The 144179-nt window shown below is 41.7% G+C and overlaps 8 protein-coding genes, 3 long non-coding RNA genes and 3 pseudogenes across 13 annotated transcripts; 11 read left to right on the plus strand and 3 right to left on the minus strand.

Moving 5' to 3' along the window:
- Nucleotides 1-1521: 1521 nt before the first annotated feature.
- Nucleotides 1522-3142, plus strand: LOC146713877 (uncharacterized). Of its 2 annotated transcripts, XR_014918739.1 has the most exons (3): nucleotides 1522-1614; nucleotides 1700-1956; nucleotides 2477-3142. It is a non-coding gene; the product is annotated as an uncharacterized LOC146713877 (long non-coding RNA). The 2 variants fall into 2 exon arrangements; XR_014918738.1 differs by having other exon boundaries at nucleotides 1522-1956.
- A 3775-nt stretch (nucleotides 3143-6917) lies between these two features.
- Nucleotides 6918-8014, plus strand: LOC146713878 (tripartite motif-containing protein 29-like; annotated as a pseudogene).
- A 7320-nt stretch (nucleotides 8015-15334) lies between these two features.
- LOC146713879 (uncharacterized) lies at nucleotides 15335-16917 on the plus strand (annotated as a pseudogene).
- A 2760-nt stretch (nucleotides 16918-19677) lies between these two features.
- LOC146713880 (tripartite motif-containing protein 16-like) lies at nucleotides 19678-21650 on the plus strand. The gene has a single exon (XM_085450514.1). It carries the CDS (start codon nucleotides 19678-19680, stop codon nucleotides 21079-21081), a length of 1404 nt encoding a protein of 467 aa, XP_085306640.1. The 3' UTR covers nucleotides 21082-21650.
- Nucleotides 21651-33158: 11508 nt separating this feature from the next.
- On the plus strand, nucleotides 33159-36150 carry LOC146713881 (tripartite motif-containing protein 16-like). The gene has a single exon (XM_085450460.1). It carries the CDS (start codon nucleotides 33187-33189, stop codon nucleotides 34861-34863), a length of 1677 nt encoding a protein of 558 aa, XP_085306586.1. The 5' UTR covers nucleotides 33159-33186; the 3' UTR covers nucleotides 34864-36150.
- Nucleotides 36151-47886: 11736 nt separating this feature from the next.
- LOC146713882 (uncharacterized) lies at nucleotides 47887-54946 on the minus strand. The gene is made up of 2 exons (XM_085439147.1): nucleotides 53267-54946; nucleotides 47887-48045 (listed from the first exon to the last, which is right to left on the minus strand). Exons 1-2 carry the CDS (start codon nucleotides 54944-54946, stop codon nucleotides 47887-47889), a joined length of 1839 nt encoding a protein of 612 aa, XP_085295273.1.
- A 10911-nt stretch (nucleotides 54947-65857) lies between these two features.
- Nucleotides 65858-69982, plus strand: LOC146713883 (tripartite motif-containing protein 16-like). The gene has a single exon (XM_085450433.1). It carries the CDS (start codon nucleotides 65942-65944, stop codon nucleotides 67658-67660), a length of 1719 nt encoding a protein of 572 aa, XP_085306559.1. The 5' UTR covers nucleotides 65858-65941; the 3' UTR covers nucleotides 67661-69982.
- A 1367-nt stretch (nucleotides 69983-71349) lies between these two features.
- On the minus strand, nucleotides 71350-72525 carry LOC146713884 (uncharacterized). The gene is made up of 2 exons (XR_014918746.1): nucleotides 72447-72525; nucleotides 71350-71617 (listed from the first exon to the last, which is right to left on the minus strand). It is a non-coding gene; the product is annotated as an uncharacterized LOC146713884 (long non-coding RNA).
- A 90-nt stretch (nucleotides 72526-72615) lies between these two features.
- LOC146713885 (uncharacterized) lies at nucleotides 72616-73970 on the minus strand. The gene is made up of 3 exons (XR_014918745.1): nucleotides 73729-73970; nucleotides 73526-73581; nucleotides 72616-73394 (listed from the first exon to the last, which is right to left on the minus strand). It is a non-coding gene; the product is annotated as an uncharacterized LOC146713885 (long non-coding RNA).
- LOC146713886 (uncharacterized) lies at nucleotides 73934-84642 on the plus strand. Its single transcript, XM_085450484.1, has 4 exons — nucleotides 73934-74244; nucleotides 80454-80888; nucleotides 81402-81665; nucleotides 83198-84642. The coding sequence occupies exons 2-4, from the start codon at nucleotides 80678-80680 to the stop codon at nucleotides 84277-84279; spliced, it is 1557 nt and encodes a 518-aa protein (XP_085306610.1). The 5' UTR covers nucleotides 73934-74244; nucleotides 80454-80677; the 3' UTR covers nucleotides 84280-84642.
- A 1630-nt stretch (nucleotides 84643-86272) lies between these two features.
- On the plus strand, nucleotides 86273-87108 carry LOC146713887 (uncharacterized; annotated as a pseudogene).
- Nucleotides 87109-94280: 7172 nt separating this feature from the next.
- On the plus strand, nucleotides 94281-96034 carry LOC146713888 (tripartite motif-containing protein 16-like). The gene is made up of 2 exons (XM_085439156.1): nucleotides 94281-94473; nucleotides 94931-96034. Exons 1-2 carry the CDS (start codon nucleotides 94281-94283, stop codon nucleotides 95878-95880), a joined length of 1143 nt encoding a protein of 380 aa, XP_085295282.1. The 3' UTR covers nucleotides 95881-96034.
- A 1052-nt stretch (nucleotides 96035-97086) lies between these two features.
- LOC146713889 (uncharacterized) lies at nucleotides 97087-105369 on the plus strand. The gene is made up of 4 exons (XM_085450500.1): nucleotides 97087-97315; nucleotides 98145-98578; nucleotides 99220-99483; nucleotides 104299-105369. Exons 2-4 carry the CDS (start codon nucleotides 98407-98409, stop codon nucleotides 105090-105092), a joined length of 1230 nt encoding a protein of 409 aa, XP_085306626.1. The 5' UTR covers nucleotides 97087-97315; nucleotides 98145-98406; the 3' UTR covers nucleotides 105093-105369.
- Nucleotides 105370-119959: 14590 nt separating this feature from the next.
- Nucleotides 119960-139049, plus strand: LOC146713890 (uncharacterized). 2 transcript variants are annotated; one of them, XM_085450367.1, is made up of 5 exons: nucleotides 119960-120233; nucleotides 124201-124271; nucleotides 127504-127937; nucleotides 129937-130197; nucleotides 137424-139049. In XM_085450367.1, exons 3-5 carry the CDS (start codon nucleotides 127631-127633, stop codon nucleotides 138812-138814), a joined length of 1959 nt encoding a protein of 652 aa, XP_085306493.1. In that variant the 5' UTR covers nucleotides 119960-120233; nucleotides 124201-124271; nucleotides 127504-127630; the 3' UTR covers nucleotides 138815-139049. The 2 variants fall into 2 exon arrangements, with proteins under 2 accessions (XP_085306493.1, XP_085306500.1); XM_085450374.1 differs by lacking the exon at nucleotides 124201-124271.
- The last annotated feature ends 5130 nt before the right edge of the window (nucleotides 139050-144179 follow it).

Consider the following 144179-nt stretch of genomic DNA (forward strand, 5'->3'; position numbering starts at 1 on the left):
GGGCTTTACAAAGGTGACAGGCTAAAGTTTTATGATATAAGCATGCAAAAACAGTACAGAAACAGGAGGAGGACATCTCTATTTACTGTCTGGTCTAATTATTAGTGGTTTACAAAGGATGAGAACTTGTTTAACCATAAACCTCAGCATGGTTCAGTCTGTTAGTGATGGTAAATTCGATTCTTTTTACTGAATCGAGTTTGAATGAGTCACTCACCAAAGTGAATCGGATTTGAGTCATTTCAGTCACAGAACCAGTTGTCCAGAGAGTGCAAAAAATGTACATTTTCACTCAAACTTAATTTGTTTCTCTTTTCATGTATATCCTACTGCTAAGATGAGTGATTTAAAAAACCCCAACTATTTTTATAGAGCAAAAAGATTAAGACTTCTAAAGGGAACATTTATTTGATTTATTTTCATTTTATTTTAGGCAAGGCAAGTTAGGCAAGTTTATTTGTATAGCACAATTCAACAACAATTTGATTCAAAGTGCTTTACAGAGACATTAGAAACAAAAACAAATAAAAAGCATGATTTAAAACTGATTAGAACAAGCAAACAAACAAACAAACTAATTAACAAACAAACAAACAAACAAACAAAACAGTATATAAAATCAAAACAGATAAAATCAGTAGTTAAAATGTTAGTTTTGAAATTTAAGCTTAAAAGTGTGGATTTGGTGCTTTATTCAAATGCAGCTGAGAACAGGTGAGTCTTCAACCTGGATTTAAATAAACTGAGTGTTTCAGCTGATCTGAGGCTTTCTGGGAGTTTGTTCCAGATATAAGGAGCATAAAAGCTGAATGCAGCTTCTCCGTGTCTGGTTCTGACTCTGGGAACTGATAAAAGACCAGATCCAGATGACCTGAGGGATCTGGAAGGTTCATACTGGGTCAGGAGGTCACTGATGTATTTTGGTCCTAAACCATTCAGAGCTTTATAGGCCAGCATCAGAACTTTAAAGTCTATCCTCTGACGGACAGGCAGCCAGTGTAAAGACCTCAGAGCTGGACTGATGTGGTCCACTTTTTTGGTCTTAGTGAGGACTCGAGCAGCAGAGTTCTGAATGAGCTGTAGTTGTCTGACTGATTTTTTAGGTAGACCTGTAAAGATGCTGTTACAGTAATCAAGCCTACTAAAGATGAATGCATGGACTAGTTTTTCCAGGTCCTGTTGAGACATCAGATCTTTTATCCTTGAAATATTCTTGAGGTGATAGTAAGCTGACTTTGTTATTGTCTTAATGTGTTTTTCTAAGTTTAGGTCTGCATCCATCACTACACCCAAATTTCTCGCCTGGTTTGTGGTTTTATTAGTACTTTCCTCAAATGTGTCGAATATGTATTTTCTCATCTAAATGTCTACTGAGCCAGGGGGCGGTAATGTGCCTTAACATTGGTTTCCCACCAGGAAGAAGAAGAAGAAGAAGAAGAAGCTGTGAGCCAGGAGGGAGGGGGTGAGTGAGTGCTGAGCATGAGAAGGTGGGGGGGGGGCTGAGCATTGACTGTAGAAAACATGGACAACGCGACAGCTCCCCGAAAATGAAGCCAAAACGTCTCTATCGCCGTCATAAACCCCGCCTCCTCCATGTTAGCGGATAAGACTGGGGTCAGACTAAAATAAATTTATTCTCTTTTGTTATCAGTGGTTCTCATCACGCTGATTTATGTTCAAGGGGTCTCCTCTCCCATAGGTTTGATTCTAATTCCTACCGCGGTGATGTTAAATTGGAGTGAGACGTCATCATAGCAGCTTTGACTGGCAGCTGCAGTCACGGAGAAACTTGCGTATCTCTGTTCGGGAATAGCAGATAGAGCGTAGGCTCTGAGAGGAGGGCCAGCGTTTACGCTACGAAGACACGACCGAGTGTTTTAACCTGACAGCCTGAGGTGTTCTTCACTAAACTGGACTACCCGACAGAAGGACCCGAGGCCCTGCTGCACTTTTTCGGTAAGTTAAACGTGTTTGTAAGCTAATCCGTAACTACCGTCCTTAGCTCGGTCCTGAGACCTAGCTAGCTAAGATGAGGACTCGGCTGTCAGGGTTCGTTTAGCTAATCTGTGCAGGTGAATGAATTTACCCTGACTAAAGAAATCAAGAGAAACGCCCCAGGCTGCTCAGTCATTAATTAACGTCACTGTACTTTTATTACAAGTGTTATACTTTAAAAACAGCAGGCTGCACCCTGCTGCAGCTGAATATTAAATATGTGCAAACAACAGCATGTTTTCAGTCTCTTGCCACATCTGTAAAGACAGTAACATTTTTTTTTAAAGCTTGAACTTCAGTAACTCCTCATTAATCAGGAACTATGGATTAAAGTACTGTAGTGTACTGCAATACTGAAAAAAATGCAAGAGAAGAACTTCAGATCCTGAGTGTGTGAGGACAGAAGAATCAGCTTTATTTCAATTTTGAGGGATAAAATTTATATTTGAGTTCGATGGTTCTATTCTCTTTGTGACTACAGGAGCTGCCCTCAGATTCAGACCTCAGCACCACCCAGTGACAGCAGACAGATCATCCAACATGTTAACTGCAAAATGAACTGATGAAAACAGTACAAAGGTTAAAGTACCACATGTGCTGTCAGTGAAAGCTGCAGCTGTTTTATTGATAAAGTTAAAAACAAAAGGATTAATCACTCATGTAACTGTGTCACTATATATCAGCATTAACAGGACCTCAGTTTGGTGTTTCACAAAGCTGCTGATCTCAGACCTGCACAGCTTCCGTTTTAAACACTTGATGTACTCAGCTGCATGAAGAGCATATGAGATTTTCTCTAAAACAATTAAATAAAACCTGATGAAGGTCAAAGGTCGTCACTTGTATGTTGAACTACAAACTTGTCATGTGGAATTCTTTCACAGTTTTTTGCAGATAGTGTGTTATTTACCATAAAGTGATTCAGAGTTATTCATACCAAAGTAACCAGAGAGGATCATATGTTTTTAAATATGTAACTTTCTACAGGACTGAATATATTATGTTTATGTAAAAGTCCGGAGCCATCTTTTGTGTGTGTGTGTGTGTGATTTACATTGCTGTGCTTGAGAGCCACCATCTACCGGAACCAAATTCCTTGTATGTGTCTGCACATATACTTGGCCAATAAACACGATTCTGATTCTGATCTGTTTGACCATCACCAGTTAATCTGTAACACCGGCAATATTTATTCCCTTGGTTTGTTGCTGTGTGTGATTGCCAGAAGGTGAGTTCTGATCGCATTATGTTATGTAGGTTAAATGCTCTTGGGTGTATTTGTTCACTTGAGTGTATGCAATTGCTGTTTTTGCAAAGGCACTATTCAAGCTACTAAGCTGTTGTGTTGCGACAACGCCGGTCTCTGCGATTCTTTTGGTCCTGGTAGAGATCACGCTGAGATGTTTCCATGTTTCACACAATCCTTTTATTACCCATTATTCTTACAGATGCATCTGGAGATCAGCACACTGCATCCTATGCTAAAGGCTGATCTAAAGAACTCCACAAAACAGTTACAGTTAAAACTTCTGGTCTCTTCCCCCCTACAGTAAACACCCCCACAATGGAAATAGATAAGATAAAACTTTATTAATCCCTCGGGTGGGTTCCTCTGGGAAATTCTGTTTCCAAAAGCACAGCACCGACAGAAGTTACAGAGTTACAGAATATTATACACACACACACACACACACATATATAAATAAAATATACGAAGGGGATAAATAGAATAAATAGGAATAAAAAAAAAAAGTAAATTGCACATTTCAAGTATTGAGGTCTATTGCACCATTGACAATAAAAAAAAAAAACGTATTGCACAAAAATACACTAGTACAGTGGCCAAGGGTGCTGACACCCTGACCCCCTTCTCCTTTTAAGGTAGTGTCTCTTTTGCCCTTTGTCTGCCCCTCACCCTCAGTAACTCTTGCTTTCTCCCTGGGGGTGGGTGTTGATTGTCCTCCTGTCCTGCACCTCAGTTCTTTGTTCCCATCCCAGGCCCATTTTTCTATTTTGTATTCCCATTAACCGCCATATTGTAATATTACAACCAATCCCCAAATATATTCTCTTTAACTCTGATCTATATTAAGGAATCTACAGGGAGTGCAGAATTATTAGGCAAGTCGTATTTTTGAGGAATAATTTTATTATTGAACAACATGTTCTCAATGAACCCAAAAAACTCATTAATATCAAAGCTGAATGTTTGTGGAAGTAGTTTTTAGTTTTAGCCATTTTAGGGGGATATCTATGTGTGCAGGTGACTATTACTGTGCATGAATATTAGGCAACTTAACAAAAAACAAATATATACCCATTTCAATTATTTATTTTTACCAGTGAAACCAATATAACATCTCCACATTCACAAATATACATTTCTGACATTCAAAAACAAAACAAAAACAAATCAGCGACCAATATAGCCACCTTTCTTTGCAAGGACACTCAAAAGCCTGCCATCCATGGATTCTGTCAGTGTTTTGATCTGTTCACCATCAACATTGCAGCAGCAGCAACCACAGCCTCCCAGACACTGTTCAGAGAGGTGTACTGTTTTCCCTCCTTGTAAATCTCACATTTGATGATGGACCACAGGTTCTCAATGGGGTTCAGATCAGGTGAACAAGGTGGCCATGTCATTAGTTTTTCTTCTTTTATACCCTTTCTTGCCAGCCACGCTGTGGAGTACTTGGACGCGTGTGATGGAGCATTGTCCTGCATGAAAATCATGTTTTTCTTGAAGGATGCAGACTTCTTCCTGTACCACTGCTTGAAGAAGATGTCTTCCAGAAACTGGCAGTAGGACTGGGAGTTGAGCTTGACTCCATCCTCAACCCGAAAAGGCCCCACAAGCTCATCTTTGATGATACCAGCCCAAACCAGTACTCCACCTCCACCTTGCTGGCGTCTGAGTCGGACTGGAGCTCTCTGCCCTTTACCAATCCAGCCACGGGCCCATCCATCTGGCCCATCAAGACTCACTCTCATTTCATCAGTCCATAAAACCTTAGAAAAACCAGTCTTGAGATATTTCTTGGCCCAGTCTTGACGTTTCAGCTTGTGTGTCTTGTTCAGTGGTGGTCGTCTTTCAGCCTTTCTTACCTTGGCCATGTCTCTGAGTATTGCACACCTTGTGCTTTTGGGCACTCCAGTGATGTTGCAGCTCTGAAATATGGCCAAACTGGTGGCAAGTGGCATCTTGGCAGCTGCACGCTTGACTTTTCTCAGTTCATGGGCAGTTATTTTGTGCCTTGGTTTTTCCACACGCTTCTTGCGACCCTGTTGACTATTTTGAATGAAGCGCTTGATTGTTCGATGATCACGCTTCAGAAGCTTTGCAATTTTGAGACTGCTGCATCCCTCTGCAAGATATCTCACTATTTTTGACTTTTCTGAGCCTGTCAAGTCCTTCTTTTGACCCATTTTGCCAAAGGAAAGGACGTTGCCTAATAATTATGCACACCTGATATAGGGTGTTGATGTCATTAGACCACACCCCTTCTCATTACAGAGATGCACACCTAATATGCTTAATTGGTAGTAGGCTTTCGAGCCTATACAGCTTGGAGTAAGACAACATGCATGTAGAGGATGATGCGGACAAAATACTCATTTGCCTAATATTTCTGCACTCCCTGTATTCTCAACAGTTGTAAACTAGTCCAAACATCTGGCTATGGGGTGCCGGGCCGGCGGCGCGATCGTTGCTTCCTCCCCACGGATGGCTCCGATGGGCCGGGCAAACTTGTGATTTTTTTCCCCACCACTGAGCGATTAAAACTGACTTTTTGGTTTCTCCACTTGCTGAATCTCACTTTAACCTCTGACTGTGCTCATTTTCCTGTTAAGAGGCAAAGGCACTTTGTACAATAATGGCATTAAAAAAATTGCAATTTAAAAAAAAATCCTTCTTTTTCTTTTGACTCAAGTTGAATACGATTAGAATTATTACATTACTATAGCACAAGGTTCAGTTAGCTTTATAAAAAAAAAAATAGGTGGGAGAAATGTCCTGCAAAGAACTGCTTTTTACTTTTTTTTTACTTTGAGTACATTTCAAAGCCTATACTTAATTACTTTTACTTGAGTAAAAAAGTTGAACCAGTACTTCAACTTTTACTGTAGTAAAGTGTTTTTTAACACTAGTGTCTGTACTTCTGCTTAAGTACAGAATGTCTAGACTTTTGCCACTTTTGACTGGTTCTCACATACCTGTATTTAGCCACGTTCCTGTTAAAAATGATTGTAGAAGTTGTGATCAACTCAACTGTAACAACAGAAAAATATTTTTAAAGGAGTCAGGGTTTCTTTTTATTATTCCTGTCAAACATTTATCACATTTTTGTGGAGATGAATGTGTTTGAAAACACTTTAATTTGTTTACTGCCTCATATACCAACTACTACACCTGCTGCACCCTCTCACCTCTGATGGTGTTTGAGGGAGAGAAACAACTGAAATGAACATAAACTTAAATGCAACATAAGCATCATGTCAGTGGCTGCCTTATCTGTATGTTTAGGATCATTATCCTCCTGCATTGACTGAAACTGAAGGACTGTTTGTTAACTTCGGTGAGAACTCTGACATTTCTAAACTGAAGTTTATTTATATAGAAGAAAGTGTTAACAAGCTTAAACGTTGATGTGAGCAGTAAATAAAAAATGGTTAAACACACAGTTTCACTCTCTAACTGCTCCTCTTCCTGGAGTGAAGCACAGCCTGATAACCTCCCTCTTCTTCCTGCTCTTAAACACAGCACCTCCTCTCTGTCCACGTGTTTCCTCGTTCCCTCCCCCTCAGATCTGCAGTTTGAAGATGGGTGTAACCAACATGTGGTGACGTGTAAGAGCTGACAGGCTCCATTCACTGCAGAAACATGTTGTTGAGATCAGAGCTCAGACTAGTTTCAGTTATAAGGAAGAGAAACTCACACAGTCACTGACACTGAGAGGAGAAATGGCGCAGAAAGGAGTTCAGCTGGACCGAGAAACCTTCTCTTGTCCCATCTGTTTGGATCTACTGAAGGATCCGGTGACTATTCCCTGTGGACACAGCTACTGCATGAACTGTATTAAAGCCCACTTTGATGAAGAGGACAGGAAGGGAATCCACAGCTGCCCTCAGTGCAGGAAGACTTTCACACCGAGGCCTGTCCTGGAGAAAAGCACCATGTTAGCAGCTTTAGTGGAGCAGCTGAAGAAGACTGGACTCCAAGCTGCTCCAGCTAATCTCTGCTATGCTGGACCTGAAGATGTGGCCTGTGATGTCTGCACTGGGAGGAAGCTGAAAGCCATCAAGTCCTGTTTAGTCTGTCTGGCCTCTTACTGTGAGAAACACCTCCAACATCACTATGATGCAGCTCCATTAAAGAAACACAAGCTGGTGGCCCCCTCCAAGAAGCTCCAGGAGAACATCTGCTCTCGTCATGATGAGGTGATGAAGATTTTCTGTCGTACTGATCAGCAGAGTATCTGTTATCTCTGCACAGTGGATGAACATAAAGGCCATGAAACAGTCCCAGCTGCAGCAGAAAGGACTGAGAAGCAGAAGGAGCTCGAGGTGAGACGACTAAACATCCAGCAGAGAATCCAGGAGCGAGAGAAAGATGTGAAGCTGCTTCAACAGGAGGTGGAGGCCATCAATGGCTCTGCTGATAAAGCAGTGGAGGACAGTGAGAAGATGTTCACTGAGCTGATCCGTCTCCTCCAGAAAAGAAGCTCTGATGTGAAGCAGCAGGTCAGATCCCAGCAGGAAACTGAAGTGAGTCGAGTCAAAGAGCTTCAGGAGAAGCTGGAGCAGGAGATCGCTGAGCTGAAGAGGAAAGACGGCGAGCTGGAGCAGCTCTCACACACAGAGGATCACAACCAGTTTCTACACAACTACCCCTCACTGTCAGCACTCAGTGAGTCTACACACTCATCCAGCATCAATATTCATCCTCTGAGCTACTTTGAGGATGTGACAGCAGCTGTGTCAGAGACCAGAGATAAACTACAGGACATCCTGAGAGAGGAATGGACAAACATCTCACTGACAGTCACTGAAGAGGATGTTTTACTGTCACCAGCAGAGCCAAAGACCAGAGCTGGATTCTTAAAATATTCATGTGAAATCACACTGGATCCAAACACAGCAAACACACGTCTGTTATTATCTGAGGGGAACAGAAAAGTAACAAGAACAGAACAACAACAGTCTTATTCTGATCATCCAGACAGATTCACCTTTTATGATCAAGTCCTGAGTAGAGAGAGTCTGACTGGACGTTGCTACTGGGAGGTGGAGTGGAGAGGGGGAGGAGTTTGTGTAGCAGTCGCATACAAGAATATCAGAAGAGTAGGAAATTCAGCTGATTGTATATTTGGATGCAATAACAAATCTTGGGCATTACTTTGTGAAAACAACAGTTATTCATTTTTTCACAACAAAGTCCAAACTGACCTCTCAGGTCCTCGGTCCTCCAGAGTAGGAGTGTACCTGGATCACAGAGCAGGTATTCTGTCTTTCTACAGCGTCTCTGAAACCATGACTCTCCTCCACAGAGTCCAGACCACATTCACTCAGCCGCTCTATGCTGGACTTTGGCTTTATTTTTCAGCTGGAGCTACTGCAGAGTTGATTAAAGTCAAATAGAGAAGACAGGTTCATGTTGATCCCTGACCATTATATGTACTTGTGTAGTTTCTAAATGAGGCTTTACATTTTAGAAGCTGAGAAGTTCAGTGGTCCATTGATGTGTGAAAATAATATTGCACTGATTCAAACTGTACTTACATTTATATACCTTACCTTACCAGGGCGACCGTGGCTCAGGGGGTTGGGAAGCGTATCTGTAACCAGAAGGTCGCCGGTTCGATCCCTGAGCTCTCTGTCCTGGTTGTTGTGTCCTTGGGCAAGACACTTTACCCTAATGGTGTTGGCCAGAGGGGCCGATGGCGCGATATGGCAGCCTTGCTTCTGTCAGTCTGCCCCAGGGCATCTGTGGCTACAACCGTAGCTTGCCTCCACCAGTGTGTGTGAATGCAAGTACCTTGAAAAGGGCTATATAAATCCAATCCATTATTATTATTACATCAATATAAATCTGAATTTGTTCTTATAGCTGATAATCATGTGAGTTTAAATGATACTACTCTTCATATTCAGCATGTTTGAAATCTGTCATCAGTCTGGTTAGTGGTTTTATTCTGTAGTTGCTGTAGTGGGTTGTCAAATGCAACAATATATTGGAGCTGCAGTGATTCATCAGTTAGTCAATGATTAGAGAATTGATTGTTTTATCATTATTTTGTACTGTAGAGTTTACACATAAAAACCAGTTTAGATGGAGATCCTTAACTACTTTCACAGAACACATTTTTCATAAAACTTTTTCAATAAAAGCTGGGATGTTGCATACATTAAAAAAAGAAATGAAATGTGTATATATAAAGACTGTCATGCTGATTTTCTGGAAGGTTAAAGTTAAGCATGCTGTTGTTTTATTGGATCTTTGAGTAGTTCTGCTGTTTATTAATGTTGATTGTGTGCTCTTAAAGGTTAAATAAAGGTTTCATTTCAAATACAGTATATGAAAGTACCTTTTTTCTCATGTTTTTCTGTCTTCTGAGATTTTGTATAAATTTAGCTAATGCAGTCAGTGAGACTAGTCTCGTTTCACTTTGACAATATAAGTGGACCTTAAAATGTTATTAATATATTAAAAAAATATTCTACTAAAAATAATCAGTGGTGAAATTTAACTCGACTCAAATGGTAAGCTTCAGTGAAAATTTAACATACATTTATTTCCATTTCATATCACATCATGACTTCTTCTCAGCTCAACTTCATCTCAGAAAATTGTTTTTCTTTTCAAGTGAATATGTGAATACTTTATATAAGAAGGAGACACATAGACTTATTTTAATATATAGCAGCACTATATTTGTCTGAAAGCTTTAGTTACTCATAGTAATGAGTAGTAGTAGTAGTAGCAACTCATAAGTTAAACCCAATTTTAACTTATAATCACAATGCAAACTTTGTACTTTTTATTTAAAGAGAAAAACAGCTAAAGGGAAACAGGACAGAGACAAAATCCAGCAGAAAGTATTTAAAACAACAGCGACAGACTCCAGTGTTATAGCAACACTGCATAAACAGCACAGAAAGAGAATAAGAGGTTTCATATTTACCTCCTGTCTTCCTATCCAGGGCTGTGTTCAGGATGGCAGCTAAATAAATGTAAACTGCAGCATAACGTGATTAAACTGGGATATTCCAACTTCACTGTTGATTTTTTTTATCAGAATGCTCTGGTCAAATGTTTGACTTGTAAATAAAACTCCTTTCTTTGAGTGCAACAAGTGAACTGTCTGCTTGTTTCTCCATAAAACATCAGAGAGAAACAAGTCGAAAGAGTCCAAACGGCGACAGCAGCTATCAATCATTTTACTTCAAGCTTTTTATTGATTCTTTTGTTGATTCATTTGATAAGAAATACTTGTGCATTGTGTATGAGCAATAATAAATATTTAAAAAAAGAAAATCACAGTCTCATAAAATGCACTGCTCATTGAATTAAATGTCAAAAATTGCAGTGTTTAATAGTTTAATGAGATGGTTTGTCTTTCTGTGCCATAATAAAATGATATGTTTTAAATAAAACATTTTTGAAAAAGAAATAATAATTACCAGCAATTGCAAATAAAAGATGGTATACAAAGAACCTAAACTAAGGCATAAAATAAAATAGCCTTCACTCTATCTTTTTGGAAGCTTTTGTTACATTAGTAGGAGGGGCAAAAAGAGTTATGATGGTGAACCTGTTAATAATTCATTTTAATGGATATTGCTGTCATATAGGGCGGCTTTTGGACACAACAACAAAAAAAAGTTTTCTTTCCATCTGAGGTCGCCGTCACTGTAACAGCAGCTTTTTGTGTTTCTCTGCGTTTGTGGACAGACTCTGGCTCCACGCTGAACTATGACAGCATCATATTCACTGCTGCTGTTGTGTTGTTGGAAATCTGGGGCTGCTTGAGCCGAATGTTGCAATGCAACAGAGCCGAGGATTAAACGAAGAATAGTTTTTAATCATTGTTTAAGGATCGTTATTACTGTCTATAAAATCCCCACAGTCTCTGTAATATTCTTAGCCTTTGAACCGTCAAAGGCTTTAAAAGAAAGAGAAACCTGAGGGAATGTTAGATAAGTGAATACAACGAAACACATACTTTAAAAAGTGTATTTTTTGGCCGCTTCCCTGGGACTGTCCACCATTATTCGATAAACATCCCACCGCCACGAGGGGGCGCTTGGCATCAGGTAGAACAGGAGGCCTACCAGCCTTAACGGTCTCGCCGTGAACTTCATTTATGATCCACTGGAGAATAAAGCAATATACCATTCAAAAAATCTCCAGCTGTTTTTGCATAGCAAACCCGGACCAATATGGATCCCCTCTGGGCGCTCTCTCTGCTGTTTGCTGATGATAAGTTGGAGGTGATTGAGTGCTGAGCTAGCGTTAGCATGTAGGAGGGCATGTAAACAATGGTAAATTGCAAGGTAGATAGTAATGCCTGCACTGAATGGACATGGCCTCTAAGTCTGGTGATCAGTGACTGTCTATAGTTCTAATTTTATAGCACCAGTCCTGAAGTACATAGGGACAGAGCTCACAACCCCTTTTCTTACCAGCGTCTTTGTTAGGGTTTTGTTACGGTTTGCCTCAGTGCCATCTGGGATGTCAAAATCAGAATCAGAATATTTTAAGAATCCCTAAAAGCCAGGAGTCAGTTACAATCAGTAGACAAAACTCCCCGACAAAGCGGTTGAATTAAGTCTCTGATTGTAGCTCCTCTATTTTGTTTGCGAGGGATTTGCCATTTGTGAAAAAGATGGATGGAAACAGGGGTTTGTGTTGTTGTTTTTGCAGCTCAACGCAATAGCAGGCTCTGCAGCGCCGCTTTTGTTTCCTCTGCCTGAGCAGCCTGAGTTGCTTGCTGTTACCAACAATAACCCACAGCCTTACAATCTCAGGTGAGATGCTGTCAGTCCAATCTGACATGAAGTCCGGGTTCATGCTGAGGCCGATGTCTATTAGTTCCTGATGACTGAAAGTGATAAGGGCGTTGCAGGAAGATGCACCCCAAAAGCATATTAGGAAAGGGTCAGGGTCATGTTTCAAACCAAAATTAACAACTACAACAATACTTGTAGAGTTTTTAAATTCAAGGAATAATATGATTATAACGTACATAAAACAATGTTTCATATGCTGATGAAAAAAGAGGGGTTTTGAGCTGTGCCAAGGAGTCCAGCTGATGAAGGTGAAGGGGTTATAAGTTCTAAAGACAAGGTGTAGCACGACTAATGGCTCTGGCACTAATGATTCTAAGTCTAAAATGAGGAAGCGGTCAGCAGAGTAATTGAAGCAGCTGAGCTGTTGAAGCAGTTGAGCACAGAAAGGACTGTAAGTATAGAATAGAATAGGATAGAATAGAATAGAATAGAATTCAACTTTATTGTCATTGCACATGTCACAGGTACAGGGCAACGAAATGCAGTTTGCATTGCTTTAGCCATGATATAGATAGACCCCCCCTGGCTTCTGCTCCGCGGCTGCTGAGTGAGCCCTCATCTGGGACTCTCCTCAGCTCTTTCTGGGACAGTGGCGCGGCTGCCCCTCTGTTGGTCTTCCTTGGTCTCTTGTGTTCTGGGGGCCTCTGGATGTCTGGAGTTTTGATCTCCTCCATACCTGCTTCATGCCCTGGAGGACGGGGCTGTGGCCCCCCCACACCCTCTAGCAGATCATTACATGAAGGAACCTTTAAAAAAAAACAAAAAAACAAGCGCGTCCATGCTCACAGGTGTACACACGGGTGATCACACCCACAAACTACAACCTTTTTGGCTCCTACCTCAAAGCACACTGTGTTCTGTTGATCTTATGTGCTGCACAATAATGTTTAATATTTAGTATTTACTGTCATATTCCCATATATCATTGTGATGTTGTTTATTCTATTACTCTTGTTCTCTTCTGCTTGTTTTCTTTTTTCTTTCTCAGCAGGTGATCCAGGTGATTGATATATGCATTTTTTTTTCTTTTTCTTTTTTTTTCCTACCCATTCTGTTGGTTTTTGTTTTTTGCCCTTCTCCCCCGTCCCTCTTCTCAGCTGTTTCTCTTTCCCTCTTTCTTTCTCCCCTTCTTTCCTCCAGTCAAGTCTGTTCCGTATTCAGCAAGTGAAAATAAAATAAACAATAAAAGGTGAATCAAATGGACCATTACGGCAAGGCTGGGATGGTCAATTTGGTAAAGTAAATCCGTTGGGCATCTTTCTTTGCCTTTAGACAACAATTCTGATGGTAAAAGAGCCAAACGGGACAGGCAAAAAAAAAAAAAAACCCACTCCTCCAGACTCCCATCACATAATCCGTCCGCACCACAGTGACATATAAACGTGTGGCCAAAAGTTCAGATCATTTGTTATCAGACCAGCAGGAGCACTTTCTGTTGTGTACCATCACATTTCAACAAAGAACTCCTGTTGATAGGAGGACATGGATCGTTCCCAAAACAAATCCATTACGTGAACTGGAATCTATGGAGCTTCTTTTCGGTGTTCAAACCAAAACCAGACGTCATCCAAACTTACAGATGTTAGAATAACATCGCAAACACTGGTCCGATTTTTTATATGTAAATACAAAGTGATTCTGTTTGTTGCAGCATTGTATTACACAGAAAAATGGATTTATCCAGTATCCAGACTGCATAACACAGATGTACTGATGTAATTATAACCAAACTGGTGGCATGGCGCAATGGGGTGCAATATCATTTCATAGACCCACCAAGTTGGTCTAGACTTCAATACCTCAACAAATACTACTACTGGCACTTTAATATCTATATTCAAGAAAAAACACTGATTATAGGTGTTTTTCTCTAGTGACAACACAGTAAAGATGACAACGTTATTAAAATTTGGTATTCCCACCACACTTAACTTGCCTTGTTTTTTAAGGTATAAACATTACAAATTAGGCAATGAGCATGGTTAAAATTAAACTCACGGTCACTGTTAACATGTCACTGTCACCTACACACTGAAATACAGTTCCGGTTATAGGTTTACATACACATATCATGGGCATGAATGTCATGGTAATTTGGGGCTTTTAATGATTTATAAAAGAAGAAAAGAAGAAGAAAAAAAGCCATGATATAGATATATTACAATATATATTAGCAATAATATAGATATGTGAGTATATTACAAAAATGGGTCTATTATGGTATGTTATAATGTACACGGTATGAAGTATGTTATGAATATTCTATAACTATAAGTATGTACAGGCTGTAGTGAGTACAAGCTATGTACAGGCTATGAACAGGATATAAATATGAAAAACTATACAGACATCTGAGATATACAGCTATACAGAAATGGGAACTATGCAAGTTGTAAACAGTTGTAGGATTAAAGATTATCGAATGTACAGAATGATTATTTACACAGAGCTATACAGTAGTGCAGTTAAGATAAGTGAGGGTGTGGATAATTTCTACAGAGGTTGTATAAAGTGCTAGTGGTTGTGAGTAGTGGTTCAGTCCATGTTATTATTGTGTGTTTGAGGGTACAGTTGTCCATTGTGTGTGTGTGTGTGTGTTAACGTGGGTCAGATGTCAGGAGGCAGAGTTCAGGAGTCTGACAGCTGTGGGGAAGAAGATGTATGAAGTATGAAGAAGGACTGAAGGATATGGAGGTGCCAAGTCATTGAGTGCTTTCACAAAGAAGAGCAGAATCTTATATTGGATATTGTCAGGGTTATATTGTTGATTGTCATATATGCTTAGAAATATTTAACCATATATGCTTAGAGGTGTATAATCGATTGTGTAGTGATAGGATGTGTGATCCTAAGTTGTCTGCAAAGACTTTGTGTGCATTCCAGAGTGTTCTGGCATGCACACTCATGGGAAGAGGTCGTATCTTTTCTTGCTGATATATGGTATAGCAAACACATCTATATCTGTTTTAGTTCCAGTAAAACATATATATATATATATATATATATATATATATATATATATATATATATATATATATATATATATATATATATATCTGTCCAGATATCTGTCGCAACCCCCTTGGGAGCATATCCCACTTTGACTTTGGGGCTTAGAGGTCATACTCGGCACAAAGGTCATACTCCACTAGCAACTAAACATTGTCATTATGGGTTGAATCCTTTGGCTCTACCAATATTGGTCCATCTACAATGTTGGTATGGCTGTCCTCATATTGTTCCCCTGCCACCTTGGCTGAGGACCATGGACTCAGACTTGGAGGTGCCAATTCTCATTCCCACTGATTCATATTTGGCTACAAACCGCTTCAGTGAAAGCTGGAAGCCACCACTTGATGAAGCTGACGGAACTATGTCATCTGTAAAAAACAGAGTTGAGAATCTGAGGCCACCTATTGGCAACAACTAGATATTGTGTCTATAAAAACAATGAACAGAATTGGTAACAAATCGCAGCACTGATGGAATCTAACACTCATTGGGAATTGTTGTACAAGAGCTGAATGGCTCGTAACAATGCACCAGACACCACAGTCTAACTAAGGTATGATTTAGGGTCACCTGATCCATCTCTAACTATATGCTAACTGTGTGCAACAAATATTGGAGGCACCGCTGGGATTATTAACGTTGTGTCCAGCGTGATGAAAATAAGGAAGGGACGTGGCTACAGCAACCATGATGGACCTAGAGGAGCTGGCAGACACTGTGTCCCAAACACTCTGGAACCTACAACTCGACCAACTCAAAGGGGTGTGTGCTGAAGCTAAAATCCCTAGTGGAAATGTCACAACAAGATGAACTTTAATAAAATTAATCACAGAATCTATGGACAAGGCTATTAATGATGAAAAACAGGATGTTGCACTCTACTATCTAAAGAAATTGTTAGAAAGTGTCAACCCAGCGACAGAGAGCACCTGAAACACAGAAAGTGTAGGAATTACAACAGGCTCGCCACAGGGAACTCAGGAAACAAGGGAATAAGTTGATTTAATATAAAGATACGCACAGCTCCAGAGAAACAGCGAAGCACTGCAGGAAGAAATTAGGAGGCTGAGTGAAAGGGTGGAGAGGACACCACTAAGTCTGCCGACCACCCCACAAAATGTGCTGCCTGTCGCAGCCAACCACCTTTCGGAAGTGACGATAAGGAGGGAATTCAAGATCTGTGGTCAAATTGGGGAGAAGGGCCAAAAGGACAGACTCTCATACATCAACTTGATGCATCAGATTGATCGAGGTCTGAACAACGGAAACAGTGAAGCGGAGGTTATAGAAGCTGTGGTGAAGTCTGTCAGCCCAGGTTTGAGTCTTAGAGCCATGCTTGAGATAAAACGTGATCTCACCCTCCCCCAATTGAAGGCCATATTAGAGGGGCATTTTAAAGAAGACAGCACCACAGATTTGTATCACAGACTAGTGAACGTCACACAAGACAGCCGCGAGTCTCCCCAAAACTTCCTCTTCAGAGCAACTGAGTTAAAAGAGAGGCTGCTGCTCGCATTGGAAGACACAGGGTCCGATGAACAATACAGCCCTGAGCTCATCCAGAAGAAATTCTTGAGGTCGGTTAGTACTGGGCTACTGAGGGACCTTATCAAGTTTCGGCTTAAGCCCTATCTTGATGACCCGTGGGTGACAGATGAAACCCTCATTGATAAGATGAATGAAGCAGCTGGTGTTGAATCAGAAAGGCAATTGAAGCAAAAGAAAACTACAGGCAGCAAATCTGTAAATGTAAATGAACTCCAGACGGAAAGGCAAGCCAGTCAATTGGGTCTGGGTGTGGCTGAAACTAGGTTGGGGACTCAAGAGCGGAAGTAGTGAAACCCAAGAGCCGCAGAACACCTGTTGTAGCTGCTTCCCGAGAGTCAGAGCTGCATGAAACAGTCAGGCTGCTGAGAGAGCATATGGCTGAATTAAGGAGGAGCATCACCACCCCTCAAGGCCCCACTCGCCCACGAAGAACCAGTGGGAAGAGGGGATGTAAGGCATGCCAGGAGCAGGGAACAGATGATCGGTGTGAACACTGCTTCATGTGTGGCCAGCCAGGAAGTTGGGCAGCAGAAAGATCGGAGGGCACTCAAGCGGCAATCCAGACCATTGCCCCTCCCAAATCATTAATTCCCATCCACACAGAAGCAGATGACAAGTTGCATGAACTGCTTTGGAATCAAATAAGACAGCTGGAGGCAGAATTAGAGCAAAGTGGCAAGGCTAAAGAAACTGGGTGCCACGTATGCCAGTCATCTCTCACTACACTGTCAGGCTAAGCTGAGAGCCCTGGTCGGGAAGAAGTGTATGGTGGATTGTTTCTTTGAAGGGGTAGAAACACAAGCATTGTGGGATACAGGGTCACAGGTGACTATCATTAATGAGAACTGGAGGAAGTCTTGCTTTCCACATATCCAACTGAGAAGCACAAGTGAACTCCTAGTTGAGGATGAGGCTCTAGTGGGTAAAGCAGCGAACCAAACACCCATACCCTTTGCAGTTTGGGTTGAGCTCAAATTTAGGCTGGGGTCAACTAGAGATCCGCAGCCAGAGTTAGTTGTCCCCATGCTTGACTCAAAAGAGCCAGGAGTAGCAGAGCTACCTATCATTGGCTATAATGTGATTGAGCATTTTGTAAAGGATGGAATGGAGCATCATCCAGATGTTACACCTGCTGTGGTAAAGGAAACCTTCTCGATTGATTGTAAGAAAGCAGAAGTGCTAATCAACATCATGCAGCGCTGCCACAAAAATGATGAAGAGGGTGTGGTGAAAGTTGGGAGACAAAAGATAGTGATTCCAGCTGGACAAAGCAGGGAGGTTAAGTGTAGTGTGAGGACAGGTCCCCTCCCCCTGAAACAGGAGGTTCTTGTTCAACCAGAGGACATTTCAAAACTACCAGAGGGGGTTAACCTGAATGATACTGTCATTGGCCTGCAGAGGGGAACCCTGTCCAGGGTGGTTATTCTGGTCACAAATGGCAGCAGCCATGACATCCCCCTCCTCCCTCATGTAGTGTTGGGACGACTACAGCAAGTGAAGGCTATTTACCCAGTAGACGTAAGACCAGTAAGTGCTGAAAACAAGGGCAAGTTGACGTGTGCTAGTGAAAACACAGGGAGCACCCCAGCGCCCCAGAACGGCACAAAGGGGAGTATAAGGAGGTGGGCAGTTGCAGCCAAGATTTATGGGACCCACCTGTGTCAGTTGATTACCTGACCCCAGATCAGCAGGAGCAGGTGAAAAAGGTGCTACGTGAAGAGTGTGTTGCATTTTCAAAAGATAAGAGCGATGTGTGATGCATCCCCTCCCTGAAGTTAAAGATCAGATTGAATGACACAACCCCAGTAAGCTGCACATACATCTCAGTTCCCAAGCCACTCCATAAGGAGGTGAAGGAGTATTTGGAGGACCTGTTGAACAGAGGATGGATTCAGAAATCCCGATCCCCCTACTCATCACTCATCGTCTGGGTGCGCAAAAAGGATGGAAGTTTGCGTCTCTGCGCTGATTACCGGGAGTTCCAGCGCAGTTATGGAAGAGTGCCTTGCAGGCTTGAGGGATGAAATATCTCAGCCATATCTGGATGACAATTTGGTCCACAGTAGGTCATTTCAGGACCACCTGCGTGATCTGAGGGAGGTCCTGCGCCATTATCAAGCGCACGGGGTGAAGCTGACCCCCAAAAAGTGTGAAGTGTTCAAGGACAAGGTGAAATTCCTGGGAAAGATTGTATCCAAAGATGGCTGCATGGACCCTGCTGAATTGGCACCAGTGCAAGGACTAAAAAATGCAAACCTGAGACTGTGGGAGACCTAAGGAAAATGCTAGGTTTCCTGTCATACTCCCGCCCCTACATTGCAAACTTCTCACGCACTGCCAAGCCACTATACCAGCTGCTATTGACCGGAAAGATTCAAGTGATTACGGAAAGAAGATCAACGGTAATCAGGCACAAAGGAATCATCCCACCAAGTGATTCCAGGAAGGCTGGGTACTCTGAACTTACTACACATTTTGGTGTGTAAATGCAAAAACACACAAGACTCATTATCCCACTTTAAGGCACAGGGAAGAAAACTTCTTGTCCACCAGTAAAACCCCAATGTACAGGCAGCAAGCTGAGGAGATACTAGGATATCCACTGCCTCTAACCAAGGGCAACTCTAGGCTGAAACAGAGTCCATTGCCTCTCCAGCAGACTGGTTCTAGTTCTAGACTAGCCCAATTACACGAAGAGGTTTTCTCAACCTCACGTTCTACCTCAGGTTACTTCCCTATCAGAGGGGTAACATTACATTTACAAATAGGTGTTGCTTCCTAAATTCAGAAACTTACAATCAGGATTTGTTTTCCTGTTTTCTGTAACTGAACTGTTTCAAAGCAGTACTGAACATGCAAACACAATTCAATTTGTCCATAACTCTGTCAATAAAGATATGAATGCTGCCAAACTACCGAATGTATGACTAAGACTGATAACCACTCCCTTCTCTCAACACACATTCACCATTGGCACTTTCAGTTCAGGCAATAGTCTAATCACTACAGTTCAAAGTACAAACATTGCAGCTGCTACAGAAAGGAGAAATGGCGCACAGAAGAAATGAGCTGAATTCAGAAACCTTCTCTTGTTGCATCTGTTTGGATCTACTGAAGGATCCGGTGACTACAGCCTGTGGACACAGCTACTGCAGGAACTGTATTAAAAGTTTCTGGGATGAAGAGGACAGGAAGGGAATCCACAGCTGCCCTCAGTGCAGGAAGACTTTCATACCGAGGCCTGTCCTGGAGAAAAACATCATGTTAGCAGCTTTAGTGGAGCAGCTGAAGAAGACTGGACTCCAAGCTGCTCCAGCTGATCACTGCTATGCTGGACCTGAAGATGTGGCCTGTGATGTCTGCACTGGGAGGAAGCTGAAAGCTATCAAGTCCTGTTTATCTTGTCCAGCCTCTTACTGTGAGAAACACCTCCAACCTCACTATGATGCAGCTCCATTAAAGAAACACAAGCTGGTGGCCCCCTCCAAGAAGCTCCAGGACAACATCTGCTCTCGTCATGATGAGGTGATGAAGATTTTCTGTCGTACTGATCAGCAGAGTATCTGTTATCTCTGCACGATGGATGAACATAAAGGCCATGAAACAGTCCCAGCTGCAGCAGAAAGGACTGAGAAGCAGAAGGAGCTCGAGGTGAGACGACTAAACATCCAGCAGAGAATCCAGGAGCGAGAGAAAGATGTGAAGCTGCTTCAACAGGAGGTGGAGGCCATCAATGGCTCTGCTGATCAGCTGATGCATGTTGAGCTGGAGCAGCTCTTAAGCAAAGAGGACCACAACCAGTTTCTACACAACTACCCCTCACCAAGAGAGGAATGGACAAACATCTCACTGACAGTCACTGAAGAGGATGTTTTACTGTCACCAGCAGAGCCAAAGACCAGAGCTGGATTCTTAAAATATTCACGTGAAATCACACTGGATCCAAACACAACAAATAAATATCTGTTATTATCTGAGGAGAACAGAAAAGTAACAGTAATGAAAGTACAACAGCCTTATTCTGTTCATCCAGACAGATTTACTTTTTATCGGCAGGTCCTGAGTAGAGAGAGTCTGACTGGACGTTGTTACTGGGAGGTGGAGTGGAGAGGGAGAGGAATTCGTGTAGCCGCTGCATATGAGAAGATCAAAAGAGCAGGGAGGTTTTATGAATGTGGTTTTGGGTGGAATGACAAATCTTGGGCATTACGTTGTGACACAAACAGCTATAAATTTTGGCACAACAAAGTCCAAACTGTCCTCTCAGGTCCTCGGTCCTCCAGAGTAGGAGTGTACCTGGATCACAGAGCAGGTATTCTGTCTTTCTACAGCGTCTCTGAAACCATGACTCTCCTCCACAGAGTCCAGACCACATTCACTCAGCCGCTCTATGCTGGAATTCGCCTTTATTCCTTTGATGGAGACACTGCAGAGTTGATTAAAGTCAAATAGAGAAGACAGGTTCATGTTGATCCCTGACCATTATATGTACTTGTGTAGTTTCTAAATGAGGCTTTACATTTTAGAAGCTGAGAAGTTCAGTGGTCCATTGATGTGTGAAAATAATATTGCACTGATTCAAACTGTACTTACATTTATATACCTTACATCAATATAAATCTGAATTTGTTCTTATGGCTGATAATCATGTGAGTTTAAATGATACTACTCTTCATATTCAGCATGTTTGAAATCTGTCATCAGTCTGGTTAGTGGTTTTATTCTGTAGTTGCTGTAGTGGGTTGTCAAATGCAACAATATGTTGGAGCTGCAGTGATTCATCAGTTAGTTGTCATGGTCTGCGTGCAGGCGGGCAGGAAACAGACCCAATATGCAGGCTCGTGGAGGCGTAAACTTAAATTCAAAGAACCTCAGCTTTATTGCTGGCACTGAACTGAACCCATACTAACACTAGAAATCACAAACCACACAGAAATCATAAAATAACAATAACAATACACAAAACACTGGGTCATCGACCCAGGACTGTGACATTAGTCAATAATTGGAGAACTGATTCTTTTATAATTACTTCACACTGAAACGTTTTGTTGTGTTTTTTTCTTTTCTTTCATTTTATACTTAACATTTTTTAACATTAAGTGTCTTATACCCCACAGGATTTAAAGCTGTGAAGTGACAAACACACAAAAATGTATATCCAAAAAAAAATTATGTTGATTTTCAAAACAGTTTAAGTTTAGTATGCTCCTGTTTTGTCATGTCACTTTAAATAAAGAGGGATACATATTTTGATGAATAGGAGAGATCATGTCTGGGGCTTGTAAAGAGGTGTGAGCCAGTTATTTGTGTTATCAGTTGTGTAAGCGGTAAAGGTTGTTGAACTGATATGGCTTCACAGTAACAAGCACACGTTGCCTTGATCAGGTCAAGGTTTAACTGTGGGTTTGTTTTATCTAGGACCAGTTAAGACCATCTCAGTTTATGCTCTTCAAGTGGAGGTAAGAGAAATTACGCCTTGAATTCAGAGGAGGCAGCTCTCCGCAAATTATTGGATTAGATTAAAGTGGAATGATGAAAGCCACTGACATAGAAAGTCTTGGAGGCTTGAAGAACTCAGCACAGCAAAAAAATAAATAAATAAAAATAAATAAATAAAAATGGATTGTTGCCCCTGTGTGCAAATCGAGTTTGCAAGTTTCAAAACGCATGTGTTCACATGGAGCTTCTGAAGCGCAGATGTTTCCAAACACTGCTCCAAAGCGTGGTTCAAAATGCCCAGGTCATGTGACCATAACTAAACGAGGTTTAGGTGCAATTCACCACAGTTTCAGCAGCTGGCGTACCTGGTACTGGGCAGTGTGAGACTCAGACAGTTACACTTTCTTTTAAACAGAGTGATTTGACCTGGGACTTGTAACTAGTGAATTGATGTTTTTAAAACTACCTCTTCTATGTATTACTCATGCAAGTGTAAAAGAAAGCAATATCCTCTCTCTCCTTATTATTGTTGCTGTGGATTGTGAAGACCAATATAGATGATCCAATCACATAAACACCAGAATCCAAAATGTAATCAAATAAATATTATATAGATATATAAACAATATGTAGACGTCTTATTAGAATAATTATGGCCACACAGATAAGAGAAAGTGAGATAAACAGAGACTAGTGGGTGAACTCCATTCACTCATATTAGCAGAGAGAGAGAGAAATACTGTGCTATTAACTCATTTAAGTATCTCAATAAAAACTGTCTGTGCTTTCAGGGAGAAAATAACGGGTCAGCATCTGACTCTGTCTGCGCTCTACATTTTTTCTACCTTCTAATCTGTTAGTCACATACTCTGCCACTATAAAGATTAGTTATTCTATAGAAAAATGATGTTATAAACACGTTAGAAAAACACATCCATTAAATGCAGGTGACCTATTTCATTAAATGTTTCATGGCAAAATCCACAGCAGTATACAGTTTTGGAAGGTTTTTTCATGCTTCAGACGTTGCTCAGCAGAGAATGATTTAAATGGCATATCCTTGTAGCACCTGTGAGGAGAGCGTCAGTGAGATGTCACAATTGAAAATTAATGTACAAATTCCCACAGGTGTAATCTCTTAAATATGGAAGCAGCATATCAGAGTGCTTTCAAATGCCTTTTTTCCCACACAAGTTTTTATTTTTCTTTCATTTCTGATGTTTTATAGAAGTGTAAAAATTGATGTTTTGACTGTTTGGATAAACTTGCCTCAGTCTGTATTATATTTTATTTTTTACATCACTATCATGAGACGTTGGTTGTTTGAAAGAAGTTGGACTTATTTTTTAATGACTGATGAAAATTTGGTGGTGGGAGAAGTTTTGAAATGGAGCACACCAATAAAAAATGTTTGATAACAAATGGTCTAAATCAGGGGTCTTAAACTTAAATGAGCTGTAGGTCACTGCTGGCGTTGTCATCTCACTGGAGGGCCACTTTAGTTTAAGTAGTACAAAAAACAAACAAACAAACAGCAAGAAAACACCCACAAATATTTCCAAAAATGTAGCGTTTTGTTTGTTAAATGTTGTATAACAAGACAAAACTGCAAAAGTGAATGCTATTTTTTCTCTCACTCTTAACTGAAACTTTTCATTGAACTACCAAATAAACACATTGGTACTCTCTTTCTGGACAGACACATGGCAGCACTTGTGCTATAATTTTGTTCATTTTTAACAAAATAAAAATGAAGACATAAGTGCACACATTAGTTTTTGACTGCGAGTACAAATAACTGTCTCACTGAAATAACACAGCCAAATCCCTCTCTCTGCTCATATTGCCTTAATATTAAATAATTTTTGGATCTATAAGATCTATAAAAACTTATTTTGACATTGTACTCAACAACAAACAAATACTCCCTAACAAAAAAAGTAACTTTAAGGGCCAAATTGCAATATATTTCCTCACATCAATATACAGGCCGCAAGTAGGGGTGACATGGGCCACGAGTGGCCCCCGGGCCGCGAATTTGAGACCCCTGGTCTAAATGTACAGGTGTGATAAAAAGCTTACATCCACTCATCATCATGGGCATAAATGACATTGTAGTTTACAGGATATCTGTACAGGTTTTTAAAATCTAAGAATATTCTAACTGCATCCTTTTTCTGATCTATTGCGTTTCTAAATCCTTCGATCGATGTAATTAATGCCAATCATGCCGAACTGTTTGATCTGAAACTACTGACTCTAAGAGAGTAATTTATGTCTGTTTCATCAATTATTGAACAAATTTTTGAGATTTCTGGAGAACTCTGGAAATTGAGAAACAGGCCTATAATTTGTGAAGTGGTGGCTATCCTCAGTTTTATGCAGCAGCAGAACTTTAACTATTTTCATTTAGTTTGGAAGTACCGTTCTGAATAATCCCGAAATGTATGTTAGTGGTTCTGAAATCCCTTCACTGATCTTCTTGACAGTTTTCATAACAGTAGATGATTTGTATCTACACTTATTTACAGTATCAATGCTTTCGTTTTCCTTCACTCTTGTAAAGAACATTGAGTTAGGATTTCTTCTACCACTCGGGTGCACTAACCTTCTAATTTACATCTGCTAATCAGAATGTTGGTAGTTTGATCCCTCGCTTCTCCAGTCTGCATACAAAAGATTCTTGATACTAGTTATGAATGTTTGATAGAAATCAATAAAGCAGAGGGAAAAAGCTTGTGTGAATGAGGCATGTGTCATGGTCCGGGTGAGTGCGGGGTTTTTCCACTCTGCTGGGCTCCACCTTCAGGCAGAGACTCCAATCAGCTTTCACACCTGATTCCAATCAAGTCACCAGTATAGAGCTTTGAAGTTGGCGTCATGTCGCAATGCATTGTGGGAGCGTGGCACCATTTTCGGGGTCTACGAATCAAAACAAACACACTGTGTTGGAACGACTCAAAAGAGAATGGACTGTATAGAGATCTAGAGTTCTATTGTTGATCAACAAAGCACAAGAATCAGAATACAATACAAAATACAAAATCAAACCAAAACAAGAGAACTCAAATTACTGGGTCAAACTGACCCAGAACCGTGACAATCACACCCCATTCACACAAGCACTTTTTAAAAACTGTTTAGTGCTTACTGTCTAACATTCATACGCATTCACACTCTGAATGCTTTGGAGAGCAACATGGGGTTAGCATCAAAACAGGAAACAGGATATATGATCCAGCAGAAATGTTGGGCTTTACAAAGGTGACAGGCTAAAGTTTTATGATATAAGCATGCAAAAACAGTACAGAAACAGGAGGAGGACATCTCTATTTACTGTCTGGTCTAATTATTAGTGGTTTACAAAGGATGAGAACTTGTTTAACCATAAACCTCAGCATGGTTCAGTCTGTTAATGATGGTAAATTCGATTCTTTTTACTGAATCGAGTTTGAATGAGTCACTCACCAAAGTGAATCGGGTTTGAGTCATTTCAGTCACAGAACCAGTTGTCCAGAGAGTGCAAAAAATGTACATTTTCACTCAACCTTAATTTGTTTCTCTTTTCATGTATATCCTACTGCTAAGATGAGTGATTAAAAAAAACCCAACTATTTTTATAGAGCAAAAAGATTAAGACTTCTAAAGGGAACATTTATTTGATTTATTTTCATTTTATTTTAGGCAAGGCAAGTTAGGCAAGTTTATTTGTATAGCACAATTCAACAACAATTTGATTCAAAGTGCTTTACAGAGACATTAGAAACAAAAACAAATAAAAGCATGATTTAAAACTGATTAAAACAAGCAAACAAACAAACAAACAAACAAACAAACAAACAAACAAACAAACAAACAAACAAACAAACAAACAAACAAACAAAACAGTATATAAAATCAAAACAGATAAAATCAGTAGTTAAAATGTTAGTTTTGAAATTTAAGCTTAAAAGTGTGGATTTGGTGCTTTATTCAAATGCAGCTGAGAACAGGTGAGTCTTCAACCTGGATTTAAATAAACTGAGTGTTTCAGCTGATCTGAGGCTTTCTGGGAGTTTGTTCCAGATATAAGGAGCATAAAAGCTGAATGCAGCTTCTCCATGTCTGGTTCTGACTCTGGGAACTGATAAAAGACCAGATCCAGATGACCTGAGGGATCTGGAAGGTTCATACTGGGTCAGGAGGTCACTGAGGTATTTTGGTCCTAAACCATTCAGAGCTTTATAGACCAGCATCAGAACTTTAAAGTCTATCCTCTGACGGACAGGCAGCCAGTGTAAAGACCTCAGAGCTGGACTGATGTGGTCCACTTTTTTGGTCTTAGTGAGGACTCGAGCAGCCGAGTTCTGAATGAGCTGTAGTTGTCTGACTGATTTTTTAGGTTGACCTGTAAAGATGCTGTTACAGTAATCAAGCCTACTAAAGATGAATGCATGGACTAGTTTTTCCAGGTCCTGTTGAGACATCAGATCTTTTATCCTTGAAATATTCTTGAGGTGATAGTAAGCTGATTTTGTTATTGTCTTAATGTGTTTTTCTAAGTTTAGGTCTGCATCCATCACTACACCCAAATTTCTCGCCTGGTTTGTGGTTTTATTAGTACTTTCCTCAAATGTGTCGAATATGTATTTTCTCATCTAAATGTCTACTGAGCCAGGGGGCGGTAATGTGCCTTAACATTGGTTTCCAACCAGGAAGATGAAGAAGAAGAAGCTGTGAGCCATGTCACTACCCAATCCGTACCGGAAACCCAATCGGTACCCCGCATGCGCGAAAGGTTTCTACTTCCGGTCGTAGCGTTTTACGATAGTTATGGGTCAGAGTATCTGTTAAGATGTTAAGAATAACAAGTATATCTTAAAATGTTTGCAATAATGAAGCGTTTCAGTACAATGTAGACAAAAACGAAAAATAAAAAGAAAGTTACGGATCAGGACTCTCCGATCCTTACTGCGCATGTGTAAAGTCTGACCGTACAAATCGGGTCTACCCGATCTGTACCGCGCATGTGCAGATGTTTTCTTCTTCTTCTGTTCGTTTAATGGCAGTTTACTCCCCAGTGTACGAGGATACCGCCACCTGCTGACCGAGCGAATAAACCCTATTATAAACTGAATTAGCGTCATTACAAACGTGTGTTAAATCTGATTTAGCGATAGTCGAGTGTGTTTATGCTTGTCTGTGAGGAGAAGATTGTTGGAATAGTGATGATGATGTGCGCTATCACTGTCAATTGTCAGTAAACACTTCATCTGGCTGATGAATCTACACGTGAGATATTACAAAGTCTGCATTATTAACTCTGTAATTAGGCGCCATTCTTATTTTACAGCGCTGTTGCTCAATCGGGGGACACTCTCTGTTGAGGAGAAAAGCATGAATTTCTTTGTATACGGATTATCCATTGTTTAAATGTCCCGGGCAGTCGAAAAGGAGGCAGAGCTGTTGAGAAATGCTAGGAGCTAACTGGGCGCTAACCCCATCATTCAAATATATTGAATGTCGCAATGTTGGCAAAGAGAGGAAGTGACGTAAGATTTGCGCATGCGGGGTACCGATCGGGTTTCCGGTACGGATCGGGTAGTGACAAGCCAGGAGGGAGGGGGTGAGTGAGTGCTGAGCATGAGAAGGTGGGTGAGGGTGCGGGGGGGGGGGGCTGAGCATTGACTGTAGAAAACATGGACAACGCGACAGCTCCCCGAAAATGAAGCCAAAACGTCTCTATCGCCGTCATAAACCCCGCCTCCTCCATGTTAGCGGATAAGACTGGGGTCAGACTAAAATAAATTTATTCTCTTTTGTTATCAATGGTTCTCATCACGCTGATTTATGTTCAAGGGGTCTCCTCTCCCATAAGTCTGATTCTAATTCCTACCGCGGTGATGTTAAATTGGAGTGAGACGTCATCATAGCAGCTTTGACTGGCAGCTGCAGTCACGGAGAAACTTGCGTATCTCTGTTCGGGAATAGCAGATAGAGCCTCTGAGAGGAGGGCCAGCGTTTACGCTACGAAAACACGACCGAGTGTTTTAACCTGACAGCCTGAGGTGTTCTTCAGTAAACTGGACTACCCGACAGAAGGACCCGAGGCCCTGCTGCACTTTTTCGGTAAGTTAAACGTGTTTGTAAGCTAATCCGTAACTACCGTCCTTAGCTCGGTCCTGAGACCTAGCTAGCTAAGATGAGGACTCGGCTGTCAGGGTTCGTTTAGCTAATCTGTGCAGGTGAATGAATTTACCCTGACTAAAGAAATCAAGAGAAACGCCCCAGGCTGCTCAGTCATTAATTAACGTCACTGTACTTTTATTACAAGTGTTATACTTTAAAAACAGCAGGCTGCACCCTGCTGCAGCTGAATATTAAATATGTGCAAACAACAGCATGTTTTCAGTCTCTTGCCACATCTGTAAAGACAGTAACATTTTTTTTTAAAGCTTGAACTTCAGTAACTCCTCATTAATCAGGAACTATGGATTAAAGTACTGTAGTGTACTGCAATACTGAAAAAAATGCAAGAGAAGAACTTCAGATCCTGAGTGTGTGAGGACAGAAGAATCAGCTTTATTTCAATTTTGAGGGATAAAATTTATATCTGAGTTTGATGGTTCTGTTCTCTTTGTGACTACAGGAGCTGCCCTCAGATTCAGACCTCAGCACCACCCAGTGACAGCAGACAGATCATCCAACATGTTAACTGCAAAATGAACTGATGAAAACAGTACAAAGGTTAAAGTACCACATGTGCTGTCAGTGAAAGCTGCAGCTGTTTTATTGATAAAGTTAAAAACAAAAGGATTAATCACTCATGTAACTGTGTCACTATATATCAGCATTAACAGGACCTCAGTTTGGTGTTTCACAAAGCTGCTGATCTCAGACCTGCACAGCTTCCGTTTTAAACACTTGATGTACTCAGCTGCATGAAGAGCATATGAGATTTTCTCTAACACAATTAAATAAAACCTGATGAAGGTCAAAGGTCGTCACTTGTATGTTGAACTACAAACTTGTCATGTGGAATTCTTTCACAGTTTTTTGCAGATAGTGTGTTATTTACCATAAAGTGATTCAGAGTTATTCATACCAAAGTAACCAGAGAGGATCATATGTTTTTAAATATGTAACTTTCTACAGGACTGAATATATTATGTTTATGTAAAAGTCCGGAGCCATCTTTTGTGTCTGTGTGTGTGTGTGTGTGTGATTTACATTGCTGTGCTTGAGAGCCACCATCTACCGGAACCAAATTCCTTGTATGTGTCTGCACATATACTTGGCCAATAAACACGATTCTGATTCTGATCTGTTTGACCATCACCAGTTAATCTGTAACACCGGCAATATTTATTCCCTTGGTTTGTTGCTGTGTGTGATTGCCAGAAGGTGAGTTCTGATCGCATTATGTTATGTAGGTTAAATGCTCTTGGGTGTATTTGTTCACTTGAGTGTATGCAATTGCTGTTTTTGCAAAGGCACTTTTCAAGCTACTAAGCTGTTGTGTTGCGACAACGCCGGTCTCTGCGATTCTTTTGGTCCTGGTAGAGATCACGCTGAGATGTTTCCATGTTTCACACAATCCTTTTATTACCCATTATTCTTACAGATGCATCTGGAGATCAGCACACTGCATCCTATGCTAAAGGCTGATCTAAAGAACTCCACAAAACAGTTACAGTTAAAACCTCTGGTCTCCTCCCCCCTACAGTAAACACCCCCACAATGGAAATAGATAAGATAAAACTTTATTAATCCCTCGGGTGGGTTCCTCTGGGAAATTCTGTTTCCAAAAGCACAGCACCGACAGAAGTTACAGAGTTACAGAATATTATATATACACACACACACATATATAAATAAAATATACGAAGGGGATAAATAGGAATAAAAATACAAGTAAATTGACATTTCAAGTATTGAGGTCTATTGCACCATTGACAATAAAAAGAAAACGTATTGCACAAAAATACACTAGTACAGTGGCCAAGGGTGCTGACACCCTGACCCCCATCTCCTTTTAAGGTAGTGTCTCTTTTGCCCTTTGTCTGCCCCTCACCCTCAGTAACTCTTGCTTTCTCCCTGGGGGTGGGTGTTGATTGTCCTCCTGTCCTGCACCTCAGTTCTTTGTTCCCATCCCAGGCCCATTTTTCTATTTTGTATTCCCATTAACCGCCATATTGTAATATTACAACCAATCCCCAAATATATTCTCTTTAACTCTGATCTATATTAAGGAATCTACAGGGAGTGCAGAATTATTAGGCAAGTCGTATTTTTGAGGAATAATTTTATTATTGAACAACAACATGTTCTCAATGAACCCAAAAAACTCATTAATATCAAAGCTGAATGTTTGTGGAAGTAGTTTTTAGTTTTTTAGTTTTAGCTATTTTAGGGGGATATCTGTGTGTGCAGGTGACTATTACTGTGCATAATTATTAGGCAACTTAACAAAAAACAAATATATACCCATTTCAATTATTTATTTTCACCAGTGACACCAATATAACATCTCCACATTCACAAATATACATTTCTGACATTCAAAAACAAAACAAAAACAAATCAGCGACCAATATAGCCACCTTTCTTTGCAAGGACACTCAAAAGCCTGCCATCCATGGATTCTGTCAGTGTTTTGATCTGTTCACCATCAACATTGCAGCAGCAGCAACCACAGCCTCCCAGACACTGTTCAGAGAGGTGTACTGTTTTCCCTCCTTGTAAATCTCACATTTGATGATGGACCACAGGTTCTCAATGGGGTTCAGATCAGGTGAACAAGGAGGCCATGTCATTAGTTTTTCTTCTTTTATACCCTTTCTTGCCAGCCACGCTGTGGAGTACTTGGACGCGTGTGATGGAGCATTGTCCTGCATGAAAATCATGTTTTTCTTGAAGGATGCAGACTTCTTCCTGTACCACTGCTTGAAGAAGGTGTCTTCCAGAAACTGGCAGTAGGACTGGGAGTTGAGCTTGACTCCATCCTCAACCCGAAAAGGCCCCACAAGCTCATCTTTGATGATACCAGCCCAAACCAGTACTCCACCTCCACCTTGCTGGCGTCTGAGTCGGACTGGAGCTCTCTGCCCTTTACCAATCCAGCCACGGGCCCATCCATCTGGCCCATCAAGACTCCCTCTCATTTCATCAGTCCATAAAACCTTAGAAAAACCAGTCTTGAGATATTTCTTGGCCCAGTCTTGACGTTTCAGCTTGTGTGCCTTGTTCAGTGGTGGTCGTCTTTCAGCCTTTCTTACCTTGGCCATGTCTCTGAGTATTGCACACCTTGTGCTTTTGGGCACTCCAGTGATGTTGCAGCTCTGAAATATGGCCAAACTGGTGGCAAGTGGCATCTTGGCAGCTGCACGCTTGACTTTTCTCAGTTCATGGGCAGTTATTTTGCGCCTTGGTTTTTCCACATGCTTCTTGCGACCCTGTTGACTATTTTGAATGAAACGCTTGATTGTTCGATGATCACGCTTCAGAAGCTTTGCAATTTTGAGACTGCTGCATCCCTCTGCAAGATATCTCACTATTTTTGACTTTTCTGAGCCTGTCAAGTCCTTCTTTTGACCCATTTTGCCAAAGGAAAGGACGTTGCCTAATAATTATGCACACCTGATATAGGGTGTTGATGTCATTAGACCACACCCCTTCTCATTACAGAGATGCACATCACCTAATATGCTTAATTGGTAGTAGGCTTTCGAGCCTATACAGCTTGGAGTAAGACAACATGCATGTAGAGGATGATGTGGACAAAATACTCATTTGCCTAATATTTCTGCACTGCCTGTATTCTCAACAGTTGTAAACTAGTCCAAACATCTGGCTATGGGGTGCCGGGCCGGCGGCGCGATCGTTGCTTCCTCCCCACGGATGGCTCCGATGGGCCGGGCAAACTTGTGATTTTTTTCCCCACCACTGAGCGATTAAAACTGACTTTTTGGTTTCTCCACCTGCTGAATCTCACTTTAACCTCTGACTGTGCTCATTTTCCTGTTAAGAGGCAAAGGCACTTTGTACAATAATGGCATTAAAAAAATTGCAATTTAAAAAAAAAATCCTTCTTTTTCTTTTGACTCAAGTTGAATACGATTAGAATTATTACATTACTATAGCACAAGGTTCAGTTAGCTTTATAAAAAAAAAATAGGTGGGAGAAATGTCCTGCAAAGAACTGCTTTTTACTTTTTTTTTACTTTGAGTACATTTCAAAGCCTATACTTAATTACTTTTACTTGAGTAAAAAAGTTGAACCAGTACTTCAACTTTTACTGTAGTAAAGTGTTTTTTAACACTAGTGTCTGTACTTCTGCTTAAGTACAGAATGTCTAGACTTTTGCCACTTTTGACTGGTTCTCACATACCTGTATTTAGCCACGTTCCTGTTAAAAATGATTGTAGAAGTTGTGATCAACTCAACTGTAACAACAGAAAAATATTTTTAAAGGAGTCAGGGTTTCTTTTTATTATTCCTGTCAAACATTTATCACATTTTTATGGAGATGAATGTGTTTGAAAACACTTTAATTTGTTTACTGACTCATATACCAACTACTACACCTGCTGCACCCTCTCACCTCTGATGGTATTTGAGGGAGAGAAACAACTGAAATGAACATAAACTTAAATGCAACATAAGCATCATGTCAGTGGCTGCCTTATCTGTATGTTTAGGATCATTATCCTCCTGCATTGACTGAAACTGAAGAACTGTTTGTTAACTTCGGTGAGAACTCTGACATTTCTAAACTGAAGTTTATTTATATAGAAGAAAGTGTTAACAAGCTTAAACGTTGATGTGAGCAGTAAATAAAGGGTTAAACTATCAGTATCAGTATCGCTCTCAAACTGCTCCTCTTCCTGGAGTGAAGCACAGCCTGATAACCCTCCCTCTTCTTCCTGCTCTTAAACACAGCACCTCCTCTCTGTCCACGTGTTTCCTCGTTCCCTCCCCCTCAGATCTGCAGTTTGAAGATGGGTGTAACCAACATGTGGTGACGTGTAAGTTTCAGAGCTGACAGGCTCCATTCACATTTTGAGATCAGAGCTCAGACTAGTTTCAGTTATGAGGAAGAGAAACTCACACAGTCACTGACACTGAGAGGAGAAATGGCGCAGAAAGGAGTTCAGCTGGATGAAGAAACCTTCTCTTGTTCCATCTGTTTGGATCTACTGAAGGATCCGGTGACTATTCCCTGTGGACACAGCTACTGCAGGAACTGTATTAAAGCCCACTTTGATGAAGAGGACAGGAAGGGAATCCACAGCTGCCCTCAGTGCAGGAAGACTTTCACACCGAGGCCTGTCCTGGAGAAAAGCATCATGTTAGCAGAGTTGGTGGAGGAGCTGAAGAAGACTGGACTCCAAGCTGCTCCAGCTAATCTCTGCTATGCTGGACCTGAAGATGTGGCCTGTGATGTCTGCACTGGGAGGAAGCTGAAAGCCATCAAGTCCTGTTTAGTCTGTGTTATCTCGTACTGTGAGAAACACCTCCAACCTCACTATGATGCAGCTCCATTAAAGAAACACAAGCTGGTGGCCCCCTCCAAGAAGCTCCAGGAGAACATCTGCTCTCGTCATGATGAGGTGATGAAGATTTTCTGTCGTACTGATCAGCAGAGTATCTGTTATCTCTGCACAATTGATGAACATAAAGGCCATGAAACAGTCCCAGCTGCAGCAGAAAGGACTGAGAAGCAGAAGGAGCTCGAGGTGAGACGACTAAACATCCAGCAGAGAATCCAGGAGCGAGAGAAAGATGTGAAGCTGCTTCAACAGGAGGTGGAGGCCATCAATGGCTCTGCTGATAAAGCAGTGGAGGACAGTGAGAAGATGTTCACTGAGCTGATCCGTCTCATCCAGAAAAGAAGCTCTGATGTGAAGCAGCAGGTCAGATCCCAGCAGGAAACTGAAGTGAGTCGAGTCAAAGAGCTTCAGGAGAAGCTGGAGCAGGAGATCGCTGAGCTGAAGAGGAAAGACGGCGAGCTGGAGCAGCTCTCACACACAGAGGATCACAACCAGTTTCTACACAACTACCCCTCACTGTCAGCACTCAGTGAGTCTACACACTCATCCAGCATCAATATTCGTCCTCTGAGCTACTTTGAGGATGTGACAGCAGCTGTGTCAGAGACCAGAGATAAACTACAGGACATTCTGAGAGAGGAATGGACAAACATCTCACTGACAGTGACTGAAGTGGATGTTTTACTGTCACCACCTGAGCCAAAGACCAGAGCTGGATTCTTAAAACATTCACATGAAATCACACTGGATCCAAACACAGCATACACACATCTGTTATTATCTGAGGGGAACAGAAAAGCAACATTTATGAACCAACAACAATTTTATTTTGATCATCCAGACAGATTCACTGGATGTTATCAGGTTTTGAGTAGACAGACTCTGACTGAATGTTGTTACTGGGAGGTGGAGTGGAGAGGGAGAGGAGTTTGTGTAGCAGTCACATTGAAGAATATCAGCAGAAAAACGGGCCTAAATGAATGTTTTCTTGGATACAATGACAAATCTTGGGCATTACGTTGTGACACAAACAGCTATAAATTTTGGCACAACAAAGTCCCAACTGTCCTCTCAGGTCCTCGGTCCTCCAGAGTAGGAGTGTACCTGGATCACAGAGCAGGTATTCTGTCTTTCTACAGCGTCTCTGAAACCATGACTCTCCTCCACAGAGTCCAGACCACATTCACTCAGCCGCTCTATGCTGGAATTCGGTTTTGTCACTCTGATGGAGCCACTGCAGAGTTGATTAAAGTCAAATAGAGAAGACAGGTTCATGTTGATCCCTGACCATTATATGTACTTGTGTAGTTTCTAAATGAGGCTTTACATTTTAGAAGCTGAGAAGTTCAGTGGTCCATTGATGTGTGAAAATAATATTGCACTGATTCAAACTGTACTTACATTTATATACCTTACATCAATATAAATCTGAATTTGTTCTTATGGCTGATAACCATGGCACAACCTCAATTCCAATGAAGTTGAAACATTGTGCCACATCTGTTTCATCTCAATTCAGAACCAAGAAATTCAAGGTCATCCATGTCTTTATGTCTTTAAGGCATTCTTGCAGTTAATTAATTGTTTTTGCCATCTAGTGCTGTGGATAGATAAAGATGGGTTACATCTGCATAGCAATGAAAATATGACATGCCTCCGAATCATACTGCGTAAGGGAAACTATATAATGTAAACAAAGTATATTTAAACTTTTTAAATATAAAAACAAATAATACGGACCTGTATATTGTGGAGAATAGAAATGTTTATTTGCCCTAAGCTGAGTCCTTTAAATAGTTTAATCTGACTGAATGTGCAGCTGCTGTACAGAGACACAGTGGGTTAAGTTTGAACAGTTTCTGTTTTAAAAGTTGGAATGTTTGGCTGTACATGGAAATATTTATCGTGCACTCACACAATTTTGACTCTTTCTGCGTGGAAATAGTAGCTTTTGACTTCGTGGTGTTTGAAATGAGGGAAGATACAAAAGTAAAATGTGTAGCAAACATGTGATAGAATTATACAATGGAATGACCATAAAAATCCCAAAACTGACCTTGACCATAAAATTGACAAATGGACTTTAATAATGCATTTCTGTGCTCAGCAAGTCACGATGAACCTGAAATCTGATTGATAACACAAGAGATGTGCCTTCACCCTGCTAAAAGGGATGGAGTGGTATTTCAGCTCAGATTGTCCACATGTTTTGCATTGTGCTATGTTTTCAGGCTGATTAAAGCTTAAATAATAAAGTGCATTGTGTCATTAATCATGGTAATCTGCATCAGAATTTCAGAAATGTGTCTGTCCTGCACCTGGTGAAATCTGTCATCAAATCAGAACATTAACAGTGTATTAAACACATATTACTGTGTATCATGTCATCAGGAATGTTTTTGAAAAGAATTATAAGACACTAGTGATTTTAATGTATTTTAATATATTTAATGTTTTTAATGTATTTAATGTATTTTAATGTGTGCAATGTATGTCTGTAACACATTTCATTTTTTCCCACAAGAATAAACATGTAATTTATGTCTATTTCATTTCTTTTTTTGTTTTTACTGGATTATGAATAATGTAAATGAATAATATTCAGGCACCTCATTGAACGGTTTTCTCCCCACATACATACCTAATATGTATATATTAGTATTACTAGTATATTAATATATACCTAATATGGAACAATAAGGACATCTATTATAATGTTTTTATTATCATACAAAGAATTTGTGGACAAATTCAAAATATCCAAAAGAATCTGCTGTAGTTTTTGATGCTGTAGCAAAAAGTGTCCTCATATATACACTACCAGCCAAAAGTAGCCACCTTTAGCAGACATAACAGGCGAGCACACTTGTGGCATTCTTTCTACAATAGAAATTAAACATTCTTCAGAAAGTTCTTCCCATATCTGTTGCAAAAGTTCCGATAAATGTGTGGCACTTGTAGGTTGCTTTGCTTTCTCTCTTCTGTCCAGTTCATCCCAAACCTGCTCAGTGGGGTAAGTCTGGATACTGTGCTGGACACTGCATATTTTCAAGCTTACCAACTTGTTCTTTTTTCCTGAAATAGTTCTGGCATAGCTTGGACTTATGTTTTGGTTCAGGGTTCCTCTCACTCTGTACAAGTCATCGACCCTGGATCCAGCAACACAGCCCCAGATCATCACACTTCCTCCTCCATGTTTCACAATTGATGCCACACACTGTGGAACCATCCTTTCACCTTCTTGATGGTGTACAAAGATTCTGCGTGATGAACCGAAGATTTCAATACCATCTTCCAGTCATCAGTAGTCCACTGGCAGTATTTTATGGTCCAGGATCAACCTCCATTGCTGCAGAACATCTTTAAATTGATAACCCATTTTATGCTCACTGAAAAGGGCATTTTTGTATTATTCTGAAATGTACATTATTTTTCAGTTTTGGGTAACCTCATTGTATTTATTCTTTTAAACAGCAGCTAAAGACTCATTTATTTAGACTGGCTTTTAACTAGAGTTGTGCTGTATGAGCAGTTGTATTGTTTTATATACATCTGTTTTATATTATTGTGAAGCATGCTGTGGTTCTTGTGAAGAGTTTGAAATAAATAAAGTTTTAATTATTGTTATTATTATTATTATTATAACCTTACTTTTTTTAACCTCTGGCAGTTCATCACTTACATTTGTACCTTTTCAATCTTTTCATTGGACTTTAACATTTGACATGAAACTTTAATTGCAATAACTAGAATAATTGGTGTGTTCTAAAACTTTTGAACGGTAGTGAGTACAATTCAATTCAGACAGCAGAGGGAAGTGACTTATCAGGAAGTGAAATAAGAGCAGAAGTTGATGGCGGGAGAGAGGTTGAAGGCTATGATAGAGCTGAATGAAAATCAAACATTAGGCGACAACGGAAAAATAAATAATAAATAAATAAGCCGTTGTGAAATTAAGTCTGTAATGTGGAGGAAAAGGACAGTGAGCGCAGTGTAACCGTGAAAACAAGACACGAGAACGGATTTAAATCATCTTAAAACGGACCGTGGTTCAGTGAGTGGAACCAGATTCAGCTACAACAGCGATAAATACGCCTGTAGGGAGATGAAGAGTGCTATAATACTGAGAAACGGATCTCTGATGAGTGTTTGTAGGGATGTGGTTCAGCAAAATAAAGACACACGACTCCATAACATGCTGCCTGATCCATAAGAGAGTCACATATATGTATGGCTTTTTGTCAAACGTGGTTAATTCCCCCAGGGATCAATAAAGTATTCTGATTCTAATTGTTTGCTTTATTGTTTGTTGGAAAGCCATTTCCCCCGTGCCGCTCAGCAGGCATACGCTTTTACCCGTTTAGATTTTTGTGAAGGATATTTTTTCCCATAATTTTCATTGATAGTTGCTCATAGGTCGAACAGAGCCATGGAGAGATTATTATACAAAAACATAAAAAGAACTAGGCACAGGTGGAAGGTCTAAATAGCTTTTTAGTGTTGCGTTCAGTTTCCTTTTGAAACGTTTTGAACAAAGATTTAAAATGACAAAATTTTGCTTTGTGGATGTGATAGTTACCTAGGATTATTAATAGGTTGTTTAAATTTAATTCTCTTGTTATTTTTTATCATTGTGGAAACCAAACATTACATCATTCCAGCACAAAGAAAAGCTAGATCATTCCAGAAGGTGCAAACCACGTGCATCAAGGTCTCTGGATGAATTTCATAGAATGAGCAGTCCAAACGTATCTTTCTTAAAAAAGTTAGAAGAATTGATTGACAGGGTAACATCTATTTATGTTTTTAAGAGAAACCTGCCTTATGGAAGTGTCCACATCTTTCCTCAAATGATGTGGACAGTGAGAGATAAGGATAAAGATGGTAGCGCTTTTCTAGTCCATAGGACCCCAAAGCGCTTTACACTACATTCAGTCATTCACCCATTCACACACACATTCACACACTGGCAATAGCAAGCTACATTGTAGCCACAGCTGCAAACCTGGGGCGCACTGACAGATAAAGGTCACTCTTTCGAGGATACCAATGTTCACATATTGGACAGAGAGGACAGATGGTTTGAAAAAGGAGTCAAAGAATTCATTTATTTCCACTGTGAGCGACCATCTTTGAACAGGGGCGGTGGCTTACGACACCAACTGTCTCTCATCTATAATTCAGTTTTAAGATCCCTTCCCAGATGCCTTAACACCCACTCATGCCCTGGACCACCTGACCTCAGGAAATCACATGATAGGGTGGGGCCAGGTTTCACAATGAGCTCAACCGAAACCCTGGCTGATTGTGATCCACACCCGTGTGGCGGCTCATGTGATTAGGTGGAGAATCATTAGGGGGTCCTTTGTTCCTCTCGGGGTGGGGGGACGACTCTCCACCATTTGACCCTGAAACCCTGAAAAAGTCCAGACGCTTTTCTTTCCCAGCTCCTTAGACTATCATTAAGAATCATATGTAGAATATTTGGCAGGAATATTAAGACACAGTATCTAAAAGTGTGTAGGTTTGAACAGAATGCAGTGCAGGAACTGGAACAAGGAACTCTCATACACTGCATGGAAAACCTCCCCATAGGTCTCAGCTTTTATGGTAATGCACCAGAAACTGTTGAACATGCACTGATCATCTCTAGCAAGGATGAGGGAGAAAGAAGAGAATGGTAGCCGTTTTCCTCTAGTATCTACTTGACCTGACTTAATTTTATTGGTTAACCATTAGTTGGTAATACCTGGTACCAGGTACGTTTTAGTATGTACTCGGCCGAGGTCCCAAGAAATTTGAGGTGATCCAAAATTCGACACACCTATTGGCCAGTCAGTGACTTGATTCAAGTTTTGAGAGCTTCTCCTTCACAAAAATAAATCAGATATTTCTGAAACCCAGCAATGAGGGAAATGGCTACAAAAAAACTGTGATCCCTGAGTCTCACAAAAAAAAACACGCACTGAGAAGCATGTATACCAGGGGTCTCAAAGTTACATCAGCTGTGGGCCACTGCTGGCACTGTCATCTTATGTGAGGGCCACTTTAGTGAACAAAAACAAACAAACAAGGACACACCCACTAATATTTCTGAAAGTGTAGTGTTTTGTTTGTTTTTTAACATTTCAAATATTGTATACCACGACAAAACTTCAAACATAAAACTAATTTGTTCCCTCACTCTTAACTAATTGAAGCCTTTTATTGAACTACCAAATAAGCAAATTGGTCCTCTTTTTCAGGTCAGACACGTGGCAGCACTTCTGCTATCATTTTGTTCCTATCTAACAAAATAAAAATGCAGGCGTAAGTGTTTTTGACTGCTAGTGAAAACTGTTTTCTTTACAAATAACTCTCTCACTGCACTAACACAGCCAATTCCTCAACTTGTTTGTGCTCTCTGCTCATATTGCCTTCATATTAAATCATTTTTTTTGCCAGCAGTCTGTGCAGATCAACCGTCAGCACAGACTGCTGGATATCAGCCGGAAACCCGACAGAAACTCACACATCATAGGTATGGACATGTTTTTAACTCTGTACGGTTGAATGTGTGTTCTTGTTTCATCACATTCCTGTGTTTTTTTGTTCCTCAAGATCTCCCACAAAAACAGGACTGTAAGGAAGAGGAGGATCTGGATGAGCAGCAGGTCTGAAACCACGCGAGGAACTTCAGTCTGGACCAGGAGGTACCAGAGCCTCCACAGATTCCAGAGGAACAGGAGGAGCTCTGCAGCAGTCAGGAGGGAGATCAGCTTTTACTCAAGCACAAGGCTCAAGGCATTATCACCTGGAGTCATCAAATGTGTGTCATCGTGTTTGAGACCTTCTGTAAACCTGAGATAAAGTTACATAGCATAGGTATTTAAAACTTTGATGTGAAACTGTGACTTAACAATGAATATGACACATGTAGGAGCTCAAAGTTACATTTGAAGAATTGATGGTCCAACTGCGATAAGCAGCATGAATTTATCTCTTTAGTTTGATTTTGAGTTTTCATCAATATAAACACATTTCCACATCACATCTGTAGTGCTTTTTCTCAACATGAAGCCACACTGCTGATCGTCGTGTCTCTCCTTAGCATGACTTCAAGGGGTATGTGACTGGAGAGGCATGTGACTGCAATGGAGGATAGTCCATAATATATCAAGCTATTCAGATATTGAGATGTTCAGTTTGAAGCCTTTGAAGTCCTTTTAATTTTGATTTTCCTTTTTATTTTAATATATCTTGATGTTTTAAGTTTAAATTTCAGCTCAGTGAAGCACTTTAAGCATGAATACTTTTTCAGTAACTTGTTTTTAGTCAGCCACCAGTTGTACAAGTTCTCCCATTTAAAAAGATAAGAGAGGCCTGTAGTTTTCATCATGGCTATTACTCAACTGTGAGAGACAAAATGAGAAAAAAAATCCAGAAAATCACATAATCTAATTTTTAAAGAATTTATTTGCAAATTATGGTGGAAAATGAGTGTTTCTTCTATAACAAAAGTTTATCTCAATACTTTGTTTTATACCATTTGTTGGCAATGACAGAGGTCAAATGTTTTCTCTAAAAGTCTTCTCTAAGTCTCAAGTTTTTCACACACTGTTGCTGGTATTTTGGCCCATTCCTACATGCAGATCTCCTCTAGAGCAGTGATGTTTTGGGGCCATCGCTGGGCAACACAGACTTTCAACTCCCTCCAAAGACTTTCTATGAGGTTGAGATCTGGAGACTGGCTAGCCCACTCCAGGGCCTTGAAATGCTTTTTATGAAGCCACATCTTTGTTATCCGGGTGCTGTATTTGGGATCATTGTCATGCTGAAAGACCCAGCCATAATTCATCTTCAATGCCCTTGGTGAGGAAAGGAGTTTTTCACTCAAAATGTCACAATACGTGGCCCCATTCAGTCCTTCCTTTACATGAATCAGTCGTCCTGGTCCCTTTGCAGAAAAACAGCTCCAAAGCATGATGTTTCCAACCTCTTCTTCACAGTGGTATGGTGTTCTTTTGATGCAACTCAGCACCATAGGACCAGCACCATACCTGAAAGCAGGCGGTTAAGCAATTACAGATCTTCTGTATTAAACTTGCCCTTAAGCCTCATGACACCAAAGTCACCTGACATCGCAGAAATGAAAGGGACAGAGTGTGTCTGCTAGCAGGGATGCTAAATTTGAACAGCATGCTTTAGAACTGTACCAATTCCAGATATTTAACAATAGTTCACCAACATCCTTACATGTCATACACATACAGCATTACAGACATCCACATATGAAGATGAACTTTGCTAGTAAGTTAGAACTAAACAGCCATCTGCATCCCACAGCTCACGTATAAAACAGCTGTGCAGACGTGACACCAGTGATTGTTTGATCTCCACTTGTTTGTCTGTGTGTGTGAGTGCCTTGAGAGTTCTGTATGAATGTGCGTCCATCAGGAGCGTGCTTCCGCATCCTCCATGGGCGCTGCCTCTCCCCTGGTATTCCCCGGTACTCCCCTGGTGTTCCCCGGTATTCCCTTGGTATGCCCTGGTATCCCTTAGCTTGCTTCCACCTAGCTGGCCCTTTGCTTCGCCTTGGTTGGTCCCCCTTTCCTGGCATGTCGCCTCGAAAAAAAAAACAGGCTTATGCGCTGGTCGGACCACGCTGTGCGGCTGCCAGCTAGTGTGAGTACAAGAAAATAATTATTATAATATGATGTGTTAAATTTGTTTAGATCAGAGGAATAAGGAAGGATTGGACTGTGTTTCAGTTTGGCTTAGATGTAGGCCTGAGAGTGTGTGTAATTGTTGTAATTGTTGCTGTCATAAAAGGAGACAGGAAGCTACAGTTGGGGGTTGCTGATGCTTTAACCTGAATCTAATAAACGGTCATAATTGTTATAATTTAGAAGTAGGTTTGCAGGAGACTCTCCACCTTATCTGTAAATGTAAGACAACAAGAGGGCAATGGCCCAGTGGATGCAAAGTGGGGGTCTCAGTGTTTGTAATGTAATATGTTAACTGTGTTTTGTATCTTGTCTAAAGTAATTTGGTGTAGATTGAGTGAGGAGATTACTTTTATGACTGGTAGGAAGTCACATACACAGAGACACACACACAGTGCTTTGACTGTTACGACGCACCCACACCTACATGCACAGTCACTCATGTGCACTCACATAGACATATGGGTACCGCACATACAGGCACTCACGTGCTCGTGCATACACAAACAGACACAGAGTTTGCAGCACACCATAGGGGTTTTTATGATGGGGTCACTTCTATAAAGCTGACTGTAACAAACAAAGGAGTGGAACATCTGCAGAGGGACACTGGCCTTGCACATCTCCCCTTCTAGAAGATGCATGCTTAACTAAAGATGAATGAAGACGAATAAAGATGAATAAAGGTTTTGTGTAATGACTACTGAGTCTGGTGCCGTCTCTGGATGCCCGGGGAATAAAAAAGAACCGGGGTGAAACTGCTTTTCGCAACACTAGCGAGTAGCTCAGCTACAGTGAGGAAACACAGCAGGGACACGGCTTCAGCATTCAAGCATTCGCTGTCGCCTTGGCACTGTGCAGCTCGGCTGCTATGTGTGTTAACACAGAGGGGATATGGCTTCAGCGTTCCAAGCATTCGCTGTTGGCCTGCTTAACGCTGTGGGGAATAAACTGCCAGCTAATCGTTAATCGGCCTGCGAGTAGCATTCTAGCCGGTTAGCCTGTCTGGCGTGTTGCCCGCAGCTCGCGGGTTAACGCGGCCAGTAGGTGCTCCGCTCGTAGCTCGGCTACATTGGGGAAATGTGTCAGAGTTCCAAGCATATGCAATGTGTCAGCAATGTGACACAGGAGCTAATAAACAGTGAAAGGGGAATTCCGGTGGCGGCTACTGCCGGCTGTCTGTTAGCACATCCTGGTTAGCGTGTGGCCCCGCCCCTTTGCTTGGTAGCAGAAGTATGGCAGCCCACACGTCCCAAACATGTTTGTGTATGGCATTTTTGCCTTTTTACAATAGGCACGAGCAGTGTTGCTGTGCCTAGGTGAAAAAGGGCAAATAAATGACTAACATGAAAGCAGTCTAGAGCATGCTGTGCTGGCTGAAGTAGCTGATGCTTGCATGCACTGATTTGTTGCCAGCACGAACTAGACAGACCGTGCTTGGTTTTGAAAGCATTAAATGGACCGCCCCTCCCCCTTCTCTGCCTCAAAAAATGAGAGAGCAGGCTACTATGGGGAACATGGCTGCCACTGCTGTGACACCAGTTTAGGCAGGCCATGGGCTGGGTACCCCCCACACCTGTTGCTGATTTACTGCTGGCCCCTCCCCCAGCGTCCCTGCCATGGCTCCGCCTCTGTGAGGCCTGGGCTTGTGGAGGTTGACTGCCAGGTGGCAGATGTCGATGAAGCTTCCATCCTCTCCTCTGGTGTTGCCCACCTGTCCTTGGGCTGCCCCCTGCTGGTCCCCGGGCACAGTGTCGAGTAAGATGGGTCCCTTCACCTCTTGATTGGAGCACTCCGGGTGTGGGAATTAGCCCTTCCTGAGGTCCCATCTAGTAGAGTGGACCTCAAGGTTGTTGCTATCACGCAGCCTCAGCGCCTACTGCCTAAGGTGCCACTGCTGCCTGGTTGGCCTGGTTGCAGGCCATGTGTGCCCTGCCTCCCGGCATTTATGGTCCCCTGCCTGCAGTTGGTTGATGCCGGGCATCGCAGGAGTAGCTCCCTTTGGCCCCTCCCTCGTTAGCCCCCCCTGGTCCCTAGTTGCCCCTTCGGGCCTTCCCTGGGCAGGGCGGCATGCCCTAACAGGGGCATGAGGGTTACTTATGCCGTGCTGGTGGCCATTTTCTCGCTCCATCTATGGATGGAGCTTGACATGACAGCTGCAGGCGGGCTGGGCGTGGAGAGCCCGCCCCAATCCTGTGCCTCTCAGGCTAAATGAGGTTGATGGCTGCAGCGTTCCCTCCCATGGCTCCACCTCTGTGAGGCCTGGGCCGGTGGAGGTTGATTATTGTGAGGCGGATGTTGAAGAACTTCCATCCCCTCTGGCTGCCACTTGAGTAGGGTCCAGATAGGTGTACCCATGTCTGGGTTCCCTGGTTCTGCGGCCCTCCCACAGCATTCCCTCCCACGGCCCCGCCTCTGTGAGGCCCGGGCCGGTGGAGGTTGATTATCGTGAGGTGGATGTTGAAGAACTTACCACTGGAGTGGGGCCTGGACAGGTGTACCCATGTTTGGGTCGCCTGATTCTGGGCCCCTCCCACAGCGTTCCCTCCCATGGCTCCGCCTCCTTGAGACCTGAGCTGGTGGGGGTTTGATTGTCAGGAGGTTGATGTTTCTGACGGTTGGCTCCGGTCAGACGACTAGGGTTGCTTGATGGAACTGCCTGTTTGCCCTGCAACCACCTCGCTATGAAGAAGCTGAGGGGCCTATGCAGGCATGCAGAGACGGCCGTGTTCAGTTGAGGTGGGGAGGACTCGGAACCTAGGCTTAGCTTTCCCACCCTGATTTACGAATAAATCCTTTACAAATCCTACCATGTGAATTCATGGATTTTTTTTTCACATTCTGTCTCTCACTGTTGAAGTGTACCTCTGGTGCAAATTACTGACCTCTGTCATCATTTTAAGTGGGGGAACTTGCACAATCGGTGGCTGACTAAATACTTTTTTGCCCCACTGTATAAAATGCTGTTTTTACCGTTTCTTCCCGCAGTAAATATAAACAACAATAGTATTCAGGAAGAAAACCAAACATTGTATATATTTTTATTATAACTCTGGTTTTACGTGGCCTATCAACACAATTTAAAAACTGGTATAAAGTCCACACTTTTTCTGTCAATTGTTCCGTCTGTCCTGCTCACATCTCCAATGGTTGTACATGTTGTCATTAACGTGGCTTCACTCCACATCAGCCACACCGCTTTGCTAGCTAAAACACTGGTGTCTGCACACAAGGACGCTGTCATAGCCTGTCAACGACGTTGATTAGCTGCGTATATACAAATGTGAATCACATTATTGGCTGGACTATGGGATAAAGTGGCATCATTTTAATCCCATATGGGAGCAGCCTGTCACTTACTGACTAACACTGCAGAATTGTTAAAGTTTTAAACTTAATTTAAATTCAGGTTCAATTTTTTTTTGTGTGCAACGCAGATTTTCTGTGCGCAGAGACCGTGCCAGCAGTGCGCAATTGCACACGCGCGCAGCTTAGAGGGAACATTGCTTGCACTCATCATTGATCCCACAGACATCAGAGCTCTCCAAAGATGTTGAGAGGCTGTGGCAGATTGACCTCCTCCCATTTAGGAATGAAAAGGAGGTCACCAGGTCAAAGGAGGACCAGCAGGCAATCAACATCCTTGAATCAAGGACAGTCCGAGTACAGGTAGAGGGAGTCCACTGATATGCTACTCCCTTGCTTTGCCACACAGTTTCCTCAGGTGAAGGCACCTCAAGAGGCTGTCAAGGCTCTTCTGGGAGGCAATGAGCGTCGGCTATGCAAGGACCCCAGCAGAGCACAGACATAAAATGAGGAGATCAAAAAACTGGAGAAGGCAGGCTGTGTGGTAAAGTTGACTCCGGAGGAGGTGCATGGTTCCACTGAATCCTGGTACATTCCACACCATCTTGTTCATCACAACAACAAAGCCCGCTTAGTCTTTAACAGCATAACAGCAAAGACCCTCAACTGAGCTTACTCTACCACTGCAGAATACCATCTTGTGGACCGACTCTACTACTGTGCTGAGTTGGTTGCAGTCGGATTCCTGCTGGTACAAGGTCTTTGTTGGGACTCGAATTGCTGAAATCCAGGAGCTCACCAGTTCTCAACAGTGGAGATATGTCACGTCAGCAGAAAACCCGGCTGATGACATCACAAGGGGGAAGGAACTCTGTAGTTTTTCGGCAGCCTGCCGTTGGGCTCAGGGCCTCAAGTTCTTGCAACAAAGTTTGGCACACTGGCCCTCCCAACCTACTGGTAGGGCTGAGACTACAGATGAGCTGCGCAAAGGGATGCTATGTGGGCTTGTCACAGTGGCACAGTCTCCTACTCCAGACCCGGGCAACTTCACATCTTGGGAGGAGCTTGTGAAAGCAACTTACCTTGCTCATCATGGGGCGGTTTCTCCTCCAATGACCGCCACTGATCGTGTGGAAGCAGAGATAGCCATCTTAAAGTCAGCTCAGTATGACAGTTTTCCGGAGGAGGTGATGGCTTTGATGAAGGGACAAACTCTGGCCCTAAATAGTCCACTTTGTTCGCTCTGCCCTGAGTATGATCCGGTTACTGGCCTGATAAGGGTTGGAGGACGCCTGAGACGTGCCGAAGGTCTGGACTCAGACACCATACACCCTATCGTGCTACCTCCCAAACACCCGGTAACTAAGCTCCTCGTCCAACACTTTGACACGATTCTGTTGCACTCTGGTCCAGAGCCCGTCTTTGCAGAGATACGGCGCACTTATTGGATCATCAGAGGGCGACAAGTAATCTGGAGACATCAAAGACAATGTGCAGAGTACCTTGGCGGGGGAGGCCTGCTCCCACCATAATGGCTGATTTGCCAGCAGCGAGGCTCTGGATCCACAAACCTGCTTTCTGTTCAACTGGAGTTAATTGCTTTGGTCCCTACACCAGCGGTCCCCAACCCCTGGGCCTCGGACCGGTACCAGTCCGTGAGTTGTTCAGTACCGGGCCGCGTGAGTTAAGGCTCAGGTGTGAAATGTATGGTTTTCAGGGTTTTTATCGGTTTTCAGCGTTATTTTGTTATCGTTTTTATCGTTAACTCGGTTTTCCTGGGTCTTTTCACGTGTGTTATGAATAAATCTTCTTTTTTTCGGTACCGGTACTAGTTTTATTTTGTTGTATTTATCCATGACACCTTAAAGGCCGGTCCGTGAAAATAATGTCGGGCATAAACCGGTCCGTGGCGCAAAAAAAAGGTTGGGGACCACTGCCCTACACTATCAAGATAGGCCGGAGGCATGAGAAGCGTTGGAGCATAATCTTTAAGTGCCTAACCACAAGTTGTGTACACCTGGATTTGCTGCCATGCCTGGACTCAGACGCTTTCCTCATGGCCGTGCGAAGATTCATCTCTTGTCGGGGTACCCCATTCAAGATATGGTCAGATCAGGGCACTAATTTCCGAGGGGGTGCTCGAGAGTTACAGGACGCTTTCTCTATGATGACGCCAATTCTTCAGGCACAGCTGGAAAAGCAGAGGATAACCTTTCATTGTAATCCACCGCATGCCCCCCATTTTGGGGGGGCCTGGGAAAGAGAGATAAGGTCAGTTAAGGGGGCACTCCAGGTCATCCTGAAGGATCAGATTGTGATGGAAGAAGTCCTCCGCACGGCTCTCCTTGAGGTAGAAGGGATCCTTAATGCGAAACCTCTTGGTTACACATCCTCGGATATTGCTGATCCTGACCCCATTACCCCAAATCTCCTGCTCATGGGGCGGCAGGACGCTTCACTGCTGTAGGTGGTTTACGGACCAGATCATTTTATCACCAGTTGAAGAAGGAAACAAAGCCAGGTAATTGTTGACCACGTCTGGAGCCAGTTCATTCGGAGGTACCTCCCAGGTCTTCAGCTCAGACAAAAATGGCGGGATCTGACATCCGACCTCGCTGTAGGTAAGGTCATCATGATCGTGGACTCGCAACTGCCCAGGGCCATGTGGCCAGTTGGGAAGATTTCAAAGGTGTTTCCCGGAGCAGATGGTATAGTGCGATCGGCTGAGGTCCAAGTAAAGGATCATACTTACATAAATAAATAAAGTTACCTTACCTTACCTTACATCCAACCAGTTGTTAAGCTGGTCACCCTGCCTCAGATTCCAGAGGAAGAGACCTCCGCACAGTACAACACAGACTTTTTGCAATGATGTGTATTTGTTGCACAAATACAGGGGTGGCTGTAGAAAAGCCTGTGTTAGTGTGAACTACATTACCCAGCAGAGCAGCCTCTGGGCAGTTATGGGATTCATGGCACTTCTGAGCTAAATGGTCTTAGTTCATTCCTGGACAAACGATTGAGGAGAGAGCTGCTGGGAAGGGAAGTAATTAGCCCGTCCTGTATTTCTTGGGGAGGGTGTGCGTCACATAAAAAGCCCTTTCACTGCCACATGATATGAGCCTACAGATACACCGAGCCCACAGAGCTTTGACGGGAAATCCGTGTCACAACGCGCCACCCAGGTCAATAATAATAAACTTCCAGGAATATATACGTAAGGAGGACAGCTTAAAAAGAGCCTGGGCTGGTAAAGTTGTGTACGAAGGTCAGCATATATCATTCGACCATGACTATGCCACAGAGGTGGCCCAGAAGCGTCAGGACAGAAGCATCAAAAGAGCATTGAAAGACAAAGGCATCAGATTCCAAACACCACTTGACAAAATTCGTATCCACTGGGATACGGGTGTACACATCTATGACAGCGCACGGAAAGCTGCGCTTGAGTTGAGAAAAAGAGGAGCTGCCAGGAGCGGATCCAACGGATTTGGGACCGGAGATGGAGCATCTGTCACCAGCTACACTATGGCAGTGAATTGACACGACAAGAGGACAGTATACACTGATTCCAGAGAGGATGAGGATATCATCTACGTCACTTAAGGTACAGACTATGTTTACACCGAGACATTTAAGTTTAGAGCTACGAGTTTCAAACTACTGACTATCCAAGTTATTTTATTTCCATACTTGATATTGACAATTTATTTTTATACCTGAGAGTGACAATTTAATACAAATAAATAGACTTCACTTTGACCTTAACTATCGCTGCCAGAGGTCGTGTGACTTTTCTATGCGTGAAACATTACGTATCACCGCCAAGGAGGGGCCCTCTGTAAAGAGACTTTCTCCTCAGCCTGCCAACGGGGACTCAGGGTGTGAGGTATTCACCCTAATGTGGAAGTCGGGTCTTCTAGGATTTGTTTTCTTTTCCTTTATCGTTCTGTTTTTCTATGGTAGTTGGCCAAATGTTCAGGCCATAATTTTTTGTTGTCTAGAGAATTACGACTGACAGTTGTGCAGATTACATGTCTTTTAATAATATTAAACTGGTGCCATTAAATGTGAATGGATTGAATAATCCAGTCAAAAGAAGTAAGGTGGTAGCAAAACTCAAAAAAGAAAAGGCACAGGTAATATTCTTGCAGGAGACCCATCTGCCTTCACAAGAACATGAAAAATTGAAAAGACTTGGCTATAAAAACACTTATTATAACTCCTATAGACAAAGTCAGAAACAAGGTTATTATCGTTAACGAAAACTAACGAAATAACGAAAACTAGAAGTGAAAAAACATTTTCGTTAACGGAAATAAAAATAAAAACAAAAACAAAAAAAGGAAAACTAACTAAAACTGTTCACAAAACTAACTAAAATTAACTGAATTTATAGCAAAAATGTGTTTAGTTTTCATTGATGTGTGCGTGTCATACAATAGTCGAGGGTGAAAATGAAGTTTAGTTTCCAGATTTTTTTCTTGCTGTCTCATTATGCCAGCAGGTGGCAGTACGTTAGTCGAGTCGTCTGTGTCGCTGCTCCGTCCACGCGCAGAATCATGTCAGGAAAAGTCGTGAGAAAGCGCCAGAGTCCAATTTGGGATTACTTTGAATATGACTGTGTTTTGGATAAAGCAAGTGTCTTGTAGTGGAAAGAGACAAATTATGAGGGACATTTCTAAAGGGAAAAAAAATCCCACAAACCTTAAAGTGCACTTGAAAAGCTCACACAAGAAGGCTAACCTAGCTTACCTTGAGAAGGTAAGGGAGCACACTCAACCCTCATCCCCAGAAAACAGAAGCTAACCCCAGGCAAGGCAGCGTGATGCATCCCGAGACAACAGGACGGGGATATGTACATAACTGTGTGAGTCAATTGCCTTCAAAAAGTTTATCAATTCACTTGAACCAAAATTACGAACACCCAGTGCTGCAAGAGTTAATAGTCTCATTGGGGCCAAGATATACATTTTATAGTTGCCTGGTATCAATGGTTTTTCATCTGCCTTTATTTATTTATGTATTTATTTATTTATTTAAAGAACCCATAGGTGGAAATGTGAGTTGTCGGTCTCTGCGTGTTAGCCCTGCGACAGGCGACCTGTCCAGGGTGCAGGGTATGGTAGCTGGAATAGCAACATACCCAAGGATAAGCAGAAGAGAATGACTGATATGATGAAACTGGGATTTTGATACACTTAATTTTTGCAAACACAACTAAAACTATAACTGAAACTAATCAAAACTAAACTGAAACTAAGGATTTTCAAAAAATAAAAACTAAACTAAACTAGCAAACAATTGGTAAAGACGAATTAAAACTGATATAAAATTGAAAATCTGAAGTCAAAACTAAATAAAAATAAAAACTAATTAAAATTGCAAAACTATTAAAACCCTCGTCAGAAAAGAGGAGTTGCTACTTTAATAGCAAATTCTGTCAGATTTGAATGTTATAGTGAGGTGTCTAATAAGGAAGGTAGATATTTTTTAATTAAAGGGAAATTGGAAAATAAACTAGTCACCCTGGTCAATATCCATGCCCCACCAGGAATTAAGAAAAGTGATTTCAAAGATTTATTCAATTTAGTGACACAAGAATCTGAAGGTCTAGTGGTATGTGCAGGGGCCTACAATGTTGTGTTAAATCGGAACATTGATATAACCAGTGTTGCAATGTGTAAAATTCGCCTGACAAACTTTATGAACACAATATTACAGGAGGTGGGATTGATAGATGTATGGAGAACACTCAACCCTCAAACTAGGGACTATAACATTATTCCATCCCTCCCGTTACATATTCGAGAATTTATTATTTTCTAATTAATATTGAAGAAATTCATAATGTTACAGAATGCAAAATTGGGGTGGCCGATGTCTCAGATCACAGTTTGATCTAGAACTAAGCCTTAATAATAGGAAAATATATACAGCATGGAGACTTAATTTGGGTATTCTAAATAGGGATGAATATGTTAAGAAAATTGTATATAGAAGACAACGATACTGGAGATGTGAGCCCAATCATACTTTGGGATGCACTAAAGGCAGTTTTACAGAGAAAACTAATAGCTCTAACAGCAGCACAAAAAACTGTGCGACTGGCTTTATATAAAAATTTAACAGAAAAACTTAAACGTCTTGAGAAGAAGCACAAACAATCTAAAAAATCATTAATTTTAGAAGAAATACCAGATATTAGAAACCAAATTGATGAATTACTGAAATAAGAAGTAGAAAAAAAGGCTAGGTTTACACAGCAAACTTATTACGAATCAGGGCCCAAAACAGATAGAAAATGAGTTTAAAAAATACTACACGAGACTGTACTCACAACTCAGATCATGAGACAATTAAATATTTCCTTGATCCTGTCAAGGCTCGGCTGTGTGGCAGGCAGGAGGAGGACCCAAACGCAAAACTCACAGACACGGGGATGAAACTCAAAATCACAGCTTTAATGCTGGAATGGCCGAACATAGGAAATACAAAACTAAACTGGGAAAAGTAAACATACGCGGAGAGACACAGGGAGATCCACACAACATGAGGGACGACGTCACGCTGAACAGAGGGAGACGCAGACAGAAATACACAGAGGGTTAACGAGGGAAGTGGGAACACACGGGGAACACGGGTGACACTGATAATCATAACGAGACAGGGCGGGGTGAACTGAACACTGACGGGAGAGGTGAAACAGGAAGTACAGGAGGAGAGAGAGCACGAGTAGAACACCAACGTAACAGGCAGGGGAGACATGGAATAAACACGAAAGGGGACGAGGGCTCATAAATACATAGAGGGCACACAGGGGGAAGAGAGAGCACGGGGAGAACTTAGACATAATGGGCAGGGGAAGCATGGAATAAAATACAAACATACAAGGAAACTAAGAACACTGGGCCAACATGGCCCAGGACCATGACAGTACCCCCCCCTCAAGGGCTGGCTCCAGACAGCCCAAACACAGAAAAACAAAACCAAACAGAAAACAACCCAGGGCGGGCGGCGGGGGCCCAGGACGGAGGGCCCGGAACAGAAAACAAAAGAGCACAGCAAACACCGGAGCCCAAGAAAATAACCCAAACACAGAGCAGTTCAGGGGGCCGACCGTGCGGAAGGCAGCGGCGGCGGCTCTCCAGTGTCAGGCGTACCGGCCGAGGCCCGGTGGGCACAGGACCAGTCGAGGCGGGACCAGGCGAAGCACAGGCTGAGGCTGCAGCAGACGAAGGCTCTGAGGAGGCTGCAGCAGACGAAGGCTCTGAGGAGGCTGCAGCAGACGAAGGCTCTGAGGCCGGGCCAGGCGAGGTTGCAGAGGCTGAGGCCGGGCCAGGCGAGGTTGCAGAGGCTGAGGCCGGGCCAGGCGAGGTTGCAGAGGCTGAGGCCGGGCCAGGCGAGGTTGCAGAGGCCGAGGCCGGGCCAGGCAATGACGAGGCGGTCGCAGATGGCGGCTGGACAGGCTCCTCGGGCCCTCCAGCTGATGCGGCGTGAGGCTGAACGGGCCCCTCGGACCCTCCAGCGGAGACAGGAGGCTGAACGGGCCCCTCGGACCCTCCAGCGGAGACAGGAGGCTGAACGGGCCCCTCGGACCCTCCAGCGGAGACAGGAGGCTGAACGGGCCCCTCGGACCCTCCAGCGGAGACGGGAGGCTGAACGGGCCCCTCGGACCCTCCAGCAGAGACGGGAGGCTGAACGGGCCCCTCGGACCCTCCAGCGGAGACGGGAGGCTGAACGGGCCCCTCGGACCCTCCAGCGGAGACCAAAACAACGCCAACAGGCATGAAGTCCTTCGGCCGACATGAGGACAACTGGCGCTGCACTGAGCACTGACTCTGCCCAGGCAATGCGAACATGGTGCAGTTCTTAGGGGGCTGCTTAAACTTCAGGGGTCCAGAATCAGCTGGTGACTGAGACCTAGCCTCTGGGGAAGCCCTGGAGTGGCAAACTGTGCCAACGGCGGCTAAACCATGGAAAGTACCCTGAGTAGAAATCCAGTTACCTCTCTGCATGGAGTGAATGAGCAAAACTGGCGACCCAGGAGACTGAGCGGAGAGTGGCTGCTGGGCAGCTAACTGAGTTACTGGAGACACGGGTGAGAGCGGGAGCTGAGCTGCTGGACACACGGGGACCTGAGCTGCTGGACACACGGGGACCTGAGCTGCTGGACACACGGGGACCTGAGCTGCTAACGGTGGAGAAGTAAATGACTGCACAGGGGACTGAACTGATGTCTGTAGTAACGGTGGTGGTGAGAGTGGAGTAGGTGGTGGAGTTAATGACTTCACAGGGGAATGAACTAGAGGTAGTGACGGTTGTGGTGCTGGTGGTTGAGTGGGTGACTGTGCTAAAGGAGGCTGCACTGGGGACAGCAGGGCTGCAGGAGACTGCACTGGGGACACTGGAGACTGCACTGGGGACACTGGAGACTGCACTGGGGACACTGGAGACTGCACTGGGGAAAGCAGAGCTGCAGGTGACTGCGCTAGAGACCGCAGTGATGGTTGTAGTGGAGGTGTGACGGGTGGAGGAGTGGCTGAAGTGGCTGCGGGTCGGGCGGCTAGTGGCTCAGCTACAGAGCATATTAACGGCAGGGCTATGGGTTGAATGACTGACTGAGTAGCAGCCTGAGTGGCTGGGTGAAGCGACGGTTGTGGTGGAAGAGAAACAGGTGGTAGTGTGGATGATGGAGCTAAGGGCGACTGAGTGGCAGACCGAACTGATGACTGAAGCGATGGTAGAGGTGAAAATGGAGCTTGTGGTGGAGTTAATGGCTGAGCTAGCGGGGACACAGGAGACTGAGCTGCGGGTGGCGGCGAGGGAGCTAACTGAGCTGCGGGTGGCGGCGAGGGAGCTAACTGAGCTGCGGGTGGCGGCGAGGGAGCTAACTGAGCTGCGGGTGGCGGCGAGGGAGCTAACTGAGCTGCGGGTGGCGGCGAGGGAGCTAACTGAGCTTCTGGCAGCACAGAAGGTGAATTAGAAGGCCGAATGTCCGGCTGTGGGGTGGCGCGTCGGCGGCGTGAATGCCGTTTCTTTTTTGATGATGGCTCTGACGGGCCGAGCGGCTCCACATCCGGCCCTTCAGGCAGGTGGGTAGTAGCAGCTGGGGGATGAAGGTGGAGCTCGTTGCGGATTAAATCCTGTTCGAGTGGGTGGAGCGCACTGAGTAGCCAGGGAAGACCAGAGAACAAGCGCTGTAGTCTGGTTTCCACAGCACGGCGAAATTCCTTCCCCTCATGTTCGAGCCACAGATGCAGGAGTCTTTCCACGGAGTAGATTATGTCCAGACGCAGTTCTTCTGGTGGGTTGAGTGCTGCTGGGTCCATTACTGGTGACGTCGTACTGTCAAGGCTCGGCTGTGTGGCAGGCAGGAGGAGGACCCAAACGCAAAACTCACAGACACGGGGATGAAACTCAAAATCACAGCTTTAATGCTGGAATGGCCGAACATAGGAAATACAAAACTAAACTGGGAAAAGTAAACATACGCGGAGAGACACAGGGAGATCCACACAACATGAGGGACGACGTCACGCTGAACAGAGGGAGACGCAGACAGAAATACACAGAGGGTTAACGAGGGAAGTGGGAACACACGGGGAACACGGGTGACACTGATAATCATAACGAGACAGGGCGGGGTGAACTGAACACTGACGGGAGAGGTGAAACAGGAAGTACAGGAGGAGAGAGAGCACGAGTAGAACACCAACGTAACAGGCAGGGGAGACATGGAATAAACACGAAAGGGGACGAGGGCTCATAAATACATAGAGGGCACACAGGGGGAAGAGAGAGCACGGGGAGAACTTAGACATAATGGGCAGGGGAAGCATGGAATAAAATACAAACATACAAGGAAACTAAGAACACTGGGCCAACATGGCCCAGGACCATGACAGATCCACTCAACCTGCCCTCCATTATTGATCTCACAGATTACTGATAAGGAATTAGATAAAGCTATTGCCAAGCAGAAAACAAACAAAGCCCCAGGAAGTGATGGCTTTCAGTCTGAATTTTATAAAGTGTTTAAAGAAGAACTCAAGCCACTTCTTCTATCCTGCTTTAACTGGACTCTGAAACAGGGCTAGCCCCACCATCATGGGGAGAAGCCATTATCACAATTTTACATAAAGAAGGCAAGAACAAAGAGTATTGCAAGAACTATAGACCCATTTCCTTCTTAATAACAATTACAAACTGTACGCCTCGATTATTAACAAAAGACTTGAAAACTTTGTACCGGACTTGATAGAAGTGGACCAAACCGGATTCATTAAGGGACATCAGGCACAGAATAATACAAGGAGCATCCTCCACATCATCGACAATGCCGAAAAGACCAATATTTGTACTGTGTTAATAAGTTTAGATCAAGAAAAGGTATTTGATAGTGTTAGTTGGCTCTTCCTATTTGAAGTATTGAAAAAATTTGGGTTTAAGGAGAGTTCAATACAGTGTATAAGGACAATCTATAATCGATCTACAGCCAGAATCAAGGTGAATGGTAGCCTGAGGGACAGAATTCAGCTACATAGAGGTACAAAACAGGGCTGTGTCTTGTCACCAATTCTATATGCCGAGCCACTAGCATAAGCAAAGCGGCAAGATCCAAATTTGGAGTGGGTAACTCTAGCCGGACAAAAACATCTTATTGAATTATTTGCTGACGATGTCATTGTTTTCTTACGAAATCCTGACAAGTGTTTTCCAATTCTGATGCAACTATTCCATACCTTTGAACACTTATCGGGCTATAAAATTAATGCATCCAAAACACAAATACTATCATTCAACTATACACCTTCTCAAAAGATTATAGATGGACATAAACTAAAGTGGCACTTGAATACCATGAAATATTTGGGTATAACCTTGACAAAATCATTATCTGCTATGTTTGACACAAACTACAATCAGGTGGAGGGTAACATAAAAAAAGACTTAGAATGGTGATCAACAATACCTACAAATTTTTACTGTAGAATCCAAATAATAAAGATGAACGTTCTCCCAATATTGCTATCCGTGTATCAGTCACTCCCACTTCCCATACCTCAAAGTAAATTTAAAATATGGGACAAAATGATCTCAAGGTTTATATGGGATGGGAAGAAGCCCAGAACAAGGTTAACAACATTGCAACTCCCAAAGTATAAGGGAGGGATGGCTTTGCCCAACCTAAGGGAATACTTTTACGCAGCCCAATTTAGGTCTCTTGTTTGTTAGTGAAGATCAGATTATGAGGCACGGTGGAAGGAATTTGAGAAAGAAATTGAGGGAAACAAAATTCAAATTTTTATCTCTGACAAACAACTAATGACCTCTTATAAAAGTAGAATGAATCAAATTGTGAAATTTACATTAGACAGATGGGACACAGTAATAGAAAAACGTCAGTTAAAAAAACAATTATTTTTGCTGAGATGGTTTAGACATGATAAAGAATTTCAGCCAGGACAATTGGACCAAACATTCAAATGGTGGGAGTTAAAAGGGATTACAGCAGTTTGTACTCTAATGAAAAATGGAACACTAATGAGTTTCCAACAACTAAAAAATAAATACAAATTGGGAAATAGAGATTTTTTTAGATATCTGCAAGTAAGGGACTATTGCGTAAAGCAAATAAAGACTGACTGGCTTGAAAAACCATTGGGTGTTATCGGACTAGTAAAAAAAATGCTATGAACATAAACAATTCAAAGCAATTTCCACCTTCTATAGATCATTAGAAGAAGATAGACAGGACACAACCTTTTACCTTAAAAGGAAATAGGAAGCTGAACTGGCCATAACTATAACAGAGAAGGAATGGGTTAGTATGTTAGCACAACGAATTCGCCGTTGTGGAGGGAATTTTGCTGGAAAAATTTGACGCGTTTTTCATTACACCCAAAATTAAAAGTAAACAGATCTCAAGTCCACAGAAATGTTGGAGACTGTGTGGAGAAACAGAAGCAGATCATTCACATGTATTCTGGAAGTGCATAAAAATAAAAAAAGTATTGGGAAGACTTTAAAATGACCATGGATAATATTCTGGGCTATGCACCCCCAAACACCTGTCAAGTGATGTACCTTTGAAACATAAAGGAACAGGTACAAAAGGAGGACTTATATCTAGTAAAAATAATTCTAGCCGCAACTATAAAAGCAACCCCAAAGAAGTGGTTACACCCAGACCCTCCTTCTCAACAAGATTGGATTAGGATTGTAGAGGGTATCTCAGAGATGGAAAAAATAACATTCAATATTAGACTGATGGGATGTAAATATGATAGACAATGGAGGAAGTGGAAAGCATTCCAAAGTGTCACCAAAAACACAACTTAAAAAGAAATTTGCACGTGATAGGTGGAAAAACGAAATGTCAACTCTAGACTGTTTGTATGTTCGTTTGTAATTTTCTTTAAAAAAATACAGATTTGGGATATACACTTTTGATTATATGAATAACCTGAAGTCAAATATTTGTAATTACTGTTTCTATATTTCAAATTATACTTCTTTGATCCACTCAGATTTGATGTGGAGATTTAAAAAGAAAACTTTAAGAATAAGTTCATGTCCCAATTTAAAAAACAAACAAAAAAATGTTAAAAGGTAATTCTGATTATCATTTAGAATGATGGATGGACACTTGAGGTGCAAAATCCAAGCTAAACTGAGTTTTGCTCTGCATCTTTTTTTTTTTCTTAAAAACAAACAAGGTGTTCCAACTGAAAACACTAATGATTAAAATCATTCAAATTAGGTACATTTAGTATTAAGAAAAACATGGAATAGCAAACTTTAGGAAAATATAAATTCAGAAAGCTGTTCTTGAAAAAGCATGAAACAGGAAAGTCCCAAGCTAAACTAATAAGGAAAGTGTTTAAAGTCATGTTGAGTATGATGAGAAATGAGGGCTGAAATGTGAGGAGGTTTCTGAGGGCAGTACTGCTAGAAAAAATGCTAAATGTTCATCGGGGAGTTGGCTAAGATGATAGTCAACTATCTTAATGATTTCCCAACAGCCATGGCAGAGGTCGGCTGGCCAGATCAGGCTTTGCTGGGAATCTATCTTCAGTCATTAAATGAGACCATGAAGGATCAACTCGCTCTCAAGATGAGCCCGTAAAACTTGAGGGATTATCCTCCCTCACGTTGTGATTAGCCCCACCCACAACCCCCACCTTGATTGGGAAGGGCAACGAGTAGCTAGTTGGAGTCTATTCTGCCATGCTAACAGACTTACCTCCGCGTGTCCCCCAGAGGCCGCTCAGCTCGCCTGTGAGAACGAACTGACTGCTGATCTTTCCTCTACACCAGGGGTGTCAAACTCATTTTAGTTCAGAGAGAAAATTCTATTCTCAAGTGGGCCGGATTGGTAAAATCATTGTATATATAACTTAAAAACAACAACTTCAGATTGTTTTCTTAGTTTTAATACGATCAACATAAAAATAAATCTAGAGCCTGTGGACAGTATGTTCAAAATGGTACAGGCACAACATAGCTAATAATCATAAAACATCTCAAGTTATTTGAAAAAAAAAAGTTATTTGAAAATTCTGAGGACAAAGAACACACAAGCACAAAGTGCCTCAGTGATTCACAGAAGTATATCACAGATCACAGAACTACATCAGGGTGTCTCATGCAGCACTTTCAGTGGGGTTGCATAGTTTATTTGACTCCTGATACCTGGCATCTTTTAGCTTTCACCAGCTCATCAATATCAGCCTTCACATCCTGAGCGACAGCTAACTTCAGGATGTGATTCAAGTGCCTGTGCGTGAGCCTTGAGTGCAGTTTTGTTTTATTTATTTTCATTACAGAGAAAACTTGCTCACAAAGATACGCGGTTCCGAACATGCACAACAGTTTCGCAGCGAGGGCTGTCAAGTTGGGGTAACCTGGCAAGAGATTCTGATAGAATGTGTTCAAGCCACCTGCGGCAAATTTGCCCTTCAAATCCGAGTCACACTGCAAGTCTATTATTTCAAGTTGGATCCTGACGGGCAGATCAAAGGGATTCACGGTGAACGGCGAGCAAAAAACTTTGAAGTCTTTCTCCAGTTCACCAAAAATCTGAAATCGTTGCTCAAACTCTAGTAACAGTCCCGTTATTTTATCTTTAAACTGCTTCATATCTGCCACACTTTGGATCGTGCACACATTTTTCAGACAGGGGAAGTGAGCTGCATCACCACCAGCGAGCTGCGTCTCCCACAATAACAGCTTCAACTTGAAAGAATGTATGCTGTCATAATACTGCGTGACAACTTTGTTGCATCCTTGCAGCTGTTTGTTCAAGTTATTCAGGTGCTCTGTAACATCCACCATAAATGCAAGGTCCTGCATCCATTCTGCGGAATGAAATTCCTACACTGGTTTCCTCTTTTCTTCCATAAACTGTTCAATTTCTTCTCATAAATCAAAGAAACCCCTCAGCACAGCACCTCGGCTCAACCATCTTACCTCAGTGTGGTATGGCAAGCCATAGATGTGGTCTTTCTCTCTGAGAAGACTGTCAAACTGATGGTGATTGAGGCTTCTGGATCGGATAAAATTAACAGTTTGAATGACCGCCTTCATGACGTTATCCATTTTCAGTGACTTGCAACACAAAGCCTCCTGGTGCAAAATACAGTGAAAAGTCCAAAAATCACGTCCTCCATTTGCAGATTGCACTTTATCTCTGAACTTTTTTACAACGCCTACTTTCTACCCGATAATTGAGGGCGCACCATCTGTAGCCAGGCTGACAGCGCGGGACCAGTCCACTCCGACCCTGTCCAGCGCGCCGACGAGTGCGGTGAAAATATCAGCTGCGGTCGTTGTATCTGTCATCGGTACCAATTCCACAAACTCCTCGGTGACGGTCAATGTGTCATCAACTCCGCGGATGAAAATTGCCAGTTGTGCAACATCTGTAATGTCCGTGCCTTCATCAATTGCAACTGAAAACACAATAAATGACTGAACTGAAGAAGCTTCTCGGATGAGAGGTGAAACGTCTTCAAGCAACTTAAAGAAGTCCAGACGCTTTTCTTTGCAAGCTCCTTTGACTACGATGACCTGGATGACTGAGAACCTTCACAGACACAATAAATGACTATTTTTTGCTTCAACTGGCTGTCCAAATCCGCTGAAAGATCAGAAATCCTGTCGGCAACTGTTCTTGTCAGGCTGATATTTGCAAAGGCCTGGCACTTTTCAGGGCACACAATCTCCGATGCCCTCATCATACATGTTTTTACAAATTCACCCTCACTAAATGGTTTTGAAGCTAGTGTAATTTCGTTAGCAATGAGGTAGCTAGCTTTCACTGCAGCATCACTGATGTCTCGGCTGTGAGTAAACACAGACTGCTGTTTCTTCAGACCCGCCAACAGTTCATTCACCTTCTCTCTTCTCCGCTGTCCTTGAAAGTTGTCATATTTGTCGGCATGAAGACTCACATAGTGGCGACGGAGGTTATATTCTTTCAGCACTGCAACATGCTGGGAACAAACCAAACATACAGCTTTCCCATTCACTTCCGTAAATAAATAGGAGGATGACCCTTTTTCTTGGAACACTCTGCACTCTGCATCCACTTTTCTCTTTTTTGACAGAGACATATTGGGGCAATGACGGCAAAGCACATCAGGTTTAAATTTTGCAGGCAAAACAAAGTAGCTCACAATTGCTATTGCGCCATCCAATGGACACAATTGGAACAGCAGTTTCTTTATTGAAAAATTGCTGCTCATTTTTATACTTTACATAATCATCTCACGGGCCGGATTAAACCCGTTTGCAGGCCTGATCCGGCCCGCGGGCCGTACGTTTGACACCCCTGCTCTACACTGTAGAGGAAAGATCAGGAGCCGTTGTACTCCGAGGGTATACTGTACAGTATACCCTCGGAGTACAACGATTTGCAGGAAGTGTTTAGCAAAAGCAAAGCACTCACTCGCCTCACAGACCGTATTATTTCCCCATTGAGTTACTTCCCAGTTCTCCTCCGTCTAGTCGGCTCTATAACCTTTCCCATCCAGAATGTTCAGCCATGGAGAAATACATTAAGGACTCGCTCGCGGCCGGCATCATTCGACGTTTCTCCTCTCAGGGTCGCGCGGGATTCTTTTTTGTGGGGAAGAAGGATGGTTCCCTCCTGCCACGTATTGACTTCTGGATATAAAGATATAACAATAAAAAACAAATACCCACTACCCCTCATTAGTTCAGCTTTCAAACCCCTCTACGGAGCCAATATCTTCACAAAGTTTCATCTATGCAACGCTTATCACCTGGTTTGCATCAGACAAGGGGATAAGTGGAAAACTGCATTCAACACACCCCTTGGACATTTCAAATTCTTTGTGATGCCGTTTGGACTCATAAATTCTCCAACGTTTTTTTTCAGGCAATCATTAATAATGTTCTCCAGGATTTCCGGGACAGGTTTGTTTTTGACTCCCACATCCCGGAAGCACCGGCAACAATTTCTCAGATTCGCCAACTTCTACCTACACTTCATTGGCAACTATAGTCACGTAGCTACATCAGTCACACAACTCAGTAAAACACAAGGTTCCTTTTTATTGTTGTTGTCAAATATTTATCAAAGTTTTGTGGAGCTGAATGTGTTTCAAAACACTTTTATTTGTTTACTGCCTCATATGCCAACTACTAAATCTAGCGGTGCGCTAGATTTAGTAGTTGGCATATGAGTTTGATGGTTTTTGAGGGAGAGAAACAATTGAAATGAACATGAACTTAAATGCAACATAAGCATCATGTCAGTGGCTTCATTATCTGTATATTTAGGTTTATTATCCTTCTGTATTAACTGAAACTTAAGGACTGTTTGTTAACTTCAGTGAGAACTCTGACATTTCTAAAGGCAAGGCAAGGCAAGGCAAGGCAAGGCAAGTTTATTTGTATAGCACAATTCAACAGCAAGGTGATTCAAAGTGCTTTACAGAGACATTAGAAACAAAAACAAATAAAAAGCATGATTTAAAATTGATTAAAACAAGCAAATAAACTAACTAACTAATTAACAAACAAACAAACAAACAAACAAACAAACAAACAAACAAACAAACAAACAAACAAACAAACAAAACAGTATATAAAATCAAAACAGATAAAATCAGAACAGTAGATAAAATCAGTAGTTAAATGTAAGTTTTGAAATTTAAGCTTAAAAGTGTGGATTTGGTGCTTTATTCAAATGCAGCTGAGAACAGGTGAGTCTTCAACCTGGATTTAAATAAACTGAGTGTTTCAGCTGATCTGAGGCTTTCTGGGAGTTTGTTCCAGATATAAGGAGCATAAAAGCTGAATGCAGCTTCTCCGTGTCTGGTTCTGACTCTGGGAACTGATAAAAGACCGGATCCAGATGACCTGAGGGATCTGGAAGGTTCATACTGGGTCAGGAGGTCATTGATGTATTTTGGTCCTAAACCATTCAGAGCTTTATAGACCAGCATCAGAACTTTAAAGTCTATCCTCTGACGGACAGGCAGCCAGTGTAAAGACCTCAGAGCTGGACTGATGTGGTCCACTTTTTTGGTCTTAGTGAGGACTCGAGCAGCAGAGTTCTGAATGAGCTGTAGTTGTCTGACTGATTTTTTAGGTAGACCTGTAAAGATGCTGTTACAGTAATCAAGCCTACTAAAGATGAATGCATGGACTAGTTTTTCCAGGTCCTGTTGAGACATCAGATCTTTTATCCTTGAAATATTCTTGAGGTGATAGTAAGCTGACTTTGTTATTGTCTTAATGTGTTTTTCTAAGTTTAGGTCTGCATCCATCACTACACCCAAATTTCTCGCCTGGTTTGTGGTTTTTAGATGTATAGATTGAAGTTCTCTGGTGACCTGTAATCGTTTTTCTTTGGCGCCAAAGGCTATTACCTCAGTTTTGTTTTTGTTTAGCTGGAGAAAATTGTGGCAAAACCAGTCATTGATTTCCTCAATGCATTTACCAAGAGCCTGCACAGGGCCTTGGTCTCCTGGTGACATTGTGATATATATTTGTGTGTCATCTGCATAGCTGTGATAGTTTATTTTGTTGTTGTTTATAATCTGTGCCAGTGGGAGCATGTAAATGTTAAACAGAAAGGGTCCCAAGATGGAACCTTGGGGAACTCCACATGTGATACTTGTCTGCTCAGATGTGAAGTTACCTATTGATACAAAGTATTTCCTGTTTTCTAAGTATGTTTTGAACCAGTTTAGTACAGTTCCTGAAAGACCTGTCCAGTTCTCCAGTCGTTTGAGTAATATGTTGTGGTCAACTGTATCAAATGCTGCACTGAGATCCAGTAAAACTAAGACTGACATTTTTCCACTGTCTGTATTCAGACATATGTCATTAAACACTTTGGTCAGAGCGGTTTCAGTGCTGTGGTTCTGTCTAAAACCTGACTGGAAGGCATCGTAGCAATTATTCTGTTTTAAGAAGTAACTGAGCTGTTGAGAAACTGCTTTTTCAATGATCTTACTTAAAAATGGGAGATTTGAGATCGGCCTGTAGTTGTTCATTTGTGTCTTGTCAAGATTGTCCTTTTTCAGTATAGGTTTGATTACAGCAGTTTTTAGTGATTCTGGAAACACACCTGATAATAAAGAAAAGTTGACGATCTGTAACAGGTCTGACTCTAAAGTCTTTGAGACCTTTTTGAAAAAACTTGTTGGCAGGACATCTAAACAGCAGGAGGAGGAGTTCAGTTGACCTAAGATGTCCTCCAGGTCTTTGCTGTTAATCGGGTGAAACTGTTTGATGTTTAAACAGTTTTTCGGTGGACACAGTACATATCCTGGATCTGCTGTTGATGTACCAACTGCTTGTCTAATCTTTTGGATTTTGTCTGTGAAGAATTTGGCAAAGTCATTGCAGGCCATGGTCGAATGAAGTTCAGCTGCCACTGACACAGGAGGGTTTGTTAGCCTGTCAACTGTAGAAAATAAGACCCGAGCATTATGGCTGTTTTTAGTGATGATGTCAGAGAAGTAGGACCTCCTTGCACTCCTCAGTTGTAAATTATAATTGTGAAGTTTCTCTTTATAAATGTCATAATGAACCTGGAGGTTTGTTTTTCTCCATCTGCGCTCAGCTTTCCTACACTCTCTTTTTTCATTTTTCACCAGTGTGGAGTTTCTCCATGGAGACTTTTTCCTTCCAGAGATAACCTTCACCTTAATGGGAGCAATAGTGTCCATTACATTTAACATGTTAGCATTGAAGCTATTGACGAGCTCATTGACTGACCCTCTGGACAGGTCAGAGGTTAATGGGAAGACCTGGTTAAAAATTGCACTACTGTGTTCAGTTATACACCGTTTTGTGATCACTGTTGTTGATATATTTGTGTGGGCTGAGATTTTACTTTGAAAGAAAACACAGTAATGATCAGACACGCCCACATCAGACACAGTAACCTTTGAAATGCTCAGGCCTTTGGAGATCAGTAGGTCAAGAGTGTGTCCTCTATTATGTGTGGCCTCTGTTACATGCTGAGTCAGCCCAAAGTTGCCCAGAGTGTTACTCAGGTCTTTAGTCCCTTTGTCCTGAGGGTTGTCCACATGGATGTTAAAATCCCCAACAATAATTACACAGTCAAAATCAACACAGATCACAGACAGCAGTTCACTGAGGTCATTAAAAAAGTCTGTGCAGTATTTGGGAGGCCTGTAAACATTAAGAAACACAACTTTGGATGGGGCCTTCAGCTGTAAAGCCACATATTCAAAAGACTGAAAACTTCCAGGAGATAGCTGCTTACATTGAAATGATTCATTAAATAAGACAGCAACCCCCCCTCCTCTCCTGCTCACCCTGGCCTCACTGATAAAACTGTAGTTAGGACGGGTCGTCTCGATGAGAACAGCTCCACTGTTACTTTGGTCCAACCAAGTTTCAGTTAAAAACATAAAATTAAGGCTGTGCTCAGTGATTAAATCATTAATTAAAAATGTTTTCCCAGCTAAAGATCTAACGTTTAATAAAGCCAACTTAAGTGGGAAAAGGGAAGTTAAAAAGGGAAGTTTTTTTATAAAGAAAAATGGGTTGACAGGTTTAAAAGTTGATGTGAGCAGTAAATAAAAAGGGTTAAACACACAGTATCGCTCTCAAACTGCTCCTCTTCCTGGAGTGAAGCACAGCCTGATAACCCTCCCTCTTCTTCCTGCTCTTAAACACATCACCTCCTCTCTGTCCACGTGTTTCCTCCTCATGGGTGTAACCAACATGTTGTGACGTGTAGGCTGTGATAAGCTCCGTTTACTGAAGAAAAAGACTTTGTGGAGATTACACCTCAGACTAGTTTCAGTTATATGGAAGAGAAACGCACACAGTCACTGACACTGAGAGGAGAAATGGCGCAGAAAGGAGTTCAGCTGGATGAAGAAACCTTCTCTTGTTCCATCTGTTTGGATTTACTGAAGGGTCCGGTTACTATTCCCTGTGGACACAGCTACTGCATGAACTGTATTAAAACCCACTTTGATGAAGAGGACAGGAAGGGAATCCACAGCTGCCCTCAGTGTAGGAAGACTTTCATACCGAGGCCTGTCCTGGAGAAAAACACCATATTAGCAGCTTTAGTGGAGCAGCTGAAGAAGACTGGACTCCAAGCTGCTCCAGCTGATCACTGCTTTGCTGGACCTGAAGATGTGGCCTGTGATGTCTGCACTGGGAGGAAGTGGAAAGCCGTCAAGTCCTGTTTATTCTGTTTGGCCTCCTACTGTGAGAAACACCTCCAACCTCACTATGATTCACCATCATTAAAGAAACACAAGCTGGTGGCCCCCTCCAAGAAGCTCCAGGAGAACATCTGCTCTCGTCATGATGAGGTGATGAAGATTTTCTGTCGTACTGACCAGCAGAGTATCTGTTTTGTCTGCTCAATGGATGAACATAAAGGCCATGAAACAGTCCCAGCTGCAGCAGAAAGGACTGAGAAGCAGAAGGAGCTCGAGGTGAGACGACTAAACATCCAGCAGAGAATCCAGGAGCGAGAGAAAGATGTGAAGCTGCTTCAAAGGGAGGTGGAGGCCATCAATGGCTCTGCTGATAAAACACTGGAGGACAGTGAGAAGATGTTCACTGAGCTGATCCGTCTCCTCCAGAAAAGAAGCTCTGATGTGAAGCAGCAGGTAAGATCCCAGCAGGAAACTGAAGTGAGTCGAGTCAAAGAGCTTCAGGAGAAGCTGGAGCAGGAGATCGCTGAGCTGAAGAGGAAAGACGGCGAGCTGGAGCAGCTCTCACACACAGAGGATCACAACCAGTTTCTATACAACTACCCCTCACTGTCAGCACTCAGTGAGTCTACACACTCATCCAGCATCAATATTCGTCCTCTGAGCTACTTTGAGGATGTGACAGCAGCTGTGTCAGAGACCAGAGATAAACTACAGGACATTCTGAGAGAGGAATGGACAAACATCTCACTGACAGTCACTGAAGTGGATGTTTTACTGTCACCACCTGAGCCAAAGACCAGAGCTGAATTCTTAAAATATTCACATGAAATCACACTGGATCCAAACACAGCAAACACACATCTGTTATTATCTGAGGGGAACAGAAAAGTAGCACGAATGAAGCAACAACAGTCTTATTCTGATCATCCAGACAGATTTGCTGATTGGTGTTTTCAGGTCCTGAGTAGAGAGAGTCTGACTAAACATTGTTATTGGGAGGTGGAGTGGAGAGGGGGAGAGGTTTGTGTAGCAGTCACATGCAAGAATATCAGCAGAGTTGGGAGCCTCAATGAATGTGTATTTGGATTCAATGACAGATCTTGGGCATTATATTGTTACACTAACAGTTATCAGTTCTTGTACAACAGTGCACAAATTGTCCTCTCAGGTCCTCGGTCCTCCAGAGTAGGAGTGTACCTGGATCACAGAGCAGGTATTCTGTCTTTCTACAGCGTCTCTGAAACCATGACTCTCCTCCACAGAGTCCAGACCACATTCACTCAGCCGCTCTATGCGGGACTATATCTTTATGGAGATGGAGTCACTTCAGAATTGATTAAGGTGAAATAGACAGAGAAGATATGTTCATGTTGATCCCTGACCATTATATGTAGTTGTGTAATTTCTAAATGAGGCTTTACATTTTAGACGGAGAAGTTCAGCTGTCCATTTGTTCTGGATTTTTTGAGGACATATATTACATATAATCATGTATGCTTGTACACAGTAGATATCCACACTGGAATGTTTTTCATAGAGGATTTACCCTGCTAAGCATTTAACTCTTATAATCAAACTCTATAAGACTCATATACTTAAGTGAAATATTATCCATATTCATATCATAAGGCTGTGTCATCTGTTGAATGATTACCTGTTCATGCATACAGTTTTGCTCTGTAATTTATTAAGTACAACTTATATGTAACTTTTGACAGATTTATAGACCATGGTGACAGGTTATGACATACAGATAGTCGAACTTGGCCCATTGGAAGATGCACCTGGTATGACAGTCCAAACTGGGCCAACAATCATTAAGTTCAAACGTTTGAGCTCACTTTGGCCCTAACCCTGTAAAAGGGAGTCATAAAAGTGATGGACAATAAGGAGGGGAAAGAAAGGCAGGGCAAGTTATGTAACACAAGTATTGAATATCAGAAACACAACAACGTGGGTAAAAATTGATGCATTGGAGTGAACCAGTGATTTAATCCATAATTGTTGTAATATCAACATTTGCAAAGTTGGCAAAATACTTGTACTAGTTTAAACTTAAAACTAAATCAGTGAAAGGACAAGGAATGGTAAAGTTACTCAGCAGCTGTTTGTTGTCTCCTATTACAGGAAGGTCAGATATGACCCCACCAGCTTTTTCTTTTTGTTACTTTGTGTGTCTCTACTGATTGTGCTTAAAGGCTCTACACCCTGGCCTTTGCTTTGTTTGTTTTGCCGTGTGTTGTCTTCTTGTTTTGTGTATTGTGATGTACTGTTTTGCTGTTCATATAACTCTGTTTAAAGAACCCTGTTTCAAGAATTCTGCTCCTTTTCAGAGAGAAAAAAAATTTGAGTGACTTGATTTTAATTCAATCTAAAAAGCTGAATCTCCACACCATTGGCCGAATATCACGTTATCACGTTGGCTTTAAAATTGCAACCCACCACATTGATGTGTGAAAATAATATTGCACTGATTCAAACTGTACTTACATTTATATACCTTACATCAATATAAATCTGAATTTGTTCTTATGGCTGATAATCATGTGAGTTTAAATGATACTACTCTTCATATTCAGCATGTTTGAAATCTGTCATCAGTCTGGTTAGTGCTTTTATTCTGTAGTTGCTGTAGTGGGTTGTCAAATGCAACAATATATTAGAGCTGCAGTGATTCATCAGTTAGTCAATGATTAGAGAATTGATTGTTTTATCATTATTTTAGTCACATTTAAAGCTGGTTCCAGTTTCTGAAATGTGAAGATTGTTGATTTTCTTGATCATATATGACTGTAAACTTAATGTCTTTGAGTTTTTAAATGTTCCAATGTAGTAAGATTTGAATCCTTGAGGTTTTTGATATTGCATTATTATTTTGTCTAGAATGATGACATTTAATGTCATTTTTTGGGATGTAAAGTTTGATCACACTCGATCATTTATACATTGAAATATAAATACTAAATAACACAGGCCTGTATATTGTGGAGGATAGACATGTTTCTTGCCCTGAGCTGTGTCTGGCAGGCAGAGCGTCTCCACAAATCTGATGCTTCTGATTTGGAGAAAATGAGCTGAGGGAGACACCTGGTGGCCAAACAAAGACATGACAGGAAGAAAGACTAAAGTGCAGAGTGGAGACAAACAGCTGGAAATACTTGTTGGAAAGGATTGTCATTCATTCAGTCACTCTAACAGTCCTTTATTTGCACTGAAGGAGACACGTGAAGAAACCAAATCACACAATAATGAAGTGAACACATTTATAGTCAGTGTTCAAGATGGTGGATAGAAATGAGAATCGTGGAGCATTTATACATTTATAGGTCTGTGACTTACAGCAGAAGCAGCATTCACATGAATTCACCAACTGTTTATTTCTCTGTTATTCTGATTAAAATGTCAAATAAATATATTTTCCACTTTTGTGGCAGGAATTTCTCGGTCCTGCATGTCGAGAAATCTGCTGTTAAATCAGAACATTAACAGACTTCAGATTGTATTCAAAGACATGTTACTTTGTATCATCTGTCAGCAGGCATGTGTTAACAGGGACTATCAGACAGTTTAGTGGTAAGGAGAAATATTAATCGGATTGGAATCCACAATTCCCCAAAACAGGTTATGTATACAGTTAATGAAACTAAAAGAAATAAATCATTTATCCCTGCTCAAACACTCGATGTTTGTCATACTTTTTTGTCATTTTGTTTTACTTTTGTGACTCCTGGTTTTAGGCTGATTCAAAGAGGAAAACAAGATTAACAGATTATTGCTTTGTTGAAAGCACCAATGCAGCAAAATGTTTGAAAGTTACCTCTGTGGTAGCTGTCTTGTTTGTTTCTGTAAAGAGGAAGCTTGTCTTAACTGCACTTCTTTTATAGGCCAGTTTGAATTGAGAAGCTGTGGTCTCAGAGTATATAAAGCTGGCAGGAAATGAATAGAGGGTCATTGAAAGCTGTATATACTGGGTTAATTAGATCAGTATTGGACTATGGGTGTATAGTATATAATTCTGCTGCTGAAACAAGTCTTGGAAAGCTAGATAGTATCTAATAGCTGTGTCCCAATCCAGTGACCACACGCTTTGTAGTATGCGCACTTTGTGGACTAGTGATTTGTCAGTCGCGAATGAAATGGCTCTTAGAACCGGATCTTTGACATGGACTACGCGAGCCGGCTCCTTATTGGGAGCCGTGTTTTTTTTTTTTTTTTTTCTATCACCCTCTCTCTCGCACTTTTTTCCCTGCTTCACTCCGCATGTGAGCCTTGTGTTTTGCGCTGGGCAGAGGGGGAAGGGGCGGTAGTTACACTCGCAGTAGCACAGGAACAGAGCCGGAGGGAGAGAGAGAGAGAGCCAGGGACAACAACGTCACGTTAGAAAGGTATAGTAATCATCCACAACTATTTTCAGATGATAAAGGATTCAGAAAGTTTATTCATGCAGGCCCATATGACAGAATGTGCATCTTCTCTTTGTTTTCATATTTTAATTTATATTTAATTGTGTTGTGGTTTGCAGTGTTTTGTGTTGTTTCACTTTAAATTTGTTTAAAAAAAACCTGAAAATTTAAGTAGCCAAAAGTTGAAACGTGAATAGTTGGTTTTTGTATAATATGATTTATTTATTACATTTTATGTGGAGTGAATAAATGAAAGTATATTTACGGTGGCCCCTACAGACAAAGCACGTACAAACCCCGAAGCACGGAAAAACTCCAAAACACGTACAAAAGACAACAGAAGTGCTCCAGAATGCTAGGCGCAACATTGAGCTTTTGTTGTCTAGTGGCTACACAAGCCAGTAAATACCAACGACTAGATTTGGTGTGTGGTAGTAACAGGTAAAAAAATTTTTTTTTTAATTATTTGAATATATATGAGTGCTTGTGTATAAATACACAAACAATACACATATGATTTCAATTGTGTAATTTAAGTGATCTAGGTAGCTCTGTTAAGGAAGTTCAGTTAACGCTAGAAATATGTTTTGGAATTTGTACGTGCTTTGTTTCTAGGGGCCACCATTTTTAGCTCCATTCTGCTGCTGATACATACTTTAGGTTTCTGAATATTAAACTTGTTGCTGCCTTTCATAGTGTGTAACTTGAACAGTCTGTCTATTCCCTCCATCTGTCAGCTGCTGCTGGCTCTTCCTCCTCCTCTTCCTCACACACTGCTGAGTTTGTCCTGGTGGATCATCAGGGGTGCAAAGCCTCACAGATGATGTGCAGCAGTGGGTCCCTCAGTCTGTCCTCACTCTGGACACTTGCAGTTGTCACACATGGAAATCAAATGTGTGATAAGCTGCAGGATTCAAACACAAGTGTAACTTATAAATACATTGATAGGTTCGTAGCATAAACCTATTCGCTGGAACGTTCAAGACAATTCTACTACAAAGCAAAGCAAGGGAAAAATACAGTTTGGACAGAAAGTAAGAATTTCTGGAAAATAGCATGGGATAATGAAGTAAAAGGGAGACATTTATATAGGATACAAAACACAATAGAAGTTAAGAGCCATAGTGGATTAAATAGACAGGATATTATAGGTTATTATAAGTAGAATACAAACAGGTCATTGCTTTCTAAATGGTACTCTTTTTAGGATGGGGAAACATCCGACTGGGTTGTGTGATTGGTGTAATGCTATGGGGACGGTTGAACATGTGCTTATTAGTTGTAGGAAGTATGTAAGAGAGTGTTGAGGGTAGAAATGGGTGGTGTAATGGAACTAACATTTGAAAAGGTGGTTAATCAGTTAGGTCATAATGAAGGGAAAGGAGTGGCTTTTTGTTTTGTTTTTTAAGAAATACTGGTCTCATCAAGAGGATCTAAGGATTTGGAAGTGAATTTAGAATAAAAGCCAGGAGATGGCAGTAGTGCAACATCTTTGGATGCAAGCTGTTGTTAAAAATGACAGAAGAAGAAGATAGGGGGGCATTTTTGGAAGTTACTGTTTGTATGTGTAAGGGATGTCCAATAAACTAAGTACTAATTACTTCAGTTTAGACTGAGTGATGTCTGATGTGTTCCACACCTCTCTGCGTAACGCTCTTATAAATTCCATTTATTACATTTTTGCTTTTTTTTTCTTTGTTTTGTTTTTGTTTTTAAAAAGTTTATAACTTAACTGTTTTCCAGCCTGGAGTTTCTGATGGTTTCATGGGGTGATTTTGTCCAAACTGTGTGCAGGACAGGAGCTGGATGCAAATCTCATCTGTAACATTTAGAAATGGAAAGCCCCAAACATCAGACCATCAAAGCCAATGTTGGTATGTTATTTGACTTTTGAATAAATCTACTTAGCATTGTGCACTAATAACATTAAAATCAAACACTTCTGCATAAACATGCATACCAGAATATTCTCAGTTACCTTTGAACTTTGTCATCTCACTTCTTTGTAAACTCTTTGTATTTCTTACCCTGTGGTAGCTGGGATAAGCTCCCACACAACCTTGAAAAGAATAAGAAGTAGAGGATGGATAGATGGTATTTACAGTTGAGATTAATTATATCTGATTCTTTTTTTAATCTAAGGATGATTGTGGTGCACAGTCTGCAGTGTTGTGCAGGGGAGATGGGCTCACCTGCAGCGAAGGGCTGTCGGAATTCAAAGAGTCCTTCAAATGTGGCGACAAATGCGTCCTTTTCCCCGAATTTGAAGGATGGCTGGTCCAAATTCAGGGGAAGGATGCATCAAATGCCAATTTGGAAGCAACGACAGTATACTGTGTATATTTATACTGGCAGTATGGAAAATGATTATTTGGAAATGCTTAAAATGGAAATGATTATTTACCGTGAGGTGAGGTGTGGTTGGGGTGTGGACAGTGGTTGTGCTTTTGTAACGTTGAGGTATAGACAGCTACAGACTGAGGCCTCAGTCCTGCCTGTTCACATTTTATTCAGTAAAAACTAAATTTTCACTGCTTTTATGGCCTTTTTAGTGGGGAGAACATAGCTAGGATTTAATGATTTAACAAATCTTTTAAATCCTTTGTCCTCCACAATGCTAAATGGCTGGGAGTCCTCAATCACCATGCTAACCAGGTCTTCATCTATTTGAGATTGTTCTCCTGAGGAAAGACAATAAAGACAAAGCACAAATATAAATATCACACACGTAACTTATTACAGTTGTATAATATTGTTATATCATTTAGTAACATTACAGCATGCTATATTATCATGGCATTTGATGGCTCACCTGGTCTTGCTCCACAATCGGTGTTCCCCTTATTATCATGCAAAGCTCTGTAGTGCCTAAGCATGGATGAGGTGTTGTTGTTATATCCCAGCTCCCTGGCACATAGCAAACACTTCACCTTGTACAAAAGTAACGGCGCTTAACATAAATTGTATTGCACCATCAGTATTATGAAAATGCATCTTCTGTAGAAATTTACATACCTTGTTGGGAGGAATGAAATCAAAATGTTCCCACACAAGGGAGGATATGCTCCTCTTCTTAGCTGGCTCCATTCTCTCATAAACCTCCAAACTGTCTCCAAACTCTCACTAACCGCAACTCTCCATCAAACACCCACATTTTGAAGTCTGAGGGGTTTATATCTCTATCATAGCTCGCGGCAAAGTTCGAACCACTTCCTGAACCAGTCACGTGGTACAGCCGGGCAGCGAGGCTTCGGACGTCATCATTTTCAGCTCCTCCCATAAATGAAGCAAGCCCCGTTACGCGCATCGCGGAAACGCTTCCTCCATTACTCGACGCAGAACGTCACATCACTAGTAAATATCATAAAAGATACTAACAAAGAACAAAGCGTAAAAGGAGAGCAATAACAAGAGTGAAAGTAAACCTGTAATGTGGAGGAAACGGACAGTGAGCGCAGTGTAACCGTGACAACGAGACACGAGGACGGATTTAAAGTGATCATAAAATCGTCTCCAGACGGTCGTCGTTCGGTGAGTGGAACCAGATTCAGCTACAACAGCGATAAATACGCCTGTAGGGAGATGAAGAGTGATAAAATACTGAGAAACGGATCTCTGATGAGTGTTTGTAGGGATGTGGTTCAGCAAGATAAAGACATCCGACTCTAAAACATACTGGCTTATCCATAAGATAATAATTTGGTGTGTATTGATGTTGAAAGGGAAAAAGAGAGTTCACAGAGTGTTACTGATTTAATGTGCGGGTCAGCTGTGACAGCAGGTGTTAGTACCTGGGAAAGTCTGAAGTATTTATCACAATTCAATAGTGCTAAATAAACGATATAAATGCAACTGATGATGAAGAAAAGGCTGACATTTTAGTAAAGTCACAAGTCACGTCAGCTTTCTTTACATAGCACATTTAAAAGACATCAAGTAAGTAAAATTTATTTATATATCACTTTTCACAGATAAAAATCCCAAACTGCTCCACAATAAAACCAGAAATATAAATAATAATATAAAACAATCAGAAAATTAAAAACGAGAAGAAAGAAAAGCATGAATAATCATCTCAAGTTCTGCCTTTGACACCAGTAGTCTGAGTTTATAAATGTTTCTTTAGATGATACAAACAGTTACGAAACAGTAGTTTGGAGTGTTTCTCAAGTGACAACTTTTCTGAGATTCGATTGAACTGAAGGGTTTAAAACCTGATATGCTGCTTAATTTCTGAAAACATGTAATCAGGAGCACAATTAAAGTTTCTGTTTTATCTGTATTTAACTGGAGGAAATTTATGGGCAGAACGTTGTGCCATTAGAAACTGAATTTGACTAAGTTAAGTTTGAATTTGAATTGCTCAGATTGAATCTGAATTCTAACTTGAATAAATACTTTTTAAAACTGAATATGAATTAGCCTAATTTGAAATTCAATTTATTGGTTTGAAACTGATTGTGACTAAATTAAAATTGAATTTTATATTTTGAAAATGAATTCATTTGCTTTGAATTCAGTTTCAGTTCCAAAATTCAGTTTTGGCTCAATGCTTACATATATGTATAAAAATAAAATTTACAAGCTGTGATAACTGTTTCTGATAAAATGGAGAGTAGACCAATATATTAAAATTTTCCTTTATTGGGTGAGAAAATCATACCATGTCATCTTACAGAATAGATATCAGAGCCTTAAACAGGCTGACTTCTGCTAAATGGGTCAAACTGGGCAAAAATTATACAACCTGGGCTGACTTGCACCTCTGCATGTCAGTCTGTTTCAATATGTGACCCCGCCGGGGTCTTGCTCTTGACGAAGGCGGTCGCACTTTTCTCCTCTCCTCCTCTCCCTTAGCTTCCCTGCTTAGCCTCTTATGTCCTTGTCTAGTCTCATGTTTTTTGTATTACTTTTCCCTGGAACATTCTCTCACAGTCTGTTCTCTAAAACCTAAAAGAGGTATTATGGATTTGATCAACTGGTCCCTAAATGCAATTGACACCCCTTCTCAACGAGAAGTCTGGGCTCGGGTGAGCCTGAGTGCTGAAGATATCTACCTATTCGGAACCATGGTAACAGGGTTCTTGCTGATCGGAGCTGGCTTGGCCCTGACTTATCGAAGAATTAAGGAAGCGGAACTGGCTGTTCAAACCCCCACAAGGCTGCTCGCTGGGATTGAAACGATGGGAAGAGGCGTGAGTTTCTCAAAATGAGCTCATTGAGTGCAGCACGGATAAGATCTTGGAGAGGCTTACGGCTGCCGTGAATACTCAGAATAAGATCTCTGAGTGCAGACTGGATTACATCTTGGAGGGGCTCGCTCGGAATAACACCCCTGGGCGCAAATTGGATGACATCTGTAACAGTGTGTCACTGTGGTTGTGAGTTCTCAGAATCGGCTCTTTGAGCACAAGAATGACAACATCACAGAGCGCAAGTTTGATAACATCATGGAGAAGCTCACGGCTCTCCAACGGGAGATTGAGAGACCAGTGTTGGACTGTTAAAACAGCTTTGAAATTCATGTGAGCTGTTCGCACTAAAGTAAAAAGCACTATCACTTCATGCGGATACCCTTTCGGCGCCAGCTGCGGTGGCAAGGCTGAGCCGAACAAAAACACCCTAATAACGACTGTGTTTAGACTGTTCCTTCCCATTCCATGCAAGGCCACCTGGGTTGGCTGGAAGACTGTTTACTTAGCCTAGCAGGGCGAAGGACACTGTCTCAGCTGAACTCTGGACACGCAGACACACACATACACTGATATGCACACACTCATCCCCCCTGCCTTTCCAAACGCCTTCGATGCTTGTTCCCTCCTGGGAACACGGCGGGTCTGAGCCCGTACTGGAATGGTAGCGCTGGGCAGGATGGCTGCTGTGTTTGCTTCGGATTACTCCTCACCCCCCACCCGACCCTGTGGTATGTCACGTGTTCCATAATGTTGTGCTGTGGACATTTATGTGCTTTTTTGTGCAGAGGAATTTTTTTGTTTCCTGTTCTCATGCTGTCCTCCCAGGAGCCCAGCATGAGTAGAGGTCTCTTTTTTTCCTCTTATACTTTCCCATTGTAGTGCATATTTCAGTGTTTTTTTCTGTAACGCTACCGATCTCCGACCTGTATCCCCATGTGATGTCTGTGTTGTGTGTGTAAGGTTGGGGGGAGGGGTCCTATTTCACTGCAGGGCAACCTGCACCTGGTGAATAAAGCCTTGATTGATTGATTGATTGATTGATTGGACAGTCAGGGATGAGTAAATGGTAAGTCCTAGTAAATAATTTTTGAGAATATGAACGTAACACATCCCTGGCTTTCATTCAATATTTGTTTATTTTTATAAATTATACATGGCTTCAAGCTCACATTGAGGCCTGTGGGGCACTGAGACAACAGACAAATTTAAGTGTTTTTGATATATGAATATTTCATACTTTAAGGTTGCCTGTTTTATTTAAGGGAGATGAACAATACATTATAATTGTACCTAATAATACCACAGACGACAGACTAAATAACTAGATTTTAGGTAGATGCTTGTGCATTCTTAAAGTCTTAACTGAGTAGGACTGGGCGATATGACCCAGAATTCATATCTCGATATTCTTTAGCTGGATATCAATATACGATATATATCTCGATATTTTTTTAAAGCCATAAAGTAAGAACAAAAAGAGAGTTCTTAGTCAAAGCTGTGTCCCAAATCTCACACAGGCACTTTTATTAACATACAGCATAGATTTACAAGAAAAAATTACTCAGAAATAAATTATCAGCATTTATTAAATAATAATGCTCCATAAATAAAATAAAACAATGTTGTTTTTGTGCATAACAAAAGGCTCACAATTGTGCAGTCAAAATGTAAACTAAAAGATGCTGAGCATAATAACAAAGACAGACAGATTTCGCAGCTCCTCTGTTCCCAGGTTCTACTGCGTCACTGACAGCCTGGAGTTTGAAATCCTCTTTGTAACCATGTCTCTTAACATGTATCATTTGTGGTCCTTATACACACACAGTACAGTAATATTACGTTGAAGCACAGTATGTATTACACCGCGAGGCTCCTCGGAAATGTGCTGGAAAAGCTTGAAAAATGGACCTTGAAAGTGCTTAAAAGGTGCTTGACCCTGAAAAATGTGTACCCTGATTCTGCTACTGATACATAATTTAAGTTTCTGAATATTAAACTTGTTACTGCTTTTAATAGTGTTTAACTTGAAGGCCCAGAGTACTTTCTCCCACACTGAAAACACTTAAATGATAAAGTTATTTTAACATTACCTAATAAGACTGATTCTGATACTATAGTTATTTGAAACTTTTCATCAAGCGGTCCCTGTTTTGGTCGAAAGCATTGCACCAGCTGCAAGCAATATCATCTGCTAATTATGCCAGGTGACATTAATAGGAAAGAGACAAAGTAGATTTTGAAATATGGGGAAAGCCAAAAACTGTGCTTCCTCCACTTCTGTACCATTGATTCATTAATGTTGAATTCTATAACATCTGCTCTATTCCCGTATTGTTTCAGTAGAATAGAATAGAATAGAATAGAATTCAACTTTATTGTCATTGCACATGCACAGGTACAGGGCAACGAAATGCAGTTTGCATCCATCCAGAAGTGCTTTAGTGATATAGATATATTACAATATATATTAGCAATAGTATAGATATGTAAGTATATTACAGAAATGGGTCTATTATGGTATGTTATAATGTACACGGTATGAACTATGTTGTGAATATGCTATAACTATAAGTATGTACAGGCTGTAGTGAGTACAAGCTATGTACAGGCTATGAACAGGATATAAATATGAAAAACTATACAGAATATGAAATAAATAACTTTACAGAATCTGAGATATACAGCTATACAGAAATGTGAACTATGGAAGTTGTAAACAGTTGTAGAATTAAAGATTATCGAATGTACAGAATGATTATTTACACAGAGCTATACAGTAGTGCAGTTAAGATAAGTGAGGGTGTAGATAGTTTCTACAGAGGCTATATAAAGTGCTAGTGGTTGTGAGTGGTGGTTCAGTCCATGTTATTATTGTGTGTTTGAGGGTACAGTTGTCCATTGTGGGTGTGTGTATGTTCAGTCCATATGTTAACGTGGGTCAGATGTCAGGAGGCAGAGTTCAGGAGTCTGACAGCTGTGGGGAAGAAGCTGTTCCGGTACCTGGTGGTCTTAGTCCGGAGGCTCCTGTAGCGCCTCCCAGAGGGCAGGAGGGTGAAGAGTCCATGTGATGGGTGACTGGGGTCTTTGATGATTTTCCCAGCCCTTTTCAGACACCTCTTCCTGTAGATGTCTTTTATGGCAGGAAGTGGTGCTCCGGCGATGCGCTGGGCAGTTTTCACGACCCTCTGCAACGCCTTCCGGTCCGAGGCAGAGCAGTTCCCGTACCAGACTGTTATACAGTTGGTCAGGATGCTCTCGATGGTGCAACGATAGAAGTTCACCAGGATGTCTGAGGACAGGTGGTTCTTCCTCAGAGTCCTCAAGAAGAAGAGGCGCTGATGAGCCTTCTTGACCAGCTTGGAGCAGTTGGTCGTCCAGGTGAGATCCTCGGAGATGTGGACTCCCAGGAACTTGAAGCTGCTCACACGCTCCACAGCCGTCCCCTTAATGTGGATGGGTGGATGTGGGTCAGCATTCCTCCTGTAGTCCACGATGAGCTCCTTGGTCTTCTCGGTGTTAAGCAGCAGGTTGTTTCTGTCGCACCACTCAGCCAGACGATCCACTTCCTCCCTGTAGGCGGCCTCATCGTTGTCACTGATGAGGCCAATCACCGTGGTGTCATCTGCAAACTTAATGATGGTGTTGGAACCATCAGCAGGTCTGCAGTCGTGGGTGAAGAGGGAGTAGAGGAAAGGGCTCATCACACAGCCTTGTGGTACACCGGTGTTCATTGTGATGGTAGATGAGCAGCGGTTATCCAGCCGGACATGTTGGGGGCGGTTGGTCAGGAAGTCCAGTAACCATTTGCAGATGAGGGAACTGATGCCCAGGTCTGTCAGTTTCTTGATGAGTTGTGAGGGGTGGATTGCATTGAACGCTGAACTGAAGTCTATAAACAGCATTCTGGCGTAGGTGTTGTTGTTGTCCAGGTGTGAGAGGACAGAGTGCAGTGCGATGGAGACTGCATCCTCTGTGCTCCTGTTCTGGCGGTATGCGAATTGGTGGGGGTCCAGGGTGGGGGGGAGACAGGATTTGAAGTGTGCTAGGACCAGAAGTGTACCTCTGGTGTAAATTACTGACCTCTGTCATCATTAAAATTGGGGGAACTTGCACAATCGGTGGCTGGCTAAATACTTTTTTGCCCCACTGTATATGAAAAAGGCACAATCCCATCAGTCAGGAAGCAGATAATAGTAAACTAGTTAAAAACCCATCGTATCATTGGGGAGAGCATGAAAACAGATGAAGCTGATTTTTAGATACTAACAGTCTCTTCTCTGGGGATCAGAGTGGGTTTCATAAAGAAAGAGGGACGATGGATAGTTTATTATATTTGGAATCAGACATCAGGAAAGCTCAAACAAATAAGGAAATGATGATAGCAGTCTTCTTTAATACAGCCATACAACATGTTATGGAAAGAGAGACTCCTCATTAAACTCAGAAATCTACGAGTAAATGGATGATTGTTCTATTGAATTATAAGATTGATGAAAGAATATAATTATCCTTGTTTTTCCTGCTATTCTCCTGTCCACACTCCAGTCCAGTAGGCGGGATTAATGCACCTGTAAGCTGATTTGTCAAACGCCATCAGGTCCCGAAGAAGAACGGAGGAGGACAGCACTACTGTGGTAGAGGAGCAGTGTGTGTGCAGACATGGCTGCTGTTGATGAAGCGAACTGAACTTGGAGGAGAGACACAAACTGAAGTATCAATCCCGTCACATCAGTGTTGATCTGATACCAACGTCTGTATCGCTTTTATTGATGCTTGTATCGATCCGCTCAGCCCCAGTTGAAGCAGCAATGAGTTCAGTTCAGTATCTGAGAGAGTTCATCAAGAAGAGATTAACTGCTGTTTGTGAAGAAATCTTCTCAGAGGTTCAAAAAACCATCGTCCAGTATGAGGAGGAGATCAACCATCAGCACAGACTGCCGGATATCAGCCGGAAACCCGACAGAAACTCACACATCATAGGTATGGACATGTTTTTAACTCTGTGCTGTTCAAGCTCAGATTCTTCAGTGTGACTGACTTTACTAGAAGATGTTAAACTGGGTATTTATCAGTGCTGTGGGTCAGTGTCCAGTGATGGACTATGTTGGATTGGTGCAGGTCCATGGTCACTGATAGGTTAGGTTTTAAAAATTTTGATTTATTTATTAAACTTTTTTCTCTCTAACATATTCCACTGTTGAGTACATCAGGCGTGTGTTGGATCCTCTGTAAACACTGAGACTGTGCAGTAAAGATCTAGTTAGATGTCAGCAGAAAACACATTTAACAAGTTGTTAACAGACTTCTCTGAAGTTAAAGTGAAGCTTTGTTTAAAGAAGGATTTCAGACACTGATGTTTTCATGGTGTCACCCTGCAGTTTAGTTTGGGAAACTTCGATCCTAACATGTTAGCATGTAGCTTTTAAAAGATAGTTTGAGTTTTTATATCAACACATTTGTAATTATTGTTCTTGTGTTTCTTTGTTCCTCAAGACCTCCCACAACAATATGACTGTGAGGAAGAGGAGGGTCTGGATGAGCAGCAGGTCTGTAACCAGGAGAGGAACTCCAGTCTGGACCAGGAGGACCCAGAGCCTCCACAGATTAAAGAGGAACAGGAGGAGCTCTGCAGCAGTCAGGAGGGAGAGCAGCTTGGACTGAAGAAGGAGGCTGAAGGCATTATCGTCTGGACTGATGAAGAGCAGCTCAGACTGCTGGAGACCATCTGTAAACCTGAGATAAAGTTACACAGAATAGGTATGTAAAACTGTGATGTTTTAATAACAGTGAATATGACTCATGGGTGTCACAGTGGAACAGTGGCTAGCGCTGTTGGCCCACAGCAACAAGGTCCTGAGTTTGACTCCATCATGTGGCCGGGCCTTTCTGTGTGGAGTTTGCATGTTCTCCCCTTGTTCACTCTCCAGAGACATGCAGACAGCTGGGTTAGGTTAGTTGGTTGCATTTATTTTCAGAGTCACAGGAAGAATTGAAAGTCCAAAAGTAAAAAGCAGCATGATTTAATCTCTTTGGCATAATTTTCTGTTTTCATTTACATAAATGCATTTCCACCATTAATTCATGCAAAAAGGTGAAAAATTAGTGCATAAGAATTCAGCAGAATGAAAGATGTGAAACATCTGAGTTTCAAATTTCCACCCACTGCTCAGACAAAATCTGCACAGAGACACAAAGCCAACAACACAAGTTTCATTTTGTTGTGTTATCAGTTTAAGAATTACATGTTTCCTCTGCAGCATGGAAATGGTGAGTTTTGAACAGTTTACAGGTCTGAGTAAGTATGAATAAATATTTCTATTCTGTTTTGGAAAATATGAATTCAGAGTTTCTAAACTGAAATTTATCAGACAAAGAGAGTTTTCATGGCATTTCAGGCACAGCCAAAACACTGTGCAAGAGAGCTCTGCCCCAGCATGCCATCTTATAACTATAGCCAATCCAGACATCCACATTCATTTAACAAAAAACATTTAGTTATTTCTAGGGCTGCCATGATTAGTCTACCATCAAAATCGTCCACCACTAATTTAATAGTCAAATTGTCATGGGAAGTTTTGTAAGATTTAAGATTGTAATAATGGACTGAAACAGAAGATGGCAGCACTGCATGTACAAGAATGACAGCTGCCATTATACCCCGAAGAAGAAGTAGTGTCCAGTATCATAGCTGTGTCCAAATTCAGGGCCTGCATCCTTCGGAGTCTGCATTTGTAGGCCGATTACGTTGCAGCAATGCAATGAAGGCTGTCCAAATTCGAAGATTCCTCCAAATGCGGCCTACAAATGTGTCCTTCATTTTCCCAGATTTGAAGGATGGGTTGGGTGTATCCTTCGTGGCCCAACCTATCCCAGGAATCATAGTGCGCCTCAGCCAATTTACGTTCCCAACAATGGCGGCAGCTACTTAGTTTTAATATTACTCTTTCTGGGTGACAAAATTAACTTTTAACATATTTTCAGGCGAGAAATGTAGCTGTGTAAACTTCAGATATCTGCACGGTTTATCAAGACATCACCTATTTGCAAAAGTGCTCTGACGTTTTCAGAGACGTCTGTTACCCACCAGCTCGATAGCTAGCCAGGGGTTCAAGGCACAAGAAGAACTCAGAGTTTTCAAACCTCCTAATTTTTCACATTTTTACATTTTAAATTTCAGTGGTATATGTGAGCAACATACTCAAGATGTAGAGATCTGCTAATGGTTTAGACCAGTAAATATTTTCTCAAATGTTTGTTTTGCTATCATTTTGTCCCCTTTGTGCCTTTAGATGTCCATCAGCATGCTTTTAAAGAAGAGGATGTTCTTACAGACCAGCAGGTCTTTAACCAGGAGAGGAACTCCAGTCTGGACCAGGAGGATCCACAGCCTCCACAGATTAAAGAGGAACAGGAGGAACTATGCAGAAGTCAGGAGGGAGAGCAGCTTGGACTGAAGCAGGAGGCTGATACTTTCAAGGTGACACCCGCTTATGAGAAAAGTGACCACAGTGAACCAGAACCAAACAGCGAGCAGCTCCTTTCTCACAGCTCTCCTGAAGCAGAGAGCCGAGATTATGAAGAAAATGGGCATGTGGACTCAAGATCAACTAGAAATGCAGAGCTGAAGAAGAGACGTCACAGTCAGAGAGTAGACAACACTCTTGTGTCAGTGAGTCAAAGTAGAACAGACACAAAGAACAAGTCTGTACAATGTGACGTGTGTGGAAAAACTTTACCTGATAAATACAAACTGATTGCACATCTAAGAGTTCACACAGGTGAGAAGCCGTATTCTTGTAGCACCTGTGCGAAAAGATTTTCTGACTCATCAGCGTTAAAAAAACACACGAGAATTCACACAGGTGAGAAACCTTATTCTTGTAGCACCTGTGGGAAAAGATTTTCTGACTCATCAGCGTTCAAAACACACAGGAGAGTTCACACAGGTGAGAAGCCATATTGTTGTAGCACCTGTGGGAAAAGATTTGCTACCTCATCAGCAATGAAAACACACACGAGAATTCACACAGGTGAGAAGCCATATTGTTGTAGCACCTGTGGGAAGAAAATTTGTACCTTGTCAGCATTCAAAACACACACGAGAGTTCACACAGGTGAGAAGCCATATTGTTGTAGCACCTGTGGGAAAAGATTTTCTGACTCATCAGGATTCAAAACACACACGAGAATTCACACAGGTGAGAAGCCACATTCTTGTAGCACTTGTGGCAAAGGATTTATTCAGAAGTCAGGTTTGGACTGCCATATAAGAATTCACACAGGTGAGAAACCGTTTCCTTGTAGCATCTGTGGGAAAAGGTTTGTCGATAAGCTACAATTAAAGAAGCACATGAGAATTCATACGGTGTAAAACGTATATACTTAGAAAATGTGGGACAGATGTGAGTCATTGCTGAACACCTGAGTAAAAAGATGATCCATATTCAAATCATTTTTTTCTTTTTTTCCAGAGCAGTAAAGAACTCTCAGCATTGTTTGTTCAGTTTATTACATTATTTTATTAATTGTATCAGGAAAACTGATCTTACATTTCATGAGGGTTAAGGTTCAGTATGCTCTTTTCTATTGGTTCATTGTTTAGCTCTGTTGTTTATTATTATTACTTTATATCCTATAATGGGACAAATGGACCCCAAACCAGTATTCTGGTTAATAGTTTTAATCCTTTGCTCAACTGAGTTTAAGTCACAATAAAAATGAAGAAAGTGAGCAACAGTCAAGAATTGTGTTTATTCTTGTAAGGGAGCAAAAGTATCAAATACCAAGTTTCATGCTTGAAGGGGGAAGTCCCCAGTATATTTTGTCAGTCCCACCTAGGGATGGGTATTGTTTAGGTTTTATCCGATACTGGTGCCAAATCGGTACTCTTGAAATGGTGCCGGTGCTCAAACCGGTGCTTAAAGAATGGAGAACACAAAATTGGTCCAAAAACCTCTCATGTTCAGCTGGTTTTTTGTAAAAAAAAATAACAATGTTAGCCTTTTCTGCAGCTATGGGGCATATATGGTATCACTCTTGGCTGGTAGCAGTGCTTAATCAATGGAAAAAACACAAACTTTGTCCAAAAACCTCTCATGTTTAGCCGTTTCCCTCTTTTTCTTTGGTCATTTTAGCCTTTTTGGCCAGGGTGAAGGGAGTATCTGTCATCAAACAAGAAGACAGCCGCATGTAGCTGTGATGATGTTTGCTAGTTCACCTTACATGCATTAATGTAATAACGTGGTTAGCCTACTCAACGTAAATTACACACGAACAACATTAAGCTACTCACGCAGAGAAGAACGGCTGCTGCTGCCATCATCATCCGTCATCATTTCTGCTACACTGGCAGGGCTAGGGGCCAGGACTCTCCTCTTCGGGTTTTTGGGGGATGTTGCTAAATCCGGGTCCGATAACAGGCACCACACCCGCAGTAGATGTGCTCGGTGCGAGGTCTCGCAGCAAGCTATCAAATACGGCGCATTTCTCGGCTTTTAAAAAAAAAACCGCTATGCGTCGCCAGGTGTTTCATTGGATTCGAGGTGTTACCTCCTTTGACAGTATCACAGTATCAGCTTAAAGCACTTGTTGCAGGCTGCTGAGTTTGCATATTTTGCTGTGAAGTACAGCCAGACTTTTGACCGCTTCACCTTGGGCATTTTTAATCTGTAGCTCTGCTCTAAAAGAACGTACATACCTGGACCCACCTACTATCCTCAGAAACGTAAAATGATTGGCTAGAAGTGTATCACAGCTCAGGAAAAAAAAGCACAGAAATGTGCGCTGCTTTTCGGTCTGGTTACTACTGTTTATATCAGAACCGGTGCAATCATGGCACCGGACACTGGTACCCATCCCACCCGCAGGCAGACTACTGTCTGTCACACATGAAGCCCTACCTCGACAGCAAGGGCCGCGAGCTGCCGTCAGCTTTCGACTTTGTCGAATTCACTCGCTCTTTGTCAACTGATCCCTTCCCACCCTCCTTTGCCATAAAACTGTCACACGATAACTAATTTCCTTCTAGAGGCTTTTGAGAAGCCTCTAGAACAGGGGTCTGAAACTCGCGGCCCGAAGGCCATTTGTGGCCCACGTCACCTGTACTTGCAGATGTGACAAAAAAAATTTTAAAATTATTATACAAAAAAAATGATTTAATACAACGGCAGAGTGTTACAGGCATGGCCCTTTAAGACTGTAGCCTCATGGTGTAGTCCGTGCTACAGGGAGAACGTGTGGGACCACCCCTCCCGCTGTGTGTGTGTGAGCGTGAGGGAGGGAGAAAAAGTAAAGTCGAAAACTATGAGGTGCTACCGAGCAGAAATGGGAGATGGAAGCATGTAAATATGCTGATGAGCCCAGTTGTAAGTAAGCTAGCTAGCTTAGCTTAGCTCATAGCCGACTCGTTAGCACCATGGCTACTTCACCTGTCCCTCCTGCACTTTCCTGCTCATTGTGTCAGATGTTTAGTTATTCCTCAGCCTCCTTTAGCAGTAATGATACTTGTAAGAAATGTATCATATTTGTAGCTCTGGAGGCCAGGATTACTGAATTGGAGACTCGGCTTCGCACCCTTCATTCACCCATAGCTAGCCAGGCCCCTGTAGCTGGTGCAGCCGAAGATAGCGTAGGCCCCGCTAGCTGTTCCCCGGCAGATCTCAAGCAGCTGGGGAAAGAAGGCGGCTGGGGGGGGTCAAACTCTGGTAATTGGTGATTCTGTTCTCAGACATGTGAAGCTAGAGACACTGGCAACCATAGTCAATTGTCTTCCAGGGGCCAGAGCAGGCGACATTGAAGGAAATTTAAAACTACTGGCTAAGGGTAAACGTAAATACAGTAAAATCATACTTCACGTCGGCAGTGATGACACCCGGTTACGCCAATCGGAGGTCACTAAAATCAATATTGAATCGGTGTGTAACTTTGCCAAAACAATGTCGGACTCTGTAGTTTTCTCTGGTCCCCTCTCCAATCAGACCAGGAGTGACATGTTTAGCCGCATGTTCTCCTGAAATTGCTGGCTCTCTGAGTGGTGTCCAAGAAACGATGTGGTCTTCATAGATAATTGGCAAACCTTCTGGAGGAAACCTGGTCTTGTTAGGAGAGACGGCATCCATCCCACTTTGGATGGAGCAGCTCTCATTTCTAGAAATATGGAAAAATTTATTAAACCCCCCCCCAAAATATGACAATCCACAGTTGGGACCAGGAAGCAGAGTTGCAATCTTACACGCCTCTCTGCAGCTTCTCTCCTCCTGCTACCCCCCCAAAAAACCCATTTCCATTGAGACTGTGTCAGCTCCCAAAAAGACAAAAAATAAACTAAAAACCAGCAACAAACAACTTAAATATAAAAAATCACAAAGAAAGAACAGTACCTGGTTGCAGCCGGATGATTATGTTAGTTTAAATGAATCAACACTCCCGAGTCATTCTAACTACCAGAAACCTCAAAGCACAGGCCGAGGGGGCGGTGTGGCAGCAATTTTTCACACCAGCCTATTAATTAACGAAAGACCAAGACAGACTTTTAATTCATTTGACAGCCTGATGCTGTCAAATGAATTAAACCTTGTCCACCCCAGCTGTAAAACTCAGAAACCAGCCTTACTTGTTATCATCTATCGTCCACCTGGGCCTTACACAGAGTTTCTCTCTGATTTCTCAGACTATATATCTGATTTAGTTCTCAGCTCAGATAAAATAGTTATTGTGGGTGATTTTCACATCCATGTAGATGCTAAAAATGACAGCCTCAATATGGCATTTAATCTCTTATTAGACACAATTGGCTTCTCTCAAAGTGTAAAAGAACCCACCCACCACTTTAATCACACTCTTGATCTTGTTTTAACATATGGCATAGAAACTGAATATTTAACAGTGTTTCCTGAAAACCCTCTCCTGTCTGATCATTTCCTGATAACATTTACATTTACAATAATTGATTACACAACAATGGAGAGTAGACTTTATCACAGTAGATGTCTTTCTGAAAGCGCTGTAACTAAGTTTAAGAATATAATCCTTCCACTGTTATCATCTTCAATGCTCATAGAGCAGAGCAGCTATCTGAACACTACCCCATCAGAGATCAATTAACTTGTTAATAATTTTTACCTCCTCACTACGTACGACTCTGGATACTGTAGCTCCTGTGAAAACTAAGGCCTCAAATCAGTACCTGACTCCATGGTATAATTCTCAAACACGTAGCCTAAAGCAGATAACTCATAAATTTAGAAGATCATCATTTAGCCTGGAGAAATAGTTTGCTGCTTTAAAAGAAAGCCCTCCGCAAAGCCAGAACATCTTACTATTTGTCACTGATTGAAGAAAATAAGAACAACCCCAGGTTTCTCTTCAGCACTGTAGCCAGGCTGACAAAAAGTCAGAGCTCTTTTGAGCCAACCATCCCTTTAATGTTAACTAGTAATGATTTCATGAACTTCTTCACAAATAAAATTTTAATCATTAAAGAAAAAATTACCAATAATCATCTCACAGATGTAATATTATCTACAGCTACTTTTAGTACCATTGATGTTAAGTTAGACTCCTTTTCTCCAATTGATCTTTCTGATTTAACTTCAGTAATTACTTCCTCCAAACCATCAACGTGTCTTTTAGACCCCATTCCTACAAAACTGCTCAAAGAAGTCCTGCCATTAATTAATGCTTCAATCTTAAATATGATCAACCTATCCTATCTCTAATAATCAGTCAATGTACCACAGGCCTTCAAGCTGGCTGTAGTTTAACCTTTACTCAAAAAGCCATCCCTAGACCCAGCTATCTTAGCTAATTATAGGCCAATCTCCAACCTTCCTTTCATATTAAAAATCCTTGAAAAAGTAGTTGTCAAACAGCTAACTGATCATCTGCAGAGGAATGGTTTATTTGAAGAGATTCAGTCAGGTTTCAGAGCTCATCACAGCACAGAAATGGCTTTAGTGAAGGTTACAAATGATCTTCTTATGGCCTCTGACAGTGGACTCATCTCTGTGCTTGTGCTGCTAGACAAAATGCTGCAGCAAGAGTACTGACAGGCAGTAGCGGTTTTTGATACGGGCGACATGGGCAGTTGCCCGGGGCGGCATCGTGGTGGGGGCATCACGGGCATCGGCAAAAATAAATAAATAAATTAAAAAAATTGCTCGTACTCATGCTGCCCCGACGTCATGCCAGCGCATATTGGGAATGGCATAGGCACCGATTGGTTTTCTATCGCCCATTTGCTGGGAGTAAGGGCGCCCTCCGTTTGCGAGGTGCGCCTGCTGCTTGCGGCACAGGGAGGAGAGGGCGGGGCGGCAGGGTATTCACTGGCTGGCTGGAGCAACGTCTAATAACCCACCCCAAAATAAAACAAAATAAAAACAAACCAACAAACACGAAAACACCAGACATTATGATACAGACTTATAATTTGCACCAATGTTTTTTCGAAATTCTATATGTTCAGAGTGAGCGCGAGAGCCCTCGGTGCGCCTGCTTGCTGCTGAAGTCAAAGTAAACTTTGTCATCTCCGCTACATACAGTCCAGGATATAGAGAGACGAGACGACGAGGCTCCAGTTACAGCAGTGCAAGTAAACAAACAATATATATATATAAGAAGAGTAAAAAAAATAAATATACACTTTAGGACTAGTGGTAAAGGGATTAATAACAATTTAAAACTTATCATTTACAGTTTGATGATTTAAAGTCTCACACACAACACATCGAAAGGTGAGGGGGCCGGCTGCTTCCAAATAGAGCACATTTCATTCATAATGCTGTAAATCCAAGTCCATTATGTACTCTTGATTTGAATACTGGGTTGTGCGAAATCCCAGAAATACACCTTGTGGTGATCCTCGAGTTGGGGGATGGGTGTTCATACTGGAGTGCAAAATTAAAACCAAGATGGACAAGAAAAGTTCAAAGCCATCAGTATGGAACGCCAGGACTGCCATAATGAATTAATTAAATACACCATTAAATAATTAATTAAATGTGTCAATAATTAATTAAAATTGGAATTAATTAATTAAATAAATAGTTATGACACATGTAATTAATTAATTATTGACACATTTAATTAATTATTTATGTATTTCACATTTTAATTAATTATAGACACATTTAATTATTTATGTATTTCACATTTTTATTAATTATTGACACATTTAATTAATTATTGACGCATTTAATTAATTATTTAATGATATATTTATTTATTTCATTTTGCCAGTCCTGGCGCCTGGCAGTCATCTTGAAATAATTTTATCTGTCAGCCTCATCCATCAAACCCAGGGGGCGGGGTTAACGCTGATCGAGTCAAAACCATTGCTTTGGCCTGGTGGCCATTGTTTTTAGCACACAACAACCGGCATGTGGAAGCTAACAGAACTGAACTTTGAAAAACCCTGTTTGTGTGTCACCAAATACCGTTTTAATATTTTTTTAGCCGAGAATGTAGTGGTTTAATCTTCATGTGTCTGGTCGGTTTGTCAAGATACAGCCTCTTTGCAAAAGTGCTTCGATGATTTCAGAGATGTCTGTCCAGTCTCACGGCAAAGCGTGGGATAGACCCGCTCGCCTCGCAAGCAATCGAGCTATTATTACCGCCGACAAAGCGCAGGCCCCGGTACACAGCTGTAGTAACCCCCGCTGACTTCTTTTACTGAGGTTATATTTATCGGTGTTTTATTTCCTGATGTTCTTATGTGTCCTACGTGTTTCAGTCGCCAATTCTGAATTATAACTAACATTAAAAACATGTTTAAGGAGGAGAGAGAGCAAATAAATCTGTTTAACATCTGATCTTTGGGTTTTTGTTCAGTAATCAGCGTGACCTGTGTATAAACGCATAAAAGAGATAACGTTGGTGTTTCTGTCATGTAGTAACTGCTGGCTTTAGCTGTACAAAGGTTGTTCGACACTATGAAACACATACAGACTTCATGATGTTCAGCTAATATTTTTATTGTGAATATTAATCATGAGGGTAAACGGCCCTGTACACCACGGAGCGAGGTCAGCATATCCACGATATCCTCAGCTCCATGAGTTAACACAGTTTCCCAGCTGACTATCTAACTGCCAACTATTCCAGAGACGTGAAAATATACAGCATAAAGAAAAGTGTAAGAGACTCAGCAGCAGATTAGAATAACAGTTATACATTTAATAAATCACCAAATGAATCCAAGAAACGAGCAAACCTGTTCCGACAATTTGAGTTTGTATTCCCTCAGCTGCAGACTCGCTGCTGTTTAAATGTTTGAAAAGGAAGATTAGATATAAAAAACGTCAAACATAGACTCAGTCTGCCTTCACATTTGATATGAGGCCAGCACGTATAGTGGCTGTGTCCTGTTTTAAGATCATACATGTAAAATTGTTGTCTGACCTCCGTCGATCCAGCCGCTCAGAGTCTGTGGTTACCCTGGTTACTGCATAAACAGCTGTAATGTTAAAAGCGGGCACTGAGGAAACCTACCGGCAGCATGAGTGTTTATGTTTTTCATTGCAAAAGAACTGTCTGAATAGTTAACTGAAGTTAACTTGGATAAATTATAGTTAAGGAGTATCACAGATACTACGTGAGCTGTGCGACTGTTCACCGCTACACTGAAATCAGCAGGCTATTACTGAAATACACGTGCTATATCATAAACTATGATATAAATAGGGAGGTCCTATTAACATGTTTAGTTTTAAAGGACACCTTCCTGCCTTTAGTCTCATTCATGAGCAGTATTAGTTTTCTTCTAACATCCAGAAGTCTGCACGATGTGTTTCATAGTTTGTAACAAACCTTTGACAGGTAAACATAACATGACCGAAAAAGCAAAAAAAAAAAAAGAGAGAGAGAGAGAGAGAGAAAATCACATTCTAACAGACAGCTGGTGCTTAGAATACAGTTGAATAACTATTAAAAAACAAATGCAACATGTGAAACACGGAGAGTGGAATATGTAAACAAACCGGTTAACGTAACCCCCTGGGTGCACTCTGCATGCTGACTGTTAGCAGAGCTAGTGAAATCTCTGAAAACATCTGAGCACTTTTGCAAACATGTTCTATGTTGACAACCTGACCAGACATATGTCGCGACATTCGCAGCCAAAACACTGTTAAAAGTGTAGTTGGTGACAGAAAAACGGGGTATTTTAAAACTACACCACCACCATTGCTGGCTGTGATTTGATCTGCATTCTGGGATACCTGGCTGCCCCAAGTCTACACAAGCAATCGATTATCTAGGATCGACCTGCTTTGACTTACTTTGCACGGCAACCAATCAAATGTTAGAGAAGCTGCATGGGCAGCGTTAACCCCGCCCCCTGAGTTTGATGGGTGAGGCTGACAGATAAAATTAATTCAAGATGAGAGCCAGGCGTCAGGACTGCCAAAATGAAATAAATAAATATATCATTAAATAATTAATTAAATGTGTTAATAATTAATTAAAATGTGAAAAACATAAATAATTAATTAGATGTGTCAATAATTAATTAATTACATGTGTCATAACAATTTATTTAATTAATTAATTCCAATTTTAATTAATTATTGACACATTTAATTAATTATTTAATGGTGTATTTAATTAATTCATTATGGCAGTCCTGGCATTCCATACTGATGGCTTATACTTTATTAATCCCTAAAGAAATTATGTTTCAGTTTGGATTCGGGAGACAGACACTATCTCTACTCTCAAGATTCGCCTTAAAACTTTCCTTTTTGCTAAAGCATACAGTGGGGCAAAAAAGTATTTAGTCAGCCACCGATTGTGCAAGTTCCCCCAATTAAAATGATGACAGAGGTCAGTAATTTGCACCAGAGGTACACTTCAACTGTGAGAGACAGTTGACAGTTGTTGAAAAAAAAATCCATAAATTCACATGGTAGGATTTGTAAAGAATTTATTCGTAAATCAGGGTGGAAAATAAGTATTTGGTCACCTCAAACAAGGAAAATCTCTGGCTCTCACAGACCTGTAACGTCTTCTGTAAGAAGCTTTTCTGTCCCCCACTCGTTACCTGTATGAATGGCACCTGTTTGAACTCATCATCTGTATAAAAGACACCTGTCCACAGCCTCAAACAGTCAGACTCCAAACTCCGCCATGGCCAAGACCAAAGAGCTTTCGAAGGACACCAGGAAAAGTATTGTAGACCTGCACCAGACTGGGAAGAGTGAATCTACAATAGGCAAGCAGCTTGGTGTGAAAAAATCAACTGTGGGAGCAATCATCAGAAAATGGAAGACATACAAGACCACTGATAATCTCCCTCGATCTGGGGCTCCACGCAAGATCTCATCCCGTGGGGTCAAAATGATCATGAGAACGGTGAGCAAAGATCCCAGAACCACACGGGGGGACCTGGTGAATGACCTGCAGAGAGCTGGGACCAAAGTAACAAAGGTCACCATCAGTAACACACTACAACGGCAGGGAATCAAATCCCGCAGTGCCAGACGTGTTCCGCTGCTGAAGCGAGTGCATGTCCAGGCCCGTCTGAAGTTTGCCAGAGAGTACATGGATGATACAGCAGAGGATTGGGAGAATGTCATGTGGTCAGATGAAACCAAAGTAGAACTTTTTGGTATAAACTCAACTCGTCGTGTTTGGAGGACGAAGAATGCTGAGTTGCATCCCAAGAACACCATACCTACTGTGAAGCATGGGGGTGGAAACATCATGCTATGGGGCTGTTTTTCTGCCAAGGGGACAGGACGACTGATCCGTGTTAAGGAAAGAATGAATGGGGCCATGTATCGTGAGATTTTGAGCCAAAACCTCCTTCCATCAGTGAGAACTTTGAAGATGAAACGAGGCTGGGTCTTCCAACATGACAATGATCCAAAACACACCGCCCGGGCAACAAAGGAGTGGCTCCGTAAGAAGCATTTGAAAGTGCTGGAGTGGCCTAGCCAGTCTCCAGACCTCAACCCCATAGAAAATCTGTGGCGGGAGTTGAAAGTCCGTGTTGCTCGGCGACAGCCCCAAAACATCACTGCTCTCGAGAAGATCTGCATGGAGGAATGGGCCAAAATACCAGCTACTGTGTGTGCAAACCTGGTAAAGACCTATAGTAAACGTTTGACCTCTGTTATTGCCAACAAAGGTTATGTTACAAAGTATTGAGTTGTATTTTTGTTATTGACCAAATACTTATTTTCCACCCTGATTTACGAATAAATTCTTTACAAATCCTACCATGTGGATTCATGGATTTTTTTTTCACATTCTGTCTCTCACAGTTGAAGTGTACCTCTGGTGCAAATTACTGACCTCTGTCATCATTTTAGGTGGGGGAACTTGCACAATCGGTGGCTGACTAAATACTTTTTTGCCCCACTGTATCTCTGCTTGATGGATGAACATGAAGGCCATGAAACAGTCCCAGCTGCAGCAGAAAGGACTGAGAAGCAGAAGGAGCTCGAGGTGAGACGACTAAACATCCAGCAGAGAATCCAGGAGCGAGAGAAAGATGTGAAGCTGCCTCAACAGGAGGTGGAGGCCATCAATGGCTCTGCTGATAAAGCAGTGGAGGACAGTGAGAAGGTGTTGTAGGAATGTTTAGCTTATTTTAGAGTTTAGGAATGTGTTAGATAGGATATAGAATTGTGAGACACTGACACTGCCCTGGATCTAAATAAAGGCCTGACTGTGTCATGAACTTAGGAGTAGATTTTAGGAGACCCTCCCCCAGTTGAACTGTGAAAGTAAGACAAAGAGGAGTTAATGCTGAGTGGAAATTCCCCAGAGGATACAGAGTTTGCAGCACACTATGTTTTATAGTTATATAAGGGTTTTATGATGGGGTCGCTTCTATAAAGCTGGCTGTAACTAACAAAGGGGTGAAGATTTTGCAGAGGGACATCGGCCTCGTCTTCCGTTCTAGAAGTGCATGCTTAAATGAAGATGAATAAAGGTTTTGTGAAATAACTACTGAGTTCTGGTGCCGTCTCTGGAACTTATGAGGAATAAAACGAACCGGGGTGAAACTGATTTCGCAACAATGTTCACTGAGCTGATCCGTCTCCTCCAGAAAAGAAGCTCTGATGTGAAGCAGCAGGTCAGATCCCAGCAGGAAACTGAAGTGAGTCGAGTCAAAGAGCTTCAGGAGAAGCTGGAGCAGGAGATCGCTGAGCTGAAGAGGAAAGACGGCGAGCTGGAGCAGCTCTCACACACAGAGGATCACAACCAGTTTCTACACAACTACCCCTCACTGTCAGCACTCAGTGAGTCTACACACTCATCCAGCATCAATATTCGTCCTCTGAGCTACTTTGAGGATGTGACAGCAGCTGTGTCAGAGACCAGAGATAAACTACAGGACATTCTGAGAGAGGAATGGACAAACATCTCACTGACAGTCACTGAAGAGGATGTTTTACTGTCACCAGCAGAGCCAAAGACCAGAGCTGGATTCTTAAAATATTCATGTCAAATCACACTGGATCCAAACACAGCAAACACACATCTGTTATTATCTGAGGGGAACAGAAAAGTAACATTTATGAAGCAACAAAAGTCTTATTCTGATCATCCAGACAGATTCACTGTATGGTGTCAGGTCCTGAGTAGAGAGAGTCTGACTGGACGTTGTTACTGGGAGGTGGAGTGGAGAGGGGGAGGAGTTTTTATAGCAGTCACATACAAGAATATCAGCAGAGCAGGAAGGGGCAATGAATGTGGATTTGGATGGAATGACAAATCTCAGGCATTATATTGTGACACAAACGGTTATGAATTTCAATATAACAAAGTCCAAACTGTCCTCTTAGGTCCTCGGTCCTCCAGAGTAGGAGTGTACCTGGATCACAGAGCAGGTATTCTGTCTTTCTACAGCGTCTCTGAAACCATGACTCTCCTCCACAGAGTCCAGACCACATTCACTCAGCCGCTCTATGCTGGACTTTTTCTTTATGGACTTGGAGCCACTGCAGAGTTGATTAAAGTCAAATAGAGAAGACAGGTTCATGTTGATCTCTGACCATTATATGTACTTGTGTAATTTCTAAATGAGCTGAGAAGTTCAGTGGTCCATTGATGTGTGAAAATAATATTGCACTGATTCAAAATGAACTTACATTTATGGGCATTTTTTACGATTATGTAATCGTGCTACTAACAACCAGTTATTGTATTTAGAGTAAAATCATTTAAAGACATTTTTAGATGAAAGGTTTGTACTTGATAACTACTTGAACTGCTTTGTTTGAATTTCAGAAGATTTGGCAGGAATTTTGCTCTTAGGCCTTTCAGTTTTACAATCCAGACTTTGGAGGAGAACAAATAAAATCTAAAAGTGAGCTGTAGTGAGTATTGATTTCTTCTCTCAGTACATAAGATAACCAGTCCCAGTTCAAATCTGTTGCCAGAAGACTCATTAGAATCATGGTAGTTACTCTGTATCTGATGCTTTAAAAAAAAAAAAACTAGTTTAGAATAAAGGTTTCTGATGTTTAGTTGAAGAATACTTGGACCAGATGTGAAAAACAGTTAAAAACAGAACATTGATGAGAGCAAACAATAGGGGCATGATATCAGCAAACATTATGGTTTAAAATAAAAATAATAAAACTCCAATAAAATTTAGGCAGATATTTCTGCTTCCTACTCGTCTGCAACACATCCACCATGTTTCAAATATTCCTGCTGTTTTTGCGCTAATTTTAGTTTCTGCTCGCAGGAAGTTCATGTTGAGCTCAGTGAGTCTGATCTGAATTCATATGTGAGAAAATGATTACACACAAATGAACCTGGAGCAAAATGAGCAGAGAGACTGAAAGAAAAATTGATCACAGCTTTATATATTTGTGATAATGATGTGAAAGAAAAATGTTCAAAGAACAATATTAATAATATAATTAATTATGTTACTGTCTCTGCTTCTAAACACTGCTGCTCTTCCTTATTTAATGACATACAGGAGCAGAATGATGGAGGACCTGTGATAAATATTGTATCAATAATAAGGTTAAGCAAGTGTCTTTCAACATGTCGCAGATTTGTTGTACGGGCCTCTTTACACTGTCTCTATAAGTTTTGTAAACCAAAAAACAAACAAACAAAGGTGTCTGCTCAGTCAGCAGTGTAGGGGGGAGGGGCTCTAAGTTGACCTAACGGGCTGTGAATGGACAGCAGACTGCAGAGGGAAGTGACGTCTCAGGAAGTGAAATGAGAATAGAAGTGGATGGTGAGCGATGTAGCGGTGAAATAAGATAAACACAATAAGACAAACAAACAGAAAACAAAGCGGAAAAGGAGAACAACAAGCAGAGTGAAAGTAAACCTGTAATGTGGAGGAAACGGACAGTGAGCGCAGTGTAACCGTGACAACGAGACACGAGGACGGATTTAAAGTGATCATAAAATCGTCTCCAGACGGTCGTCGTTCGGTGAGTGGAACCAGATTCAGCTACAACAGCGATAAATACGCCTGTAGAGAGATGAAGAGTGCTATAATACTGAGAAACGGATCTCTGATGAGTGTTTGTAGGGATGTGGTTCAGCAAAATAAAGACACACGACTCTATAACATGCTGCCACATAAAATACATCAAGTAATTAAATAAAATGTATTTATATATCACTTTTCACAGATAAAAATCACAAAGTGCTTCACAATTAGATTAAATTCAATCAGAAGCATTATCAAGGACTACAACATCTAGTCCTTTTACTGAATATAAGTTTGTTTGTAGTGGAGTCTTGGCAGCGTAACGACAACGATAGAGAGTCCCACAGCCTTGGTGCCTGAAAAGCCTGATCCCCACAGGTTTTGAACCTAGTACGTGGGGGCAACAGTAACTTCTGCCCTGAAGAACTATGTGCTCGGGATGAAGCATGAGGTTTCAACAGGTCAGCGATATACTGGCCCAGCTGTCTGATGAACAGAATCAACCTTTTGAGATTTACTTACCTTGATCATTAAGCACGCATCAAGACCTTATTTTATTAATATATTTTAAATGATAGCAGCACAAACAAAATATGTTGCAGCACAAAACGTAGCACAAATGTTTGACATCAATTTAGTTTGATTTGTGTAATGTGGAGGGGCTGGTTGATCTTTTGACCTTTACATTTTCATTAATATCTTTAAAACAGAAGCAGCACAAATGACAATTTTAGCAGTAAATGGCAAATTATACTATTGAATTATAAAATTGATGAAAGAATATAATTATCCTTGTTTTTCCTGCTATTCTCCTGTCCACACTCCAGTCCAATAGGCGGGATTAATGCAACTGTAAGCTGATTTGTCAAACGCCATCAGGCCCCGAAGAAGAACGGAGGAGGACAGCACTACTGTGGTAGAGGAGCAGTGTGTGTGCAGACATGGCTGCTGTTGATGAAGCGGACTGAACTTGGAGGAGAGACACAAACTGAAGTATTGATCCCGTCACATCAGTGTGGATCTGATAGCAATACCTGTATCGCTTCATCGATGCTTGTATCGATCCGCTCAGCCTGAGTTGAAGCAGCGATGAGTTCAGTTCAGTATCTGAGAGAGTTCATCAAGAAGAGACTAACTGCTGTTTGTGAAGAAATCTTCTCAGAGGTTCAAAAAACCATCGTCCAGTATGAGGAGGAGATCAACCGTCAGCACAGACTGCTGGATATCAGCCGGAAACCCGACAGAAACTCACACATCATAGGTATGGACATGTTTTTAACTCTGTGCTGTTCAAGCTCAGATTCTTCAGTGTGACTGACTTTACTAGAAGATGTTAAACTGGGTATTTATCAGTGCTGTGGGTCAGTGTCCAGTGATGGACTATGTTGGACTGGTGCAGGTCCATGGTCACTGATAGGTTAGGTTTTAAAACATTTTAATTGATTTATTTACTAAACTTTTTTTTCTCTAACAGATTCCAGTGTTGAGTACATCAGGCGTGTGTTGGATCCTCTGTAAACACTGAGGCTGTGCAGTAAAGATCTAGTTAGATGTCAGCAGAAAACACATTTAACAAGTTGTTAACAGACTTCTCTGCAGTTGAAGTGAAGCTTCATTTAAAGAAGGATTTCAGACACTGATGTTTTCATGGTGTCACCCTGCAGTTTAGTTTGGGAAACTTTGTGTCTTTCTGTGTGGAGTGAGGAGCTTCAATGCTAACATGTTAGCGTTTAGCTGTTAGTGTGCACAACTATTTCCCTCTGTGTGTGTGTGGCTCATAATTGGTCATATGACAGGCTGATCGGCATTTATTCAGGTTTTGATTCATGCTTTATAAAATAGTTTGAGTTTATGTATCAACACATTGGTCATTATTCTTCTTCTGTTTCTTTGTTCCTCGAGACTTCCCACGACAACATGACTGTGAGGAAGAGGAGGGTCTGGATGAGCAGCAGGTCTGTAACCAGGAGAGGAACTCCAGTCTGGACCAGGAGGACCCAGAGCCTCCACAGATTAAAGAGGAACAGGAGGAGCTCTGCAGCAGTCAGGAGGGAGAGCAGCTTGGACTGAAGAAGGAGGCTGAAGGCATTATCGTCTGGACTGATGAAGAGCAGCTCAGACAGATGGAGACTATCTGGAAACCTGAGATAAAGCTACACAGAATAGGTATGTAAAACTGTGATGTCTTTATAACATTGAATATGACTCACAGGCATCACAGTGGAACAGTGGTTAGCACTGTTGGCTCCCAACAACAAGGTCCTGGGTTTGACTCCACCTGGGGTCCGTTCTTCGTACCTCGCTAAGTAAGTTAGCTGGATTAGATTGTTGACGATTTCGCGTGATCTTGGATCGTTCGGTTCCCCGAAGCTCATCCGGGACTTGCTGTCATAGCAACAGAGCCGTAAGCGTAAACCTGCTCGGGAGCAGGTTTACTTTATGTAAACAGGATTAGATCGCGGCCACGCAGGTATGTCCGCTTCATTTATACGAAAGCAACAGCGATATTCCACCACTGTTTCACCATAAATAAATAACATCAATGTAACTAAAGATAATGCAGCACTTGATCCTTTTATTGATGTCACACAGATACATACAGGTCATTTCCTAAAAAAGGGAAATGTACTATTAATCATTCTATTTCATGTATTTGATTATTTCAGATGTAATTCATATTTCAGAGTAGTAATTGTAAATTACTTCGTGTAATCAAGATGAGAGACCACGGCTATAAAAGCGAAGGTGGATTTGGGAAGCCTGTCGCAGCCATGTCCTGTCCGTTTACACGAGCAGCCCATTGCAGAAGGTGCAAGATTGATAAGGAGAGTCCTCAGAATTCAGCGTATATTGCGGGACAGACAGGATCCTTTAGCTCAGCGCGACAGTGTGCTCATAGAGAGATATCGATTTCCCCGTGAGGGTATTATTCACTTAACCAACTTGTTGACGAGGGGGTGCAGGACCACCACCTGTCTTTGTTTGCTCTGCCCTTTTCTTGGTTGCTGTTATGAACAAACAAACAGATTATTCCAGGGTCTCTTTCCAAGAGACTAAAAGCAATATAAGTGATAAATATTACCACTCTGTAGAATATTCTTATATTTCACTTTTACCTGTTCCCATGTTCTAGTGGGTCCTGTTGTGGCTCTAATGTGAAAGGGGATATAATATAACATAATATAATATAATGTAATATAATATTGGATAATATAGTGTAATCTAATAAATTTACCCTACCGCCTACTGGTGTTGGCCAGAGGGGCCGATGGCGCGATATGGCAGCCTCGCTTCTGTCAGTCTGCCCCAGGGCAGCTGTGGCTACAACCGTAGCTGCCTCCACAAGTGTGTGAATGTGAGAGTGACTGAATAGTGGCATTGTAAAGTGCTTTGGGTGCCTTGAAAAGCGCTATATAAATCCAATCCATTATTATTGTTATTATTAAATTACTTACGAGTTTAATTTGTCAGCAACTTTCTGCCAGCCCTCTCTCCTTGCTTTTGCAGCCTTTGCAGTGTTCCCTTGCGTTCTGATTAAACTCTGAAACTCCTGAAATCCCGCACTCAAGAGTTCTTGCTCTGCTGCCGAAAAATACCGAGCGCGCTCCTTCGCCATTTTCGCCGACCAATCAGAGGGTTGCCGATCAATGTTTCTACTCTCGATGCGTAGCCCCTTTTACGACACCCAGTGATCTCACATTACTTCATCCAGCTGTACTAATCGTCAACAGCAGGTGTGTTCGGAGAACCGGATTAGCGAGCTCACGGTTAGCGCGATGATTTGATCTTGGATGTGTCATTTGATCTTGGATGTAGTAAGCGACGTACGAAGAACGGGCCCCAGGTGTCTAGGTCTTTCTGTGTGGAGTTTGTATGTTCTCCCCTTGTTCACTCTCCAGAGACATGCACACAGCTGGGTTAGGTTAGTTGGTGACTCTAAATTGCCCATAGGTATGAATGTCAGTGCGAATAGTTGTCTGTCTTTCTGTGTTGCCCCTGCGACAGAGTGTTGACCTTTCCAGGGTCAACCCTGCCTCTCCCTATGGTAGCTGGGATTGGCTCCAGCACCCCATACCCTAATAAGAACAAATGGAAGAGAATAACCACAGCTCAAGGTTGCATTTATTTTTAGAGGCACAAGAAGAATTGAAGGTCTAACTGTAATAAGCAGCATGAATGAATCTCTTTAGCCTGATTTTCTGTTTTCATTTACATGAACACATTTTTGCCATTAACTCATGCAAAAAGGTAAATGCATGCATAAAATCCAGCAGAATGAAAGATGTGAAACATCTAAGTTTCTCACAATATTTGGAGGGTCATGAATATCATTTATGAAAAAAAAGGGCAGAGACAATGCTTTAATTTCAGGGGATGCTGAAAAAGCCTTTGACAGGATGGAATGGCCGTTTGTATTTGAAGTTCTGAAAAAGTTTGGTATTGGAAACACATTTTTTAAATGGATTCAATTGATATACTCCAATCCTCAAGCAGAGATTTTAACTAACAGTCATTTTTCCACACCATTCAGACTACACCGCGGAACTAGACAAGGGTCCCCCTTGTCACCTCTCTTGTTCACCTTGGCAGTTGAGCCTCTTGCATTGTCAATTCAATTCATAAAAACATCAGGAATTAAAGTAGGCAATATTGACCATCGTATTGCCCTATATGCTGATGATGTGATCCTGTTTTGCACCAACTTAAACAAATCAATACTAAATCAAAACTTCCAAATTTAATGTGCTACTTTTTGGCTACCAGGAAGACACTAAATAAACAAACTGAGAATCCGTTTCTGAAAAACACTATAATAATCTGGTTTGAAACACATAACTACTTGGGAGAAACATCACAACTGTCAAGGTTCCCTCCAATATTTAGAAACAACAGCTTTCCTCCCGGTAGGGCAGATGCAGGCTTTAGACTTTGATTCGATCAAGGTATAAGAAAAGTGTCTGATTTATTTAGGAATAATACTCTAATGTCTTTTGAACAACTTAGAAGTACATTTTCTATTCCTGCAAAACACTTTTTCAATTTTCTTCAATTAAGAAATTTTATTTTAACCACACAAGGTTAAAGCTTAGAACTCTCCACCTACTGTTCTCTAGAGAGCACAGTTATAAAACATCTAAATGGGAGAGGTCAAGTTTCTGCATTTTTCCAAAGTGTTTGTTGATTCTTTGGAGTTTTCCATAGAGTCTATTTTAGAGGCATGGAGGAATGATTTGCAAATGGATATATCTGATGATGAGTGGTATAAATCATGCTCCTTGGCCTAGAGTCAGACAATCAACATTACTTCAATATAGATGGTTAACAAGACTCTATATTACCCTCTCAAAATTGCATCATTTTAACCCAAACATCCCAGACGCCTGTATTAAGTGGGGAGTGGATAGGGGCTCTTTGTTTCATTGCATATGGGAGTGCCCACATGTGAAAGTCTTTTAGGAAAAGGTAATAAATCTGACGGATGAAAGCTAAACCAGTTCCACACCGCTGAAGTTGCATTTTTACAAACCAATTCTGGTTCCTCCGTTTCATTCAACGATCCACTTTCACCCTTGTCATTCTCAGTTGCCGCTGTGCCTTTTTCGCCATGTGCGTACGAAAACAAAGGCACTGCGCATGCGCGTTTTACCCATGTTCTATCGCGATATTTCCTTCTCTTGTCGTTGCCCAACATTATACTGGTATTACTGTGAACGGTATGATATGGCCCAGCCCTAGTTCAGAGACTTATTCCTGTGAACAAAGCTCTATCCATTTTAAAGGGAAGCTGATCGGATCAGGGTCTTGGAGCTAAGAGCTCCTGCCCGATCCCAGACAACTTCAAAGAACCAGCCTTCCCTGCAGTTTTTTTATTCCGTGAGCAGAAGCACCACCCATTGTAAAACCCATATGGTCATAAAAGTTAAAGGCACTGTCTTCTGATCACAAAGGGTCGTCTCCCCTCACCCCTGTATACGATTTAACCCCTTCAGCGGTCCACTATATACAAACACAGGTGAGCCTATAAAGGGCAGGAAGTAAACATTCTTTACCAAATAAGGAAACCCAGAATCTTTCATGAAATGTTAAACACTATAGCTAATTGCCTTCCCCACCATCTAAGGTGTGTAGGGGAGGAACAGAAAAACATCTAAACATGCAGTTTAGGACAAGATTTACAAATTTAACTACAACAGTGGCAACTTTTATCCAAATAACTATGTGTGCACGTGTGTGCATGTGTGTGTATGTATATGCATGTGCGAGTGTGTGTGTGTGTTTGTGTTTGGGGGTGCACTTGTGTGTCCTCCTGCCCACAAAAGGGTCATAACGGCAGGAAGTTTACTAACCAAAAAACACAACCTTAACATAGGATGTCCCTATAATGAAACACTATAGCCTCCCCCACCAACAAATTGGCTGGAGAGGTGGTCAGAGACAAAGGAATGTCTTTGATGCTGCTGCTTGAACTAAGACTTACAAATTTAAGTAACACAATGACAATATTTAACATTTGACTCCAACATGGGTAACTATGAATAAATATTTCTATTCTGTTTTGGAAAATATGGAATTCAGAGTTTCTAAACTTAGATTTATCAGGCAAGAAGAGATTTTTTTTTACGGCATTTCAAGCACAGCCAAAACGTTTACACCTATGTAATAGAACTCTGCCCTAGCATGCCTTGTTATAACTGTAGCCAATCCAGACATACACATTCATTTAACAAAACACAACATCTATTTATTTCATACGTCACAGATATTCACATATGAATTTGAAATTTGACCTTTGCTAATAAGAATGTTAGAACTAAACATTTGCATCAGTGCCTGAATAATTTGTCACATTTGTACACTTTAAATTTCAGTGGTATATGTGAGCAACATGCTCACTATGTAGAGACCTGCTAATGGTTAAGACCAGTAAATATTTTCTCAAATGTTTGTTTTGCTATCATTTTTTCTCCTTTGTGCCTTCAGATGTTGTACAGCAGCATGCTTTTGAGGAAGAAGATGTTCTTACAGACCAGCAGGTCTGTAACCAGGAGAGGAACTCCATTCTGGACCAGAAGGACCCACAGCCTCCACAGATTAAAGAGGAACAGGAGGAAGTGTGCAGCAGTCAGGAGGGAGAGCAGCTTGGACTGAAGCAGGAGGCTGATACTTTCATGGTGACACCCACTTATGAGGAAAGTTCCCACAGTGAACCAGAACCAAAAAGTGAGCAGCTCCTTTCTCACAGCTCTTCTAGAGCAGAGAGCCGAGATCATGAAGAAAGCCAGCATGTGGACTCAGGATCTTCTAGACGTACGGAGCTGAAGAACAGACGTCCAAGTAGAACGGACACAAAGAACAAGTCTATTCAGTGTGATGTCTGTGGAAAAACTTTACCTGATAAATACAGAATGACTGCACATCTAAGAGTTCACACAGGTGAGAAACCGTATTCTTGTAGCACCTGTGGGAAAAGATCTTCTGACTCATCAGCGTTAAAAAAACATATGAGAATTCACACAGGTGAGAAACCATATTGTTGTAGCACCTGTGGGAAAAGATTTGCTGACCCATCAGCGTTCAAAAAACACACGAGAATTCACACAGGTGAGAAACCATATTCTTGTAGCACGTGTGGGAAAAGATTTACTGACTTATCAGCTATCAAAAAACACACAAGAATTCACACAGGTGAGAAACCATATTCTTGTAGCACCTGTGGGAAAAGATTTGTCCAGAGGACGCAATTAAAGAAGCACATGAGAATTCATCCTGGTTAAAATGTTCATATTTAGAGAATGTGAGACAGCTGTGAGTCATTGGTGAACACCTGAGTGAAAAGATGATCCATATTCAAGTCACTATTTTTTTCCAGAGCAGTAAAGAACTCTGTGTTGTTTGTTCAGTTTATTACATTATTCTATTAATTGTATCAGAAAAACTGATCTCACATTTCTTGATGGTTAAAGTTCGGTATGCTCCCGTTCTATTTAATAGTTTTAATCCTTTGCTCAAGTGAGTTTTTATCAAAATAAAAATCAACAAAATTGAACAACAGTCAAGAATTGTGTTTATTTTTGTCAGGAAGCAAAAGTATCAAATACCAAGTTTCATGCTTGAAGAGGGAAGTCCCCAGTACAGCTTGTTAGTCCCACCCTTTTTTTGCCTTAACCCTCTGGGGCCGACGGATGCACCGGCGTGTCAAAATCACATGACCAATTTAAGATGACACAGTTACAAGATGCAGCGACTCAGTCTCCATTGGGTCGAAAATGCGAACTTCAAACTATATACCAGTTTTTGAATTGTCTCGATTGGCCAGGTAAAACCAATGTTATGATAAAAAATACACGCAATGTTTTTTTCTGAACAAAACAGTGGTGTTTACAGCAGGAAGAACGGTAAAAACTGCGTTTTCTAAGGACAGCGCTAGCAAACACTCTCCACTTGCGAGTGAAAAAAGAAAAAGAAAAAACACCCTTCCCTATTGGTGTTAGAGTTTACCTCAGGCCCTCCAAGGTTTGGAGGCCTATCTCCACCCACCACCACTTCCCCTGCCGGTGGCGGACTCCCTCAGGTGTCGGTGTGTTGGTGGTTCTTTGTGTCTGGGGGTGGGCGTCCGGGTACACACCGGCTCACTCCTTGGCGGCCGCTTGTCGGGGCCTGGGGCCTGGGGCTCGCTCGGGCCCCTTTGGAGGTGGGGTGCCCCCGGCCTCTCGGCCTGGGGCTCGGTCACTCAGGCGCAGCTGGGGGCCGGCGGAGCTCACGGGCGCGTCACTGCAACTCCCCCTGACTTCTGCTCCGCGGCTGCTGGGCGAGCCCTCATCTGGGACTCTCCTCAGCTCTTACTGGAACAGTGGCGCGGCTGCCCCTCTGTTGGTCTTCCATGGTCTCTTGTGTTCTGGGGGCCTCTGGATGTCTGGAGTTTTGATCTCCTCCATACCCGCTTCACACCCTGGAGGACGGGGCTGTGGCCCCCCCACACTCCCTAGCAGATCATTACATGGAGAAACCTTTGGAATGCAAGCATGCTGATCCACACAGGTATGCACACATGGGTATTCACAGACGCGGACTAAAGCTTTCTTGGCTGCTGCCTCAAAGCACACTGTGCGCTGTCTATCTTGCGTGCTGCACAATATCGTTTATTATTTAGTAAATATTGATATCTATGACTAGCTAGTTTATTGTGATGGTGCTTTGTTTTCTCTATTATTATGTTGCTCTTTGTTGTTTGCTGTCTCCTCTGTTTGTTTTTTTTTTGTTTGTTTGTTTTTTTTTCTCCATACAGGTGACCCAGGAGTTCTTTTTTTTTTTTCTCTCTCTTCCCCCCCCTTCTCACAGTCTCTTCTCCCCTTTGGTTTTCTTTCTTTCTCTCCCCCTCTTTCTCTCATTCATTCCCCCTGTCCTATTTATTAAAAAAAAAAAAAAAAAAATGACAAAGGATGAACTGAAGCTCTGCCATCACGTAATGTCGCATACTGCTGTTTCTGATGTCATTTATTAAAAAAAAAAAAAAAAAAAAAAAAGAGTTTACCATGTCAGCCAATCAAAAAATGATATGGCAACATGTGACACTTGTTGTTTAAGGAAAAGAGGAAGTTTTTAGGAGTGACACCCGCGACGGAAAGCGGGCGAGTGAAAGAAAGAGAGAGCGAGTTTTCATATGTGAGACATTAGTGACGTGTAGTGTGTTTGGAGCCTATAGTTAGTGTGTTGTGTAGTTATTGTTTTGTATTGTGTGTCAGTTAGACTGCTGAATGTCACATTTGCTCCAAAAAGCCACCAAAGGCAGATTCCAGTGTAAACGCTGTTTCCACCTGGAAAACTGGACTGATGCACCTCCTGCTGTCAAACTTGCAGGGTTTAGGCCTGTGGTGTTCTCCTCTGTCTTATACTGAACACAAACTATTTTTATTTGGACTGGCACAAATAATTTGTGTGCCTTCTTATTTGATGCAGAACACCTGATTGTTCTGTAAATAGATTTAAATGTTTATATTAAAAAAACAAAAAAATGCCTGAGGCCTTGGCTGCATTTTTAGGTAAATAGTACCATATAACTTTGTTGTTTGCAAAACATGTGCAGGATTTTTAGAACTGTACAATTTCTATTTGCATTCCAAGTTGTGAAAATGATTCAATAAACATGTTTGTGGGTTTTACAGTATAAAATATAACTTTTTTCTATTCGGATTTTGAATTTTTTTGTCTGAATTTAGATGAATTGTGCTAATATAATATGCCAAAATGGAAAAAATAACTCAGATTTCAGATATTTGAGGTTGTGCTGGAAAAAAAATGATACCAAACAAGGCAAGATAAAGCGTTTTTAAAGGTGAAATATAGAGGTAAAATCAAAAGTAGTCAAAAACGGCCAAGTATACCCTGGACCACAGAGGGTTAAAAACCCATCCCTAGACCCAGCTGTCTTAACTAATTATAGGCCAATCTCCAACCTTCCTTTCATATTAAAAATCCTTGAAAGAGTAGTTGTCAAACAGCTAACAGATCATCTGCAGAGGAATGGTTTATTTTAAGAGATTCAGTCAGGTTTCAGAGCTCATCACAGCACAGAAACAGCTTTAGTGAAGGTTACAAATGATCTTCTTATGGCCTCTGACAGTGGACTCATCTCTCATCTCTTGTCCTGCCACTTGGGCCCTAAAATCATAGAAATATGGTATCTAACCAGATTCTTTCTCTGGATGGCATTACCTTGGCCTCCAGTAATACTGTGAGGAACCTTGGAGTCCTTCAACGCACATATTAAACAAATATGTAAAACTGCTTTCTTCCATTTGTGCAACATCTCTAAAATTAGAAATGTCCTGTCTCAGAGTGATGCTGAAAAACGAGTTCACTGCAGGTCTGCTTGTTGTTCCTAGCGTATTTAAAAGTAGAATGGGAGGCAGAGCCTTCAATTTTCAGGCCCCTCTTCTGTGGAACCAGCTTCCAGTTTGGATTCGGGAGACAGACACTATCTCTACTTTAATCTTTCCTTTTTGCTAAAGCATATAGTTAGGGCTGGACCAGGTGACCCTGAATCCTCCCTTAGTTATGCTGCAATAGACGTAGGCTGCTGGGGGATTCCCATGATGCATTGAGTTTTTCCTTTCCAGTCACCTTTCTCACTCACTATGTGTTAACAGACCTCTCTGCATTGAATCATATCTGTTATTAATCTCTGTCTCTCTTCCACAGCATGTCTTTATCCTGTCTTCCGCCCCTCCCTGAGCCTGGTTCTGCCGGAAGTTTCTTCCTGTTAAAAGGGAGTTCTTCCTTCCCACTGTCGCCAAAATGCTTGCTCATAGGGGGTCATATGGTTATTGGGGTTTTCTCTGTTTCTATTATTGTAGGATCTACTGTACAATATAAAGTGCCTTGAGGTGACTGTTGTTGTGATTTGGCGCTATATAAATAAAATTGAATTGAATTGGACAAAAAACAACTAAATTCAGACCACTGAGGTTGAGCTGAAAAGAATGATACCAAACAAGGCAAGGGGAAAAATAAAATGAAACAATTTAAAGGTGAAATACAAATGTAAAATCAAAAGAAGTCAAAAATGGCCAATCATATTTTGGACCTCAGAAGGTTAATCTGACAAATCATGAAAAATTTGGTTTAATTTTTTTTCATGACAGTGCAGATTTCTGACATTTTATGTAAATTAAGCTTGTAACAATCTGATTTTTTTTTTCTTACAAAAAGCAGTGGAACTTAAGTTAGACTTGTGTTTGCCCCATGTTGTTTCTTTCCAGCTTTCTGGATTTTATACTTATTGGGTTACATGTTTATTTATTATACGGGCTAGATCCACCGATGGACCCTGAGAGGAAAATCCGCCTCTTAATCATCCAGTGCGCAGATATCATGACCACAGACACTTCAAATAAGTTATCAAACCTCCAGCATACCCTGAGTTGATTGTATTCCTTTAAAAGTTTCAGTTTTTCTCAACAACACTGGATCAGATTCATGTGCGTGTCCGTGGGAGCACCAGCACTCCCTGTAGCATCGACAGGTCGGAGGTTTCCAGTTCAAAACCTCCAACCTGTTTTATAGAGCGGCAGCAAACAGCAGTTTCATTCTTTGTTTACCCACATCAGCTGTTCATCCACAGGCTCCACCTGTGTGATTATATCACTGGCCTGCACAGAAACACAAAGAGAGAGAGCAGATATGTTATTAACCCACCCAAAAAAATCAACACCTAAAAGTAAACACAGGAAATCTGACAGGGTATTTTATTTATATCTGTAAGGATTTGTCAGTGATATATTGTTTTCTGTAGTTTTTCTTGTGTACACCACCAGAGTGGATTTGAAATCAACCAGTCAAGATGTGATTGAAGTGCAGTCTTTCAGCCTTAATTTAAGGCGCTTAACAAAAACACTGGATTAACAACTGTTTTTATACTTTTTCTTTTTTTAAGCCAATTTTCTGAGGCTTAAAAATACCTGAATAGTTAACTGATAGTTTCATGACCAGGTGAGTCCTGTTCTCTCATTATCCAAGGAGAAACTCGTCAGATTACTGGAACTGTCAACATGAAGTCTACAGAGGTATTAATGCCAGTGAAGGAGGGATTATGTATAAAATCAGCACTTTGAAAGTGTACAGAGGCAAGACTACAGTGTGTTTGTGTCCAAATACTTATGGCTCCTCACACACCTTCAGTGTGAGCTCATCCTCGCTTTCTGCTGTGAAGTCAAACAGAGCTTTGGCCATTCCTTTAGCCACAGGCTGCTGGCCTGTGATTGGCTGAGCTGGAGAAGAGAGAAAAAACAAATGAAAAACAGCTACGACCCACACCTCAGTCTGCACACACACCATTTAAAAAAAATCAATAACTGAGAGAGTCCCTTACATTTTAAATCAATGTTGACAGCATTTCTAGTAAATAAGGGCAGATGGCATGAAGATGAACTGAGGACGTGATTTTGGGATGACCTCATTCGGCGCTACCTGTGTCTCCCATGCCAGGCAGATCCCCTTCCACTAATTTGAGGTGAAAAGGGGGAAGAAGGGCCACGAAAAACTGTAGTCCCACTCCTTAATGTCAGATAATTTATGTCCAACTAATTAGAAAATAAATATAAATAATGTTGTTTAACAGAAATGTACTATCTAATCTTATGTTTGTATACTGTCTTATCATCACATCCTGTGACTTACCTGAGCTTGGTCCACCTTGGTTGGTCTCCTTGTTTTTTTGCAGGTCTCTGTAATGTCTTAGCATAGATGAGGCGATGTTGTTGAATCCAAGCTCTTTTGAACACAACAGAAATTATAAGAAAGATGTAAGAACATGTGATGTGCTGTGTTGTTTATTGGTATTTCTGTAGTTATTATTACTATGTGGGTATTGGGAGAAATCAGATCAAAATCAAAACGGGAAAATCTCTTTCTTGCTGGTTCAATCTCAAAAAGACCCTTGAATAGTCTCAAAAGGTTGATTGTCGTTCCTTCGGACATTTTCAGTGGGAGAAACGTTTCGTCACTCATCCAAGTGACTTCTTCAGTCTCAGCTGAATGCAGGTTTCCCCAACCTTCACAAAAATCTTCCTGGATTACTCAACACACACTCTGAACCCTCTAAAAGTGACGTGTGATACCACTGATGTCTTTTCTGAAGTGATACCAAGTAAAATTCAAGGTAATGTCGGTGTTACTGATCTGATACTTTGTGCAAAAACCTAATGTGTTCTGAAACTAAAAACAAAACGTAGTGTATTTAAAAGTATACCTTCATAATGAAAGCAAGACATCAGACTACTTGTTCTTATTGTTTAAATGTGAAGAATTCTCATGAGAGAAATAAAGAACCCGAAAAGCCAATGCCAACATTTTGAAATATTAATTTAACAATCAAAAGCAAATGTGACTGATTATAATGATAATACAGCTGAGAAACATTTTCTAGATATAAGCTATTATCTTATGTATGATATCTTTTTGAGCTGTATTTGTATTTTTTAAAGCCTGCAGTGACTGTTTTACTACAGGTATGCTGTACATTTTTATGATACCTGGCCTATTTAATCCAGTTTAAATGCTATATGCAACCTTAGCTGACTAAATCTCGGACAACTAAATTCATGTGAGGTGATTTCAAGGACGCACATTTTAGTCCAGGCTAAACTCATACAGCTATTTAGTGTAGCATGTATTTATTTCATCAGTTATTTCATAACCATATTAGTCAGTGTAAATTTGAACACATGGTACTCAATAAAAAAAACCCTAAGCCTACACATCAGCCACGTTCCAGAATTCACGTCGCCAACAGCACCACATTTTGTCCCTCTGTACCTGGATAGTGCTCGTCTGTGTTGAGTATAACTTAAGTTAAGAACAACACAGCGATTGTTCAGCAACCATGTCAGAATATTTAATGACTGAAATAACACAAAATACACGTAATAAATAAACAAGTTTTACCCGAGCTGTCTATCCTCCTCTCACTCGTGCCCAATAGTGCTCACTGCTACCACACCTGTAACAGTGTACACAGTTATCATGATCATGTTGCACGTGTCCTCTCCGTCGATGGGCAGGGCTATAGAAGAAGGGCTGGCTGGCTGCATATGTTGGTATTGGGGATTACTTTTTGCTGACCATGAACTGGCATGAACAACTGACCCTGTGGTGCCACCGGAACAGGAAGATTTGACATTTGGCATAGCTCTGATTGTTGGCATGAGCTCTAGTAGCAAGTCGTCTACACCTCAGAGAGCAGGCAAGCTGTGTTTGAGCTCTTCCCTAAAGTACACCTTGAGTTTTCTCCTTCCTCCACACTTGGGATAATTTTGGAGGACGGGGTCAACTTGGTTACTTCTTTCCAGTAGCTGTCCCACATAAAATACATCCCAGCAGAAATGTTGCACCTCTGAATAGGGGAGTAAAGAACAACACAGTGACTGTTCACCTCCCCCTACAGGCTAATTTGAAGACGCTTCTGTGTTATGATTTACTTTTGTTTGTGTTTGATAAGGATTGTGGTCTTGTCACATGTGTTACAAACTGCATCTTGGCTGTTTGTGGAGCTGAAATAGATCCACACATGACTATAATCAGCTATTATTGTAAATCGAGTGACTGAGCACATGTGAGCGATGATGCATTACATATCACTGTGACAGAAGTAGTTCCTACCAATCATTTAGATGATCCCAACAATAGCAACAATGTAGTTACTTTACACTGTGTTCCTGTTAATCATAAACCACAAATTTACCTCAGTTTACTAAAATATTGATGTTTTAATATATAGAAACGATTGTGGAACATAGCTATCTGGTATAAGAGGAATTGATATTTCTGTATCGATCTGTACTCCAGAAGGACACATCGCTGCCTCTGTCTTTGTGTGCTACTGTCCCTTTCCTCCTCTGCTTCTCGTACTCATGGGCAAAGTGAAGCTTCATGAAACACTGAAAGGTTTGAGGCATTTGTGCTGGAATTATATTGATTAAATAAGTAAGTAATTTATTATATCTCCACAGTGACACCTGCTGGCCAATTTGATTATCACTGTATCTTGATTTGTGAAACAATGACACAGACAGGAGCTGCATGTACAGTGTAGCGAGGAATGCTTTGTTCTCTACATTGGAAAGACCAAACAGCCACTGCATAAACACATGGCACAACAGGGAAGAGCCACCTCGACAGGATAAGACTCAGCTGTACATCTGCATCTAAAGGTCAAAGGTCACTCTTTCGAGGATGCCAATGTTCGCATTTCTGATAAAGACAAATGGTTTAAAAGAAGAGTGAAAGAAGCCATCTATGTCCACTGTGAACAACCATCTTTGAACAAAGGCGGTGGTTTATGACACCAACTGTCTGCCATCTATAATCCAGTTTTGAGATCCCTTCCCAGACGCCTTAACACCCACTCTTGGCTCATGTGATCTCAGTAAGTCACATGATACAGTGGGGCAAGTTCTCACAACGGGTTCACCCGAAGCCTTGAAGTGGAAAAAAACTAGAGAGTAGACAGCACCAGAGCTAAAAACCTTCAAATTCAGTACAGTTCATATTTTCAAAAAATTTGAGTAGAAAAATTTAATAAAATATAAGTTCAGAAAGCTGTTCTTGAATAAGTGTGAAATGGGAAAGTCTCAAGCTAAACTAATAAGCAATGTGTTTAATGTCATTGATTTAAGGACCCAGGGTCCAGGCCTTGGTCCAGGGACCCAGCACTTATGGGTTTTGTTCTTAACTCGGGCTGGCAATCCTCTCGGATCGTCCTGCCCGGGAGGTCCTTATTAATATATTTGTTTTCCATGTTATTTTCCATATTGTCATTGGTCGCTCTCCCTTTTTCCTCTGTCTCCCCCTGTGTGTGTGTGTTTGCTCGTTCACGATCCTGGAAGGGTTCTGCATTGGAGGCTGCTACACCTGCCGCTCATCATCAGCTGTCACCAGCTGCCGCTGATGCCACTTTACTTAAGGGTGTAGCAGAGCTCTGATTGTTGTTGTTCAGCTCCAGCATTGCAGCTGGCGCCGATGTGGTAGCCGCATGAGATGATAGTGGTGTTTTCCTTTAGTGCAAACAACTGCATGTCAATTTAACAGTTGGTCTAATTCATTATTTGTTAAAGAAAATGCAGATTTAAGACACTTTGCCATGGTTTCATTTTCCAGACCTGTCAAGTAAATTCTTTTTTATGTAATTGAGAGTTTTACCAGAATTAAGTAATTCTGAAAACAAGCTCTACTTTTATGTTTTCATATTAATATTTCACCTGCGGATGTTGTGATTGGAGGCTCCATCTTCACATTGATCTTTCAGCAAAAATGTTTTTGCTTGACACGTTATTTTCCTACAAGTGTATAATACGTACAAGGCATGACAAAATTTGAGTGAATTCAAGTATGTTTTTTTAAGTATATATTTTCTAGTTTTGTACTTGTTTGTTGCTTTTATTCTCTGGTGTCCCGCTTCAATAATGTTTATCTGACTCTGGTATTCTATCGGATCACATATTCAGTCTTAACCGTATTTACTGATTGCATTCAAATTAATGTTGTCAGTTATAGTTATCTTGTTTCAAAAGGCAACATCAGTTGGTAAAATGACCAATAATGTTTATTTAACATAAACAAAAATGTGGCTGCACACATATTTCTCTTTCTTTTAACAACGTGTTTTAAAGTGAAACATGGTTGTAAAATATAAATACAAAGAAAACCTGTAACAAGATCAAGGAGTAAATGAAACAATGATGATTGCTTTAGATGATCCATTTTGCTATAGAATCAATTATAATTTTAAATGTTCTTAATTTACTTTCAGTGAAATCGAGCATTTAAGTACTTTTTCAGAATAGTATTAATAAACTGACGAGTGACTTTTTACTGCTTTATTTATTCTAAGTTGTTCTTTTAGAATTTCTCCACCATCGCTGATTAGAGATTCGAACACTGTACAGTTGTTGATGTATTGCATTGCATCTTCTCAGTGACCTTACAATAGGGTCAGTGTGTCTGTACAGCGTACAGCAGCTAACCTCTGAGCACGTTCCAATGTTTTGACAGTTTATTCATCCATCCATCCATCCGCTTCCGCTTATCCTTTTCAGGGTCGCGGGGGGCGCTGGAGTCTATCCCAGCTGTCATAGGGCGAGAGGCAGGGTACACCCTGGACAGGTCGCCAGTCTGTCGCAGGGCCAACACACAGGGACAGACAACCATTCACACTCACATTCATTCACACCTAATGGCAATTTGGATTTTCCAATTAACCTATCCCCACAAGCTGCATGTCTTTGGACGGTGGGAGGAAGCCGGAGTACCCGGAGGGAACCCACGCAAACACGGGGAGAACATGCAAACTCCACACAGAAAGACCCCGGCCTGATGTTAGAATTGAACTCAGGACCTTCTTGCTGTGCGGCAACAGTGCTAACCACCGTGATATTAGAGATAATAAATGAGATATTTGCTCTTTTGAAATGCTGTTTCATGGTCAACGTTAATATCCAGTCATGAGAGATGGAGGCACCAAGACATGTCTATTCCTGGATGCAGTGGTGATCCTAGCCTGTTTGGTGCCCTGGGTGAATACTCCCACTAAACACTTCCTTTTCTAAACTAAGGATCTGATGGCTTTGAACTTTTCTTGTCCATCTTGGTTTTAATTTTGCACTCCCGTATGAACACCCATCCCCCAACCCAAGAATCATAACCTAACAGACCTACACCTTATTTCACAGATTTGCTTTGTCTACGGTTTATTTCTGGGATTTCGCACAACCCAGGATTCAAATCATGAATACATAATGGACTTGGATTTACATCATTATGAATTAAATGTGCTCTATTTGGAAGCAGCAGGTCTCCCTCCCCTTTTGACGGGTTGTGTGTGAGACTTTGAATCATCAAACTGTAAGTTATAAATTTTAAATTGTTATTGATCCCTTTACCTCTAGTCCTAAAGTGTATATTTATTTTCTTACTCTTCTTATATTTATTGTTTGTTTACTTGCACTGCTGTAACTGGAGCCTCGTCGTCTCGTCTCTCTATATACTGGACTGTATGTAGCGGAGATGACAATAAAGTTTACTTTGACTTCAGCAGCGAGCAGGCGCACCGAGGGCTCTCGCGCTCACTTTTCGTGTATAGAATTTCCATAAAACGTCGGTGCAAATTATAAGTCTGTATCATGATGTCTGGTGTTTTCGTGTTTGTTGGTTTGTTTTTATTTTGTTTTATTTTTCGAGTTGGTTATTAGATGCTGCGCCAGCCAGAGAATCCCGCCCCGCCCTCTCCTCCCTGTGCCGCAGGCAGCAGGCGCACCATAGACAAACAGTATCACACACTCTTGATTTTTAGTCTACGAACACCTCTTATAATGACTAACTACTCCTGAAATGTTGGAGGTTTTAGCTCTGAACAGAAGAATAAAAATAATAATCAGTCAAAATGTCCTTTTGTTTATTGAAATAATCCTGTCCGATAACATGAGGACAGTATATGTATCATTTTCTGTTGTAACCTACAAACTGAACGGTAATGTGACAACACTCATTTTTCACAAAAGCAGTTCAATACTTCCACGTCTAGTTGGTTGTAATGGAGGCGGAGTCAACTGGATCCGCTCGCCCTGCCCAGTGAATGCTCCCGACACAAGAGAAATAAATTCTGTCTCCATGCCACAGCTCTGCAGTCAAAAACAGGCTCACTGCAGCCACTAAGAGTGAATAGTATTAAACTCTCACTAAGTTCGATATTTTTCATCTCTGTTCACAGGTTTCTGGGTTGTTGTTTTTTATAAGACTGAACTTTATTTTTCCATGTTTGGCAATGTTCACATTCTGCTTTATTTGTTGCTTTTTTGAAGAAGTGGTGGAGACTAATGAAGCAGTCTAGTAATGAAAGTTACAAATAGTTGTTTGAAATGAAAGTTAAAACAAAAAATACTGAAGGATTCATTGTGAATGAGTTTATTGTCTAAATAAAGTTGCAGCTAGGCTTTTCTGTCATTGTTTAGATGGGGTGTGAAAATATTTCGTCCTGCCACGTGGGGAATGAAGAAGTCTGAGAACCACTGCCTTATACAATATAAATCTGAATTTGTTCTTATGGTTGATAATCATGTGAGTTTAAATTATACCTGTGGCGGGGTGTGGTCTGAGATGGAAGGGGAGATGGAATCACCTGCATGTCATCTACAATCACACCTCACCGGCATAAAACGCTCTGCTTTTTGTCTGTCGTTGTTCTTGTTGGTGATGTGTGTAGCTGAGCTGAGAAGCTGCAGCCGGTCTGGAGTGAACAGCAAACAAAAGTGTGAATAAAAGTATTCTGAAAAGCATGAGCATGTCATCCAGTCTGCCGTAACGTGCTGAATATGCATATTCATATTCAGCACATTACAAATCTTTAGAAAAACCATATGAGAAGTGAAGGGACGCCTTGAGGAATTATGCGCTTAAAATGTCTTAAAAAAGAGCAATCGAGGATAGAGAACCTGGAATCCTGTTGCCACGATGGTGCACTGCGAAGGAAGGATAGATGGCAGAGAAAATGCCACCCCTGTACCAGAAGGGTTTGTTACTGCATTTGCGGAGGAAGGGACAAAACTGAGAAACTGGCATTCCGGTGTAAGGAATGTTTACTGCTGTGTTTGCAAATGAACGATATGGGGAAGAAGACTGGCAACACAGTGCCAGGAATATGCACTGTTATATTTTATGAAGGTGGGTAGAATCAGGGAAACTGGCATCCCAGTGGGGAAAGCTTGCTGCTACATTTGTGAAAGAAGGATAGTAGGAAGGCAAACTGGCATCCTGGTGCCAGAAAATTTTACTACTGCAAGTTGCAAACCAAGGATAGCAGAGCAACAAACTGGCAACCTGAAGCTGATAATAGTTTTTGTTGTTGTTGTTTTTGCAAATGATAGATAGCCGAGGCTGCCAATCCAGTGTTCGAAAAGTGAGCTGCTTTATTTTGTGAAGGAAGCTTAGAATATAGAGAACCTGGCATCCTGATGCAAAAAGCTTTCTGCTGCATTTGACAAGCAGGGATAAAGACAGATAACCTGGAATCTTAGTGCCAAAAGGAATCACTGCTGCTTAGCATATGAAGGCTAGAAGCGGAGAAACTCACATCCCAGTGGCAGAAAAACTTGTTTCTGCATTTTGCGAATGATAAACTGGCATCCCAGTGTCAGGAAGTTTGCTGCAGCATGTTGCAAATGAAGGATAGTAGAGCAATGAACTCACTATCTGGTGCCCATGTTCTTTTTCTTTTTTTTTTCTTTTTTTTTCTGCAAACAATATGTAGATGGCAGAGAACTGACATCCTGGAAGCAGAAGGGTTCACTGCTGCTTTTTGCAATGATAGATGCAGAGAAAGTGGCAACTCTGTGGTAGAAAGCTTGATCCTGCATTTATGAATTATAGATTCATGGCATCCCATTGCTGGAAGGGTTAGCTGCTCCTTTTTGCAATGATAGATGCAAAGAAACTGGCAACTTGTTGGTAGAAAAACCTGCCTTTGTGAATGAGGGATAAAGAAACAACTTGGCAAACTTTGCTTCTGCACTTTGCAGAAGGAGGGATAGAAAACATCACAGCTGGATTCTTATGCCTTGAAGAGATAAACGGCAATGGTGGAGGAGCAGAGCATGGAATTGTAGCAACTGATTTCCAGCTGCACATTAAATGATAGGAGGCAGGTGCAAAAAACTGAGCTTGCCCCTGCTACCTGGCACTGATGGCTGGGTGGAGCTGCAAGATATGTTTTTTTCATGTGCTATGTGCAGAGGTGTTTTTTTCTGTTCTCAAACTGATTATTTTTTTCTCCTTATCTTTCCTCATGTGGTGCATTTTTCCATTGTTATACCTCTCTGACCTGTCTTCCCCATGTAATGTTTTTGTTTAATGTATGTATGGTCGGAGGGTAAGATGGCGCCGCCATTGTGTGCAATAGGTCGGCAGCCTTAACATGAAATTTCCCCTTGTGGGACTAATAAAGGTATCTTATCTTATCTTATCTTATCTTATAATACCTGGTGGGCCGGTCGCTAGTCAAAATGCCCGGGCCAATTTTTTGTCCCAGTCCAGCCCTGCTGGGAGGTACAGCGTCTCCACAAATCTGATGCTTCTGATTTGGAGAAAATGAGCTGAGGGAGACACCTGGTGGACAAACACAGACATGACAGGAAGAAAGACTAAAATGCAGAGGGGAGACAAACAGCTGGAAATACTTGTTGGAAAGGATTGTCATGCTTCAGAAAAACATACAGCACACACTCTAACAGTCCTTTATTTGCACTGAAGGAGACACGTGAAGAAACCAAATCACACAATAATGAAGTGAACACATTTATAGTCAGTGTTCAAGATGATGGATAGAAATGAGAATCATGGAGCATTTGTTCACTTTTAGGTCTGTTTCTTACAGCAGAAGCAGCATTTACATGAACTCACTGGCCTTTTTCCACTCAATACTCTCTTCTTCATCACCTCATCTTCCTAAAAAGTGGATCTACCAACATTTTTTTATTTTTTTGTTATTGTGATTAAAATGTCAAACAAATATATTTTCCACTTTTTGTGTGACAGATGCAGGAATTTCTCTGCCCTGCATGTGGAGAAATCTGCTGTTAAATCAGAACATTAACAGGTTTCAGGTTGTATTCAAACACACATTACTGTGTGTCAGTAGGCATGTGTTAACAGGGACTGTAAGACACTTTAATGGCTTTAATGCATGTTTATATGTTTAACACATGTCTGTTTGTTCACACATAAACACGTGATTTATGTCTGTTTATCTTTGACCTTGTAATTAGTTCCTACGAATTCATCATGTAAATCTCTAATAAAGTAGGAACAATGAACAGCCTGTCACACAGTTTGTTATCCTGTCTCTGCTGCTGTGTGCTGAGCTGCACTCACTCAGAGATAAGAGTTACTGTGTCCCACTGACACAGAGAGGAGAAAAATACTTGGCTTCATTTAGAAAATCGGAGCTACGGATTAAAACGACAACAAATATGTAAATGAATCATATTCAGTCACCTCATCTGCTAAAAACAAACAAACAAAGGCGTCTGCTCAGTCACGTGCTCTGCTGTGGCAACCAGCAGAGCAGGAGTGTCGGGGGGAGGGGCGACTGAATTGACCAAACGGGCTGTGAATGGACAGCAGACGGCAGAGGGAAGTGACGTCTCAGGAAGTGAAATGAGAACAGAAGTAGATGGTGAGAGAGAAGCGGTGAAACAAGGAAAACATAATAAGACAAACAACAAAGCGTAAAAGCAGAGCAACAACCAGCAGAGTTAAAGTAAACCTGTAATGTGGAGGAAACGGACAGTGAGCGCAGTGTAACCGTGACAACGAGACACGAGGACGGATTTAAAGTGATCATAAAATCGCCTCCAGACGGTCGTCGTTCGGTGAGTGGAACCAGGTTGAAATTGGCTTTATTGTCACTTCAACCATATACACCTAGTACACAGTGAAGCGAAACAACGTTCCTCCAGGACCAAGGTGCTACATGCAACTAGGGTTGCCAACTCCCTGAAAAATAAATAAGGGACACCTCGTGGCCAGGGCCGGGCGACCCAGTTGTCTTCACCCTTCCCAGTGTGGTGAATTTTCTAGCTCTTTTTTTGTGTGTGAAATTATTTTTTTAACCATTTGACTTGAAGTTGATTTAAGTAGATGCATATTCTATTCTTTGTGATATGAACACTTGTGAAACAAATGATCATTTAGCCATTTATTTTTAGCTCAAAATGACAACATTAACACGATAAAACAGGTCTCTTTCTTAAACAGAAGCCTGTCATGCTTAACTTTTGAGAATATAAGTAAATCTTTCTTTAAAAGCACTCTGTCCTGCTTAACTTAAAATAATAGAAAACAATAGAAAGAAAAATATTCTTGTAACAGTGCACATTTAGTGCATTTAGTACAATTGGCTTCAGCTGAGGTATTATTCCAGCTTTTCTAATGCTAATCAGCTGTTCCTGTTTGTAAACCCGCTTGTTCCCATGATTACGCATCTTAACTCATCATCATTATTCATCTATGTATTACTTTTATGTATTAGTGATCTATTTGTTGTAATCATCTATCCTTGCAGTTGTTTATTACACAAAATAAGTTATATTATCACACTTCTGGCCACATAGCGCTGATATTCACTGCACATGCCCATATTAACTTTTTCCAGCCAGGTGTTTTCCTTTTCCCATTCTTCCCTTTCTCTGAGGGGAACAAACATTGCTGCTCTAATGCTGGGCTGACACTGTGCGGTTTTAGGCCCATTTTGAGCCGATTTTTGAGTCGTGCGACCGTTTTGGCCTTCATCGTGCGTCGTGTAGTATACGTGGGGTAACGAGAAGTGATTAACACCTCACGACCAGCTCCCGATCATCAATCGCTCGTGAGCCGCTCACACTGCTCGCGCGCAAACACGTAAACACCGTGAAAAAGACGGAGCAGCACGGCTGTGCAGCGTGTGATCTGGACACAAGCGATGGAGGCACAACTTGTAGAACTTTGAAAAGCTCATCCGAGCCTTTTCGATGTGGCACCACAAAATTATCACGACCACAACAACCGTGAAAATAGTTGGATTTACACTGCTGCTCAATCACAGCTGCCTGATCAATGTTTTTCATTAGCAATTTAGCAAAGTTGATGTGGTGGTGTGTCTGTGTGAGTGAGAGACAGAGAGGGAGAGCGAGCGACAGATTTTCTGTTATAACCTTAATTTTATGGACGCACAGTGTGAGCACTCAGGTCGCATCAGAGCATCGGGCCGTATAGTGTGAGACCTGCATGGTGACCTACCAACTTCTAACCCCTGCGAGTCAATCGTGCAGTTTGAGCAGGAGCTGAATAACGTGACTGTAAAAATCGCACAGTGTCTGCCCAGCTTTAGGTGTACTGTCGTCCGAGACTTGCACCGCAGTGTCAGCGTTTGTTTCCCTGTTGGCCATGCTTCTTGTTGTGGTCATCTGTTGTCTTCCGGTATTTTCTCCGTAAGCGACCTTTCCTCGACCAATGAGATGAGCGGTAATCTGAATTGTTATACTCGAATTGTCATAAGTGTGCTGTCAGCTCATTGGTCACAAAGCAGGAGAGGGGCTGGGAATTATGTTTTCAAACACAGCGTTAATTCCATAAACATTTATAGACTACTTTTGATTCTCACTGTATTACGGGACAAAGTGCGTCCCTTATTAGCTCAATACGGGACGTGTACTTTTGTTTCGAAATACGGGACGATTCCGTATTTTAAGGGACGGTTGGCAACCCTACATGCAACATAAATTTACAACATAAATTAACAAAATCTAACTATCTAAGGAAAATTCAGCTACAACAGCGATAAATACGCCTGTAGGGAGATGAAGAGTGCTATAATACTGAGAAACGGATCTCTGATGAGTGTTTGTAGGGATGTGGTTCAGCAAGATAAACGCCCTCTGCAATATGTCTGTAGAGACCCCTCTGCAAGTCATTTCCTTCAGTCATCAGTCCTGACAATCATGCTGAACGAAGCTTATGACCTTCAGAAGACCGAGTGCCAACTGAAATGAGCACATTTGCAGTAAATATATGAAAATGATTATAACCGCGTATTTTAATAGAAGGAATCAAACATTTTCAATCCCAACAAGACCTAAGGCTACGTTCACACTGCAGGCGAAAGCGCATCAAATCCGATTTTTTTTGACCCTATGCGACCCATATCCGATCATGCTATGACAGTGTGAACGGCGCAAATCCGATATTTTCAAATCCGATCTGGGTCACTTTCGTATGTGGTACTGAATCCGATACATATCCGATGTTTTAGAAAGCGACTGCTGTTTGAACGGTCAAGTCGCATTAAATCCGCCTTTTACGTCACCGACACAAGACTGAAGCCAATTATCAGCGCCCGAGAAGACATCGCGAACGCTTCCTGGCCATCCAGTGTAGATGTTAGTGAAACTGTTGGGAAGACAATGTGAACATTTTATTTGTACTGTATAATCTGCAGATTCTGACAGAAATCTGCAGCTATCATTTGAAGCACCGCTCCTCTCTTAAACAGCAATAAGGATCATTATTAGGTTATTTACATTATTATGTAAATAACAAAATAACTTAAAGCAAAAATTGGGAAACGAAGTCCGAAGTCTGCATATTAAGGGCCATCAGTCAAACAATACTGTTGCTCTGGGTCTAAACAGAGCTCGTTGTGTGTGACAGCTTCTTTTGCGCATGCGGGCCGCTTTGAGCGTTCACACTAGAGCGCGTTTGCTGTCGCATTTTATTTGTAGTGTGAACGAGCAGACAAAAAAATCGGATTTGATCAAAAAATCGGAATTGAGCATTAAGACCTGCAGTGTGAACGTAGCCTATGTGCTTGAGATGAAGCAGGCACGTGCAGGGGGGGGGCTGGAGGGGCTGGAGCACCCGCCCCTTTCCTGATGGGTGCCCAAAGTGCCCTTTTGTTGAGGCAACTTTTAAAAAATGTTTTACAGCGCTTTTCCTGCCTTTCTGGGGGGATTATATTTCACTAAAAAACGATCTAATATGCATGTCCACATAATTATGCATTATATATTATAATATTTTAAAAAACACACGCTGTATTTTAAAGAACATACATTAAGAAGCAGATTATATTAGATTTATATTTTAAATAAGACAAAATTTGGATTTTACAGCAGTAAAATGATTGTATCTCTACAGTTTAAAAATGTAATAAGCTTTGCCCTGCACAGAGTGGATAGTGAAACAAATGGAATCATCATAATGACATTATTTCATATTTATTACTTCCTCCTCCTCATTGCTTTATTATTGTAGCTCTAGTAATAAATAATAATGTAAGGATTCTGGATCAGCACAGTGATGCCCATAGTATATACAGTATTCTGAAGAAGGTCTAAAATGTCACTGTGTGTGCGTGCATGTGTGTGTTTTATGTATATGGGTTTTTTTTAAATTATTACTCAGGATATAACATTGTCCAGAAATGCCTGGTAAGGACATGAGGAGGAAACAGTAGGAGCTGTGTGAGGCTACTAAAGGCAGGGCTATAACATTTTTCTGTCATCATTTTATTATAGATTAAGTGCAAGAGTTGTTAGGTGTGGATAATTAGATTATAGTTTATTGCAATAGCAAGTTGTGCCTTGTTCTCACATAGCAAGTGGAGAGTGATATATGAAAAGATGGGATGGAAGGAAGAAGAGAAGCAAAGAGTGAATCACAGGCAGAGCCTAAATTATTTCTCACAGTTTTTTGCTGCCTTATGGTTCCAAGCGCTGTCACCAATCTTTGCATTTTGTTATTATCTCATGACACTTGTTTAATCAGCTACCATCTCTCCTGTGGACTTTTTAATGTCTACAGTCTCAGATCAACACAGCCCTGCCCTCCAGCCCTATCAGCAGCAGGAGCAGCAGCAACATTGTACCCATCAGGTAAAACATCGGCTACGTTTGCTTTGCCTCGTCGCCACCTCACAACAGTGATATAGTATGATTCAGGATTTTAATGAATCGATATCACGTTATCCAAGCTAGAATCTATCGATAAATCGGTAATCAAAACCCACCCCTAGTTTCAACAAGTCAGAGATATACTGGGGAACTTCACCGTGTAGAGCTCTAAAAGTTACTACTAATTTTTTTTAAATGAACCCTAAAATGCACTGGCAGCCAATGAAGAGAAACCAAAACTCGAGTAATATGTGACCTCTTGTTTGTGCCAGTTAAAAGTCTTGCTGCAGCATTCTGTACAGACTGAAAGCAATCCAAAGCTGATTTGTTAAAGACTATTACAGCAATCCGAATGAGAAGAAATAAAAGCATGAATAATCACTCAAGTTCTGCCTTTGACAACAGTAGTTTGAGTTTATAAATGTTTTTTAGATGATATAAACAGTTCAGAAACAGTAGTTTGGAGTGTTTCTCAAGTGACTTTGAACTGTCAAATATGACACCCAGGTTTCTGTGGCTCGATTGAACTGAAAGATATAAACAACTGATATGCTGAAAAAATGATATTTCAAATGATATTTCCGAAAACATGTAATCAGGAGCAATAATTAAAGTTTCTGTTTTATCTGTATTTAACTGGAGGAAATAGTCATTTAACGATTGTTTGATTTCTGACAGACAGTTATTTAAACAAGACAATTTATAAAGCTCAGAAGCTTTGAAAGAACAGTATAACCGAATACCATCAGCATAAAGATGATACAAAATAATATTGTAACATCTGATAATTTGGCCTAGAGGGAATATATATAAAGCAAAAACAGAATCGGACCTAAAACAGATCCTTGAGGTACCCCAGAAGGCAGAACTGATGTTTTAGACAGCACTTGATTCATACAGACCAGGGGTCCCCAAGCCCAGCCCACGAGGGCCGGTATCCCTACTGGTTTTAGCTCTCACCCTGGGTCAACACACCTGAATCAAATGATTAGCTCATTACCAGGCCTCTGGAGAACTTCAAGATATGTTGAGAAGGTAATTTATCCATTTAAATCAGCTGTGATGGATCAAGGACACATCTAAAACCTGCAAGGACACCGGCCCTCGTGGACTGGGATTGGGGACCCCTGCTACAGACAGTAAAAGATCTCACAGATGGATACGGCATAAGCTATTTTAAAACAACACCAAGCCATGGAGGGCTTTAAAAACAAATACTAAAATTTGTCTGAGGCTGAGATTACAGGATTGTTGGGCTTCATTTCTGTACTGAACAGTGATTTTAAGATTAGCTAGTAAATAACAATTAGCTAATGTTGTTCATGAGACTAAGGTCATCTCACTTTGGCAATGTAACTATAATATGACCAATATTAAAGTTATTATTATATTAATTATTATTAGTAATTACAGCAATGAACTTGAACTCAGTGTCAAATACTGAGCTCCAGTAAAGATTCAAGTTGCAGTCATTTATATTTCCTAAATCTTCACTCGAAGACAGGTTCCTTTGACAGTGTATATATAGATGTATCATATACAAGAGACAAATATTGTTCTTTTAATATGTTGGCATTACTAAATTTGGCTTAATGCTTACATATTTGTGTAAAAAGAAAATGTACGAGCTGTGATAACGGTTTCTGATAGAATGAAGAGTAGACTGATATATGAAATATTCCTTTATTGGGTGAGAAAATCAGACCATGTCATAACTGCTTTAAGTCATACAGAATAGATATCAGACCCTTAAACAGGTTGACTTCTGCTAAATGGGTCAAACTGGGCAGAAAGTACGCAAACACATAACATCCTTATAGAATATGATGTAACACTATAGATCAACTTACCTCAGAATATATAAAGCATATAAACAATTACAGCAATATGATGCAACAAACACAGCAGTGCTACTAATCCAAAATACTCAAAGCTTCATAGAACTGAAACAAACATTTATTTTTAGCTCCATTCTGCTGCTGATACATACTTTAGGTTTCTGAATGTTAAACTTGTTGCTGCCTTTCATAGTGTGTAACTTGAAGGCCCTGAGTACTTTCTCCCACACTGCAAACAATGGGAGGATAAAAGTATTTGAACATTACCTAATAAAACTGATTCAGGACAGACAATTAGTTATGTTAAACTTTTCTAGCAGTCCTTCACAAACAGGGAACAGTCTGTCTATTCTCTCCATCTGTCAGCTGCTGCTGGCTCTTCCTCCTCCTCTTCCTCACACACTGCTGAGTTTGTCCTGGTGGATCATCAGGGGTGCAAAGCCTCACAGATGATGTGCAGCAGTGGGTCCCTCAGTCTGTCCTCACTCTGGACACTTGCAGTTGTTACACATGGAAATCAAATGTGTGATAAGCTGCAGGATTCAAACACAAGTGTAACTTATAAATACATGTTCATACTTTTATTCCACAATCAGAGAGAAAGAAAAAGAGAGAGAGTGCAGGACAGATAGATGAATAAAGCACCTTTCTTTTAGCTTAACAAGTGAACCATCAAAACAAAAGAAGTGACATAAAAGTTAGTACTTAATTTTAAAAGTTTACTCTTTGTCTGTCCCATTTGAGCTGTCCACCATTTTTTCGAAAATTATCCACAACCATCGCCAGGCTATGAATCCTGGGATAGGTTGAGCCACCAAAGAACCCAACCCATCCTTGAAATCCATGAAAAAAGAGGACGCATTTGTCATGAATTGGGACACAGCTTTTGACTTATCTTGGACTTTATTTCATTTAGACACACAGTCAGAAATGTTTTGAGATTATTTAAAAATGATATTGTGCTCATAAATATATTATTTGTTATAAATATTGATTAGTGTGTAATTAAATCGTCTAGTAAATTGATGCGTTCTCATAAACGTGTTGAATGAATCCAGTGTGCATTTTAAAGACAATAGTAAACTAGTTAAAAACCCATCGTATTGTTGGGGAGAGAATGAAAACAGATGAAGCTGATTTTTAGATACTAACAGTCTCTTCTCTGGGGATCAGAGTGGGTTTCATGAAGAAAGAGGGACGATGGATAGTTTGTTATATTTGGAATCAGAAATCAGGAAAGCTCAAACAAATAAGGAAATGATGATAGCAGTCTTCTTTAATACGAGTAAATGGATGATTGTTCTATTGAATTATAAGATTGATGAAAGAATATAATTATCCTTGTTTTTCCTGCTATTCTCCTGTCCACACTCCAGTCCAGTAGGCGGGATTAATGCACCTGTAAGCTGATTTGTCAAACGCCATCAGGCCCCGAAGAAGAACGGAGGAGGACAGCACTACTGTGGTAGAGGAGCGGTGTGTGTGCAGACATGGCTGCTGTTGATGAAGCGGACTGAACTTGGAGGAGAGACACAAACTGAAGTATTGATCCCGTCACATCAGTGTGGATCTGATACCAACGTCTGGATCGCTTCATCGATGCTTGTATCGATCCGCTCAGCCCCAGTTGAAGCAGCGATGAGTTCAGCTCAGTATCTGAGAGAGTTCATCAAGAAGAGGCTAACTGCTGTTTGTGAAGAAATCTTCTCAGAGGTTCAAAAAACCATCGTCCAGTATGAGGAGGAGATCAACCGTCAGCACAGACTGCTGGATATCAGCTGGAAACCCGACAGAAACTCACACATCATAGGTATGGACATGTTTTTAACTCTGTGCTGTTCAAGCTCAGATTCTTCAGTGTGACTGACTTTACTAGAAGATGTTAAACTGGGTATTTATCAGTGCTGTGGGTCAGTGTCCAGTGATGGACTATGTTGGACTGGTGCAGGTCCATGGTCACTGATAGGTTAGGTTTTAAAACATTTTAATTGATTTATTTATTAAACTTTTTTTTCTCTAACATATTCCAGTGTTGAGTACATCAGGTGTGTGTTGGATCCTCTGTAAACACTGAGGCTGTGCAGTAAAGATCTAGTTAGATGTCAGCAGAAAACACATTTAACAAGTTGTTAACAGACTTCTCTGAAGTTGAAGTGAAGCGTCATTTAAAGAAGGATTTCAGACACTGATGTTTTCATGGTGTCACCCTGCAGTTTACTTTGGTGAACTTTGTGTCTTTGCTCACAGTGAGGAGCTTCAATGCTAACATGTTAGCATGTAGCTATGAGTGTGCACAACTATTTCCCTGAGCTGTTGTGTGTGTGTGTTGTGAGAATAGATTATTGTAGTATTAGGGATTTAGTTGTATTAACCATAGTAAAGCATTATATTAATTATTTATTTAAGTAGGTCATAGGTCAAGCTACTAAACATTCACACATAGAGCACACACACAGAATTGGGAGAATAGGTCAGAGGTGTAGGTGAGAAGCAGAGGCGACGGCAAGCTGCCTTTGGTGGGATAAGGTGTTGGTAAGCCAAAGCCAGGAGAACATAGTGTGTGAAGAAGTGGGCAGCAAGGACACGAGATAGGGAGGCAGGAGATAGAGGCATTAGCAGGCACATAGTTTTGAGAGACAAAGGTTGTTGATAATATCTGTGCTGTTGGGACTGCCCCAGCAGATTTTGATGTTGGAGGCTGAGCTGTGAACATCCCCATGTACATGTAATAAAATTAATTGATTATTTATTTTGAGAAAAAAACAGGAATGGAATATTACACTGTTTCATGATACCTTGTAGAGAAAGAATGTGAATGCTTAGGTTTTATGACTGTTACGACCCCCTCTGCTAGGCGTCAGGGAGGGAGTAACATACACGAGCCCCCCAACACAAAACTGAGTAAAGCAAAAGGTTTTATTTACAAACTTTAAACAGAAAACCGACAGGGCTGTGCAACAGACCACTGGGCAGACAATTATTACATAAAGAAAGAACAGTCACGAGTAAAAGTTAAAGGGTAACTAAGGCAGGCTGGCCGCACACAAAATAAAAGCTAGGGTTTTAACTAAGGCAAGCCAGCTTCACAAAATCCTACTCACAGCCAGCTAGCAGCTCAAAACTCTAATCAGGCTAAGTTTAAAGCATGCACCAAGATTCGACAAAGTTCAGCAATATGAACAAGTTCAACAAAGATCGACGAGGGAGGCACGAAGGGCAAACTGCATGTTCAGTCCTAAGCAGCAGCCACTGAGTGAAGGACCTCCAGCCTTTTGTAGCCACAGGTGGGTACGATCAGCCACTGATTGCCTCTTGGAGCATCACGGGATCCCGGGGCAGCCAATCGTCCGTGTGGTCTGGCACACTTCATTCTGCATAAGAGAGGGTTGGCACGGGTCTCCCAGTAACCAATCACACACACGAGTCCTGGAACACATTGATTTACCTAGAGGAAGGCGGGGCCACCTGAGGCCGTAACAATGACTGGGTGGGGGTTGAGGCTATAAGAGTGTGTGTAACTGCAGCACCCCTCCCATGCACATCTCCCGTCCGTATTGCTCAAAGAGTCTGTATGGAATGAAGAGAATTGTATTGATTAAATAGATTGTTGATTGAGCATTAAAACACAAAGTGTTGTTCTTCCTTTAGCCCGGAGATCAAAGAATTGGGTTTTTAAAAGTGTGTGGCTCATAATGGGTCATATGACAGGCTGATCACCATTTGTTCAGGTTTTGATTCATGCTTTTAAAAATTAGTTTTTGTATCAACACATTAGTGATTATTGTTCTTGTGTTTCTTTGTTCCTCAAGACCTCCCACAACAACATGACTGTGAGGAAGAGGAGGGTCTGGATGAGCAGCAGGTCTGTAACCAGGAGAGGAACTCCAGTCTGGACCAGGAGGACCAGCCTCCACAGATTAAAGAGGAACAGGAGGAGCTCTGCAGCAGTCAGGAGGGAGAGCAACTTGTACTGAAGCAGGAGACTGAAGGCATTATCGTCTGGACTGATGAAGAGCAGCTCAGACTGATGGAGACCATCCGGAAACCTGTGATAAAGTTACACAGAATAGGTATGTAAAACTGATTTTTAAAAAAAAAAAAAATTTAATAACAGTGATTATGTCTCATGGGCAGCACAGTGGAACAGTGGTTAGTACTGTTGCCCCACAGCAACAAGGTCCTGAGTTTGACCTGAAGTGACCTGTCCAAGATGAACCCTGCCTCTCCCTATGGTAGCTGGGATTGGCTTCAGCACCCTCACTATACCATAAGGACATAGTAAATGGTAAATGGCCTGTATTTGTATAGCGCTTTACTTAGTCCCTAAGGACGCCAAAGCGCTTTACACTACATCCAGTCATCCACACATTCACACACTGGTGATGGCAAGCTACATTGTAGCCACAGCTGCTCTGGGGCGCACTGACAGAGGTGAGGCTGCCGGACACTGGCGCCACTGGGCCCTCTGACCACCACCAGTAGGCAACAGGTGAAGTGTCTTGCCCAAGGACACAACGACAGAGACTGTCCAAGCTGGGGCTCGAACCGTCAAAGTTGCATTTGTTTTTAGAGGCACAGGAAGAATTGAAGGTCCCAAAGTAATTAGCAACATGAATGAATTTCTTCAGCCTGATATTTGGTTTTCATTTACATAAACACATTTCCACCATTAACTCATGCAAAAAGGTGAAAATTTATGCATGTGTGTTTAGAAGGTTTCAGGAAATCTGAGCTGGCAGCAATCACTTCAGAGTGTCGGGTCAGAACACTTGCAAATGTTTGGATATGAGAGGAACAAACAGGCAGAATCCAGGAATAAAGTTGTCATTCTTTACATTTCAAGTTGAGAATGTGGCCACAGCAGGGCAAGAGTGTGTGCGTGTGTGGTTTCTGTCGACAAAGCATAATGATACAAACCAATTAGAACTCAAATTACATACAATACATTATATAACTAAATAAACATATTACTTCAGCCAGGACAATGTGAAACATGAGTTTTCACCCACTGCTCAGACAAAATCTACACAGAAAAACAAAGACAACAACACAAGTTTCATTTTGTTGTGTTATCAGTTTAAGTTTAAGAATTACATGTTTCCTCTGCAGCATGGAAATCTTTAGATGTGTACAGTTTACAGGTCTGGGTAAGTATGAATAAATATTCCTATTCTGTTTTGGAAAATATGGAATTCAGAGTTTCTAAACTGAAATTTATCAGACAAGAAGAGATTTCTCATGGTATTTCAAGCACAGCCAAAACATTTACGTATAAGAGAGCTCTGCCCCAGCATGCCTTCTTATAATTGTAGCCAATCCAGACATCCACATTCATTTAACAAAAAACAACAACATCTATGTATTTCATATATCACAGATATTCACATATGAAGCTGAAATTTGAAATTTTCTTATGAAAGTGTCAGAACTTATGTTCTTAGGCCTGTGGCCCAGTGTTTTGATTTTGCATTATTGTTTATTAGTCTGTTTTCTTCTTGGTTCTTGTTTACTAGTGTTTTGGTTTTTGTTCAGTATTTCTTAGCTTGTGGATTCCTTTGCCCCTCATGTCACTCTGGTCGCTGTACTGTGTTAGTATTGTGTCTCTGAGTTCAGTCTGTGGATTTCCTGCTTTACTTGTCTCATGTTAATGTAATCTGCTTTACAGTGGCTTGCAAAAGTATTCGGTCCCCTTGAACTTTTCCACATTTTGTCACATTACAGCCACAAACATGAATCAATTTTATTGGAATTCCACGTGAAAGACCAACACAAAGTGGTGCACACGTGAGAAGTGGAACGAAAATCATACATGATTCCAAACATTTTTTACAAATAACTGAAAAGTGGGGTGTGCGTAATTATTCAGCCCCCTCTGGTCTGAGCAGTCAGTTGCCCATAGACATTGCCTGATGAGTGCTAATGACTAAATAGAGTGCACCTGTGTGTAATCTAATGTCAGTACAAATACAGCTGCTCTGTGACGGCCTCAGAGGTTGTCTAAGAGAATATTGGGAGCAACAACACCATAAAGTCCAAAGAACACAGCAGACAGGTCAGGGATAAAGTTATTGAGAAATGTAAAGCAGGCTTAGGCTACAAAAAGATTGCCCAAGCCTTTCTGTCTCTTGGCTCTCGGTGAAGGCGGTCGCACTTTTTCTCCTCTCCTCCTTCCCCTTATCTTCCCTGCTTAGCCTCTTGTGTCCTTGTCTTGTCTCATGTGCATTACTTTCCCTGGAACAGTCTCTCACTGTCGTTCTCTAAAACCTAAAAGAGAATTATGGATTTGATCAACTGGTCTCTGAATGCTATTGACACCCTCTTCTCAACGAGAAGTCTGGGCTCGGGAGAGCCTGAGTGCCCTGGAGGGACTTTCCCTGCCGGATACACGATGGATGGGTGGCAGACCTGGAGGATCTTGTGCCTGGCGGGACTGTCTATCGAGGACGCTGAAGACATCTACCTATTCGGAACCATGATAACAGGGTTCTTGCTGATCGGAGCTGGCTTGGCCCTGACCTATCGGAGAAATAAGAGAGCGGAACCAGCTGTTCAAACCCCCCCAAGGCTGACCGCTGGAATTGAAGCGACGGGACAAGGCGCGACCTCTCACACCGAACGTAGCATGGTTAACACCTTGGAGACGCTTACAGCTGCCGTGAAGACTCAAACTAACACCATTGAGCATATGATGGGATACATCAGAGAGGGGCCTGCTCATATTGACACCCTTGAGCGAAAGTTGGAACACATCGCAGAACGGCTCACTGCAGCTGTGGGGTCTCAGAATCAAAAGAATGACAACACCACGGAACAGAAGTTTGATACCATCATGGGGAGGCTCGCGGCTCTCCAACGGGAGATCGAGAGACCAGTGTCAGAGTGCTAAATTCGGAGCTGCAAAGCTCTCCAGAAATATGAAAAAGAGAAATTTGTAAAGGAGAAATCAACAATATTCAACATATGGACACCACGGCGCCAGCTGCTCAGGCCCGAGGCTGGAGCCCACCAAAACAACTCCCTGATAACGACTGTGTGATGACTATTCTTCCCATCCCATGCAAGGCCACCTGGGTTGGCTGGCAGACTGTTTACTTAGCCTGATAGAGCGAAGGACACTGTCTCAGCTGAACTCTGGACACGCACACACATACACTTACACTGATAAGCACGCACTCATCCCCCTCCCTTTCCAAACGCCTTCGATGCTTGTTTCCTGCGGGGGAAGACTGCGGGTCTGCGTGCCGCGCTGAAATGGTAGCGCTGTATAGGATGACTGCTGTGTTCCTTCGGATTACCCCCCACCCCCCTATCCACCCCTGTGGCTAGTCACGTGCTCTAATGCTGTGATGTGGACATTAATGTGCTCTCTGTGAAGAGGAGTTTTTTTTGTTTCCTGTTCTCATGCTGTCCTCCCATAGGTGCCCAGCGTGAGAAGAGGTCTCTTTTTTTCCTCTTGTACTTTTTCCCATTGTTGTGTAATTTTTCAGTGTTTTCTCTGCAACGCTGCCGATCTCCGACTGTATTCCCATGTGATGTCCTTGTTGTGTGTGTAAGTCGGGGGGGGGGGGTCCTATTCCTCTGCGGGGCAACCTGCATATGGCCAATAAAGCATTCATTCAATTCAATTCAACATCCCACGGAGCACTGTTCAAGCGATCATTCAGAAATGGAAGGAGTATGGCACAACTGTAAACCTACCAAGACAAGGCCGTCCACCTAAACTCACAGGCCGAACAAGGAGAGCGCTGATCAGAAGAGCAGCCAAGAGGCCCATGGAGACTCTGGACGAGCTGCAGAGATCTACAGCTCAGGTGGGGGAATCTGTCCATAGGACAACTATTAGTCGTGCACTGCACAAAGTTGGCCTTTATGGAAGAGTGGCAAGAAGAAAGTTGTTAACAGAAAACCATAAGAAGTCCTGTTTGCAGTTTGCCACAAGCCATGTGGGGGACACAGCAAACATGTGGAAGAAGGTGCTCTGGTCAGATGAGACCAAAATGGAACTTTTTGGCCAAAAAGCAAAACGCTATGTGTGACGGAAAACTAACATTGCACATCACTCTGAACACACCATCCCCACTGTCAAATATGGTGGTGGCAGCATCATGCTCTGGGAGTGCTTCTCTTCAGCAGGGACAGCGAAGCTGGTCAGAGTTGATGGGAAAATAGATGGAGCCAAATACAGGGCAATCTTGGAAGAAAACCTCTTGGAGCAAAAGACTTGAGACTGGGGCAGAGGTTCACCTTCCAGCAGGACAACGACCCTAAACATAAAGCCAGGGCAACAATGGAATGGTTTAAAACAAAACGCATGTGTTAGAATGGCCCAGTCAAAGTCCAGATCTAAATCCAATCGAGAGTCTGTGGCAAGATCTTAAAACTGCTGTTCACAAACGCTGTCCATCTGACTGAGCTGGAGCTGTTTTGCAAAGAAGAATGGGCAAGGATTTCAGTCTGTAGATGTGCAAAGCTGGTAGAAACATACCCTAAAATAGCGGTCCCCAACCTTTTTTGCGCCACGGACCGATTTATGCCTGACAATATTTTCACGGACCGGCCTTTAAGGTGTAGCGGATAAATACAACAAAATAAAACTAGTACCGGTACCGAAAAAAAGAAGTTTTATTCATAACACACGTGAAAAGACCCAGGAAAACCGAGTTAACGATAAAAACGATAACAAAATAACGCTGAAAATGATAAAAACCCTGAAAACCATACATTTCACACCTGAGCCTCAACTCTCGCGGCCCGGTACCAAACGATTCACGGACTGGTACCGGTCCGAGGCCCGTGGGTTGGGGACCACTGCCCTAAAACACTGGCAGCTATAATTGCAGCAAAAGGTAGTTCTACAAAGTATTGACTCAGGGGGCTGAATAATTACGCACACCCCACTTTTCAGTTATTTATTTGTAAAAAATGTTTGGAATCATGTATGATTTTCGTTCCATTTCTCACTTCTCCTCTTCCTTGTCTTGTCTTGCCTAATAAGTTCCAGCTGTGTGTCCACCTGTTCCTCTTTTCCTCATGTTCCTGCCAGTGTGTTTTAATCTCCTGTCAGTTGGTAATTGTTGTCGCATTGTTAACATTGGTTCACCTTTTTCTTATGCTGTGTGTTCTGTCTGCCTGCAAAAGTTTATGATTGTATATTCAGTTTTCTTATGTTGGAGTTGAGCATTAACCCTTTAAGACCTACCATAGAACCAAGTCTGCCAGAGCTTATATTATATTTTTACATGCTGTAGTGCCATTTTTAGGAGCATTTCAAGTTGATATACATCAATACAACCATTATAGCCTAAATCTTAATAATATGTATGCATTAAGTGTATAGTACTTACATAAATTGCAAAACAGTGCAATAAACTACAAAAAAATTGAAAATTGTTTTTGTTTTTTTAACATATATTTCTAGTTAGAGAAATTTAAGAGGCTTATCCCTCAAAACTGTAAATACAAAAAAGTTGCACAAAATAGTTTCCTACCACAGGAAATTTATTTTAAGTGTCTTCATAATTTTATTTTTGAAATACACCAATTTTCATATACTGCAGGAAAAATGCAAATAAATATTATAATGCAAATTTGCAAAATAACAGCATATGCAGGACAGCATATTTCCAGCAGTGCAATATGAGTCCTAAGCATCCCAGAAACGACACAGAAAGTCATAAAGTCAAATATAACTTTAAAAAACATCAGTATAGGCTCATAAGGCCCCGATGGTAAAAAACTACATTTCCGCAAAATGACTTCACTTCCGGTTTCGGGCAGGTCATGGTGGACATTAGGGCTGCCACGATTAGTCGACTAGTCACGATTAGGTCGACTATCAAAATCGTCGATGACTAATTTAATAGTCGACGCGTCGTTTGAAGCTTTGTAAGATCCCAAAAGACGCAGGAATAAGTAGCAGGATTTAAGAGTGTAATAACGGAGCTGTGTCCCAAAATTCATAGCACAGCCCAGCTCAGTTTCCAACAATGGCGGCAGCTAGTTAGTTTTAATATTATGCTTATTATTCTTTCTGGGTCACAAAATAAACATTTAACATATTTTCAGGCGAGAATGTAGCTGTGTTTACCTCAAATATCTGCTCAGTTTATCAAGACACCACATATTTTCAAAAGCGCTCCGATGTTTTCGGAGATGTCTGTTACCCACTAGCTCGATAGCTAGCCAGGGGCAAGGCTCACTAGAGCTATGAGAGCACCGGACTCCCGGCAAATCGTTTTCAAACCCACCGCCGTCTTTCGCTACTCATTTTAAACATGATATATAAGTCACTTAGATAACTTAAAAATGTTATTGTTTGGCTTTTTTAGTATTTTATTTGTTCCTGAGTAAATCGGTTTGGCTGAGATTAAAGTTATAGTTTTTACACAGCTGAATAAATGTCAAGCAGACAGCTGATTATCAGAAGTGTGAGATGCTGGAGAATTTACTCCGGTGTCCTGTTATATTTTAGATAGCAAGGAGTTTATTAAACTTCACCGAAACAATCTGCAAATTTCATTAAAATTTAATAAACTATCATCTTGTCTTTATTTTTAGTTAGCACATACCTTAAACACTTAAAGCTGTAAGCTAATGATAGTTATATATGAGCAGATGCTGCTGGTGCAATAAGCTGTACGTTTTACGTTCAATGGATGATGATCTGATTAGTCGACTAATCGCAAAAATAATCGGTGACTAGTCGACTATCAAAATAATCGTTTGTGGCGGCCCTAGTGGACATGCGATAGTTCACGCTGATGGATGTAGGAAGTGTTATGAACAGCTGATCGGCAAAGTGTGTTTCGGGAATATTTTGTTTTTGTTCCTGCAAGCGCTTTTTATGCAGTTTTTGCAAAGCTATATGTGGAAGGAACTGTGACTTAGGACAAGCTGATGGCATAAGATGTAAGTACAAATTCTCCGGTTTCGTATGCAAAATAAATTGTTGCGCTAGCTCACGTGGTTGCAGTGCTACCGGGATTTTAAAATAGTTACGCAAAACGGAGCGTGCCCGCTCCAACCGGCTTTAAAGGGTTAAAGCTGTTTTGACTCTACGTTTGCCTCTATGAGTTCTGCGTTTGGGTCCTCGTCTCCTGCCTGCACACAGCACACACCATGACAGAACTAAACATTTCCATCAGTGCCTTAATAATTTTTCACATTTGTACACTTTAAATTTTAGTGGTATGTGTGAGCAACATGCTTACTATGTAGAGATCTGCTTATGGTTCAGACCAGTAAACATTTTCGCAAATGTTTGTTTTGCTATCATTTTTCTTCCTTGTGCCTTCAGATGTCCTACACCAACATGCTATTGAGGAAGAAGAGGCTCTTACAGAACAGCGGGTCTTTAACCAGGAGAGGAACTCTAGTCTGGACCAGGAGGACCCAGAGCCTCCACAGATTAAAGAGGAACAGGAGGAACTGTGCAGCAGTCAGGAGGGAGAGCAGCTTGGACTGAAGCAGGAGAGTGATACCTTCATGAAGACTCCTACTTATGAGGAAAGTCACCACAGTGAACCAGAACCAAACAGTGAGCAGCTCCTTTCTCACAGCTCTCCTGAAGTAGAGAGCAGATATCATGAAGAAAATGGGCATGTGGACTCTGGATCTACTAGAAATGCAGAGCTGAAGAAGAGACATCACAGTCAGAGAGTAGACAACAGTCCTGTGTCAGTGAGTCAAAGTAGAACTGACACAAAGAACAAGTCTGTACAATGTGACGTGTGTGGAAAAACTTTACCTGATAAATACAAACTGATTGCACATCTAAGAGTTCACACAGGTGAGAAGCCGTATTCTTGTAACACCTGTGGGAAAAGATTTACTGCCTCATCAACATTAAAAACACACATGAGAATTCATGCTGGCGAGAAACCGTATTCTTGTAATGCCTGTGGGAAAAGATTTATTCAGAAGTCACAACTGGAAAGTCATATAAGAATTCACACAGGTGAGAAACCATATCCTTGTACCACCTGTGGTAAAAGATTCGCTCTTCCAGCAGCATGCAAAACACACATGAGAATTCACACAGGTGAGAACTTGTATTCTTGTAGAACCTGTGGAAAAAGATTTGCTAGCCCATCAGCGTTCAAAAAACACACGAGAATTCACGCTGGTGAGATGCCGTATTCATGTAGCACCTGTGGGAAAAGATTTGCTGCATCATCAGTGTTCAAAAAACACACAAGAATTCACACAGTTGAGAAGCTGTATTCCTGTGGCTTCTGTGGAAAAAGATTTGCTGTCTCCTCAGCATTAAAAACACACATGAGAATTCACACTGGTGAGAAACCGTATTCTTGTAATGCCTGTGGGAAAAGATTTATTCAGAAGTCACAACTGGAAAGTCATATAAGAATTCACACAGGTGAGAAACCATATCTTTGTACCACCTGTGGTCAAAGATTTGCTCACGCATCAGCATGCAAAAGACACATGAGAATTCACACAGGTGAGAAGCCGTATTCTTGTAACACCTGTGGGAAAAGATTTATTCAGAAATCACATTTGAACTGTCATGTAAGAATTCACACAGGTGAGAAACCGTATCCATGTAGCATCTGTGGGGAAAGGTTTGTCCAGAGGATAAAATTAAAGAAGCACATGAGAATTCATGCGCGTTCAAATGTTCATACTAAGAAAATGCGGGACAGCTGTGAGTCATCGCTAAACACGTGAGTGAAAAGATGATCTATATTCAGGCCATTATTTTTCTGTCTAGAACAGTAAAGAACTCTCAGCATTGTTTGTTCAGTTTATTTTATTAATTGTATCAGGGAAACTCTGATCTTATATTTCATGAAGCTTTAAATTCTGTATGCTCCTGTTCTGTTGGTTCATTGTTTAGCTATGTTGTTTATTATTACTGTTTTATATCCTATATTGGGACAAATGTCACAATAAAACACAATAAATAAACACAATAAAAATGAAAGAATTGAGCAACAGTCAAGAATTGTGTTTATTTTTGTAAGGGAGCAAAAGTATCAAATACCAAGTGTCATGCTTGAAGGGGGAAGTCCCCAATACATTTTGTCAGTCCCACCCTCCTTTGCCTTAAAACTGTCACACAATAACACTTTTCCTTCAAAAGGGCAGTTATGAGTGTGTGAACTATAATGAGCAGCTAAAATGTTTTTTGCAATCTTGGCATATTTCCAGGCACTAAGTGTATCTTTGACTATAATACAGCTCACACCAATTAGAAGATTGCATAAGTTATTTTTTTTCCCCAGTTGTCAAATCCAAAAACTACATTGGAGCTGCAGTGATTCCTCAATTAGTCAATGAATAGAGGCCAATTCAGCTGGGAAATATTAACTGCTCTTTATAAGATGTAGTGTTTAGCACACAAAACAGAAAGAAAATATGGGAGAAAAAAGACGGATGTTCAGCTTTAGGGCTTTTCTGCTCCAGTTAAAAAACTTCCTCCTGTTGGAGGAGATTAACATGCAACAAACCAAAGGTCAATGTACACGGGCACAAAATGGGTTTTAGTTTGTTTAGTTATTGGAGCACTAAACCACAAATATTTTAACCACAACCATGTACTATTGACAATTATGATAGTGAACATATAGTGGCTTCATTCACTCCTCTTTCAAACCATCTGTCCTCTCTGTCCAAAATGTGAGCATCCTTTAGATGCAGATGGACTGCTGAGTCTTGTCTTGTGGAGGTGGCTCTTCTATGTTGTGCCATGTGTTTGTGAAGTGGCTGTTTGGTCTCTCCAATGGTAAATGGCCTGTATTTATATAGCGCTTTACTAGTCCCTAAGGACCCCAAAGCGCTTTACATATCCAGTCATCCACCCATTCACACACACATTCACACACTGGTGATGGCAAGCTACATTGTAGCCACAGCCACCCTGGGGCGCACTGACAGAGGTGAGGCTGCCGGACACTGGTGCCACCGGGCCCTCTGACCACCACCAGTAGGCAACGGGTGAAGTGTCTTGCCCAAGGACACAACAGCCGAGACTGTCCAAGCCGGGGCTCGAACCAGCAACCTTCCGATTACAAGGCGAACTCCCAACTCTTGAGCCACGATCGCGCCCAATGTAGAGGTCTGGGCATTTCTCGCTACACTGCACAGCATACACCACATTGTTAAGTCTGTGTTTTGGAGTTTTGTCTTTCTGGTGAACCAGTTTTTGTCTGAGCGTGTTGCTGGGTCTGAATTACACTGGGATGTCATGCTTGGAGAAAACTCTCCTGAGTTTTTCTGATACACCGGCTACATAGGGGATGATAATGTTGTTGCGTCTGTCTTTCTTATCCAACCTAGCTGGTGTCTGATCTTCTTTTCTGTGCTGCTTAGCTGACTTTATAAACTCCCAATTAGGATAACGATATGTTTTGAGTGCTTCCTTTACATGCGTGTGTTCCTTCTTTTTCCCTTCAGGCTTAGACGGAACATGTTCATGTTCTGCCCGGTGGTGTAGGGTCCTATATATATATATATATATATATATATATGGTTGAGGAACCAGGGCACCCTGACGAAAAGTGGGCTACTGGAACAAGAAGGCATCGGTGGGCAAGAGACAAAAACAGGGCATTGTTGGAATGCTACTACGCAAGTAACCCTGGCGGAAGGGGCTACATGAATAGGATGAGGGACCTATGGATTCTTCGATACCCAACATCCACAATGACGGCGAAACAACTAGTAGCTCAGTGTTCCAACATTCGAAAGAAGGGACTGCTCTCACAGCTAGAGATTGACGAGGTACAACACAAATGCTACGGCAAGGAGGAGTCAGGACGCCAGGTCAGGGGGGAGATATCATCACCCGAGATTGGGTACATAGCCCCAAGTGCGATAGGAGAAGGATCGTTGAGTGCGAGAGGAACTGACCTGAAAAATAGGATCATGGCCAAGCTTGAAACCTGGATCCCCCGTAGCCGGTTACCAAGATTACGTGAAGTACCCTCAGAAGGTCTGCTAGATGATGTTAATGCAGCACTACGGGCAATACCTACAACCACGATTACCGACACTAACAAGCTCATCTACAATACGGCAACAGTGATCAGTGAGATGCTTGGCTACAAGTTGAACAGCGACAAGGGGCAGTACCCTCCATGGAGAAGGAGGCTAGAGGGCAAGATCAAAGTAGCACGGAGGGAGGTTAGCCAACTAACGGAGTTGCAGAAAGGTGCGACAAATAAGGTGCCTAAGAAATACAGCAAGCTGTCCATACCTGAGGCCTTGGAAACTGCCAAGCAAAGACTCACAGCCTTGGCCAGCCGCTTGAGGAGGTACACCAGAGAGATAGAAGGCAGGAGAATAAACCAGCTGTTCTCCACAGAACCAGCAAAGGTGTACTCTCAGTGGCAAGGGAACAATAAGAGAACAGCACCACCAAGGCTGGAGACGGAGCAATACTGGAAGAGCATATGTGAGAAGGATGCAACCCATAACGGCAATGCTCAGTGGCTAGAGGATCTGAGGGCAGACCACAGCGACCTCCCTGAACAGGGTCCAGTAACCATCACAGTGGCAGATATCCAAGAAAGGGTCTCCAGTATGAAGAGTTGGACAGCACCAGGGCCCGACATGGTTCACGCCTACTGGCTGAAGAAGCTGACTGCACTCCACGAGCGTCTGGCAGCACAAATGAACCAGCTGCTAGTTAACGAGAGACACCCGGAATGGCTAACTGAAGGCCGGACGGTCCTGATCCCCAAGGACCCCAAGAAGGGACCGGTCCCCTCCAACTACCGACCAATAACCTGCCTCAGTACTACATGGAAGCTCCTGTCAGGCATCATATCGGCTAAGATGAACAGGCACATGGGTCAATACATGAGCGGGACACAGAAAGGAATTGGCAAGAATACCAGAGGCGCAAAACACCAGCTACTGGTAGACAGAACAATCAGCCGAGACTGCAAGACCAGACTGACCAACCTGTGCACTGCCTGGATTGATTACAAGAAGGCCTATGACTCAATGCCCCACAGCTGGATACTGGAATGCCTAGAATTGTACAAGATCAATGGGACCCTAAGAGCCTTCATCAGGAACTCAATGGGGATGTGGCGTACAACACTAGAGGCCAACTCCAAGCCCATAGCACAAGTCACCATCAAGTGCGGGATCTACCAAGGAGATGCTCTGTCCCCACTGCTGTTCTGCATAGGCCTGAACCCCCTCAGTGAGATCATTAACAAGACTGGCTACGGATACCGACTACGGAATGGAGCAGTTGTCAGCCACCTCCTGTACATGGATGACATCAAGCTGTATGCCAAGAGTGAACGAGACATCGATTCACTGATCCACACTACCAGGCTATACAGCAATGACATTGGAATGTCGTTCGGACTGGAGAAGTGTAGTCGGATGGTAACAAAGAGAGGGAAGGTAGTCAGAACTGAGGGGATTGAACTACCAGAAGGCAACATTGCAGACATAGAGGACAGTTACAAGTACTTGGGGATCCCACAGGCGAATGGGAACCATGAAGAGGCCGCTAGAAAAGCTGCAACCACCAAGTACCTGCAGAGGGTCAGGCAAGTCCTGAGGAGTCAGCTGAATGGTAAGAACAAGATCCGGGCCATCAACACGTACGCCCTGCCCGTGATCAGGTACCCTGCTGGGGTAATAGGCTGGCCAAAGGAGGAGATAGAAGCCACTGACATAAAGACAAGAAAGCTCCTTACCATGCATGGAGGGTTTCACCCCAAATCCAGCACCCTGAGGCTGTACGCTAAGCGGAAGGAAGGGGGCCGGGGACTGGTGAGTGTCAGCACCACAGTCCAGGATGAGACAACGAACATCCAAGAATACATTGGGAAGATGGCCCCAACTGACCGAGTGCTCAGTGAATACCTCAGGCAGCAGAAACCCAAGAAAGAGGAGGGAGACGAGGAACCATCATGGAAGGACAGGCCCCTGCACGGTATGTACCACCGGCAGATAGAGGAGGTGGCTGATATCCAGAAATCCTACCAGTGGCTGGACAAAGCTGGACTGAAAGACAGCACAGAAGCACTAATCATGGCAGCACAAGAACAAGCTCTGAGCACAAGATCCATAGAGGCTGGGGTCTATCACACCAGGCAAGACCCCAGGTGCAGGCTGTGTAAAGATGCCCCAGAGACAATCCAGCACATAACAGCAGGGTGCAAGATGCTAGCAGGCAAGGCATACATGGAACGCCATAACCAAGTGGCCGGCATAGTGTACAGGAACATCTGTGCCGAGTATAACCTAGAAGTCCCGAGGTCAAAATGGGAGATGCCCCCAAGGGTGGTGGAGAATGACCGAGCTAAGATCCTGTGGGACTTCCAGATACAGACGGACAAAATGGTGGTGGCTAACCAACCGGACATAGTGGTGGTAGACAAACAGAAGAAGACGGCCGTAGTGATCGATGTAGCGGTTCCGAATGACAGCAATATCAGGAAGAAGGAACACGAGAAGCTGGAGAAATACCAAGGGCTCAGAGAAGAGCTCGAGAGGATGTGGAGGGTGAAGGTAACGGTGGTCCCCGTGGTAATCGGAGCACTAGGTGCGGTGACTCCCAAGCTAGGCGAGTGGCTCCAGCAGATCCCGGGAATAACATCGGAGATCTCTGTCCAGAAGAGCGCAGTCCTGGGAACAGCTAAGATACTGCGCAGGACCCTCAAGCTCCCAGGCCTCTGGTAGAGGACCCGAGCTTGAAGGATAAACCGCCCGCAGGGGCGTGCTGGGTGTTTTTTTTATATATATATATATATATATATATATATATATATATATATATATATATTTTGGGGGTCTAGTTTTGATTCGTAGACCCCCATTTTTGGGGTCTACGAATCAAAACAAACACACTTGTGTTGGATGGACGATTACAAGATGCTTAAAAGCAGCTCAAAAGAGAATGAACTGTATAGAGACCGATTGCGTCCAGAGGCGAAGCAGCTGTACTTGCAGAAAATAGCGTGCATTGGAAAGCGAACAAACATTGCTGCTCTAATGCTGGGCTCACACTGTGCGATTTTTGGCCCATTTTGAGACAATTTTTGAGTCGTGCGACCGATTTGGT

Source organism: Copadichromis virginalis, linkage group LG3, assembly GCF_057382275.1.
Source record: "Copadichromis virginalis isolate Kocher_CV1m ecotype Utaka linkage group LG3, C_Virginalis_male_GT1.1, whole genome shotgun sequence".
NCBI classification, from domain to species: Eukaryota; Metazoa; Chordata; class Actinopteri; order Cichliformes; family Cichlidae; genus Copadichromis; species Copadichromis virginalis.

Excerpts from the sequence above, each read along its gene's own strand:
- LOC146713880 (XM_085450514.1), top strand. The coding sequence starts at position 19,678 with ATGGCGCACAGAAGAAATGAGCTGAATTCAGAAACCTTCTCTTGTTGC.
- LOC146713881 (XM_085450460.1), top strand. The coding sequence starts at position 33,187 with ATGGCGCAGAAAGGAGTTCAGCTGGATGAAGAAACCTTCTCTTGTTCC.
- LOC146713882 (XM_085439147.1), bottom strand. The coding sequence starts at position 54,946 with ATGGACCCAGCAGCACTCAACCCACCAGAAGAACTGCGTCTGGACATA. Across the intron at positions 48,046-53,266 it reads AGGGGCCCGTTCAGCCTCCC|GAGATTTGGGGTAATGGGGT; the intron begins GTCTCCGCTGGA and ends CCCCATGAGCAG.
- LOC146713883 (XM_085450433.1), top strand. The coding sequence starts at position 65,942 with ATGGAAGAGAAACGCACACAGTCACTGACACTGAGAGGAGAAATGGCG.
- LOC146713886 (XM_085450484.1), top strand. The coding sequence starts at position 80,678 with ATGCTTGTATCGATCCGCTCAGCCCCAGTTGAAGCAGCAATGAGTTCA. Across the intron at positions 80,889-81,401 it reads CAGAAACTCACACATCATAG|ACCTCCCACAACAATATGAC; the intron begins GTATGGACATGT and ends TTGTTCCTCAAG. Across the intron at positions 81,666-83,197 it reads GATAAAGTTACACAGAATAG|ATGTCCATCAGCATGCTTTT; the intron begins GTATGTAAAACT and ends TTGTGCCTTTAG.
- LOC146713888 (XM_085439156.1), top strand. The coding sequence starts at position 94,281 with ATGGATGAACATGAAGGCCATGAAACAGTCCCAGCTGCAGCAGAAAGG. Across the intron at positions 94,474-94,930 it reads AGTGGAGGACAGTGAGAAGG|TGTTCACTGAGCTGATCCGT; the intron begins TGTTGTAGGAAT and ends ATTTCGCAACAA.
- LOC146713889 (XM_085450500.1), top strand. The coding sequence starts at position 98,407 with ATGAGTTCAGTTCAGTATCTGAGAGAGTTCATCAAGAAGAGACTAACT. Across the intron at positions 98,579-99,219 it reads CAGAAACTCACACATCATAG|ACTTCCCACGACAACATGAC; the intron begins GTATGGACATGT and ends TTGTTCCTCGAG. Across the intron at positions 99,484-104,298 it reads GATAAAGCTACACAGAATAG|ATGTTGTACAGCAGCATGCT; the intron begins GTATGTAAAACT and ends TTGTGCCTTCAG.
- LOC146713890 (XM_085450367.1), top strand. The coding sequence starts at position 127,631 with ATGAAGCGGACTGAACTTGGAGGAGAGACACAAACTGAAGTATTGATC. Across the intron at positions 127,938-129,936 it reads CAGAAACTCACACATCATAG|ACCTCCCACAACAACATGAC; the intron begins GTATGGACATGT and ends TTGTTCCTCAAG. Across the intron at positions 130,198-137,423 it reads GATAAAGTTACACAGAATAG|ATGTCCTACACCAACATGCT; the intron begins GTATGTAAAACT and ends TTGTGCCTTCAG.